This window comes from Neodiprion fabricii, chromosome 6 (genome assembly GCF_021155785.1).
Source record: "Neodiprion fabricii isolate iyNeoFabr1 chromosome 6, iyNeoFabr1.1, whole genome shotgun sequence".
NCBI lineage: Eukaryota > Metazoa > Arthropoda > Insecta > Hymenoptera > Diprionidae > Neodiprion > Neodiprion fabricii.
The window spans coordinates 3171832-3273870 of NC_060244.1; the positions used below are offsets into that span (position 1 = coordinate 3171832).

The 102039-nt window shown below is 38.7% G+C and overlaps 10 protein-coding genes across 28 annotated transcripts; 5 read left to right on the forward strand and 5 right to left on the reverse strand.

The window, feature by feature from the left end:
* Nucleotides 1-658: 658 nt before the first annotated feature.
* On the reverse strand, nucleotides 659-10609 carry LOC124184778 (lipase 3-like). Of its 3 annotated transcripts, XR_006871259.1 has the most exons (8): nucleotides 10412-10609; nucleotides 7356-7653; nucleotides 5754-5868; nucleotides 4759-5005; nucleotides 3743-3992; nucleotides 2649-2791; nucleotides 1580-2420; nucleotides 659-1496 (listed from the first exon to the last, which is right to left on the reverse strand). XR_006871259.1 is itself a non-coding variant. In XM_046574860.1 (7 exons), exons 1-7 carry the CDS (start codon nucleotides 10451-10453, stop codon nucleotides 2271-2273), a joined length of 1245 nt encoding a protein of 414 aa, XP_046430816.1. In that variant the 5' UTR covers nucleotides 10454-10609; the 3' UTR covers nucleotides 1557-2270. The 3 variants fall into 3 exon arrangements, 2 of the variants coding, with proteins under 2 accessions (XP_046430816.1, XP_046430817.1); XM_046574860.1 differs by lacking the exon at nucleotides 659-1496 and having other exon boundaries at nucleotides 1557-2420; XM_046574861.1 differs by lacking the exons at nucleotides 659-1496; nucleotides 10412-10609 and adding an exon at nucleotides 7860-8216 and having other exon boundaries at nucleotides 1557-2420.
* A 339-nt stretch (nucleotides 10610-10948) lies between these two features.
* Nucleotides 10949-28253, reverse strand: LOC124184785 (gamma-aminobutyric acid receptor subunit beta-like). 4 transcript variants are annotated; one of them, XM_046574881.1, is made up of 10 exons: nucleotides 19242-19316; nucleotides 18218-18287; nucleotides 16383-16507; nucleotides 16109-16236; nucleotides 15864-16009; nucleotides 14136-14293; nucleotides 13743-14027; nucleotides 13307-13540; nucleotides 12786-13045; nucleotides 10949-12283 (listed from the first exon to the last, which is right to left on the reverse strand). In XM_046574881.1, the coding sequence occupies exons 2-10, from the start codon at nucleotides 18280-18282 to the stop codon at nucleotides 12131-12133; spliced, it is 1554 nt and encodes a 517-aa protein (XP_046430837.1). In that variant the 5' UTR covers nucleotides 18283-18287; nucleotides 19242-19316; the 3' UTR covers nucleotides 10949-12130. The 4 variants fall into 4 exon arrangements, with proteins under 4 accessions (XP_046430837.1, XP_046430835.1, XP_046430833.1 ...); XM_046574879.1 differs by lacking the exon at nucleotides 19242-19316 and adding an exon at nucleotides 18406-19168; XM_046574877.1 differs by lacking the exon at nucleotides 19242-19316 and adding an exon at nucleotides 28169-28253 and having other exon boundaries at nucleotides 10950-12283; nucleotides 16169-16236.
* LOC124184783 (gamma-aminobutyric acid receptor subunit alpha-1) lies at nucleotides 20454-27774 on the forward strand. Of its 2 annotated transcripts, none has more exons than XM_046574875.1 (11): nucleotides 20454-20757; nucleotides 22768-23105; nucleotides 23947-24014; nucleotides 24083-24303; nucleotides 24433-24515; nucleotides 24698-24897; nucleotides 25133-25220; nucleotides 25477-25637; nucleotides 26095-26250; nucleotides 26462-26610; nucleotides 26871-27774. In XM_046574875.1, the coding sequence occupies exons 1-11, from the start codon at nucleotides 20705-20707 to the stop codon at nucleotides 27085-27087; spliced, it is 1734 nt and encodes a 577-aa protein (XP_046430831.1). In that variant the 5' UTR covers nucleotides 20454-20704; the 3' UTR covers nucleotides 27088-27774. The 2 variants fall into 2 exon arrangements, with proteins under 2 accessions (XP_046430831.1, XP_046430832.1); XM_046574876.1 differs by lacking the exon at nucleotides 20454-20757 and adding an exon at nucleotides 20900-20925.
* LOC124184782 (exportin-5) lies at nucleotides 27914-52117 on the reverse strand. 5 transcript variants are annotated; one of them, XM_046574873.1, is made up of 10 exons: nucleotides 51997-52117; nucleotides 50056-50789; nucleotides 49604-49912; nucleotides 46706-48103; nucleotides 46278-46538; nucleotides 44648-44771; nucleotides 44165-44504; nucleotides 43589-43958; nucleotides 42427-42637; nucleotides 27914-28290 (listed from the first exon to the last, which is right to left on the reverse strand). In XM_046574873.1, the coding sequence occupies exons 2-9, from the start codon at nucleotides 50740-50742 to the stop codon at nucleotides 42476-42478; spliced, it is 3651 nt and encodes a 1216-aa protein (XP_046430829.1). In that variant the 5' UTR covers nucleotides 50743-50789; nucleotides 51997-52117; the 3' UTR covers nucleotides 27914-28290; nucleotides 42427-42475. The 5 variants fall into 5 exon arrangements, with proteins under 5 accessions (XP_046430829.1, XP_046430830.1, XP_046430826.1 ...); XM_046574874.1 differs by lacking the exon at nucleotides 27914-28290 and adding an exon at nucleotides 36237-36540; XM_046574870.1 differs by lacking the exon at nucleotides 27914-28290 and adding an exon at nucleotides 37332-39300.
* Nucleotides 29339-37396, forward strand: LOC124184781 (adenylate cyclase type 9). Of its 3 annotated transcripts, none has more exons than XM_046574869.1 (8): nucleotides 29339-29661; nucleotides 30040-30393; nucleotides 30504-31681; nucleotides 31764-32018; nucleotides 32721-33208; nucleotides 33794-33949; nucleotides 34124-34326; nucleotides 35207-35835. In XM_046574869.1, exons 2-8 carry the CDS (start codon nucleotides 30116-30118, stop codon nucleotides 35214-35216), a joined length of 2568 nt encoding a protein of 855 aa, XP_046430825.1. In that variant the 5' UTR covers nucleotides 29339-29661; nucleotides 30040-30115; the 3' UTR covers nucleotides 35217-35835. The 3 variants fall into 3 exon arrangements, with proteins under 3 accessions (XP_046430825.1, XP_046430823.1, XP_046430824.1); XM_046574867.1 differs by lacking the exon at nucleotides 35207-35835 and adding an exon at nucleotides 35846-37396 and having other exon boundaries at nucleotides 29340-29661; XM_046574868.1 differs by lacking the exon at nucleotides 35207-35835 and adding an exon at nucleotides 35846-37396 and having other exon boundaries at nucleotides 29343-29473.
* Nucleotides 52118-52142: 25 nt separating the features above from the next.
* On the forward strand, nucleotides 52143-54509 carry LOC124184786 (nucleoporin Nup37). The gene is made up of 4 exons (XM_046574882.1): nucleotides 52143-52663; nucleotides 52748-52945; nucleotides 53360-53727; nucleotides 53810-54509. Exons 1-4 carry the CDS (start codon nucleotides 52514-52516, stop codon nucleotides 54060-54062), a joined length of 969 nt encoding a protein of 322 aa, XP_046430838.1. The 5' UTR covers nucleotides 52143-52513; the 3' UTR covers nucleotides 54063-54509.
* On the reverse strand, nucleotides 54052-71933 carry LOC124184780 (gem-associated protein 5). 3 transcript variants are annotated; one of them, XM_046574863.1, is made up of 16 exons: nucleotides 71815-71933; nucleotides 62492-62815; nucleotides 61982-62343; nucleotides 61481-61810; nucleotides 61087-61342; nucleotides 60130-60361; nucleotides 59687-59771; nucleotides 59161-59518; nucleotides 58425-58755; nucleotides 58021-58311; nucleotides 57741-57888; nucleotides 56578-56835; nucleotides 56170-56380; nucleotides 55826-56032; nucleotides 55251-55698; nucleotides 54052-54983 (listed from the first exon to the last, which is right to left on the reverse strand). In XM_046574863.1, exons 1-16 carry the CDS (start codon nucleotides 71818-71820, stop codon nucleotides 54742-54744), a joined length of 4089 nt encoding a protein of 1362 aa, XP_046430819.1. In that variant the 5' UTR covers nucleotides 71821-71933; the 3' UTR covers nucleotides 54052-54741. The 3 variants fall into 3 exon arrangements, with proteins under 3 accessions (XP_046430819.1, XP_046430820.1, XP_046430821.1); XM_046574864.1 differs by lacking the exon at nucleotides 71815-71933 and adding an exon at nucleotides 63050-63422; XM_046574865.1 differs by lacking the exon at nucleotides 71815-71933 and adding an exon at nucleotides 63050-63422 and having other exon boundaries at nucleotides 62492-62898.
* LOC124184779 lies at nucleotides 63615-86240 on the forward strand. The gene is made up of 26 exons (XM_046574862.1): nucleotides 63615-63887; nucleotides 64215-64375; nucleotides 65204-65309; nucleotides 65700-65876; nucleotides 66697-66782; nucleotides 66890-66935; nucleotides 67460-67675; nucleotides 67879-68044; nucleotides 68741-68935; nucleotides 69072-69155; nucleotides 70116-70223; nucleotides 70666-70787; nucleotides 70908-71094; nucleotides 71853-71995; nucleotides 75455-75736; nucleotides 76214-77583; nucleotides 77909-78432; nucleotides 80396-80640; nucleotides 81090-81117; nucleotides 81418-81558; nucleotides 81811-82040; nucleotides 83211-83325; nucleotides 84066-84200; nucleotides 84737-84843; nucleotides 85003-85233; nucleotides 85791-86240. Exons 2-26 carry the CDS (start codon nucleotides 64321-64323, stop codon nucleotides 86002-86004), a joined length of 5313 nt encoding a protein of 1770 aa, XP_046430818.1. The 5' UTR covers nucleotides 63615-63887; nucleotides 64215-64320; the 3' UTR covers nucleotides 86005-86240.
* A 760-nt stretch (nucleotides 86241-87000) lies between these two features.
* Nucleotides 87001-98345, forward strand: LOC124184787 (post-GPI attachment to proteins factor 2-like). Of its 5 annotated transcripts, XR_006871260.1 has the most exons (9): nucleotides 87003-87268; nucleotides 87890-88374; nucleotides 88593-88860; nucleotides 89351-89548; nucleotides 89691-89944; nucleotides 97194-97468; nucleotides 97578-97760; nucleotides 97951-98153; nucleotides 98216-98345. XR_006871260.1 is itself a non-coding variant. In XM_046574885.1 (5 exons), exons 2-5 carry the CDS (start codon nucleotides 88210-88212, stop codon nucleotides 89721-89723), a joined length of 690 nt encoding a protein of 229 aa, XP_046430841.1. In that variant the 5' UTR covers nucleotides 87001-87268; nucleotides 87890-88209; the 3' UTR covers nucleotides 89724-89819. The 5 variants fall into 5 exon arrangements, 3 of the variants coding, with proteins under 3 accessions (XP_046430841.1, XP_046430839.1, XP_046430840.1); XR_006871261.1 differs by lacking the exons at nucleotides 97194-97468; nucleotides 97578-97760; nucleotides 97951-98153; nucleotides 98216-98345 and adding an exon at nucleotides 97055-97072; XM_046574885.1 differs by lacking the exons at nucleotides 97194-97468; nucleotides 97578-97760; nucleotides 97951-98153; nucleotides 98216-98345 and having other exon boundaries at nucleotides 87001-87268; nucleotides 89351-89574; nucleotides 89691-89819.
* Nucleotides 95807-98133, reverse strand: LOC124184803 (integrator complex subunit 12-like). The gene is made up of 3 exons (XM_046574905.1): nucleotides 97705-98133; nucleotides 97134-97379; nucleotides 95807-95815 (listed from the first exon to the last, which is right to left on the reverse strand). The coding sequence occupies exons 1-3, from the start codon at nucleotides 98131-98133 to the stop codon at nucleotides 95807-95809; spliced, it is 684 nt and encodes a 227-aa protein (XP_046430861.1).
* Nucleotides 98346-102039: the final 3694 nt, after the last annotated feature.

Here is a 102039-nt window from a genome sequence, read left to right on the forward strand (position 1 = left end):
AAATGTCGAAAATTCAGGTTCTGGTTTTTTGGCTGTAACTTTTGATGCGTTGATATCAGCGTATTGGGACTGCGCCGAATCGATTTCTCTCGGAAAATTACGCCCGATCAGTGCTACAATTAATTGATTCCGGCACTTTTCAAAACCGCGAAAAATTTCGACAAAAACACAAAGGGGTTAGCCTTACTTTTTTTTTGGGCAAAAAACTTTTGGTCTCAGATTCCATTTAAACGACGCTTATCTGACCAATTGGACCCTCAGGAACTCAGAAATCGCAGTGAAAAGAGCGTAGGACCAACAGGAGAGAAATGGCGAGCGAAAAAGCACCTGCTGAAAAATGTCGAAAATTCAGGTTCTGGTTTTTTGGCTGTAATTTTTGATGCGTTGATCGCAGCGTATTGGGACTGCGCCCAATCGATTTCTCTCGAAAAATTACGTCCGATCAGTGCTACAATTAATTGATTCCAGCACTTTTTAAAATTGCGAAAATTTTCGCCAAAAATGGAAAGAGGTTCGTCTTTTTTCTCCTCCTCGAGCAAAAAATTATTTGCGGTAAATTGGATCTCAGTGACCCGTTGTCGACTGATCGGACCTTCAGCAGTTCGAAAAAGTTATCGCGAACAGTTCACGACCGACAGTAGAGGTAATGCAATCCAGGTGTGGTGAAAATTGATTATTTATTAATTGAAATACAGTTCACATAAAATAGAGGTCATGCAATATTTCAGATGACATCCAGCATGCTGATACTCACGTTCCACGTTATAATTATGATCATCACTATCTGATAAAGGACTTTCATATCATGCTAAAGGCAGTGTATGCTGCACACTCAGCTCGTTATATAAGAATCAGATTTGTAATGCACTTTCTCTGTTATTTTTAACTTGTTTAATCAATACACACTGACACTCAAACACATGTACTTGAATTAAGACATATTGAATAAACTAAAACATCGACTGAAGAGATTGTGATTTTTTCTCCCCACCTTCTCGAGAACCCGTCGCAAATTTCATATATTTCGATCGTAACTTACGATCCCGTTGTAAATAATAAGCCTCTTTTCTTTACGATATATGAACACTAATCGTACTCTTAAAAATCCAAAATAAACATGCAGAACAGCTCAAAAAATACCAAGTACTCTTGTCTTTCGGCTGTATTTCTCGACCCGTTGCTTACAGCGTATTCGAATTGCACGTAATCGATTCCGATCGTAAAAGTAGGTCGACAACCCTGATTTTATGCAGGGTACCAATGAATGTAATTGAGAAAGCTTTTTTTTCATGTCTTGGCTTGTGTCACGATTGCTGTATGATGCGCGTTCGCAATTACTTTTGATCCCGGCATCTTTGCATCGCTTACTTCATTGATATAGATGTTGAACAACATGGCCGACTAAATGCTTCCTTGTAGGATACCTTGTTTCTATCCCTTTTCTGCTCACCATGCTGCCTATTTCGAATTTTTGCTGTCTAGTTTCCAGGTAGCTTCTATAAACAATCGCATGTTAACTTGGCTTTTTTCCAATTTTAAAATAAAGTCCATCGATAAATAATACAAAAGTTTTATTTACAATCATAAAAGCTTGATGATTTATCCATACATTGCAGTCATGGATTAATTCAACGTGGAACTGACCATACATTTTTAAAGCCATAGTAATTAGTCTTTACTAATAAGAATTAAATTTCAGCCATTACATGACGGTTTGTGCCAGTTTCCATCGCCATCGCAACATGTTAGCTTAGCTGATCGTTAAATTTTCAACATCTAAAAATCTCCAGTGATTATGAATAATTATTGGGAGACGTATGAAAAATTGTTCGCTGGTATGCCAGAGAGCGAAATGTGTCATTATTTGAGAGCTATAGTTTACAGAGTGTTAGTTTATGGAGTGTGGATAGGAAAATTCTATGCTGTAAAAATCGTACAATAGATATGAGTTACATGTTGTCCCTAACGGTGAGCTAATTTCCTAGTGATTCTCCAACTAGGTACACAGGGCCTGGGCACGACCAGGGTCGGAGATGAATCATAATGTAAATACGGAAGATATAACATATGTCAAATAACAATATGCAGCTGCTTCGTGGTAGCGCAATCAAAATGTCATCGAAAATTGCCTTGACCAAGTTGGTAAGACCTCAATCGGGTTCATGATAAGCGCAGTCTGGAAGATGCGACATCCATCGTGTCCTTCATCTTCGTTGTCGCATTACATGGGATTGCTCTCTTTCGATGCATACCTATTATACAATTCGATGCTACGACCGTTTCAGAATTTTTATTACGTAGTTGTACACGAGGGTTTTGGCATCTACACCCCACAGGTAATCGATGTGATTAAATTTGGCATAAGGGATCTTGTACTTCTCGATAACGTTGGGTAGTTTATCCGCTAGCCGCGCCACATCCTGCGAACACGGGACATACACTGGATTACATAATGCCAAACTTTAAGAACACTTATAGAATTTTCAAGGCAGTTACTCGTTGATTCGGTAGTGTTATTGAAACTGCAGTGATTGTCATATATAATATGTGATATAATTTACAAAGACGATTTGTAAATTTTTTACTCAAAATAGTTTAATGCTATCTGCGGTATAGAGGTTATAAAATATAAAAAATATAAAACTTACGCGTGGATCAGTCATGAAGTCGTTCTCGCTGTAAAATATCGTGACAGGGACTTTGACTTTATCAAGGTTGTACTTAGGCGGTTGAATGCTACCGTAAATTTCCAGGTTCTTCTTTTTCCCGTAGTCAAATTTTTGAAAAGACCCTACAATGAAATGTTTGAGTAAAGTCGGCCATTCAGTTATATGAATTAATAAAGTGATTTCGCTTCATCGAGCTTATAAGATGTTTAACATGTTTACAATAACCACTATAATGGTATCGGTGACTGGAGATAGATTGTTGAGCAATAACTACAAATAGATGTCAACTGAATATTTATGATCTCGCTATTTATATTAGTGACTCTATATCAATTGCTGTAGCTGCTGACAATAATTTAAAGTGGCAGTTGTCACAGCGGGAATTATTAGTAGGATCGAAAAGCCGATATTTGATGATGGGAGATGTTGCAGAAAGATTTTACGAAATTTTCAGATATTTTTGGAAATTTCTAGGGATTTTTACAAACAATGAAAGAAATTTAAAATTTTGGGATAAGCTTGAAGATATTGTGAGGCAATGTTAGAAGGAAATGTATAAGAAAATTTGGGATATAGATATGCACAGGTATACACAATTTCAACAATCATTTACCCCTGGGTTTTCACGTTTTTGCTACTCGGATGTCATTTTCTTAATTATACATAGTAGAGGATTACAAGTACCTCATTTTAAACATTGCTCAATGAGTCGCCGCAATTTCGGTGATTGCTAGTTTTTGAATCTTAAGTTATTAAGCAAATAATGCAAGAGATTGAATCAATAAGTCTGCAAATCACCTTGCGTGTAATTAGTGTATACAAGTATTACAGGTATACGAAAATATTCACCCAACACATACGATTTCGCAAACGTGTAAAGAGTTTTCGTGTTATATTTACCGATATACCGAAGTGTCATGCAAAAGGTAAATTCAAGTTCTGTCTAAAACAGCTACAGCACATTGATAACCGACGTGTGTAACTATTTACTGCTTATTGTACATTCCGTTGTAATAATTTGGGAGAAAGTTTATCTATAGATAGTCTTTAGGTATAACATCTATGCAACTTACCTGACTGAACGCTTTGCCCGTAGTGAATAATCTGCTTGTACGACGAGCCGGCGGGAAAGTGGCCAAAAATTAGAGGTAACATCGCTTTGTCCAGTTGATTGCTGCCAAATCCAGCAATAAGGTAAAGCCATGATGTGCACACGCCCTTCGTCAATGGCCCAGGAGCATTGCGTATCAGCGTACCCAGAGCGCGGGCCTGGAGCTTGTTTCGCGGAAACCACTGGTGAATGTTGCAGTACGAAGAACCCCACTGCACAGCATTAATCGGACACAGTATAAGTACAAAACACATCGTCGCATTGCTACTTGTCATCATGGTTGAGGAATAAGACATTTGTTACGCATCATGGTGGTTTCCAACCGCAGGACGTGTAAAAAACTAAAATTTATGGAAGAAAACAGAATTGTCGACCAAGTATTGGCAGGAACGAATCGCAAGAAATATATGTGCAGATAGTAGAATATTGATGCAAGTATGTACAAAGTTCATGTGAGAATCGGATATCATATGAAGACATGTAAGACGATTTGCATTGGTTAATATACCACAAGTTTTTATCGGTCATGTTCGATCGAATACTCGAGTTCTCCTCAATGCTGAGGAAAGATCAGTGCAACAATATTTAGTTGGTCTTAAATTCGACACGTTAAATTTATTCCATATAAAATCCTATGATCAGAGCCCAATCACAATCAGTATCAGCGAGAACTTGAATTTACGATGAGGCTTACAGTTAATCTTCAGGTATTCGGGATATACATATGAATTATCAATCAAAAAATGTAAACCAATCTTGTGATTTCATTAAAATTTGAGTAAAAGTTACAAAGGATTTATGTTTCCCCGCTGTTCCAGTTTGCTCTTGATAATATTTATGAAGAGCCCCTACAACTAGTACCTACATCCTCACAATTATCTGTGTGGAGACAGGTAAAAAGGAAAGGTGAACCAAATGGGACAACCAATAGGAAAATGTTTGTCACTTGGTGAAATCTAGGGAATGCTTGTTATTTACCTCCATAAGATTGTAAAAGTGTACGGTGCACTTGATCAGCGGACTTCTTTGATGCGCCAGAAAGGCGATTGGCGCAAGACTGACCATAGCCCTGATCTTCGAGTTATACTCCGGTAGCTCACTCGCCATTACATAGAAAATCGTTGTTCCTTGGCTGTAACCGACGTAGTACATCGACGTGTGCCCGGTGACTTCGAGGATGTAGTCGATCATCGCTGGAAGATCGTAGTAGCCCATCTCGTGCCAACTTGCGGAAACCGGACAATTTCTTGAATTTATACGCGTTTTCGAAACCTACCCTATCACGATTTTTACGGTGAGAAAAAAAAAGGGAATAACGAATGAGGAGATATTTAAAGCTATTTAATATAGAATACTCTGACGGAAATTTCATATATATGGCAAAACCCAAACTTTTTTTCAACTCAACACTCCCGGAGTTTAATCAATTAATTAGATCTATGCACATATTTTGAGATATTATGGGTTTATCAAATGTTGCCCGAAAAGAGTCCACATCATTGATTCTAGTTTTCTTAATCTGTAGTTTTTTTGAAACACTATTAACTCTAGGATTAAATACTCACGAATGTACACAACTCCATACTGATATATTATACATAAGGCTGTTCTTCATGCCGCTATCATGTGTATTGTCTTTAAATAAATCCATCACAGTAACATCTGTTTTTTTATATACTTTAAAATAAAGAAATTTGTTTGTCAGTTGATACGGTTTTGTTATTTTACTTTTTCCTGATTTTTCTAATTTACCCCATCGTGCGTGAGTTTCATTCAATGAATATCATTCAATATAAAAAAAAATTAAATAAGTAACGAGTTGATTCACTGGAATTGGGTTAAACTGAAGCGACCGTACTAATGGCATAGGCGTCATTTCGAATTACATAAGTTGTATACCTGCTTATCTAAATTATGTACATACAGAAATTGAACGTCGTATATGATATTCGTGACAGGAAACGTAAATTTACCTAAAGTCCCAAAACTGCTTGTCTTTGATCGTGTACTGTTTATGAATCTGGGAGTATGCATTTCCTCGGGAGTTTCCAAGCCAAACGTCGTAACCACTGTCACACAATGCGTAAGCTGTAATAACGTTAACATTTATAAATAGTTGGCGCACCATGTGGGGAACATATAGTAGCAAAAAGTCTGACAAGAACCTATCACAAGTTGCAATTTTATTGATCTTTTTCTCCGATAATTTAATATATACTGAAAATACATGCAGACCAATGCAATCATTCATTTCACGTCTATCAAGGTCGCAAAAATTACGACATTAATGCCAACATATATGACCGAAAGTGTAGAATTCCTGACTTCCTTCTTTATTTGCCGTGGCGGTTTGGATAGAGTTTTCAAAATATTCAATTTGCTCTCGAGTTGTACCAAGACGGTGGGTGAATTTTATTGTTTTGCAATCCTTTAACATTTATTTTTTCACTCTTCTCTTCTACATCAATATATACTTTACTTCGCAATATGGCAGCTCTTACAATTAGAGGACCTAAAGTTCTAGAGTTGAATAAATGATTTTAAGAACATACGATCAATGTGTTAATTTTGAAGGATCATGACAAAGGGCGTCAGGAAAGTGGCGGACTGGAAATAAGTACAATAATTGCATAGAACTGGAAAATTGAATATGACGAAATATTATAAATATACGCATAAACAAGGAGACATTATGTACCGAAGAAATAGTCGGTTTTATTACTGTATTGCCACTTTATTGACTCAAAAGGTGGGACCAATATACAAAGAAATAGTTCAAAATTGAGAAAAAGAAAGAAAACCAGAAACACCGGGAACCGCATTTGAGGGAATAAAATATAAAAGGTAATCATATGCGACTCTTATCCCGCTTTTCAGATCAATAAACTGGCCACAGTCAGATCGAAAATAAATTTCTTATGTTAACACGGGAATAAAACCAATCATTGGTTGTCATTCGGTTATCAGCGCGGTGTGATTTAGGTTCACATAATCTCCCGGTAGGCATGCAGCTGAGATAGTGCCGATAATGCACATTACGCAGATGATACTTTAGACTATAACTTAGGATTATACTGTAATAATGAAAACTTTAGTCCCAAAGAACCCAAAACCGATAATAAGAGTTACAAAACCAATCGCAACAGTTATAATATGCTTAGGGAAATCTAACACAAATGACTTAGATTTGACTCCAAAAAGTGCTGTCCATATATTCGCAACAGATGTAAAATCTATATTACATATTTTTCCGTTTAGCTGCAATTGTGAGTCCGCGTCAACTGCCAAGCCACATAAAAATATCGTTTTAGAAGTGAAAGTACATGCAGATCTGAAATGTAACTTTGGTTGCTGATCTACTCGAAGAAGGGCAGAAACCTTCAAGGAAATCGCCCGGTATATATCTTATATATCAATTTCATCGAAGTACCTGCGTCACAGCGGTGAATAAAAAAGGGCAAACATTGTTGTCGCACCCGACAGGAGTGCCGGAAGTTTTTATTTGGGGCGGTTCACGACAAAAAAATCAAGAATTCGACGGCAAATTTATTTGTTTATGGAAGTGCGATACTCACCGAGAGCCTTTTGTGGTCCGAGAAGAACAAAGTCCGCGGAACTGGACAAAAGACCGTGAAGAACAAGTACAGGCAACCTGTCGTTCAAGATCCTTGTTGGCCTGGGTCTTCCGGCAGCTGATGATAAATTCTCACTCGATCCCGACTGTACTGGACTATCCTCGTCCGTTGCAGTTGTGCCAATGGGTATCCTCTCGGACAAAGGCCGGGGCACACGATGCATTTCAAGACGATATCCATCTTTCGTCCAGGCGTGATGAGTCTCGGCTGGATAACCGTGCAGTCTTATTAACTCGGGCTAAAAATGAACGGTTTGCATTAGTTGGCAATAGAGCCTGGATAAATTTGTGTTGAAAGTGGGAAAATATGTACAGACAATAAAGACTTAAAAACTAAAATATGGAAATTAGAAAGTGTATTTTCTGCCTCCAAACATTGTATTTTATTTAGAAAACAAACTAATTAAGGATTGAAAATGATTTAAATAAAAAAATATGTACTTACAAGTTAATCCGGACCCTAGTTATCAATGTCCCGTACATGCATGCATTTCCCTTCGGATCAATGTACCTTATACGAGCGAATCGCGACAGAGTTCTCGAGCACACTGAACCGACAACATAATTCTTTTTCAAGGCTCTCCACACTCCAACGTGTTTACGATGACGCAATGCGGAAACAAATATAACTATGCAGATATTTCTATTGACGCCAATTGCGGTTTAAGTAAAACCGGTAACTGTATATGTATAGGCAGATACATATACACGGTGTATAATACCTGGCAAACGCGGATAACTAAACTGGTCAACAGTGGTTTTGTTGCTCTTGATATTTGAGTCGTCTTAGAAAGATTCGATGTCAACGACCTTAGGAGGAAGCATAGTTTTTCGAAATTGGCTCTAATCGACATTTTCATATATGACTCAAAAAAGCAATGTTTAGGTGAAAAATTCGATTTCTTTTTTTTAATATCTAAAGTTTATCAAAAAAATACTATCAATAACTTTATTTCTACTTACTTTATTCGGACACAAATATAAAAAATGTAAGAAATATAATACTTTGTTGTTCTCGCCATGAAAACGAGGGCACGACAAGTTTCTTCAAAAGGGGGTGTATTGGGGTGTTCCGAAAAAAATTTTTAAATTTCCCTCAAACACGCATCAAAATTTCGGTCGAGCATCTTAAATAGAATATCTCAGCTAAATACGAGCTCTTAATATTGGTTTTTTACCATTTTCTATTTAAATAACACGTAAAAAAATATAGGAAAATTTTTGAATTTTTTTTTCTCATAAACATCTGACGTATAAACCATCTAAACGTACATCTAATAAACTATCTGTATTAACAGATTCTTATAGGAAATTTCACGCTTTATAAAAAAACTACTGATATAGAATTTTTCTAACTTTAACCGTTCAAGAGAAATTTGCCTATAAACATTAAGTCATCTCGAATACAATACTACAATAACATAAAAACCAGAGCCAATCTAATATAATCATATTTATATTCGTAAGTTTTACGTACTCAAACATCAGAATTCACAGAAAAAATCAGAGCAACAAAAAAAAGTATTTATTTCGTAGAGCTGTGCTATCAATGAATTTATCGGTAAGCAAGCACGATGCAAATTGTCACGTCATGCCAACCGATTTGTCGATAAAACTCCATGAAAACAATTGCCCGAATTCCAACGAACCCGACTATTTTGCTGCAGGAAACGTTCGGCGTTTACGTATACAATGTGCGATGTCACTGTACAAATATCAAGTTAACGAACTCCTACTGTACGTAAATAAAATGACCCTCTTCTAGATTCCATAATTCTCTGAAACGTAGATATAAAATTGACATTCTTAGCTGAGTGTTTCCTTTTGTAACGAGCACATTTTCAGAAGATACGCCTCTGCCAGATTTGACCGCGGTTATGAATATAATCCGGAAAAACACAAAATATACTACTACTAGCCAGGATCTAGCCACGCTTCACACCGTTATGTTCCAGGAGGGTTAGAAAGGAAATCACTTGCATATTTCGATCAATAAAATAAGCGTTACACATGGGTGATTGGTTTTTCAGACGGTTTCACGTCACCAGCACACCTAGAATATTTCTTTCGTAAGTACAGGGACTTATTTTCTTCTCTACTTTAGAAATTCATATTATCACCTAATATACGTATATTTCCATTCAAGACAGTATACGCTAATAGTACGTAATATATACAGTATGTACATAACAGGTCTACGTGCCGTCGGAAGTTTTATGCCTTTATTCTAGATAATTGTATCTAAGATAATCATCTTATTGTAAAACGTCACAACTATCGACAGTTGGAATTGAATGAGAACGTGGGTTTGATACCCGCGACAACAGTGCAATGTGTTGTGACTCTCAGACACTCGATAAACAGCTTCATGCGTCAGGCGGCGTATAACGCTCTCTGTTTATACGAGTTTCATATTCCTGGAGTTCACATAATTTGTTATCTAGTTAAGTCGAGCATGAAATAACAACTAGTCACGTTAACGAAAGGATTAAAAACACCGCGCTAAGCGTGTTATACGTTATACGGTATAATTCCCTTAGATCCATTCTGACACATTCAAGGCCACTGATGTAGCTGCTGCTACCTGTTCGCGAACGAGTCGAGAACTATGTGTAAACATGTGGATACAAAAATTCCTCAAACACAAATTTCTGCGTCGTAAGAAATCGTTTAAAGAGCAGATTTCAGTGAACGAATCAAAAAGAAACGATGCCCGCCGACGTTGTATTAAATGCATGCACGTACACGATAATGTGAAGTGAGAAAAGATAACCTTTACCAATAATCTATGGAAGAGATGATTGGGAAATTTTAGAGTGTGCGCAATTATTGCAAAAACTTATCGCCGCTATGGTACGGGCGGGAAAAGCGAGTCGATTCGATGCAACGCGACGCTTGTAGTATAACGAATGTCCAGTTACCACGGCATCACGTTACTTCTAGCGTACCCTTGGAAAACAAATATCAACATGATATATTATACCATTGCATACTTACTGTCGATATGTGAACTTCGTCGTGATCCAGCCCTTCGGTCATTATACGAGGAAGGCGGCAAATATTCGATCAAGAAGTAGCAATTATTCACAGCGGAGCAATTGCCACTTGAGTGGGTAACGTCGTTGTTCACGACTCGGAAAACAAACGCCACGAACTCGCTGTCAGAATCACGCACGAGACACTGGCGCAGCTGATCGCTGAACGGCTAGATTCCGGGCTGCCGCGCAGCCGTCTGCGCATTCTACGCGCATGCGCAGTGTCCCGACTCGCGTCTCATCCAACAACACACGAGTCACGTGATCATTCATTTTTCAAATTATGAAGAAACCGCCTCCGGCAAACGATCGCGGGTTCGGAGTGACCGATCTCATACGTACCTACTGTATGCGGGTACGGTAAAGCATCGATTACCCGAACCCGCGTCATCCGACTTGATTATTCGACCTCTTCACGGAGTTGCATAACCCCGTGTTACCCGTGTTACGACTGTGTAGACGTGTGATAGTGTACGAAATTGCGACGTAAAAATGTGCATTTCTTTGTAATAATCATTGACTCGAGAATGTGCGCTTGTCCCTTTATTTTATATCATTCGAGCTATAGGACCGATCCTCAATAGCTCGGATAATCGAGGTTCTACTGTATACATATACATTTATATACATACATATTATACTGATAAATATCAGTAGACGCACTTTTTTCTATAAAACATAATACTCACAGCTTATTATACATTGTAAATAAATTCAGAAACAAACAAAATAAAAAACATCAACTTTCTTCTTAGACGGATAATCTTGACAAATTTGCATCGTATGCATTTAAGAGTATAATTAGTAATTACTCTTTATCACTAATTATGTATCGTTTTACAAGTCTTGTGGTCTGCGGTCAACGGGTTCCGCGCTGATTGAGAGACTGTAATAAATATACATATTTGTATATATACATTTGTTACGTGCGAAGCCACTTTTAACCAAAAATTTTTAAACAAACCGCGATCTGTACGCTCTTCGCACGTAACATATATATGCATATAATATAGTATATATTCGTTTACGTATACGTATAACTATACCTACCTAATCGACACCCCAGGATCCCTTCTACAGCTCAGTGAAATAACAGCGTGCGTCACTAGTATTATGTATATATTAAGTTCGGAATTTTTTTTTCTGTAACTTTCACCGTCGTCGATATCTTGAAATACATTGTAATTGTTATAATTTATAAGTATTTCACCGAAGCGCTAGTTTGACATTCATTAGAGTTTACAATAAAATTTCTTCTAAAATGTAACGCGTCGAGGGGATATACGTATGGACGTTGTACGGTGACCAGAAATGGTTCTTGTAGGGTCGGATCCGATGTTCAGACCTACCGCGTGTTGAGCTCAGCTTCGGCCTTTCGGGTATCTTTCGTGCAGGTACAAGGCCTTCCCTAATTACTGTACAAATAAATACATGGAAATTCACGTACAAAGTATAGCGAATGTCGGTATTTCGAAGCCGAGCTAAGCATCCATCATCGGTATGCACTAGTACTCGCATACAGCAATGACACTCGTGTAAATTCATGCGTGAGTTTTTACATAATTGCCTACGTCTATCCCAGCACAGCGTGGAACAATCATTGAGAGTAATTCTTTTCATATATCTTCATGCTTTTAAACCGGCAAAATTCACGCAAGGTCCGTCCGAAGCGTTCAGACCTTTAGAGGATGTAGAAAATCCAGTACACAGCGTTGAACAGAAGGAAACTGACGGGAAAAACAATTCTTGAATACTTGTCGATGATGTTAACGTCTTTGATCTTCGGCATCGAAGCTCGCAATACCGAGGCACCTCTTCGTAATGCATGTAATACCTAGAACAGATCGACACCAATCTCCGTTAACATATCTTATTGTTATTCGAGATTTGCTACTGCAAAAATCGATCCATGCTCGGTCAATCATTGTTCAACACTCGTAGCGTGGCCGGAACTTGTGAGCACGAGAATAAATGCCTGACAAACATAGATAGATCTCTCATTGTTGGCTATTAGGTTTACGGTTAGCTTGCTATACTCGCTTTGTGCTACCTGCAGCTCCTTCAGCGAAAGAGAAAGCCGGCCAGGTGAACCTCAGGTATCATCAAGCATTCTTGCTCGCACTTACGAGTTCGCTGTCAGGTATAAACGTAAGGAGTACCTGACTCTAAAGCAAGGAGGTATTAACTCGTTGAAATCGCAAAGCACTTTGGAGAGCGGTCGCTTTAAAATTGCTTGAAATCATCGCAATCGCTCGTCACCCGATCCATGAGTGAATACCACCAAGAAGGCGAGAAAGAATACATCGAGAGCATGGATATGTAATTTACATGATTACTTTGGGTTTGTGCTGCCTGGCGCCCCTGTACCGCAAACCGCTCGTTCTACAGTGAGTGTTGTATCCCGGAGGTCGAGAAATTCGGAAGCTTGGGGGAAATTTGGCCGGGTCGTGATCCCGAACCGGTACTCCTGCACCATCCGGAGCAGCTATGATTCCTGACCTGCTTCTTATGCTGGGCAATGGTGACATTCTCAGATCTTGGAGCTCTATGATATCTGCATCTGTCGATTCGGCAAATGGCGAGCTCGCTTCGCCACCTGAGCAGGTTGACGTATTACACACGTAGATTTATGAAACGTGACTATGCATGTAGAAGGATATTTGTAGAAAATTTCCGAATGAATACAGTGCAGATTGCATGTTGTAGCACAATTACTTGTATCAAGTCCTTATCGAATGCCATTTAGATAAGAATTTCTGCGCGTGTACTGTACTACATGTATTTAGTCGTTGACCAGTTCCACGAAGATATAACAACACTTTAGGTAGATAGATAAACAACGTATAAATATGGGTACCAGTTTTTGCCGTGGTAACTGATTTTTTCTCCGTTCCTTCCTTCTTCTTAGTCTTCTTTTTAGCCCTGGCACCCCAGTACGTATAGTTTACAGCCGCATACTCTAGGAGGGCGGCGAATACAAACACGAAACACATTACGAGATATATGTCAATCGCCTTCACGTAGCTTATTCTTGGCAAGGAACTCCTGACACCCGTTGATATCGTAGTCATCGTCAGCACAGTGGTAATACCTGGAATTCCGTATAATCTTGTACGTGTAAGGCTATGGCGACAAGAATCATTACGGTGAATTATAACACGTGGTTGTGCATAATTTGTTTACTTCTTCTAAATTCATTGCTCAGACATTTTTTGTAAATGTAAGATTACAGGCTTGGCAACGAGTTTAGTTTCTTTTACTCATTATGATTCAGTACGATGTGCGAGTCTTACCCAGTGCGACTCTCGCGCTGGTTGCCTCGTGGTTTATCCAGAAGCTGACCCAGCTAAGCATCACGATCAGAATGCTGGGTAGGTAGGTTTGAAAGACAAAGTAGCCGATATTTCTCTGCAGCTTGAAGCTGAGAGAAAGTCGCTGATAGATGCCAGTCGCCAATCTTTCCTTACGATCATTTGTCTCGTAGCCGATAATCGTAAATTGTGGCAACTCGGCTTCTTCAACACCACGGACCGGCGTCTCCTTCCAGTACATGACGACGTCCAGAACCGTGTACCCATCTGTCCAGAAAAATAACTATATTTAATGTATGTATTCATATATTTGTGCCGTCGTTGCACAAACAAGAGAATATTCGTACGTATGTTAGGACTAGTGTAGAAACGTACAGCTTTCAATTTCGACAGTGCAATTTTGAGAGTCCAGTGGATAATAGTGAAGATCCATCATGCAGGCCAAGGTTGTTGTAAACCTCATCCCGTAAGTGACAGATCCATCCCCTGACAGACGCACCAACTTGTTTCGCTCCGTCACGTCATGTAGAAAGCTAAGATTGGCAAACCATACCGAATAATTAGCATTAGCTGGTTAAAATCAGCATTTCACCGACCAATTGCGTCAAATATCACATTTGCAAATGACCAACTAAAATTAAGAATAATGATTCGATTGCTGAATACTTCTGTTACGACGCATACAGATTATCTTAATTACTTATCAATAATTTACAACCACCCATGTGCTCACTGGTAGCCGATTTGTTTCAACCAGACCCTTCCTAATATCAACCCTATGGCTGATATCCTTCATTCTCAAGTGCTACGCAACTTTCTTTTCCCCTCACCTTGCTTACTTTTCCCTCAAACCTATCGACCTTATCTGAGTTTTTTCCACCCTCTCGCGCAACTTCGCTTTCCCTTCGATAAGTCAATCACCCGTCACCCTTCAGAAAGAACACATGTGTACATTCTGTGAACACAACGCAATCTCAATTTGTAGTCGCCTAACAATTAGTCCATAACTCTTGACTCAAATCTGTAACTCTCCGTTATCAAGCCATTTCTGTACACGTCAATGTATTGATTTAATCTTTTGTAATTACAATATACTACACGCTACTTAAACCCTGCAAAAAAAAGAAACTTAATTGCAAACAGAACCACCTGTAACCATTTAATAATAATTAGTGCTGTAGGAGGAAAGAACTTTGTTTCTCGTATTTTAATGCCGGCAGGTTTTGCCATTGGAAAACAAATTACGCATGCGGTTGCAGGATCAGAAGGTCCAAGTTGCGGGAATGATATGGAGAAACTTTTGGCAAGTTATTGAATGAGGTCAGTCGGTGAATAGCGACAACCCGCTGACTACCCCACTTACTCTTCCAAGTGGCCCAGCTTAAGGAGCACTATTCTACATGATCTGCGATTGACCCATATCCTCGCTTATCATACATGCATATGTATAGTAGGCATGTGTAAACCTTTGGATTTATGTGCATCATGTATAGTTATAGCTACAGTTAGAGACGTGTACCGAGCACAAGGCAAGAGTGGGGAAAATTTTTCAAATCGATCGCTTTTACCCATATTCACGCAGGAGGTGCGGTGTTTGTATCTCACCTTTTTAGGTTTGTATCACGCCTTCTTAGCCTAGCACAAAGAGTACGTCACGTACCTAATTCCAGATTTTAGGTGAATACAACAATATGCGGTACAACAATACGCCTGTGCAGGGTATATACTACGCACGTGAAAAATTTCGACTAAAAATAAATCAGGCACCTTTGACTTGTAAATCATTTCCACAAACTTCTGATGCTATATTTTTATGAAAGAATGTAAATTCGAAAAATTGGTGATTTCGAAAAATTAACGACGGAGCCAGGAATCGAACCTGGCGTCTAGAGATGCTTGACCGGAGTAAGGCTCACATTATAGTCCTCCATATACAGTGCTTGAAGAGAAGAAACTTCTTATTCGCTATATTTTTATCTATGAAACGTACCAATCGGTTCCGATAAGCTTACGAGTATACGTTAATTGACGGTGAAATAGTAAGTATCATGCAGTGAGGTAAAAAAAGAAATCGAAAACTAAACGTACGTAAAGGTAACATACCTGTTCTTATCGTTAGCAAAAAAGGTATCAGGCACCCAAATCTTTTCGGCAAAATCCCCACTAAGCGTCAGAATTTCTTCTTCGTGCGAAAACGCCAACCTCTCATCTTTCCAGTACTGATTCAGATACATGGTTATGGTATAGTCCTGCGATCAAGAAATCATCCATACTTCAATACGCGTACATTTAACCCATGTGCATAAGATATTTCAAATAGGTACAGTATCTGATGAGTCCAAATATACCATATCATTCGTCTCCGAATCATGATGCAGTGTTTTGGCATAAGTATTCCCAAGACTTACCATGTTGACCTCTGATATGGCGTCAAAACTGGCGATTGTCAAATCCATACCGACCAAGAGTGGTTCACCTAAATGTATAAAGAAAATTTCAGAGGACGTTATTTACCACAGACTTTCGTACTGCACCGCGCACTCATAACTGAGCATTAAAAAATCTTTAACATAGGTATGTTGATACATGTTAAGTACAACGGAAGAAAAATTTTCAGTATACCACCAAAGTTTGGTCTCAGCCGAATGTCATATCCCTCAAGAATCCTAGAAATTGTTTGGGTTACATTTTCCAATCTATCCGATATCCTAGTGTCGGTGGTGGTTTCACTGCTCTCCCCAGTGCTCCTGTACACGGCATATAAGTTACGACGCGTATTATGTATGATCTACATAATAGATATCTACGTATCATATTATAATATGGGTGTGTGCAGGCAAATTATACATATAGGTATAAACGTGTAGCAAGTACCTAACTGTCGGTAAATATCATTCTATCGGTATGTCGATGAATATGCATGTACTCTGTACGTATACGTCGCATATATGTGTGTCTGCATAACGGTGACATATAATGCATAATTGATGCGCTCCTGACCCACGCGCCTCTTAAAGAGCCATATCTTATATACATGCAAGTATAAACTCTTGAATGACGCAATAAGGCTTTTTCGAAATACTGACATGAGATGGAACGTACCGCATGTACACAACCAGCTATATGAAATCAAGATGCCTGGGGCATGAATTGAAATATTGGTTACAGAAAACTATAAAAAACTGATGCTTACTTTCGGAAATATACAAAATTTCTATTCATGAGCAATATACCATGTAGAACGATAGCACTGGATTTTACCTCATGGAGCAGTTATAAGTCTACGGTAAAGATGAACTTCGGTATATTTTATGAAGTTGACTTGCGATCCAAAACCAGGTATATACTGTACGGTGGTTCTCGTAACAGTGTTGACGTATGTCAATATTAGTAAAAACTGTGCATTATGATGAATAGATGTATAATCTATTTTCCATGAAAAACCTCGGTGGTATGGTGTGAGAACGTTTTTTATGGTGACAACAAGGAGAACGGATTCTGCTGAAACTTATGGAGACATTGACTGGGCCCAAAACATGAAGTTTCTGAAGCGTACTGTCATCTATCGGGACCTACTTTACTCAGTATACAATAGATCAGGATGTCGGAAATTCGCAATTTATACTTCACCGTAGCTCTGAAATAATAGTTTATCAGTTTACATTTGAATCTATAAGATCCTTTTATCTAAACTACAACGGAGGACAACGAAAATTAATATATAAGGCAAAAATACACAACAGGTTCCATTTTTTATAGCAGTTCACTCATCAAACTGCTAATATAATCAATTTTCAAAAGAGCGTTCTATAAAATGAAACTACATATCACAGGCTTCACGTTTTGAGCTAATTTTACGGAAACCAGCCTAGAAGTTTGAGCAGAATCCATCCAGATCCAGATAACTGATACTCTCCTTATCAGTGCGGATCAAGGATTTCGATGAAAAATACCCACGTGAATTATATTTATTACTATAAATGTAGCAAATTTTCCTCTGCACATAGTGATGTTCACTATCTTTAGAGGAAATTCTGCATTTGAAGAAGTATTTTCCACCAAAAAAATCATTTTTTTCCCCTACAGCTTTGAGTAAAAGGTCTGCTCTTTTATTCTTTCCGTGTCACGTGTTGGCGCGTGGCTCTGAATCCAATCATGTGACAGCCTTACCAGTCAATCCTGGTACGTGCCTAAGATCTAAACAACCACGAATCCCCACCCATTTCTACATTGGCATGTCGCTGGTTTTCAGCAACGAATATATTTTCCTGTATACCTTTGCAGATAAAAATATGTAAAAGAGGGGCACCTTTCTCCTGTATCACAACTTCGACACCATGAGTTTACACAAGCCCGTCCGTTTGGTTTTCATCCGAAGTAGGTACATACATACGAAGATGTTGATTAAAAGAATATAACAGATGTATGTATGGTATGTTGGTTATTGCGATACTCACCAAACTCTGCGATGTTCCAAATACAGAAGAAGAAATATTAGAAGAGCGTGATGCTTCGTGAACATCTCGTCTAAAGTCCGGATCAATTTTGCAGCGTGGAAGAAACGCAACGATGATTAAGTATACGTGCGATAGAAAAACAATTAGCAGGTCGATTCCCACCCAAGTTGTTTATAGCGGGCACCTACGTCCAACAGCATCATTAAGTTAATCAACGTCCTCCCAAAGTATTGACCGATTGATATACGTCCGTTAGCGTGAAAACGGAAACAAGAAAATTTCTCATACTCGTTGCAATCGATTTCCTCGTTATTTTTACCGCTGTTTTTATTACTTTTTTCTTTGTTACGCCTAACATTATACCGTTATATTATAACGAATAGGTGGTAAGTGTATCGTATTTCCATGATGAATTATAATCATGCTTTGTTCATAAGTGATCCGATGCGAACATGCCATCACGCAGCTTGCAACACGGTGCTTGTCACGTTGTCAATTGCAGGTAATGCTCGAGATCCAACACATCTATCCCACCATCATCCGTCAGGTTAATCCAGTCACCGTCAACAACGAGATTATATCCATAAAAGCGACACACATGTTGAATATCGTGCATCACCCAGCGAACATGTATTAATTTTCGGCGGAGCAGTGAAATAATTTCCTACTCCCTCGATATCGCCCGCATTATCACCATTCGTTGACATAAAATTTATCTCACCCGAGGTCGTGCATTCTCTATCATTTACCTCGCTGCAACCGATCAGCGCGCGTGTATATACAACGAGGATGAATTGCAATAGGTGTACCTGAGTTTTACCGTTAAAACGAACGAACGATCAAACGCGGATGTATAATTCGCATCCGCAGAGCGTGACGCGGTTGGAGTGGAAAGATTTTTCCGCCTATTTGCAAGGCTTATATTGACCCCACTCGTGACCCGCCATTAACGAGCATCCACATTTTGGTAAATTGTATACCTTGGGTCCAGGTCGGACCTGCACCACCATTGCCACCTTATTACCTCTGGGGATGCTTTCATTCCAATCAGCGACACTTTGATAAACTCCTACGTAGACCGCATATCGACATCGAAAACCGTTTTACATTCATCGACGCACCACCTTCGTCGCACTCTACCTTCGCTCATTCATTCCCTGTTCCTCATATTTTTTCACAGAAAAACAGTGTTACAGAGGAGAGAACTACACTGGCACAAACCCAGCATCGGCTCGGGAAATCTCGGGGCGAGGAGACGCGAGCGCGCGCAACTCCAAGCCGCACCGCCCGTCAGCATCCCTACAGCCCTGCTGCATGTACGCGGGGTGCGGGCCGTACCTAAAAGTAGATATACAACATATCTACATACTCGTATAGGGTTATTTCAGCGATGTGCCCCATAGGGCCCATAATTGTAGACAAATAAGGGTACAAGTCCACTCTGACAGGGAAGGTGTTCCAGATCGATCTCTCCGATTTCATTTCTTTTGTAATATGTTATAGTAGGGTAAAAACTAAGGGACACGTGTTTCTTTTTATCTGTCATTAAACACTTTAAGGGGGTGAAACCACCCTCCTAAAAGTGAGGCTTGTTAAGAGGCGATTTTGCAGTTTCACCCACAAGAACATAACATTTTTTAACCAATTGAGCTGGAAATGTTTTCTCATAACGAAAAATGGAATGTGTAATTTTCTTGATTATAAGGAAAAAAAAATTGATTGCCAAATCATCCCTTGACATGCCTTACTTTGGAGGGTGGTTTCATGTACTCAAAGTGTTTAATGGCAGATAAAAAGAAATACGTGTCCCTTAGTTTTTAGCCAACTATAACGTATTTCGAAAGAAATTAAATCGGAGAGATCGATCTGGTATACCTTCCTTGTCAGAGCAAATTTTTTTTCATCTCATTATGCCGAATCAAGTTATGGTATATCATATGTGTGTGCATCAGAAAGATTGAGTAGTACAAAATGACTTGGGAACTATACCATTTCGTTATATTTTTATTTACCTTAGCCATTTAGTACCTCTTTCTCCTATGAGGCAATTTTGTTTTTATACAACAATTATACCTCGGTCGGAGAATTTTCCGAAAAGCGATCTGGAGGTACCTCAAAAGCAGTGAATATCTGTTATAAAATACGTACAAAATTTCTGAGCTTGCGCATGAAGATAACTCGACAGAGGGTAGAAAGCTGCTTGGCTCGCGGGTATTGCAGTGGGGACGTAGATAGAGGCTAGCTCTACCTAGCGTCACGAATTTCTCCAAGTATAGATGTGAAAATCAGTTGATACCGACGCGCGAAATTTTACTTTATCGCAGCATATTCAAATGTAATCAGCTACTCACGCATTCGGGCGGTTTTAACGTGGTTTCACCAAACTTTCAGCCGTCGCGAAGCTTCAGCTTATTCCTTAAATTCAAACGAGTTAATTGCAAGGGACACGAAGAGTGAATACAGTGAAAGTGATTCGATAAATTCACGATGAACATGATCATAATGATCTGGCACGGAAATATGCTGACGATACTTATTTTGTAAGTTGTTTTTATATTCGATGTTATTTTCCCGAGTACTTATCGTGATCGTGGTTCTTGCTGTCGTTCTCTCCATTATTCCAGTAATAATTGTCAGGATGTTTTAACAGTTTATCCAATTGTATTATATACGCTGCGTTAGAATTAACGATTGATGACAGCTCTCAGGTATGCTACTTTTACATTGCGATTATAAATTATTTCTATCGCTGGTTCTTATAATTAGAGATGAGAATGAGCGCTAAACCGTATCCATGTATAGACGGATACATGTTGGGATACAGAAGATTCGTTCAGTTAATACTTTTAGGCCAGCTATCAGACTATCATCGAGTCACTTTCTTGCAAGGAATAGGCCTGTTGTACAGTAAGATTACTTTTATGCCCCATATTCCTTCTTGGATAAATCCGACCCCTTAAATCCCGTACAGAAAAATAGTATCCATGTAGAATAGTTTTGGTCTCTTAATGCTTCGTCAGTATTCCGAATACTGGTATAAGATAAGAGAAACTTCCTATAAGAGATACAGAGTATAAATATTATGGTTGCAAACGACAAGTTGTACAGGAATTAATAAACATTACAGTTCGCATACACTGCGTGTTAGAATACAATGATTACACAGCTGATAATCGTTGGCAAAAGGTTCGGTGATGCCGTTCAAAGGTAGAATTCACTAGGAGAATCACTTGAAAGGATAATAGTAGCAATACCAAGATTAGGACTTGAGTCGAAAAGTTGACCCCAGGCGTACAGCCGAAACATGAACGTGACAGACGTGAGGAGTTGGGGCTAAAAAAGAGGCCAAAAGTAGGTCTCGAAGCATCGTGACGTCACTTGAAGAGAGATGCTGCTGCTGCTGCCTCAGCGACCCTGAAGTACGCTTGAACCTGATGTCGGCTGAAACCTAAATTCATTGGTACATAGCACTGGTATCCTGAGGAAAAGACGTGTTAATAGTTAATTATACCAGCTACTATTTAACCCAAGAAAATACTCTATTTGTATTGTAAAATCTGTACATCCAATAGATATCCCCGTCATTGATGTCGAGTGTAATACATCTTGGAGAAAGTGTGTCGAAAAACTTCTTTACTCTGTTTCAACAAGCATTCGTTGGACATTGCATACTTCGATGCATCCTCGAAAACTCATAGATATCATCCCGCACTAATCGTCAGTGTAACGGAAAAGTCACGCTGTTTTAAATTATATGTTAAGTACTATGTATCCGCTCCACCGGCATGATGACGACGTTGAATCCTCTTCCTATTATCACGCTTCATTTCGGCTCGATAGTTCCGAAATGTATGCAGGTGCATGGGAACGGCACTTGAGTAGTTCTCGACTTTCTGAAAACTGCATGCCTGCAAGCTCTGTTACACATAACTTACAGGTGTGCACATTTCAAAGTTGTATACCCTATACTATACAGTACTCAGCAACTCCAATGAACATATTGAATCTTCATTAAGAACCAGTTCTAATTTTATCCTCTTGTTAGCATGTTTCAGGGCACTAAAAAAACACAGTGCATAAAATCTTAAACCTTTATGAAAATCAATTGTCTGGTAATCGCTCGTTTAGCGAAATCACTGTTAGCCATAATCAATTTCGATTCAATTTGAGTAGAAATTGGTTTGTATTTCCCAAACTAAATCGCCTGACTTCTTACCATGGATTCAAATTTTTTTTTATTACGAAGAATTGCCTATTTCATAGAAATTGCTGGTTACGACTATCAGTGATTTTGCTAATCGAGCGATTACGAGAAAACTTCGTTTTGTTTTTTAATCGGAAAATTTGCTGATCATTTTTGTGTATCGCCTTACAACATTCGAAGAGGAGGATGAATATAATTAAAAATGGTCCTAAAATCCTAAAATCGATTGTCGATGCGTCATCTGTGTTTCTTAACTTTATTTCAACAAATCTATTTTCTACTTGAGCACATTCATACAAGAGGGGTATTAAATGTTGATTACTACTTCTAAATTTGTCTTACCTAGACTCGTGGTCTCGTTTTCATCGATTTGGTGCAGAAACGATCCCACGGGGATCGTGGACCTTGGATCTCTGGACCCGTCCAACACCTCCAGCCTGTCGGCAATAACATCACTATCATCACTATCCCTCAACGGGATGTATTGGGATCCTATATCCAAGAATAATAATAATGTGATAAAGCAGTCCATCGACACAAGGATTGCCGTGAAAACTGTTCTGCCGGTGGCCGTGAGGGAAGGCAGATCAGCTGTGAATGACATGGTATCAAAAAATATTACCATGGTTCTCGAAAATTTGTTGAAGAACTACGAGAATAATCAACTTCCTACCCACGGAAAAGGTTCAGCAATTAACCATTCCAGTCAACTAATATAGATACATGTAATTACATTTGGAATAGTCGTAGGTACTACCTTTACCATTTCGTAATTTCCATTCTCATCTCACTATTGCCTTGCTTCCAAAAAACTAGCTAGCTTCAGTAAAAGGAAATGACTAAGGGGACAAAAAATTCGGAGTTTGGCCGGCTTTTTCGTTTTTACATTTCTGCTCTTCGCTTCTACATTTTATGTCCGCCCAAAGGCGTTCCGTAAACCCATCGTTGCATGATCAATTTTCTATAGAAACTACCTTCCTTCTACCTTCTTTGCATTTCTGTAGAGGATGTCCGATAATTTGCGTACAGCAAGCTCGTAGCGATGTTGTGCATGAAAATTGAGGATATTTAGGTATTATGTGAAATTTTTATATCGTGCATTTTGACGAAGCTATAAAGCGTACGCAACACAGCTCACTAGTTACCAATTTGGGGACGTAAGTTTTTCCTTACCTCTCATCGTTTCGAAATTTGAAAATCAGATGTTTTTGAGATCGCTGACTAAGAATGTGAACTCAAAATTTGGGTATTCAAAACGACGAATCCAATACCGCGGTGGAAGAGATTGCAAAAAATGACCTGACTCGAATGAAATTTGGTACCCAGGAGTTTTTGAGAACACTGATTACACATTGTTGAACTGAGAATAAAAAAAAAAACAGAATATCAAAAATTGCATCTCCTCCATGCTTCCGTTTGCACGCCCCATTTTTCATTTTTGTTCGTGGGCTCTGTACCGCACAACTGTGATGTGTGAAGTGTGAAATGAGTGGGAATTTGTAGGCCTCTTCTTAAAAAATTTCAGGTATGCCAACCGTGGTGAAAACTAACATTCTTATCAGAAGTATGGGTCCCATTTCGGAACTTGATATGGTAAGTTGCGGGCTGTTTCGTTCAACGAAAGAGAACCAGGAGCAGTGATGCTGAATTGGAATTTACAGGATTACTCTATGGATTGTTATTTCCGACAATACTGGCGTGACTCGCGACTCAGTTTTTTGGGACCAATAAAATCTCTGAGTCTCAGTATTAAAATGTTGGAAAGAATTTGGAGACCAGACACTTACTTTTACAATGGAAAACACAGCTACGTTCACACGATAACCGTACCAAACAAGTTACTACGCATTTCTCAGGATGGTGACATTCTCTACTCGATGAGGTTTCGTATTCGCCTTTTATCCAGTGTTACTTTACCCCCACTGTACATTTGCTAGTGCCGATCAATTTACTTGATTATACTCATGGCGTACCATCCTATATGACATTTCTTTTTCGCACGTCCATGCAGGCTTACAATAAAAGCAAAGTGTCCAATGGAATTGAGAAACTTTCCGATGGATCGACAATCCTGCCCCTTGATTTTGGGAAGCTGCAAGTATTTCCATAATGCACACTCGTATACATTTTTACCCTTTCCCTCTCCCATCGTCAGTACAAAGTGATAATTGCTTCACATGTGCATTACGCTCACTGATACTTACTTGATATGGGAACTTAAAAAAAGTTACCACTATAAGACGTTATATTAGAAGACTATTAAACAAACTTTTCAGATGCCTACACATCAAGACAGTTGATTTATGAATGGCAGCAGGGTGCCTCGGTAAACTTTGTACCAGGGATGACGCTTTCGCAATTTGACCTCATGGGCTCACCTTATCGTAACTTGACCTTCACTAGAAGCGAAGGTGACTTTTCGGTACTGCAGGTGTCCTTCAATCTGCAACGACATACCGGTTACTTTCTCATCCAGGTGCGTGTGAATTTCCTGTTATCTTACGTTAAAACGAGTTACTGGTGTGACTATTACGAAAATTTCGGTGTCTGTACATTTGACGAAGAAACCGTAAAATTTACCGTTTTTCAGTCACGCTAGTACCCCAGGAAAATCATTGTGTCTTTTACACTATCTTATACGAATACTCTTGACACTTTTAAATATTTATAATTATGATTAAAGCTGTAATAACTCAGTGCCCACTTTGCAGGTTTACGTACCTTGCGTGCTGATCGTTGTACTGAGCTGGGTTTCATTTTGGATTCATCGCGAGGCGACTAGTGACCGAGTGGGACTAGGTAAGAGGATTGTGAAATAAACACTCGAGTAGGTACGTCTATATGATGGATGCATAAACAAATATCTTGTCATTTGATGAGGACTTCTTACTCCTGGATGAATTACTTCAACCTTTGAACCTGACGGAATGAGGTTTCATGTGTATCACAATGAATCATGAATATTCAATCTTCTTATACAAGAACAATAAGTTGATCTACGTTTTTTCGATCGATTCTTCTGAATTGAGCATATAAATTGTGGCTTACATTGAAGGAATAACAACCGTGCTGACTCTATCGACCATAAGTCTGGATTCGCGTACAGATCTTCCGAAGGTCAAGTACGCTACGGCTCTCGACTGGTTCCTACTGATGAGCTTCTTTTACTGCATTGCAACTCTTTTGGAATTCGCAGGCGTCCATTACTTCACTAAGGTAATATCACCGAACCGTGGCATGAAATTAATAATTATATGACTTCGTGAGATCGTTTCGCACTGTCGTTCTAAGCGTTGAACAGGCGAGTTGCAAATCGAGAAGGTCATAATCACTTGCACCAGTCTACAGCATTTAGAACCATTGGCACACAGTCCATTTGCGCACACAAACTTTAATGCATGCGATACTTTTGCACACGAGACTTTGGAACGCATTGGCACCATAACCGATGACAATTATGTGTTTTCAACCTTGCCATAAATCCAAATTTTTCGTAAAAAGCGCATTTTTTGCTAACACCGAATATATGCTGGTGTGCCGTAATTTCTATGCGCCATAAAACCATGCGATCTCTTCAATTCGTCACTGGTGGTCCGCTCCACCGAATCTTTACGGTATGGAATTATGTGTAGACGTTTAAGATAGACACGATATGACTTCACACCCGTTACAGGTAGGGAGCGGTGAATTCTCTGTGGATGAAGAGGATAATTGGGATGACGATTTCGAAGAACCCATAGGTACTCTCGCTTCGGTACCTCGTAGCTTGCGGATGAATCACAGACTGATATCCAAAAGGCGCAGCTCCCTGATTTGTCCCATATCTAATGTGGGTAGACAGGCTGTGTACCATAGATGTATAATGTATATGGATAAAGGATATATATAAATATATAATTAGTAAATAAGTGATGTACAGTGCCGTGCCACTGTTTATTGACTGCTTTTTACTGCTTTTGTGATATTCTGTAACTTCAGCACCACGCTAATTCAACTTGAGGCTAAATTGAAACAGGATTCAATCGGTCTTTGTTCCGCAGGGTACACTAGGCTCTGCGACCAGCTTGGGTATCCGCTCACCCCAGGATGCTCCAAACGTAACGTTAATGGAAAGGCAGACGCAGACGGAACGTACGTTGCCGAAATGGAGACAATTCCTGTATTGTTTGGCTGGCGACGATGGTTACAGGTTAGTTTTTAGCACGGTAGATGATTACATTGATCGATCCATCATCCGAATAGGTATTATACCTTATACAACAGAAGCCATAAGGTATTCCAGGTCATTTCAACCTGGTCAAGATCATGAACCTGATCTCGGACTCACTATCCGTTTAAACTTGGTGAAATATTATTATTAATTATTGAGAGATTGCATACGTACACGCATGCCTAGACATGCATCGTACGAATATGAGGAATAAATGTTGGAAACTTTTTACCCGACAGGAGGCAAAGACAACGAGAAGCTACAGCCGGGATCTGCGGCCGACTCGGGCAGTCCGTCAACAGACACGTGAACAGTGTATCGTACATTGACAGAGCAGCTAGAATCTGTTTCCCTGCCTCGTTCGGGCTTCTCAATGTATGCTACTGGATGTTATACGTCACCTGGCAGGACGAATTCAAATGGCAGGATCCACCGATCGCTTTCTTTTCTCACTGACTCCGTGTCCTGGCATGCGGGATCTTATTACAATATCCATATTATCTCAATCTTCGCATTCCTCGTGACAATTGAAATCACCATTACGAATTATCCATAAGCCATAAGCGTTGTATAGACTTGCCGTAAGTTTTCTAGTTCCGAGTAGAATGACAATTTGAAAAAGTGTAGAGGGTAAATTGAATCTCCAATTATGCGTGTTATTGTTCAATCGTCCGCTGATTGGCTCAATGTATGCATGTTTACTCACCCACCTGTTAATTAATTAATTGGGCGAGATCCGTCTAGCGTTTGATTGCCGATTGTGCGTCAACACTGCTGAGTTTGCACTCGTGGCAGGGTTCATTGTCAACTGACAAGATGTAACAGCTCATATTCGCAACAGTTTTCTATCGCAGCCTATCCCGCAAAGCACTAGATATTTCAAAAATGTTGCAAAAACTTTTTATTCCATATATTTCATTTCAAGTGTTTCCCAAATATTTTTTATTTTTTCTACTTACTATTTAAATCTATGATATCGTCATTGTTTTCAGTTATAACAAAGACACATTATGGCTTGCCCATTTTCACGCCGTTGACTTGTTGGCAGAAGAGCCACTGAACGCTGTTAATATATTCAATGACTTTCTCACGTTACGCAATTATATGCACTATTGGACTACGTATAATTTTATTCTATCTTATGCTATTACTCAAGCATGATTAGAGACGTGACCCTAATCAGAATGATCATGTGATAAATCATAGAATGTTTTTAAAGAAATCAACGTGTAATTTATTATTAATATTAAAATATATGATCAAGTATTTTTTTTCTGATCTAGTATACCTGACGATTCCTGCGTTTTGTCATTTACTGTGTGATTTCGTATATATTTTATCGTAGGATAGAATTCGAATAGGCCCTTATAGAGACCGGACACAAAAACGGTATAACATTTCGATAAGACCCGATTCATCCAACCGACATTTTAAGCAGGAATTTAACTTTTTCTAACCTTGTGGCAGTTACCTTGTGTAATTTTTCGTAATGGGTTAACACTATGTTCGTATCTTTATAATTGCCTCTTTTACTCACCACTCAGATATAATCTCAATATGAAACGAAGGTGTTCGCTGTGAGTTCTTCTTGTCCCGCATGAATATGGTTGACGCTCAAACATCCTAGTCACAAATCCGGTGAAGCGGCTGCAAACATTCCTAAGAAACCCCAAACTATAAATGATAAGATATTAGGAAACGGCAAGGTATCTTTAAGCGTTCACCGTAGGTGGCGTAAATTAAATCACCACCGAGTGAATATTATTATACATATATTATACCGATAATACACAGCGAAAGACGATATGAAAGAAAATATGTTCACGCAGTAAAATTAGGAGGCTGAAGTTATTAACGTTGCATAAAGAAATATAAAGGAAAAATTGATTATCACACAATTTTAAAATGACTTTCAAGGATTTGGCTCTGCAAAATATGAGTATATTGTGTTTATCATGGTTTACTAACAATAAATTCCAGACATTCCTAAAGGTGGGAAGTAAAGATGTTTCCTAAACATGAATCGTTACAGTAACGTTACTAACTTTATCCTCATTAAAAATTACTGTAATCTCGATCTACTCAATCTATTCAATTGACCGGTTTGGCCTGGTGGAACAATAATATACATATGTAATTAAATTGTGTGCACAATGGTAATAAAGAAAATAACTTAACGTAACAGGTGCAGACCTACATACTCCTCATTTTGCTATAGAATTCTATAGGCCTTGATCTAGTTAATTTGCCGATATTAAAATAAAATCTGAAGCCTTTTGGTAATGTTTTTGATATAATTTGCCGTCGACTTTTTTGTTAGTGGACTTTCTTAATGCCGAATATGTATGGAAATTTTCGAACCAGGCGGGTTTAATTAAAGCATGTATTTCTGGTCTGATTTCAACTATATTATAAGTCGAAGTTTTCTCTAAACAATATCCGTGTTGGATTCAGTCTAGACCGCTGTAACTTTTCTGATCTCTAAGTCTCAATAAAATCATATAAATTTGAATCGTTCCAATTAAACATTCGGGACCGGTTGAATTGGACCCGAGAACAGTGATTGCAGTTAGAATTGATCGAAATCACGTGAGGCGTAAGAATAAAAACACCCGGGGAATCGTGCACACACTTAAACTTATCTCCGGCGATCTTTATATTTGCTCACGGCCTTCCAACATTTTTAAATGACGCATTTCCTTGTGCAAACCGATCTGGGCGGTGTCATGGCAGCTTCGTCTGGCGCCAGGTCGCCAGTTAATCAAATATGGCCGCCCGCTAGTGGGATGGGTCGCGTGAAGGCGATTGTATTTTAATAATTTCTTATCTCCGTAGTTTCAAGGTGGATATAGTTAGCCGCGTGTTGGTCACAAGTCATCGCCCTACCATTTCCCCCTTCGAAAGTGAATAAGAACTCTGAACGACGAGGTTAGAAATGTTGCAGACTGACGCTCGTTGATATCCGCCGTCTTTAAATATCCCAACATGATCCGTCAAAGTTAACGTCAAGTCCAACTTCGAGTCGTCCGAGTAAGTACGGGGTTTAACACGTTATCTGGCTATTCGGTCGATTACCATTACCCTGCCGGTGGAATTTCCTAGAAACGATAGCGTCGAAAAACTATGCACGTCGAGCTACCTGCCAATCATTCTTGTTTGCTCGCTCTCCCACATTCACCCACACCCACATACGGATCTTCTTCAGTTATACCTATTCACGTCTGTTATTTCCCATCACCTCTTCTCTCCGTTTCTCTAACCATTTTAATGTTAAACAAGTTCGCACTCACACGACCCAACCTAATCTAACCTAACCTAACCTAAACTATGATTCGATGACATTGCAGTGCGCCATCGCAACTTGCTAACTACTCTGCATCCCTAAATCGCCTACTTTTTAATCCGTAGCGCTGGCCTTGCCACGCAACAATGCGATGCCTTTTTTCCGTCTGGTTGTAACTTTTGGCATCAGCCGGTACTCGATATGACTCCGCCTCTGAGTCGCAAACGCGGTTCATCTGTCAGCTTTACTCGAGCAAAAGATGACGAAGATACCGGAGGTGAAATACAAATATCCCTTGCCCCTTACATCCAGACCTACCTGGCCCACAGTGGTCAAGGGTCAGGATGCTGTGGCATAGGGTTACCCATTCCGTTTGAACGAGCCGCGCCAAGATCCTGGTGGCATCCTAAATTTGACTCTGAGATATTAGAGGATCAATTCAAGAGGAGCGCATATCCTCAGATCAGACTAAGATTTAGGTAAGGCTTATTAAACGGAAAGACGAAAGACACATCTTTCAAACATGTGCCAGGGTTGAAACCTGCTTTGATTGTACAACAACTCATCTTCCTCGTATCCTATATTACAGATACGCTCTTGGCTACATTCTGCTCCTTTCCCTCTCATGGCTGGCATACTTTATAGTTATTGGAATGGAAAGCACCGACACATCTGTGTGGCCAGCAGGAGCTAGCATAGCAGGAGCTTTTGGAGCAGTCGGGGCAATGGCTCTCGCAGTTCTCTACTTCACCCACACTGACTATTACCGCTTCTACGTATTGCCGACATCTTTGCTAGTCGCCTCCGTCTTATGTTTTTTGTCATTGCTGTTTGTGGCATTGGTACCCCCTCAGTCGGACCGACTGACCCGGGTAGGACACTTCGCATTGTGTACGGAGATCTTACTTCTAATATACACAGTGATACCCATGCCACTTTACGCCTGCGTAGGAATATGTTCTGTGTACTCGTTTTCCTTTGAATTTCTTACGGCGTATTTCTACAACGCTAACCAGATAACACGGTCTACCGACTACGACGATATTAGGTCACATAACGACTCGTCAAATCAAAGATTGGAATGGATTACTACGGAAAAATCTGATGTAAATAACTCAAACCTACCAACACTTATCCATTCACATAGCAGCTACTTTGCATCAAATTTAAGCAACCCTGCATCAGCAACCCCTTCCATAAATTTGGAAGGAGATGCCTCGACATGGATCATGAGAATATTAATGCAAGTATCTATACACCTGATCGGCCTTCACATTTTAATTATGACGGTTGTTCGTATGCGTGGTACATTCATGAAAGTTGGACAGTCTTTGCTGGTCCGTCGCCAGCTCGAAATGGAAAAGCAGTTGAAAGAAAAGATGATTCATTCTGTTATGCCGCCGAAAGTTGCCAGTTGGTTAATGGAGGAAAGCGAGCGAGAAAGGGAACGGGAGGACTCGTTAAAAAAAGGCTCTATACCCTCCAACAACTCTGATATAAATTCGCTCTTTCGTCCCTTCAACATGCACTCGATGGAAAACGTCAGTATTTTATTCGCTGACATTGTGGGTTTCACCAGAATGAGCTCCAATAAAACTGCCGAGGAACTGGTGGCGATTTTAAATGATTTATTTGAAAGATTTGACGAGCTCTGCGCTCATCACGGGTGTGAGAAAATTTCAACCTTGGGTGACTGTTATTATTGTGTCAGCGGTTGTCCAGAGCCGAGAGCAGATCATGCGGGATGTTGCGTAGAAATGGGTCTTGGTATGTCAGTTATCTGTCTAACCACATTCGGTCCATTTAATGGCATACAATCTTGTCTTATATATCTTATTAATGCTTTCAGCAATGATCGAGGCAATAAAGCAATTTGACATCGAGAGGCGAGAGGGCGTTAATATGCGTGTTGGAGTACACACTGGAACCGTTCTCTGTGGAATTGTCGGCACAAAGCGGTTCAAATTTGATGTATGGTCTAATGACGTTACCCTAGCAAATAAACTTGAAAGTACCGGAAAGCCCGGCAGGGTGCATCTCAGTGAGGCAACAATGCGTTTTCTTGGAGATATATATCTAACCGAGGATGGCGATGCTGTCAATGGTAAGAAAATCCTTTAATATTTTCGAGTACTTTTTTAAGAACAGTGTCGAATAAATGAGAAAATGGTTCATCAGATTATGCTTTGATACTCCATCATAACATAAAATTCCCTGACAGTCAAATCGATGAACTCTAACATTGAGGTAAAAAAAACGCTGCATTGTAAAATACTCCTTGATAACACTGACACAACTCGAAACGCGTAGATTTGTAGCATGAACAGCAAACACTATGGGAAAAATTCAAAGTGGCAGGCGGTAACTAATCCATGATCATTTGAAAATGACTCTATATATCAAGAAGTATGCTTCTGACCTGTCGGATGAGATTTGAAACAGTTAGAATTTATTTAACGACAATAGAGTGCCATTTTTCGAGTCATATTATTTTCATTGCCAAGAAGCACTATGTAACTATCGTGAAATGTCGATCAATTTAGGATTTCCCTCAAAATCTATTCCTAATTTCGGATATTTCCTAGTATTTTGGAATTATTGCATTTTTCCATTCAAGTTTCTAAGTACACAATTGCAAAGCACAAGTTGTAAAATTCACATCGTGTAGTTAGGTATGTTATCAAGTATACTCAAAACTGACGTTTAACCAGTCTGCCCATGTTGCGTGCAGAAATTGACACTGACGATGTGTAACTATACAATAATTAAAGTATAATTACACAAGCTCCGTCTTACTTTCTTTTAGGAGTCAAGTCTTACTTCATAAGAGGTCGAAAAGCGGATCTTGTTACACAATTCATGACGAACATTAATAAAGCGGGCCAAAGTCCAACACCTTCGTCATCGCCACCAGCACCACACAATACTCGTCTTCGACTAGCCTCGTGTACCAATCAAGTAAAATCTCCACGTCCCCATTATTTGCACATGGTCACAAGCCCCGCAAGCTATCGGATAAAAGCAAACTCACTACCCAGTATACTTGATTCGGACAACGACGGGGATACCGGGGATGAGAAAGATGACCTCAACAAAAGTCCTACCTCAATAGCTAGTTATGGAAAGAAAAAAGTTAAGCAAAAACCTTGGCGATATTTACAAAGGCAAAGGACGACAGAGGAAATGACTCCACTGGATAAGGGTGAAGGTAGCGAAGAGATTACACCATCTGTTAAATCGTCCCGGGTACCCACTACACATTACGAGAAATCTACAAACGGGTATTATGATCAGGTATAACCAGTAACTATTCAGTCTAACCCTTCTATTCTGATTTACTATTCTTTTAATGTTTTCCTTCTGTAATCTTGGTTACTGTATGTGCATAAATTTTATGCTACAGCGGACTCCACTTACCTGCTTTCATGCTATTTCTTATTTTTTGATTGGTTAATGCGTAACAGTTATCAATTCATTTTGGTCTCACATGGTTTGGTCACAGGTACTAAGCAGTGTCACTTGGGATAAATTTTACCTGTATTCAAGTAGAAACGGTCATAGTTATAGATAATAACTGTATGTTGATTTTACACGAAGGAAACGTTACCCTATCCAAACGTTCATTATCACACTAATGAAGTTTGCCTGACAGTTTGAATCTCTTATGTAGCTCTAACTTTCTCACAATTTCTGAATATTCATAAAATTGGCGTCGTTATTTCATCCATTTACGATTCATTACAAGAAGGTAACATGGAGATACTTTCTTCACCGATGAGTGTCAGTGAGAGAAAATAGAATTGTTCTAAAAGAATAATGTGATTTCGATTGACTGTAGAGAAATCTGTAATGACTGGCCAACATTTATTTTATTTTCAGCTAGCATTGGCTAATGGGATTGAGAGTGATCCGATGCCAGTATCGAATTTGCTACTTAATCCAAGCCAAGATCCAGCGAGTCAAGCACCATCAATTTGTAGTAGAAAAGATTCTGGAATTCGTAGTACCAGTAGGCGTAGCAGTATTCAGCAACAGGTGCGAATAGATCGATGCAACCAAATATGCATAACTTTCTAGCGTCATCTATGTATACCGAAGAAGTTATTGATTATGAAATGTTCGCTCTAAACAAGATATTTTACAGTACCTGCTCAAAAAACACTTGGACTCGCCCAGTAGCTGAATTGACTTTTCGTTTCCATGCTACAGCTGTTCCTGATGAACGGGATGGCCCAGGGAGACATATTGGGGCACAGGGTCAGTGGTTATTACACGTCTAGCCAATCAACATTAAATTCTACCCAAGATCAACCCGCCTCTGCCCCCCAATATCCATCTGCGTCCGTGGTAACAGACAGTTTTGGTGCCTGCTTTCATAAACTTAGAAAACAATCCGACCTACAGTTGATCAGGCAAGTTAAGTAATTAATTGTAAAATCTAGGTATACATAACTATGTACGTACAATATGACATGTCAGAAACTTACAAATTTTGATACACGATGGGAACTAGAACAAAAGGCTTTGGATGACTATAATGTAATCAAGAAAAATCCAGAAATACCGCACTAACCCTGATATTCAAGCTCCTTGATAAATAAAGCAAAGAAAGTTATGTTCACAAGGGAAGTTCATGCCCTGGGCACGAAGTAGTACAGCAATTAAAAAAAAAATCCCATCGTCTGATTTTACTCATAACAATTGTACGTTAAAATCTTATGACACTTACAAAGCTAGTCACCATATAAGGCAAAAAAGTTTCCATACAGAAGAATCAATCATTTTTAAACCTTAGTAATTTCACAGAGAATTTAGTATTTCAGTGCCCAATTTAGAAAATGTTGTAACAATGTTTCATCCAATGAATTATTGATTTCGTTTTGTTGGATTAAAGATATTTTATTGCTATGAATATAAATCGAGACTTTTGGTGCTGAATATGATGACGAAATAATAAAATATCTCGTACTCAATTTATACGTAAAGCTGCCCCTACCATTTTTCAAAAAAAATTATTCATGAAATTAGAAACGACTTACATTCAGAGTAGACTTGTAACCAGAACAAAATACGGTATTTTTATGGAGAACATCTTTTGGTATCGTCAGTTTGTTCCTTTCCAAGTAATTGTATTCACTGTTCTCAATTTTTGTCGTGCATAGTGCCTTGCATATAATTGAAGTAGTTTTATAAATTTTTCTTGATTTGTACACCAGCACTCCTCCACGAGTGCAAGCTTTTCCGCTCCATGATTGACCCTAAGCATACGGTATTCTATAAATGTGTGTATAGATGTACGTGAACAGCTGACCCTTGAGCGAGAGTGCAGTTTGTGTGGGCGCCGGGTGGAATTGGCCGCGTTACTCGCATTCGTGTTCGGTAACGGATAAATGACCCTGTATAATAGATACATGTATATTGATCGTAATTTATGTTGCTTTTACATACCTACGCTTTTTGCATGGCATCCTAAGTATCACTATTTTAATCATTGATCATTTTATTATGATCAGACTGCGTGAACTGTGCCGATACTTTACTAGACGTACCAAGTTTCAGATTGAAGTATATTTAATAGCTTTTATATAATCTGCAGATAGGTATCTCGAATAATTATTAAAATGTATTGATTCAATTTTATATTCCAGCTTCTTTTTAAATCAAAATTGCGTATGCAAACTATTACTACTAACTTTTTGAAAATGCATCAACTCTCCTGAAGTCCCATTAGTGTACAAATCAATGAAAATGATTAAATTCACATATCAAATTCAAATGAGATGCAGATAAAATTTTTGCTTCTTGATCATTACACGTTAGAGAGATGATACGTGTAATATATGACAAATTCCCGACGAACTTAAAAAGATAGAAAGCAAGTTAAACAGACAATTGTCTTTATAATTATAAATGCGAACCGTATTGCTTCAGATGTGTCCAGGACAACGTGAGCTCGCAGCGTTCATACTTCGTAAAACCCCCATTGTCGAGCCTAACGCTGTTTTTCAAAAATAAAGAATTGGAACAGGAGTACCGGGAAACAGCACACAAGTCCAGCGAAGGTGTTGGCGACAATCCGCCAACGTTGGCAACATCCAGATTCAACACATATTTCGACATATTAATATCAGCTCTGGTGTTTACCTCGGTCACTATATCCTTATTCCTGTTGTATCCACCTACGACATACTACATTGTATTCTCAACGTTAGCTACTTTAATCCACCTATTTGCCGTTTCTTTGTGCATAAGGCAAATTTTGCATCCCAATACGACGCACACAACGTTTACACAAAAGATATTCAAATTTTTCTCAAAATGGCATCCCTGGCATATATGCGGGGGTGTGCTCGTCAGCTTGCCGATTATTTCGATTTTAATAAACCTCACCCGCGACACGATTTTCATGCAACAGAACCATATTGAGTATTACTACAGCTATTTGGTGTTTGTTGGCTTGGTACACTTTTGTAATTTCACGCAACTCAATTGCTGGATGAAGAACTTGCTCGTTACGCTTACAGGGTTAGTGTTTATAGGCTTAATTGCTACTCACATATCTACTTACGACGACCATGATGATGGAAATCTGTTACCCCAGAATAACGAAGAACGTCTTTATGAATCTGAAATTTATTTGGACATGGTGTTACTTCTCCTTCTCGTGTGGTTTCTCAATCGTGAATTTGAAATCAGTTATAGACTGAGCTTTCACGGAAATGCGGTTGCAGCAAGGGACAAGGCTAGGGTTCAGTCAATGAAGAATCAGGCTGACTGGCTCCTGCATAACATTATACCAAAGTATGTAGCCGATCAATTAAAGACTACTGCAAAATATTCTCAAAACCACAAGTCTGTCGGAATCATATTTGCAAGTATTGTCAATTTCAATGAGCTCTACGACGAATCTTATTTGGGGGGAAAAGAATACCTTCGCGTGCTGAACGAACTTATTGGCGATTTTGACGAACTTCTTGAAAAGTCGGAATTTTCAAACGTGGAAAAAATCAAAACAATCGGCAGTACATTTATGGCTGCGAGTGGTTTGAATCCTCAGGTACGGCAACAAAACGAGCACAAGTGCACTCATTTGTTTCAACTCTTGGAATTCGCGGTAGCGATGCATAAAGTTATCTACGATTTCAATAGAGATCTCCTTGGATTTAAATTGATATTAAGGATTGGATATAATTACGGGGATGTAACTGCTGGTGTGATCGGTGCTACAAAGTTGTATTACGATATATGGGGGGATGCAGTAAACATAGCGTCTCGCATGGATTCAACTGGTGTTGCAGGAAGAATACAATTGGCAAGTAATTGCTTGGACGTACTTGCAGGGAGATATGATTTCGAACCAAGGGGACAGGTATATGTAAAGGGTAAAGATAATATGGATGTGTTTTTATTGATCGTCAAAGGTGCGGAAGGCGATAGTTGAAAGTTATTAATAAATGTTTTCGATGATATTTTAAGGTAAAAGTTATTCAATCCTTACTGTGAATCTAAGTTTCACTGACCCAGGTGTCCGATTTCTTTCACCAGCCCAGCGTCCGTTGCATCGGGAGATGTTTGTGCAAGAGACGCCAAAGCTCGAATAGGGTTGTCACGAATTACAACTTTCAGGATCTCCTAATTAACTCAGGTTGTGCATGCAAAAATTTTGCCATTTTCGTATGACTGTAGTAGCGATAGCTTACATTATGCGACAGTAATGTTCATTCCAAGTAAAACTATCTCAGATAGTAAAGGAGTGGTACCTTGGCTCTTGCTGTGGCATTCCAGGAAAGCGTGGATCTCATTTGCAAATTGCAACATGAATTAAGTTTAAGCATCGATGACTGGTAGAAAAAAGTAGATTGTCACAATAAGTGAGCAAGTAGTTCTAAGAATGTCAACACATTTTTAATTCCGAGTTTTTCCAGGTTTATAACAACCCTAAGAACCTGTACCAAGGAAAGAACTACCTTGTACCTTAAACCTTGCACGTAGTGCATACAACCTTGCTCAATTGTATCGATCGGTCTATAAATTTATCAGATCATTAGTGTTTTTTTTTCATCTGTATGGTTCGAAAGAGTTCCTACGTGAATATTCCTTCCAATTTTCCTATGAGATGAGTTTGTGTGTGTGCATGTATCTGCCTGTGGCTGCGTGATGCTGGGCACATGGCATACTTTTGCTTTTATATTTCCGGGTGTCGCTTTGCAAGACTATATATTCTGTGGTCACATTGTCTCTAGTTTCAAATGGCTGTCATGACTATTGGAAGACTCGAAGGTTCATTTGTTTCCAATATAGAAAATCATCATCTTGGAATTGGGTAATCTGAGCGCCTCTATTGTTATCAAGCCACGGACATCCAGTGTATTATAACGAGTCCAATTGCTGGGATTTTTTTCTAGATAGGAGTACAGATGGGAGTTCAAAAAACATTGAACAGATATTTAAAAATTTAGTTCAACAGAGTGATAAAATTCTATTGGTGCGTAATATATGTATGTACAATTATTCTTCAAATTTGACATCAATGTCAAGGCGACGAATATTATAATTACAAAAGTGCCTTGAAGATTATGACAACTTTGAAAGTTAGATAATTACGACATATTCACTTCTTCAGCTTGACAATATTATCAGATTTACACATGTATTATTACAGTCTGCAATGAAATGAAGCCTATTGCAAATACCTTAACGGTTTTTCATTCATTTCAAATAGAAACTATAGTACAACTATGCAGAATAGAATTCAGTTGCATGAAATTAATTGTGATTCTAAATAGGCTGCACTGACTGCGGCGATACATGTATTTCAGATTCGCCCATAACCAGTATTTGTTGAAAAGTGACAAAAATACACTCGCTGCAGTCAATGCATCCCAAATGCAATCGCCGCAAGTACATACCTATTGTAGCTTCAAAATAAGACCAATAAAACGATTTATGATGATTGAAGCGTATAATAGTACTATTTATGTCTGTGTATGCTGAGGCAATAAACTGTAACTAAATACTCAATTGTAAAGTTTATGCTTTTTATGAATATATGTGTGATGTGTAATAATATGTACATATAATGAGGTTGGAGGCTAGGTCAATTGATCTATCAAAATGTGGGATCATGTACCTGAGTCACACGCGTTCTGTGTAATTATTATATAAGTTAGCTGCAAGACAGATTAACGAGATTTGGAATGGCCAGTATTCATTTTCACAGTTCTCATTTTTATTGCTAGTCCGACAGTAGAGATTAGGATACCCGCTGGACGTGTACCAAAATGGCCCATATTTAATCACAGTAAACATTTAATCACTCAAACGTTCTTCTGCGCATCGTTCCATATTTTGACATGATTAATATGTAACATGAGCTGTGATCGTGCCTGTAATGCAAATGTAAAGGAATGTTTATTTTGTATAGTGTAAATTCAACTAATATATCCAGATATGTGTGGCTAGTTTGTAATGCGAAGAATTAGATAATATATTTTTTAAAAATGCACAATCTCATTTGTATTTTCCTGCTCCCTTCCGTGATTTAAAGACACCCAAAAAAACCTGTATACAATGTATCAGTAGCAATTGAATTTAGCAGGATATCCCCTCGTCTTGCTCATAGTTCAGTGAATTTTGATACGCTTACATATTATTGTCAATTTTTTTTTTCTCATTTTTTAAATACAATAAAATATAGATTGTACGTATATGTACACTGTGCGTGTATAAGTAGACGGACAGGCTGAAACAACTCTGCCTAGCAAATACGACGATTGTGGCTGCTCCACACAACTCTTTCTCCTCGAATACACAAATATTACAACGTTTGCATGGGTTCAACCATAAACATGGTATGAGCTCGGGACTCACACCTGTCAAGACTCAGCACAGGTATGTATGTAAAAGCGTACTCTGCACTGAGTGGACTGTAGTAATACAAATTTTTACAAAAAATTCCGCTGACGAATAATGAAACATTCATTTTATAATATACATGTTTTATATGGGTGGGAGACCTATTGCTATCACGTGACGTATCAATATAATGAAATACGAACCTGCGCCATGTAAAAACTGTAATGTACATGTCAAAATAATGAGTAGCATGGTGAATCATTGATACGAGAATAAATCATGATAAGAAATAGAAATTAAACGGTAAATTGTCTACTATAAGTGCTTTTTAACGAGCATATACGTACGTTGTTTTTCCCTGAGAAAAACGTCAAGCGCTCTGCATCAATAAGAAGACATTAGTAAAATTTGTTCAACTAAATGTATACCAAATCCTACCAAGTTTAAGTTTCTTTTTTTTGTACCAGAAGTAGCATATCACTCAGTGCAAATGAATGATGTTCATTGCTTTCTGCGCTACATCCATCATCGACTCGACTACTTTCTAGTTCTATGAGCACTAGTGCTTATAAAAACTACACAATATTCTCGTTTCTGACAGAAGGTAGCACAGAAAATAGAATGTGTTGGATGGACGCGTATAGGGACTTCTTGACTCGTGCAGCAATTTACATTCGTTGATAATAACTATTAGACTGGCAACACATTATTGTACGAAATAATATAAATCTAAACATGTGCCTTGAAGGGGTCAATTGTAGTATTACATGATTTTTGACTCTACAATGTTTTAAAAATCAACACTTTTTGGTGAAAATTTCGTAAAAATTATTTTTAAAAGACGATGAGATATTAATTTTTGCATAATATTGAAAATGTCGCACAAGTGAATGGTTCCAATTAATTTTAGATTAAAATCTTGATCCTTGCTATATGTCTTTTTCAAACCATGACCTACCAAAAAAGTATAAAAGTGATAAATTGTAACTCTACATTTGTATCCTATTTTCAAATGATAAATTATGAAGCGCAAAAGTCTATTCGTGTAAAAGTAATCAAATTGGACTCTGCTGTTTCGTGTTTCAATTGTCTAAAAATCTGTGCACCCGAACAAAGTTTATTCTGACCACCTAATTTTAGTAAGTCAGAACTAAAGCTTACAGCGCTAATGTATAGCATACGCCGACTGAAGGACACATCCCATATTGGCTTCATTCGCCATTGCCATTGGTCAAAAGCTGCTGGCACCAGCATTATATCTGACCGACTAAAAAGAGAGGTGTCAAAGGCAATTTTACGTAGGTGTACATTATCGAAAACAGTAGGAATATCTTTCTTCATTCACGGCCACGCGCACGCGCAACATCCACAAACATCAATCTTTAAGAAGCAATATTAGGCGCAAATGTCAAGATGCTCAGTGAATCACGTATTCACGTATAAACTAATGTGCAATTAAGCGTTGTGTTATCATTTCATCTTCTTGGTGATATTCGAATCAAATTCGAAGTGCAACGGTATACATGCTTTGTAAATTTATCTAGTTCTAACTGACAGAAAGCTGTATAGTTGCTGCAAATCAGTATATTACAGCTATCTAAGCCTGTGCGGTTCGTCTGTATGTTCAAGGAGAATATAACATGACTAAAAAGGATAAAATGATTCCGTACATTTTGTACCTAGAGTTATATTCCGTAAAAGGCACGAATGTAGCAATCTTCGCACAATATATTGACAAAAAAAGATATATTTTGAATTCTAATTGCAATTCATTGCACTGGGTCCTAATTTAAGAACTACATCTCCAATTAACATTCTGCAAAAGCTACATCTGATAACATTAAAAAGAAACAGAAAACATAAATTTTGTGCAACTGTGACACATTAGCCAAAATATGAGACACCAGTGACAAACCACTATCATTTTTCTTTGTGCAAGGATGTCGAAAATTTCACGTAATTTTATTTACCGTTTAATAAATAACTATTCCTAAAAGTTGAAAGTATATTTCTGAAAAAAATATTTCTATTGCATTACCATTAGTCACAATAATGGTGCAATTAACGATTCAGCTGGACTTGTTTAATAGTAATTGTCAAATTTGTACCAGAACCATTCAATTTACAACATTGTGTGTCAAGACAAAAACACAGTGCCTTTATAGAAGACACAAATGAAACTTGTAAATGAAATTCATCATCTCGATTCAACCAGTCTGCTGAAATGCACATATCATGCATGACTGAGTGTAATCTCTGACCATTGACAATTTCAGATCACGTGAAACTATCAATAAAATATGTTTACATTATGAGTAAATTACTTATAATTCAATAATTCAATATAATAGAGTATATTAATATATTACAGACATTATCTTTTCAAAATAGGAACGTACATGTACGACATATGCCACACTCATGTAAAAAAAAACAAAAGAAAATGAAAAAAGCAGAACTCAATATGGAATTCGACCTTCAAGCTGTACTCCGGCAGTCAATTAACTAAGACAGTATAATTATCAACTATTTCATATTTCTAAGATTAAATAACGTGGAAACCAGACGCTGTTGTCGTGTGTGATAACCAATCTTGTAAACGTTAAGATTGTTCTTACTTTCAAATTATGGATTTTTTTACAACAATTCATACTCACACAATAAATTACTCCATGCTCGAGAGATGTGGCGATCATGAGCCATGTGCTACGTGGGGCTTGCAAAAAGTGCTGTGAGGCCTGTTTCGGACGGACCTTTCGATATATCGTCGACACGAAGTGGCCGTGGCTTGCCAGGGACATCCAAGCGCGGGAGATTATCAATTTTGACTTCTTTTCGAAACAGTTGACCCATGCTCCTACCTATCAACTGCAATAAGAGTAAACAGTTGGTTGAAGCTCACAAGAGAAACTTTTGGCTTAAGGAATTAGTGTAATGCTCCTTTATTTCTATATATATGTGTAATTAGCAACAATGAACAGTGATACTGTGATTGGTTTCTTCCACCTAAATTCAGGTAACTTTTACATCGCTGCCAAGCAACAGTGCAATTGCAGCCAACTATTGGTTTTTCACAATCTAATGTGACATTGCCGTATATATTACCAAGAAATTGGACATGATTAGCTGCAGCACAAAGGGAAAGCGATTTAAAATGAATTGGTTAAGTGTCACATTGAAATTTGATTCGAAAAGTGAATCTTATTGTATGAGATTAGGTTAGATAGGATCGTAGCATCTAAACCGGGCTAGTATTCCATTACTACCTGGTCTGCCAGTATTGAAAATCTAGTGGGGAAGACGCAGAGATAACTAACAATCTGAAAGCACGACAGACACAACAATGTCATCAGTATTGAATGCGAATGACAGAAACTGAAAGCTGTATTCCAATTCATCTACATACGTTCATATTCTTTTTCACCCATGATTGAATTATCATAATGGGCCAATGGCGTATTTTAATAATTTCGATTTATTTTGAGGTACTTACATGGAGTGCATTACGAAACTGTCGAGTTTTGAGAAGAATTACTAAAACAAATTGCTGGTAATCTCATTTCTAAACTGTCTATGATAAATCGAATAAGAATTTGCATTTTTCGGAATATTTTATCCTCATTTCGTTTTTCGAACTACGAGGCTAATTTTTCACTGATTCAGCTGCAATGCTCATCTCTCTCATGTTACAATTGTGTTGTCAACGATCATACATATACTCATTGCCAGTGACACGAATTGCCCAGAAATATAATCTACCCTGGGACTCAGTCTATATAAGATGTTTGTTATGTGTAATAAAAAATTTAAGTATCTCACGTGATTTGTGATTTTCTTGAATAGATCCTTCTTTCCCTTTTCGACCTTGTTTCCTTTGGTGCTGATGACAGTCATCTTTTCATCGAACCTTTGCAAATCGGCCGGGTTGACGCCTGGTATCTGTTGCATCACCTCAATTATGTTTGGAAACTTGGGCCTCAGACACTCGTAAATCTGTGCTCCTAGCGTTATAAGAGACCCCTGGTTAGCCTCATGTTGCCCGTGAAGTTGAAGTCCTTGGAGAACGGCTACCATAACATGGGCAGCCATTGCTGGTGTAAGACTTCCATCAACAGCTAATGCTCGCACAATTGGCCCAGTGAGGAGAGTTGCCTTCAAGCTTGCATTGGAATCGTTCCACGATAATGCGCTAAATGAATGCAAGGAGGTGCTGAATTCACATTTGGGTGTGTACAAAGACACACAGAGGTATACTTATTTGCGATATACAGATCTTGATCATATATGCTACAACGAACGATTCACGAATATATTTTGAAACCATTTTCACAAGAAATTAGTTAAGCAAGTTGTCATGATGATACATGTTGCAAATACAGATGGAAATGTATTTACCCCAATACGCAGAGAACAACACTGTGACAAGTTGATGGATGCCTCAGTAGAAGAGTTCCAAGCTCACTGACTACCTCAGCAACGATGCTGCTACCCCTTGTGGAAGGTGTGTCGATTGCCATTCCATCGGTATCCTGTTCCATGAGGTCAGGTGGTGAAGCGTCGCTAGCTGCCCCGCCGACGAGAGCTACCTTTAGTACATCGACGAAATCTCGGGTCAAGTTTCTGTTCAACATGTCGTCGATAACTTCTTGCACGTTTGTGCAATTCTCTTCATCTAATCCCCCAGACTCGTACAACTGTGTCATGTACTTCCACTTTGCTGTCAATCTCTGGCACACTGTACAAATATAAGTATCTCTCAGTTATTTCTGATTTAATGTTATTTTTCTTGTTGTATAATTCTGTTTAATTCTACGCTTTGCCCTGAATGCTGCATCATTCAGTTACATGTACAGATGTTATGAACATTGTGTAACTCACTGTGAGTTGCTACGTGGGCCAAGACAGGGATGAGAACAGTTTCGTAGTACGCTGGTGGACATGAGTAGATAAAAGGCTTCATAAACACCCGAATAATCGGACGTAGTCTGTAATCTGGAATAACCTGAACCCATACAATGTTAATCATGTAGAACACGCCTGTTATTGTCAGTATTGCACCATCATTGAGATTAAAAATGGGATATGGAAAAAACTTGAGAAGGTCCTCAGCTAGTAAATCTGGGATCCAGCAGTATTTACTCTATTGTAGAATCTTGGTGATCGGTCAAGGAAAGCTACAGCTGATTATTTACGCCGTTGGATCCGGACAGCTGAAAAAATGTCGAGGATGAAGAACCACAGGATCTTCCTTCTTCGATGTAAGAAACAAGGAATAATGCCCAAACATTTAAATTTCTCAAAGACTCTTCTTCATCCTCGACATTTTTTCAGCTGTCCGGATCCAACGGCGTAAATAATCAGCTGTAGCTTTCCTGTGTGTAAGCTCGATGTTGTGAATAAAGCCCATGTTCTCAGAAGTAATCCAATTTTAAACTGATGAATAAGAATTCTCGACCTCGTATATAATCTATTATAGAATCTTGGTGATCGGTCAATTAAGTAAACGTATTTTTAGTTTTGTGAAGAACCCAATTATTATAAAAGACTATTACTAGAAATGTGCAACATTGTAGGTCACACCAATTCCGTTAATCTTAGACAAGATGTTGAACATTTAAGTAATATTTACAAACAAACCTCTAATCTCCGCCCACACAACAAATATTGTTTAACCTTAACTAGATACAAAAAATTTTTGTCCCCATAACACAGTTTTTCTACATAATTTTTTTGACAAAATATTTTTTGTTTTTCTGTATAATTGTTTATATTAGGTTCACCTTCACTCTGGATCATATTTGTTTCTCCCATCAGTCGTTATTCACCTGTTGACCCAATCGGTTCAGCCAACAATAATTTTTGTTAGACATGTGGAACATAGTCATAAAGAGCCTACCTCCACTTCTTGGACACTTTGCAAATTAATTTTACTGCTACAAAGACCTTCTTTAAAAACCTTTTAACACAATGACATATTGACTGTGAAGAAACATAGTTCTTTAATCTTTTTAATTAATGACTTCCAACTATTAACTCCTACATGTAAAATAACTAGAAGATTGACATTGACTACCGTCACTCAAAGAACATTGTCTCCACTAACTGTAAATTGTGAATTCGACTACATCTCAGTCCACTTACTTATAAAAAAAGGTAAATAACACTTTAAGCCATTCTTTTTTCAATTAATCAAATTGTTCTTACTAACCAATAATATATAATAGCCCTAAGAGTATTACATCTATAATATTAATGTCTGATTGTACTTCTAGTATTATAATTTAAAAAAAATTTTTTTGTTGTTCTTGACAGTTAAATAAATAAATCGTTCTGAGGAGGGCCCATATCCGGGTCGAAACGTTAACTACAAATACGTTTACTTAATTGACCGATCACCAAGATTCTATAATAGATTATATACGAGGACGAGAATTCTTATTCACCAGCAGTATTTAGTTAATTGATTATATGCGCTATCAATGTATGTAATTATTCAACAAATATTTACCTCCATATTGGAAAAAACGGAGTTGAGCAGAGCAGGCGCGAGACCAGACAACTGGTAGAAGTCACGACCAATTGTGTGACAACCACTTCCCAACATGTGGTAGCAGTTGTCATGGATGTTTGTGAGAAAAGTCTGCATTTTGACTACGGGGGCAATTGTGGTTTGGTCAGAGTCTGCCAGATTGTTGTCATTGCTGGAAGAATTCAACCCCAAGAGATTGGATTTTTCTGATTCCAAAAGTCCGTGAGCTGATCTGTATCCCTAATACCCGGGGACATACATCATTATTGAGGCACATACAGACGAATAGACATGAGGATTGATGGAATTATTTACTATTAAAACTAGGTATGTATTAAATTGTGATTGAATTCAAACTTTATACTGTTCTCGAATAACTGTTATTGCCATCGACCTTGTGCACCTACCTCAGATAACACAGCGAGAGCCTCGGATGTAAAAAGTGCATTCATAGCTCTGATGAGAGCAAACAGTGTTGGCAGTAGAGGAATCACATGTGGACTGGCTGGATTTCTGTACACCGGGTTGCCACTCTCGCTCAGTGCTGCTAAGAAGCCCCCCCTAGCTGCCCGGTCGGGATCCTCAGGTACGGAGCAGCGTTTTACAATGCTTAAAATTGTCGCAATGCAAAACACGAGATCTGCACGGTTTTTTAATGTTCGTTCTCCCAAGTTGTTTTCAACTGGGTCACAATTTAAACCGACAAATCGTATAAACTCTATGGGGCCTTTGAAGGCCTCGGCACCAAGTGTAACGAATTGTGACTGCCCCTGGTTGATAACTTCGGCAACAAAGCGTGTTTGCCTCTCGTAGTCACAGAAATGATTAGATATGAGCAGCAAAGCTTCATACAAGGTGACGCTTTCCATCTTAGTAAGCTGACTAGGTTCCTGCACCAAACCCAGAACTGTAGTATGGATTTGTTCGAAAACTGGGAGAAGCAGTAGTGGATATTTCAATCCAATTTTGACCATCAAACTTGCGGCGTGACGCCTGACGTTCTTAACAGCCCTCGACCTGTTATCTTTGGTTTCACCTTGTCCCTCAAATACCAATGCAGCAAATATTTTTTCCAACACACGTGGAAGAATGGTGACACCAGGCATCTCCATGGACCCGGTCGACATAGAAAGGAAGACAAATAACCCACTCACACATGACAGTAGAGCAGATAACAGCCATGGGTCTAAGGGTGAATAACTCAGGCATAATTCCAATAGCTGAAGGCCGGTCTGCACACTCGGCCGTTCGTTTACGTGTAGTATCCTCGAGGACACAGAATCTAATGCCTGGGCGAGTGCCTCCCACTCTAGATAGACTGGGTCATTTGGGTTACTCTTATACCCTAAATTCGTCAGGCCCTTTGTTATTTTGGCAGATAACCATTGCTGCACATAGGCAAAAGTGACCAAAGGTGCCACCATGGTCGCATGACGAAAACCCTCAAGGAGATCCATCCTTAGCCGATGAAAGAACACGTTAAATTCTTCTTCTGAATCATAGTCAGAGATACTACAGGTTCCATTTGTAAGTCTGCCGTTTGTGTACGATACTTTGATAAGTTTAGGTGCGGTACACTCGACGAACTTTGGCACATAGGTCAACAATAGCGGATCAGCCTTGATTTGGTCATGTTTGAACAACATTATCCATATGGCATTAGCCATATGCGACAGAGTCAGACTTGAATGGGTGGTAAATGTCATTACGGCATCCAGATATAGATTGAAATGAGCCGGACGTACGGTCGATCCATCTTCCTTGCCCCAAAGTATACAAAGTTGCGTAGCCATGCCGGTCAATATCTATGATAAATTAAGGATACAAGAATTGTTAAGAATGCACTTAAAAAAATATGACAGTGTCATTATTTGTAACCAACTGCATAATGTATTTATTCGTTTGTATGCATGGGAAGATCCATTGTACGTATATGTCTACATCTAGCATTTCATCGAATTGTGATGAAATAATATAATGTATTTATTCGTTTGTATGCATGGGAAGATCCATTGTACGTATATGTCTACATCTAGCATTTCATCATGTCAAAAATGCGAAAACACAGTTTTGAAATCAGTATATAAGACAAATTAATTAAGATAAAATTCGGATAATATTATTACAAGTCTGAGAGAACAGAGCGTAGCAGTGGGTAGCTGTGATAAGATTAGTATAGTAAAAAAGTTATTAGACTCATGTAAAGATGATTAAGATTACCCGTAGCAGTTAACTCAGTAAGTCAGAAACTAAGTTTGCAACGGTAAAGGGTGAACCTACTGAAGGGTGTGGGCAGTCGACAAAACTCGGGTGTAAAAATACGTAAAGAAGAATAAAGTTCTGTTCACAGCTAATTAATGCAAACAGTGACGAATTTTAGGCCATTTGTAGTATTGGCATATAGAAGTGGAATTGGAAAACAATATGAAAGTTAATGGAGGTAATGTTTTCCAAGACTTTTTCAAGGTTCACGTTGATTCTACTTATGTGCTACTTTGAGACCTGATGTTAAATCAGACCTAATATGTCGTGAAACGAATTTTGTAGTATTCAATCTAGCCAATCATACAGAACATACAATAAGTAGTAAGTACTCTGATGTTACTAGGGTGGTTCTTGAAACGAATTTTGTTGAATTTTCACGGAGCCTTCGCCTGTATTAGTTCCAAATAAATATATCAAAATCATTTCAAAGCACGAATCTATATCGACTACAAACCTCGGGCAAGGGGATTGAATTGCACCATTTAAAAGATATGGGGTTTTCCATGCAAACTCAGTTAACGTTTGATCGTGACATTTTTTAGTACCATTCAGGATTTTTCCTACATTAGTACGATCTCTGAAAACCTTCCAAAAAACCTTGAAACTTTTTTTAATGACGGTAGTCACCTATGAATTTTTAATCCCATCTCAAAAATACCCTAATTGATTTTTGCAAACTAAGGAAAACAAACATTCCGCTTTCAAAGTAAAACAATTTCACCCAGATTCAGAGTGGAAGTGCATTTTTTTTTCGTTTTTGTGAAATTGTGTTTTCTAGTTTAATACCTGTTTAAAATCTATTACAATCCATGTATTCGCATCTCTGAATGACTACTGATTTTTTAAAATTCTTTTTCCAGTCCTAAAACACTCATTATTTTTTTCAAAATTTTATAACAGAATTTGAACAGGAACGAATAAATGACCCTATATGCGATTAGAATATAGTACAAGTGTGTAATAGAGTTGCACTGATGCAAAAATACAGATGCGGGTCAGTGCAATTACTTGCATTTGTTATCATTTAGTCAGTCACGTACCTGAATCAGTTTTTTTAAGAACAAATAATAATTCTCCTCCGAGTTATTTGGTCCTGATGGAGGCGCAGGCATTGTCGCAGCACTGTAAATGCATCGCAAAGCCTCTTCAGAATAAAGAATCATCAATTGCTTCCTGTCTTCCGCTTTACCCTTGCGATTAACAATCTGCAACAGACACTCTGCAGCTGGGCATTGGAATGTTGGGTTGCCGAGCAGTACACAAAGGATTTGCAATAACCGACCATCTTCTGCCATCACGTGAGCTATCGACACCCATTCCACAAATCCGGTCAAGGTAAGCAGAACAACCTGAAAACACAATGAAGTGATAAAACAACTTTTATTTGTTGCTTTTTGCCGAGAACTCGCAAATTCCAAAAATGACGCAAGTGTACGTTTGAGAAATGACTCAACCTCAGAAAAGTGAAACTGGTTTGTATCAATTTAGTTACCTGGACAACTTTTCCATGGGCAGTAGCTTCATTTACATGGCCCAAGCTGTTTGCTTCTTGGAACTTTGTAAAATGTTGTTCGATCAGTCTTAAGAAGAAGGTAAATATTTCTGCCATGTTGGTTGTCAATGCCTGATATATATCTTTTCTTCTCTGGTTTGACTCCAATGTTTGCAGTAGAGCAACATCCTCAACCAGTCTCAAAAACACCAGCAGTACCAGTTCTGTTTGGCTTTCGCCTCTGGTACAGGCATGGCTGAGCTCAGCCAAAAGTGTAGGCCACTGCTGCGGCCATTCCCGTTTGATCATTTCCACAATCACGCGGGATAAGGCATCTTTTATGTGCGTTTCTTCTTGCATAAACGGTTCCGTACCGTCTTGCAGTAATTTCATGGCATTCTCTTTAATAAATAACTTTTCGGGCTGTGACATCTGGGTCCACCGGTATTTCACACAGTGTTCCATCAGCTGTAGCCCAAAATGTCGCACGACCGAACTGCTGTTTACATATTTCTGAGCAAGGAATAGGCCACACTGGGCACACAGGGGAGATGATTCCTTGAAACGTTCACATGCCGCGTAGGCTTCGAGGCGCTGTTCGTGTGGTATGCCAGGTGACATCATCACCTCGACGACTTGAGCTAATTCAGCCGATATCTGGGCAACATCCCCCACGCCCGCGTCCATACCTCCTTGGTTAAAGCACCAAAGGCCAGCTACTTACTTGCCTGCTACTGTAAAGAACATACCTGTGATACCTCAATAGCTTTACAAGCAGTTGCATGAAATGATGTAACAATCACTCTAAATTTCTAATGCTCCATTGTTTGCTCGCAATTACTTCTGACTTATCTAAATAAATAGGTCAATTCTCAATAATATAGTGGAACCTCATCTAGTTTCGCGATTATTCGAGTTCGTCTCATCGGCGACAGACACAAATATCTGCTGTTTCTAAGTGCTAATAAATATATAAGTCTATTGCAGTTGAACTTTATTTTTGTAATGCGTTCTTTCCGAAGACGTGTGTATTTGTTTGTATTTATAGTCATTGTTTAATGTTTTTGATTTAATTTAAACACACATGTCTGTTTGTTAATAGAGAAAATCGTCATTAATATTTAACATTTCTTAAAAATGTATTATTTCTTTATTTCCTGCTATCCGAGTGTTTTGATTATTTGAGCTAGGATGGGTACACAACGGCTTGGATTAGCAAGATTTTGCTGTATAAATTACATGGCAATAGCGATCAAGGTGAGATTTATTTACCTTTCATACCTTAGTAAACTAATTTAATTCACAATGCTGTTAAATTTCCTGAAACACACTCAACGAGTTGAACCTACATACTTATGACTTGACGCTCAAATTAAATTTCATTGCTCATTCGAGTGGTTCAATTTTACTCGAATTCACTTCATGCATACTGGGCAATAAAACTTGCAACCATATGTTTCTGTTTCATATTTACTAAAGTATGAATCCGTTTTTCCGTTGACACAAAGGAAAAGACACACATGCTGTTACTTCCAACCCGCGTTAACAACTGACTCATGACTTCGTTGATGCTGATATTATATGTACACAAATACTCTATATGTACATTCGAAGATATCATGAATTTGATCGGTGAAAAATTTTTGGCTTCCTCGCCGTTAGAAAAAAAAAAATAGTCAACGCGGGTCGAAGAGTCTATAATGCAAATTTCAGATAAATCTGGCTAAATTGGTAAGAACGATCGTCTACAGAGAACACGCACGATGCACACGCCGCCGACCATGCCTTGACAGGTACCAGGAAACAAGGAATATTACCTGAAATGTCGTGCGCGTTTTCGGCAAGCTAAGTTCAAGAATTCCTCTCGCACTCCGATGAACAAGACAGGATAACAGTCCAAATCACGAATAACATTACTATTGAGAAAAAATTGATAATTACCCCAAATGATCGTTCCGCGATGCGGCTCGCTAACGGCTGGACGATGCGTACTCGCATGTGGTGCCCCCTACGGGCGAGCTGTGAAGTTTCAATTTTAAATCACCGACATAACACCCCGCTGGGATTACGCCGAACGAAAAGGTAGGGTTAGGTTAGTTTGGTTTTCGGCTGGATTATCCGCAAGTACACAGAACGTTGTGCCGTGTCGTCCTTCTACGTTCACGGCGATTTACATCTGAGATCGGGAAATGGGAGGATAATATAAACCAATGTACTTTGAGCTGACCTTATTCGGCTTGTTTCTTGGCTCCACGAGGCTGCGTCTGACCCAACCTAACCTAATCTAACCTACCCCAACGTACCTGAAAGCCCGCGTGAGAGGCATAACCTCGTAAATACGCGTCACGCCGTAGCTCGCGTCAAACGATAGAGCAAACCGTCTCGGCTTGTCTGAGGAATTATTGCGTGTGATTTGTGACAAACATTCGGTACAGAATAGCGCAGTGTTACAGCGGTAATGGACGAAGCTATCGTAACACCACCCACCTATAAGCTGAACTTTTCCGAGCAGATTTATTGCGTCGAGTTGTCACCCTATGAATGGTCGCAACGTTTGATTTGTATTGCTCTCACCGGCAAGATTACTATCGGGATTGTAAAGTTCCAGGTACAGATTCGTATTACCATGGCTGCACAGAGCCGAGCCCTTATCAATTCCATTGCTGTATGATTTCATTTTTCTAATACGCAGGATGAGGACGACGATGTTGAAGACATCGATTACTGTCCAATTCGAACGTTTCATCACGAAACGAGAGCAGATGCGCTTTCCTGGAGTCCAGAAACCTCCCTGAGTGTTGTACCAAAGGTCGTAGTCTTCTGTGTTGCTGGGGCAGATTTTAAGATACGGTTGTACAATAGTAATTTAAACGACATCAATACATATCAAGTGAGTCGCATTGTTGGTATTTATTTATCTTTGTTTTGCCATTCCTCTCTCCAGTTACGTGAGCGTGAGAAGAAAAATTAATTGTTCAGACTTGCTGTTGGCTTAGTGTGTAACACGGAATTGGTCAAAATGGGAATATTTTTTTTTTATACAATACGATTTAGATGAGTTTAAATGATTGCAGCCCTTTTTCTGCTATTGCTAAAGTTGGAAAAAATACACAGCCACACCAACTCACGAAGTAGAGACTATGCTACAGACTTCTCACCTTCAGAGTAGCTAGTGCATGATTCACATATAGTTATCCTGGCTGAAAATGCAACAAAAAAGAAAAAACCACATAAATACAGACTACTACCTAAATTAGATTTTCCGTTTAGGTTACTCATAGTTAAGCAAAGTTGTAACTGATAGGTTCTAGATGGGCACACAGATTACATCAATTCGATCTCCTACGAGCTGGAAGGTGATATTCTGGCCTCAGTCTCCGACGATCATACCTGTAAATTGTGGGACACCAAAGAGGAAAAAAGATGTAATATTACATTTTATCTAACATCTCCAGGCATGTCTGTATGCTGGCACAAAGAAGAAACCGGCAAGTTGTTAGTAGCTGAAAAAAATGGATCAATACGAATGTACAACATTATAAGCCAGCAGGCGATATTGTCTCTTGACACTGGTGTTACACCCCTTATGTCTGCTGATTGGGGGGCAAATCCGCTGAAGGTTGCAGCTATGGCGGCTGGTGAGCTACTAGTTTGGGATGTATCCAGACCCAGGTACGATACTTGCTGCTTATGAATTCACTCTTTACGAATTTTAAAACTTGTTTTTCACTAAGAGATATCTCATCGTTTTCAGCCGGCCTATGGAGTCCCGACCCTTGCACGTGGAAGGAGGCCAGATGATCAAGTTTTATCCAGCTGTCGAGTATTTACTTGCCAGCATTGGCAGGCCTGATAATGAACTTAAAGTGATAAATTTGAAATCCAAACAAGTAGTTCTTACCAGTCGCTTGAAGCTCGTAGGCGGAATGAGCTGGCATCATAAGTTACCCTTCATCTGCGCAGGCAATGACAGAGACCTCTGTTTTTGGAAATTGAATCTAAAGTAACTTGCTGGACACACCAATCATCTGTTGGAAGTTAAAATTGCGTATTCTCTACATGATGGTGACTTGTAAATTGACATAAAGCAGCTGGAGGAACTGATGATATTCAGGGAAAAAAAGTGTCGCGTTTCACGTTATTTTTTAAAAGTTATATATAAAATGTAATTAAAAAAAAGTGACAGAACATTGCAAAAGATGTCAGGATGACAATCTATGCCAAAGGATGGATGACAGGGTGGATCAACGACGGTTTCTGAATTTTTCAGAATATACCCAAGATTAGTGGGTGGGTGAATCCAATATGCGTAATATGAGATACATGATGAAATATGTCGTGTGATTAACGCAGTTTGTTCCATAATATTTACATTTATATGCTCAGAGTAAATACCTACACCTGAACGTAAAAAATTACACCTACCATAACAATAAAGCTGAAAGTAACATTCAGGATGCTTGTGCCTTGTTGATTTGTTTTTTACAAAACAAAACAGGTAGTAAGCGCAATTGTACCGTATTTTTCGAATACAAATTTACATTGAACATAAGTCGACTTCTGATTTTGCCAACGAGACATTATATTTGTAATTATTCTTTACAATTTACCAATAACGCCATAAGTTGAGCAAAACGTTTTTTCAGTCATGTTCAGCACTTATAATCCAAACAGTACAGTATACTTTTATGAGGTAGCTTCCGTCCAAGTTTCCATCAAGATACGCGTCATTTTCTCCTCAGTTTCACCTTGAAATAGAACACTTACTAGCTCACGTGCTTTACTGTACACAAGGACAGGATTAGGAGCACAGAGTCGTTCGCTCAAATACTTTTCCCTGTTGCTTCGAATCAGGGCAAGTCGTTTCATCAGACTTTCAACATCTTCCTGAGCGTCGCCACTGGTATTTCCGATCTTCTGCGATTTCCCTGTAAAATACAATTTTATTTACCACGACTGATATTTCATAAAAACGAGTTTACCTTTAATAAAGATACTCAAAGGCTAATAACGAAAGATAGTAGCTAACCGGGCTAACATCGATTCAAATGTACCTTTCCAGAATCAGCTACTTGATGTATATGTAAATATTGTTGCGAGTGAAAATACTGCGGCAAAAAGCAGACAATAAGTTTGAAAATCTAACTGGTAAAATTAGACGATGACATCATTGAGCACTAGAGAAACATACTCACCCATGGAAATAGTCAATTTTCCTTCCAGTTTATTGATTTCAGCAGACATCATGTTGTGTCTAACTGTCTGCTTTGCCAGTGCATCTCGAATCACATTCTCGATCAAAGATATAACGAGTTCTTGCCTGCCTTCTTTTTCCAAATATGTGATATCTGAGTCTATGACCCAGTTTAAAATCCCATAACATAAATAAGCTCTCAAGCTCTTTCGGATACTTGGCTCTTTTGCAGCAAATAGGCAATCTTCTGACATTGGGCTTTTTTCCTCCAACTGTGACAACAACTTTATTAAGAAGTTTTTGTGCCGTCCTACAACTGCTGTAGCGGATTGTATTGATGCTTCATATCGAGATGCTGCATCCGCTGCTGCGACAAGATGTCTAAGTTTCTTCTCATTGTCAACACATGTGATTGCCAGAGCGATTTGACTACCCACTTCAACCCAGAGCTAAAATTAAAAGTTATTAGACCAAAAACAGTGAACGTTTATTATACCATTTTTCATATCAAGTAACAGAGTAATAACCAATCACTTTGCACATCGTATTTAAGTACTTGAATAAATAAATAATTACCGCTTGCGTGTTCTTGGAAACACCTACAGTTTCGAAACTTCTCAAAAGCTTTGTATAATAATGATCACAGTTCGGATAACAATGTGATAAATTTCGTAGCATAGAGTGCTCAGCGTTCCCCTCAAGCCAGTCCCAAATTCGTCCATCATTGCAACTCTCGAGTATTCCGTTCAGCTCTTTGAGAGCAGCAACTGTTACTTGGTAGTGCTAAGAAAAATAGGAACATCGTATTATAGTGTATGTAAGGACGGTATTCAAGAATGCATGAGTGTATGCACATCAATCGATCTACAAGTAAATAGTAGGCTATGTTACTAAATGAGCATGTATTGGTTTATACATACCAGAATTTGTGGAAATGTCTTAATCAAGTTTGCAATTGATTCGTAATCAGCCCTTAAAAGTGCTTCATTTACGGCTTGCTCAATAATGGTTGCACTAAATTCTTCATCTCCGGATTTTAAAGCCAACCGAGCTGCAACTTCTAAGCTTCCCATATCTTTTCGTCTGCTTAACAGTCGAGCAGCTTCTCCATAGTTGCCTAATTTAATGTAGCTATGTGTAACAGTGAATAAGTATTATACCGGTCAGTACAGATTTATCAATTAAATTCTTTAATTTCCTACATTTCCAATTTGCCAGCAATGATACAAATTACATAGATTTGATTGCCACTTTTCTTTAATATAGATTGCAATACACACGTATCATACAGACGTATTATCAAAAATAAAATTGCAATCTGTACCCACCATTGGACTGCTTCTTCAAAATTTCCTTCCTTAGCTGTGCCAACTGCCCATGTTTCCAATAACGAATCCACTAATGGATCCGATGTGTCGAGTTTAGTCTTGGCCAACACATATGCTTCCTTGAACATTTTACCCTCTACAAAGACCTGGATAGCTCGTTCAATTTTGTGTATGCACAAAAGGTATGAGACCGCTTTACGCCGATTACCCTCAAACTCCAGTTGCTCGGCATAATTTTCACATGTCACTTGCCACTCTCTGAAAATTCCAACAAGTATGTATCTACAATAAAGCGTCCGTTTGTTCATTAATTCGCATTATTAGTACAAATATCGATTGATTGGTTGGAAGATGAACTCGAACAAAATTGAATTTCGTAGATTAATTGGAGAAAAACCAAGCCGGATTCCTTCGGAAGTGGGCCCTCCTCTGACAGGCTGAGAATACTTATGCATACAGCATTGTACTAACAGTAGTATGAACATGTAAACTAAAGCATATATGATAGGAAATTGGAAAAAAATTTAAAGACTCGACATGAAGCCTTAAGATTGAGATATCTATATATTAGAATTTTTACTCATGCACCTGGAGTATTCTCTAAGTGAATAAATGGTCCATTTGGTTCATCCACCTTAATCAAGTCTAGTTTTTCATACGTTTTCATAATTTTCTGTCATACTTTGACAAGCATGTTCATAATTAACTTTCATTGTTAAAAAGTTGAATGGATAAATATTTTCAGCTTGTTTGAAGAGAGCAGACTCTCGAAGGTCGAAACGTTACCGACAAAGAATTTCGTCGAATTCTTTTTATTTCAACTTCAATCAATGAATTAATGATACTGTATCATAAACAGGGTTTAGAAAAACATGGGGTGTTTCAGTCAAGGAAATAAAATTCTATATTACAGAAATCTCTTTGTAATCTTAAGAAATCATATAAAATCTTAGAAATCATAATAAATCATCTGAAATCTTAGAAGTGAGAAATCACGTGATTAAAGTATAACTATTTGTCAAGTAATCTCTCGTAATCACTATAAAATGCAAGTAAACATGACACATGTAATCACGGCGTCAATTTTTTCTTAGCAAACCACCACTTACAAAAAAATGTACTAATATCACATATACTTGGATTTTTTTTTTTGGGATGCTTACTTGTAGGAAAGGCTGGGTGCGAGTGAAACTAGAAAATCATTGAGTCGTTTTTCCTTCGTTGCTTCCTGTAAGTTTTGCTTTAGATTATCGCACCACAGATCCATTTCAACGACCGTATCGTGTTGCGACAGCTTGGCATGAACAGATTCTAAGATACATATCAGGCGATAAGTTTCAACTCTACTGGATGGAAAAATGGTCCAAGAAAGTGTGTCACTATGGCAGGAAACTTAATTTTTTTTTTTGTCTTCTAAAAACTTATCAGAGATATATTGCTTACTTTCCATATCCAGTAATTTGATAACATCTTCTTTACTTCCGAAAATGGATGAAATTTGAGATTCTCTAATCGAATCCTTAGTGTCGTCTGCATCACATACATTATCAGCAATCTGACTTAGGCCTTTTCCAACACTGGATAATCGACTGGACAAAGGCCTTTCAAAATGCTCTGTAATTGACCTCAGTAGTGATGCTTTATTACTCGCAGCCTTCGCCATCGTCGGAAAGTACGTGGATTTTTTACTTTTCTTCCTTTTAATCTGATCCATTGCCAGACTCTCTTTTATTTCTGAAAATAGACATGGTTTTTGCAATCATACATGAAGTCATAATACTTTATACTGATTTGCTGATGATGAAAAACATAAAAGTAAGAGGAAATAAAAATTTACAATGGCATACCCTGTTCGGTTGTTGCATTTTCAACAGTTGTTACGTCAGATACATCATCGTCAAGCCCGTTTATTGAAACCTCATTAAGGTTGCTCGCTTGATCCGTCCCCATCCTTTCTGTCTTATGTTTGTTCTTTTTTGTTCTTATTTTTTTTGGTTTCAACAGATTTTCAGCAACAGGCCTTACTTCCTGCTCAGACACTTTCCATATTCTAACTGTAAAATCTGCGGATCCAGTGATTATCAAATCGGGGTCTAAGGGGCTCCACATGCAACAGTATACAGGACCACAGTGGCCTGTGTAAGTTCCCATCAACTCTTGAGATTCTGTCTTCCATACCTGAAATCATAATTTGTCACTTTTAAGTAATTACGCTCTAGATACATCTGTAAACTCGTAGTTATTTCTGACACTCAGTAGATTCATTTTCACTACTTCTTGTATAAAAATGACAAAATTAAACGTTTTCTATGAAGAAGTGAATCTTGGGGTCACTGTTGACCTTAGATAAGGTTCGACGGATTGCTGAAAAATGTTAGTGAACAGAGGTTTAAATGGATATAAGATTGACACGATAACTTTTAACGAGCATTGGAAAAGTCTCATTGTCAGTTGTGCCGATTTTTTTTTTTCTTAGAATGTGTGTATACACATGTATGACATTTAAAGAAGTTGATCTAATTCATCACTCTCTCTTAGAGACATTAATAGTGACTAATACAGGGATAACTTAGGCCTGCTTACCTGGACAGTGTTGTCACAACTTGCCGATGCTAGATACCCACTGATATGCGGACTCCATGCCAAGTCAAAAATTTTTGCTGTATGTCCCATCAATGTACAGACAATTTTCGGCAACAACGATCCTTTGATCGTGGTCGATGCGCCGGCTGTATCGGTACAATTAGTGGCGAGATCAGACAAATCAAGTACAACAATAGAGTTAGCAATCGTTGACACAGCCAATTGATGGCGGAGAGGGGACAGATCAAAATCTGTAGCGGTACTTTCAGGATGCCATTCGAGGCATTGGATGGATTTTTTTAATGAATGAATTGCTGGACCGCATTCTTTCAAATTGCGATTCAGAAATGAAACAGATCTAGGTGGCAAGAGAATAATCATGATAATTACTTCCAAACTCGAATTACGATTTCAAGTATGTCATCATAAGCAAACAACTTGGGTGGCATAATGAAGGAATGGATTAGTAACAATCATTATGCGTGTGCGGCTGTCTTATAAGGTTTGAAATATTTATTCAACATACCCATTTTCAAGACCGATTGCAAGACACGAGTAGTCCGGCTTCCAAGAAAATTCTGTACAATCCTTTTTAATAACAGAAGTTGGTTCTGCAACACAGGTATGAGATTTTATGCATGTGAAAACGTGACAATATGATCGGTTCTTTACGAGAAAGCCCCGGAGAAGTTCCACAGAAGTTGCGTTTCAGGGAAACTAACAGACCTTTTCACATCTTCTGCTGAATTCCAATATACAGGGTCATGAGGTTGCTGAATAATTGACTTTTAAGTTAGAAAGAGACATGATTTTGCAGACTGTGAGTAGTGCCGGCTTCATTAGTCACAGTTGTGTTCAAAAACCGAGAAATAACCCTGTATTATACCACACAATTTAACCAAAACACAGTTTCCACAAGACTAGTGGGGATCCTTTAATAACAGATAATAATCCATTCCCCACACTCACCTTGATTCGGTTTTTCTGGATTGTAGTAAATCAATTCCCCATCACCGCACGAATACAGAACATAAGTACTTTTGCCATTCGGTTCTGGACCCCAGCCAAGGGTGTAAACCGTGTGTCTATGATATTGCCTATAGAGAATAGGAGGTTTGCTCGTATTTGTATCAAACACACCCACACGACCTTCTCCAGTTCCAAAAGCCAACAAATTTTCCTTCTGAGGATGCCATGATATCTAAAAGTAATAATATTTGTTTAACATTTACTTAAGTTGGAAAATACGTGATTCAAGATATTAGGCCTACTGGGCTTCTAAGGAGGATAGCTCGATTTATGATACATGCGACAAAAATAATTAGTACTTGGAGGAGGGGGGTCGGAACGAATTTTTATCTCTTCAAATATTAATGTAAGATACGGATTTTTCGATGCATCATTTTTTAAATAAAACCAACTACCCAACAAGCGTGATACTTTAAAGGAATTCGGAATACCAAACAATCAAACAGCTTCACGCTTACAACAGTATGGTTTTGTTGTGGGATATTTTATCAAGTGGAATTGTGTCACATCCAGTCCTGTAATTACTATTTACTCACAACTTTGCTAATAATCAATAACACAGGATCTAGAACCAGCTTCCTCAGGATTAAACATCTGGTCACTTAATCTCAGTGTTTACAAATCAATGTAAAATTACTATTTCACAAGACTAAGCCACCTGATTAACGATTCACCATAGACGTATGTCTACACCTCCTCTGAACTTCATCCATCACATGCTGTGCTTATTTGCAACAGTCTTTCGCAATTCAGTGTCACATGTCCGTACATTTATAATAAACAAATAGATAAATGGAAAATTTGAATCAGACAATCAGTTTTTTATCGTTCTTATTCAGTCGCTTCACTAAGCTTGGCTTGGATGAGTTGGATTGAGAAACAATTAAAGCAACTCACAGCCATAACTTTTCCCTTTATTTTTTGCCACAGCATGGTGATATCGAAACTATTTTCGTGAGGCTCGCACAAATTCCACACTCTCAGCATTGCGTCGCCAACCCCAAACGCAACTCTAGATGTATCTAACGGAGAGGCAGCAATACAGTACGTATAGCCACCTTGCGTTGGAACATTGTATGTTATTTTCGAATTGGCTGCTGTCACTTGGCAGCAAACTACGTGACGATCTTGAGCTATCGTCCATACCATGATGCTGTAATGATTTTATGAATTGTTTTTTATATTAAATTATTCTAATTATTAGTGCAGCATTATTATTGTTGTGGTTGATATTGTCGGTATCGAATAATTGACGTCACGGTAATTAGTTTCAGAGATAGCATAGATATACCTGCTTGTATCTGCCAACCTCCAATTAGTATCGTTTGCTTCCATTCCCCCTTGCACATTAGCAATACAGAAAAGTCCTCTGGCATGATAAGCGTGAATCAACTTGCATCCTTGTCTTGGCTTCGAGTTTATCGACAAGTCCCAGGATATTAATTCGCCCCAGCTGGAGCTACTAAGCAATAATTTTGGTGCTGCCCAACAAACCGCTGTCCAGCCACCTGTTGCTGCCCCTAGTTTACTTCTATGCTGGTGAGAATCCAAGGGTGTATTTGGCAAGGTTAGCACAATTTGATATCTGCCATCTCCTCCGGCTCTCCAAACATATATAGACCTGATCAAAGAAATTGAAAACTTACCAATGATCACAGAACTTGCAGAATGCCAAGAGGATGCGGTCATCACATATAATTGTACAATTAGTTTATACATAATCGCGTTTGGTATAGAGAGTCAGATTGTAATATTTCAATGACATAATTTGAACAGAATCTAATGAGATCACCTGTCTTTACTACCAGAGGCCAGAAGAGAATCCTTGGCTTGGGTACCGCTTATGACGTTCGAATCTACTGGACACCACGACAGGCTCGATATTTCAGTATCATGCCCTCGTAGTTTATAGACGATTTTGCCATTACCATGTACATTGATCACATAGACTAATCCACTTTTCGTACCAGCTGCTACTAAATCAGGATCATGTGGACAGCAGGATAAACAAGTAGCTGTTACTTTCCCTAAGCAAATTTGTTGTGTCACATTATGAGCTACATTCCAGATGACAAGGAATCCGTCGGTGCTGAGGCAACAAACAATGTTTGTATTGGCTCTTGACCAATCGACACCGATAACTTTCTGCTGCGTCTGAAAATTTCAAGGTATCTGGAATGTATAAGTTGCAATATAAAAGACCAGATGACATAATTAAGACATCGTCAAAGTCTATGGATTTACTTTGGGAAGTTTCCAAGACTCGTAATGATCCTGATTGTAACTTAAGCTATAAACTTACGTCTATGAAAGAGTGTGCCATCACCGCGTTCATTGAATCCATATTCCAAATTCTAACAACATTTTCATCACCCCCGGAGACTAGTAAGTTATGATTCGCCTCTCCGAACTTCGGCGAAAAGGCCAGGGATGTTACTCTGTCTATATGAGCATCGCTGATAATCGAATATTTGTAAATTTTTTTATCCCCTTGGAATGTTACAACAACAATGGAGTTTCTTGCACCCCAAGCTACGGTTCCATCTTTGGCACAGGCCAAAATATTAGCAAGATACCAATTTGGTGACGGTGGTAAAGTTGCTTCGTTCATAGTGACTCTTTCACTCTGAGAATTTGAACGAAAGGTTTAAACGTAATTATTGCTGTCCGACCCGGTGTCATGCGGCGACTTTCAAAATGTGCAGGTTACTGCAGACATAAATAAACTATCACGTGCATACTATAAAGACGCCGGTATGGCAGCATGCCGTGAACATCAAGACGTAGCAAAATGTTTATTGGGAAAATAGCGGTTAGACTAATCGTATATTTGCATGTTACATGTATACATCGAACTCACGTGCGTAAACTGTACGTCGACAACGCTGCGATTAAATCCAATAAACCTAGATACAATTCTGAACGATACTCTTGCATATGTACGTAGCTACGCTGAATGTACGCACATGGACATGGATATGGACATGGGTATAAACCGCTATAAACCTGTTGTGTTAGATTGTATTAGGTTAGGTTTGAAAACGTGAGGTATGGTCGGATGCCGCGTACACGCCGGCTGGCGCTGTCAGAGCTGTCAGAGATTATCTTATCAGAGCCAAAAACGTCTGCTCTGAAAGGCCGAAGAGAGCACGTGCATCTTTGGAAAATGATTGAATTTTTCGCCTAACATAGTGCAGGATAATGCGAAGGATATTTAGAGTGGCGAATCGCTATTGTGTAGTAGTGATAATAAACTAATTACAAACATTAGCAAATTCTTATATTTTTAAGTTTACGTACTTCCGTATCTTCGCCAAATTTGTAATGTTCATTCATTCTCACTTACTCACTGTACTAAATACGTCTAAATACCGCATTATCGACTCCTCTCATGGCAATGGTAAACACGGCTTCGGTTACCTGTGTCTATGCGCTTATCATTGAAATTTAGTTCCATTTAGTTCCAAAAATCTGTTTCGTTTGAGAAGGCGCTATAGTACTTGGGTAACATAAAAAACTCGGGCATCGGCTCTTTGATTCTTTTCCCTTGCATTGACGTTCGTTTCAACGACGGCGCGCCGATCGTTTTTAAATACCAAATATACGTTGAAAAACAGGGATCAAGTTAATGATTGTTCGTAAAGACCAATCTTACAGAACGGAGCAGGCGAGGACGCGGCGTTTCATCATTTAAAAGTGTAAGTTTCAACTTGAGTTATAACCTATCATCAATATATACAAATCGTAGGTACATAAATTTCCAAGTATCCATGCGGTTTTTACCGGCAATTCTAATACCATTTTTCCAATCATATGCACTCGGTTCAGTATCATTAAATATGTGCAAGACAGATCGATGAGTCCGTTATGCGATCGGTGATACTTTTCCTCCTACGTGTTAAAAGATCTCTACGCATTATGATGTATATTTACCATACATATCTGTTTACCTGTACGTACGCGGTACGTATTAGGGGGAGAGAGAGAGAGAGAGAGAGAGAGAGCATTTATCAATTGTGTCCTAGAGAGTTGTGAGGGGCCGGAGGGGGAGAGAAAGAGAGCTGAGAACAACTTCGTGGCGGGTCACTGCGGAAACGTTTGATAAGTGCGAATTAAAGGAATTGGAATGAAATGTGCGAGGTAAACGATGACGGCCAAGGTGGGCAGGCCCCAACACAAGAAGATGGTACGATTCGTCCAATTACAATACATACCTATAATACACGCTTACAATTAATGTAACAATGCGAGTTTTGTGAAAGTCGTTACTTCGCACTTTTGGAAATGTCTGGAATTTAGTAAAACGTGATAAATATAATATATTAATATTTTGCAAAACCGACTCTTCGAAAGTCATTCAAAACTGCGCAATAATGATATTTTTCCCCGATGGTTCGTTACGTTAACGTTACTAACTTCAGCCTTCATGTCAAAGACAAGATGGGAAAACGAATCTGTAAGTTGATAACGTAAAAAAATTAACCGCATTGCGTCACCCGACACAATTACATTGAGAACTATAATTTCAATCGACGGATTTAATCTTTTAGGTCGAGGTCGAAGTCGCAGATACGTGAGATTTAATGGAAAAAATGTCGAAAAAAAACAATTTTCGAAACTGAAATCTTAATAACAAAAAACGAAAAATTGCGTAGGTGGATTTAATTAAATTTATGTTTTGCCAGTGTAATTATGTCAGGCGTACCAATGCAGCAGTTTTCTTTTGCAATCTGGTACATGCAAACCCTCCAATTTTTCTATTCGCAATAAAATTCGCCAATGACAATGAACAACAATGAATATATGTGGAGAAGCTGGGGCTTCTCAATTTCAGAAAAATGTAGAACTGTGCGGGAAAGAAACTTACATTAAAATGAAATGGGGGAAAAAACTCTTGAAATTTTTGAAACATTTACCGGACGTATGTCACCAATGTAGTATAAATATGCACGTACATAGATATGCGGCTAATCGGTATAATTATTCGCCGAAATTAAGCATGATTCGTTCCCAGATGCGTTAGAAAAAATCTTTTCGGAATGCGACGGATCGTCAACCGGCAAAGTCTTAGTTGCAAAGCTCATGGACTACATGTTCAATCAAATGTCTGCGCACGGAAGGTGAGTGTCCATGTAATGGGTTTTAAATCCTTCATCGCTTTTTCTCATTCCTTCGGACGTATATGGATTTATTTCACCTTTTGGAGGGGGTTACAACTCGGCCGGTCTAAAATCATACCTATTTTTAGGAGATTTTTTGTTTAACAGAAAATGAAAACATTTAGAGCAATTTGTTGTTGAAACTATAAATAATAAAGCGTTCAAACTCACAGTGCTGTAAATGTTTTTATTTTCTTTACAAAAAAAAAAAAACAAACTCCTAAAAATAGTTAAATAAATTATAGTTCCGGTTGAACTTTCGTACCAAAGTAAAAATCTTTGATTTCTTGTGAGACATGCATGTTTTGCCGGTATTTGTCGCATTGTGAATTAATTTATGTTCTATCGCAGCCCGGAAATTCTGAATGATCTTCGTAAATCGATGTGCGCTGTATCTTACAATGGCGAAGTAACACGACAGCAATATTATGACGTTTCACGATCATGGCTGGCGAAAATACGCAAAGGTCAACATCATCACGAAAATCACCAAGATGGTAACAATAATCTCCGCATCGATGAAAGCAGGTATGATGAAAATTACTTTTGCTGCAACTGATTTCGTAGCGACAGGTATTTCTTTCGCAATAGGTGTTGTATACACGTTCTACAATTTTCTTCCAAATATTATTATATATACTTTGTATATAATAAATTTAAACACTTTATATATATTGCACAAAAAATGATGACAAAGGTTAATAAAAAATTTTCAATCCGAGATTTATGAGAGCATCAGGGGTACAAGGTACTTGAAGGTACTCCAACTTTTCATCACGTAGCACCAGATACGTCGGTACAGATACTTTTATTAATGTTTGTAAAGTTAAGACATTTCGCTGAGAAAATTGAAAGAAATGTTTTTTTTTTTTTTGTGTAGCAAACTACGAGTTTTCAGATGAAATTTTTTTTTTGTAGAAGAAAACGTGTTTTTGTATAATTCCTGGGAGTCTAGGGTGAAACAGGTTCCGTAATTCGAAATATCAGACTTTTTTTATACCGCAAATACTTCGGAAGATATTTTGTTTTTTGCGATAAAGCTACGGTAAAAATTCGAATGTGAGAACATCGGCGTGTTCACCGTAAAAAAATTGACCAACGTATTTCTCTAAAATTGCAAGGACTAGATATATGAAACTTGCAGGATTCAAAATTGCAGGAAATTCGAAATTTTCGCCCCGAATCGTGTGTCGATAATTAGTGGATTTCCCCATATACATATCGCATCATGTTACCTTACAAGTTGCATTGTTCGTAAACCGATTGATTAATTTCCCAACTTCTCAATTAGCCATTTTCAATCCTCATTCCCTGCATCATTATTAACTGTAAATCGTAACGATGGCAGTCGAGCTACGAGTCCACTGACTGGATATGCCGACGATGCAACGGTTTCGTCTGAGCCGGGACCAGACATCGCACCGACCCTCCATGGTAAGCACTACATTCCAAGTGAACCTTATACCACGCTTCTTCAATGAAATTAACGTATGACTATCAACTGATAACATCCTGTATTCCCTATTATATTTCTATTTCAGAATTCCTCGAACTCTCCACGAGCACCATCGTTGATACGAGCAAGAGGTAATCATCACAGTCGATTGAATATCCGGGCATCCTGTAAAACAATGTCTAATGTGAGAATAGGACCGGGGATCCATGGTCATAGTCTAGTAAAATTCACTTTCCAGCTTATTTGATAATCTGCGCGAAACCGTGCAGAAATAAAAAATTGAACAAAACGTACCAGTTTCAAGTACAAATCTCTTCATCATATAGATACAATAAAAAACGTTCAATTTACTGTAATCTTATGAAGATCAGTTTCACCGAAGATGCAAAGTTGGTATTTTTACACCGAGTGTAAATTTGCAATGTCATCCGTAGGCGATCGCGTGCGACAAAGTAATTTATGTAACACCAGTATGATTTACGTATTTTTACGTAATAGTATTCGTTTTGAAAGAGTTGGAAAAAAAAAAAAAAAATGAGCATCCTAGTATGTAAAAGAGCACGTTCCTGTACAGTTTTACGTCCTGGTACTTAAAAGTTTTCATTATAGATCCGTTTTAACAACGCATCTTTCTTATATGTTTGAAAATGGACAGAAGCAAGAACGAGGACAGTTTCTTCGGGGATTTATCTTCCGTCAGCGGTAATTACTACTTAACAACGGACGATCCCATTTTCGAGACAACACGGGATCTACAGCTGCGGATGCAGAGGTGCACAGTAGAGAATGACCACCTCAAAGAGGAACTGCAACGCTCCGAAGATACGATAGCATTATTGGAAAGGCAGCTGGGCACGACCCGCAGGAAATTGTGCGTATTTGTAATTACATTTTGCGACATGTCGTTTCTAGAAAAAGTGCATACTATTTTTATCTTCCTCAAATCGACAAATTCAACGTTGCACAGTCTTTAGAATCGACTGTGCTCGGATATATTTTGTACCTCTGGGTAAAATGAAACTAATACATAATGATGATTTCTACTAATTTGCATGTTATCTTATGATATTTCAGGGAAATGGCAAACGAAAAGTGCGTTAGGCTGCAAACGGAAGACGAAGAACATCACGCCGAACTCTCAAAGACCGAGAGGGACCGTCAAGCTCTACGAGCAAGAAATCAACATCTTGAGAGGAAAAATGTTCTGATGAGGAGGGAACTCGATGATGCTGTTACGGAGGTTCGTATTTTGGCTAAATGACCGTCGCTTGATCGGTTTGATCAATTTTTTTTTTTTTTTGTTTAATTATGTGGAACAGATCTGGTGGGGAAGGGGGAGGGCAATGAAAATTTTTCTTACCCCCGAATAAGTACCACCCTAATTATAAGTTAACTAACCCCTGATCAACGTGACCCGCCTTACAACTTTTACACGTGCCGCGGCCGTTCAGATCCTCATAGACGCGATGTGGATTTGAAGTCAATATTTTCTAGGTGTATTTTGTACATATAGGGCATTCCATATCAACTCAACCAGCAATTTTCCTTTACTATTTTTGATTTGCTTCAGGATTTTTCATACGGTTGTCCGATTACAAAAAAGCACTTCTTATGTTTTCAGATTTTTCCTACAACCGTTAATTTTTCATGATCATTCAAACCTATCTAAAAATTGGCAGAATTATCGGGATAAAAAATAAAACGTTGAGATTTTTGAAAAATGGTGAGGGAAAATCATTGGTCGATTTGACATGGAATGTCCCATATACTATCGCACATAGACTATAATCATATAATACTACAATATACACAATCATCGATCGTCATGCATAATTATGATGATTCTTCGTTCCCCTGTCCGTCATTTAATCATTCCATTGTATGTTTATAATCTTGATTAAGAAAATGGTGGTGCATTTTTTTGGAATTTTTGCAGACAGAACGGTTGAGGTTTGAACTGGATAAGTTAAACGACCAGAAAGAAGCGCGTGGTAAGCTGCTTAGTCACTATAGGCAGGAATTGCAACAGGTACAGAAATTGTACGAGGGAGCGAAAGAGCATATTTCACAGATGGACTTAGCTAACTGTCAACTTAAAGATGAAAACCAAGTTTCTGCGAGGACTATCGAGGTAATTAATTTAACTCCTTGATTGCATACCTATGTCGGAAATAGTTGAAAAGTAATTTATCATATTATGCTTCATGGTGTTTAGGTTTAATTTTTTTTGTTTTTATCGTTCAACAAAGTCTACACAACTGTTTCAGCAACTGAAAACTATCGTGAAAGAGTTGGAGACCCGAGTTTCCGAACTGCAAACACACCGAGATGATATGTCCCATAGCGAACCGGTGAGTATCAATTTCTTAAAGGATGATCAGATACTTCATTGATTTTTTGCCAAAAATATTTTTTTCATCCAAGATACAAGTTTATACCTGATAAATTTGTTTTCAATAAAGTAGGACTTGCCATATTGAGGCGCTTTTCCCAGGTACATTTTAATTTAATATATTGGTATAAAGGTACGATGATTTCTGCAAAGTTGAAAAAATAAGAAATACCGAAAATGTAAACGACATGCCTTTCATACCGATGTTTTTTCATTTCAAATCACTTCAAATCGTCTCGGATGGTTTTCAATCGTACCACGCGCACGCTGGATCAACTGAAGGTCAATGACGACTTGTTTAATTAACGTTGCGGGTGACCCGTCCGCAGTTGATTATCGCGATAGTTTTTCCGAAAATAGATTACGGCTCACAATCAGCCGTTTACCCTGACCTGTCTGGGGACTTGCTATTAATTTGAATTAGTTTGTACGGGGTAGCTATGTAGTAACTGAAATTTTACGTTTTGTAAAAATTAAATTTTTTTAAATGACCTAAACACAGAGACGCCAAAAATAATTGACCACATTTGGTACTGTAGTTGAGCGTAGTCTACGTGATTTTTTTCAATCGTTTGAGAAAGAATTTTTTTTTCTTGAATAATTCATACATCTTGGATCTGGTAGGTCTGATAAAAAAGTGTTTAATTGAGAAATGAGCTGTTTTTCACTGAAGTTTGTAACACAATAAATCGTATATTTTTATTTCCATTGGAAAGGCTGTTTTGAATCCAAAAAATAAGATTCACTCAAATTTTTCCCTTATTATTTTTGGTCTTATAGGAACCTAGTGTTTCTTCGCTTTATACTTAAATAGGTATACATACAAAAAATGCATTTCTTCAACATAAAGGCCCAATTGGTGATCCATACGGAGAAAAATTTTCATGTTTATTGGGGTGTTAACATCCATTCTTTTCAGTCATCCGCAAGACCAGTCTTTAAAAATGAGCTAAGCTTCGACTTGGATACGTCACACTATTCGGGAAAAATAATCCCGCGGTCTCTGTGCGATGAAATGAAAGCTTCGGTAAGTGACAGCTGTGATCTGATAATACGCTATAACTGTAATATACACGTCTATACGTACTATGCTCAATATACATAGATATACAGTGTTACGTGGGATTCACGTTCGGCAACTCTACACAGGATCGTTTATTGAATAATGGCCGCTAGTGCGTCAGTCGCAGCAGCTAGCCGATTTCACCTGATTGCGAAGCATGCATAAGCTGCTCTCTTGCATTCAAGGATCGGGCATCCAGTATATTTAATAAATGACCCTGTATACATGCATTTTAAATGTAGATAATTCATAGTCCCTGCATAAGGTCTGCAAATACACGTTTAGTGTAATTTGTCATTATACATATTATCAATTTACAGATGTATATGCACGTAGCTATCAACAACGTCACGTAACCGCTCCCATGAACTATATAGGTAATATTACTACCTCGATCTTGTTACAGGGACTCGAAGGTTCGGACATCAGTCTGACAAATAAAATCGAAACACTGGACGAAAAAATGGAAGACCAGTGCATCACCGAATACTACAGCGTTATACGCGAAGCTGTGAAACAGCTGGAAAGGTGAAAAATATACGTATTTAAAAGGAAATCAAATTGTCAGAAAACTTGACATGGTATAATCCAAGAATTGATGTTCCTTCTAATCTCGAATTGAATCAGTGTTTATTTATCAATCCATAGAGTTCTGGCCAGAGTTCAAGTGGCGTGTAACAAGGTGAAAGCAAAAACGGTACCTGCTCGGAACCCTTCGTTTGTGTTTGGAGAAATAGATGCAGATGGAAACAAGGAGTGTCGTTCTAGCGTCGAGGAGCTGTTGCGAATGTTAGAATCCGAAATACGTCGTACGCTGTCAATATTTTCTATTGTGGTTAGTACGGTTTTGTTTGAGGCATGCAGATAACCTCAGTAGATTTCTAGTAGTATACGGGTTATCGGCGTGCGAACTCGGCTTCGGTGGGGAGGGCGAACAAAGTAGATGGGGTCATATAGGTAGGAATTCACGGTATAAAAAACAAGGTGACGCCACGGCCTATCTCGCTGAGTACTCTTTGAGCAACGAAACTGTGATTACCGTTCTGCCTCGGAAAAGTTCTCACAGTTTGTTAAACCGGCTTGGAATCTGGTTTATAGGTAGTTGAGCCTGCCTTGGATTGCCGAAAAATTCGCGCTTGACACTTGACAAATTTTTTTGTATCAGTTCAATCGGTTTCGACCTAATGCGCATATACCTTCCAAACGGTGTACCTACTCATTATCGCTATAGTCAAATCGTGAAAGAAATTTGATAAATCATTTGGGCTTAAAACCATGCGGATCTCACTATTTTTCGTCTTACAATCAGCAAAAGAATGGCCGTTGAAGGGGGGGAGGGGGGCTTTGAGTATGCTCTCAAGTGAAATTTTCATGACAAATGGGCGACCTTTTCTGTGCACCGTATTTATCTCATCTGCGCAGCCAAGTTACATTGCGTCGCTCCTTATCCGTGGATACAAGTGGAAATGTATTCTCGAATCTATATACCATACGCCTATTCTTCCGTTTGAATCGTCGCAGTCTCTTGTATACATCTTTGGTAGATAGTACTCACAATCATGACGGCATTTATCCGAGGTATATTGTTTCCAGGTCTCGCACAAGGTCGTCAGTACCAACGCCAGTACGACAGATCCCGCGACTCGAGTTGATGTACTCGAACCTGACTCGACGCCAGTTTGCGATATTCTTCGAGGCATTAACACGGGCTTCATTAACCACGACCTCTCTACAAAGTGAGTCTATTACAGACGTATATATCGCACCATACGCGGCATCTGAATCTGCGATGCAAGAGTGCTATAGTATAAACTGCATACTACGTGTGATGCGAAGGTTGCAAAAAACAGTGCACTGTAATGTAGTGAATCTTGCGTTCATTTCCTACGTACATACCTGCCTGAACGATCAGTCGCGTGTAGCTCACTCCAATTGCTTCCGTTCATTTCCACCCATTCAGTCTCAACGTATGGCTGTCATCTAACAAGTGCAATCTCGTACGAAATTGTGCCTAATAATTCCTTACCGATCCCAACTCCGAAAGTCTGGGGACGCGTCCTTAGTCCAGAAAGCTGCAAGAGATTTTCCAATCCTAAACCTGTTTATTATCTCTATCAATTATCCAGTTGTAAGTCATATCTTTACCAACTGTAAAGTAATCCAGCAGCGTGTTGGCTCCTACAAGTATCGTCATCGCAGCTTGTGTGACTGTGAGGAGCCATACGCACATGTGCATACATAATGTATATACATATACCGGGTGTACAATACAGATACGTCCAGACACGTTTGTAAGAGCTTTGCAAAAAAAAATGCCGACACATGTTCTTACTTGCAAGAGGGAGAGGAGATGCCCTCCGTATAAAATCCCCATGGTCCCGTCGGAAATCGAGATTCGTCCAGCGTTGCTGAGACGTAACCTCGGTGAACGCCTCACCACTCGCAATCAGCTGGTCGTTAGAAGCGATATAGATCAAGGTCGAGAACTTTTTGGACCCCTGAAAGTATAACCACATGTCTCTTCTACACTTGATCATCTTACGGACATAGATTCGGCACGATGGCATTCACTTTTCACGCTCCCTGCAGCTTCGCTTGGCTAAATATACATATGTATATGCGTTCGCGGTACATGGCATGCGAGCTTTGCAGTTTACTTATGATCCTATGTATTATGTAATTGCGTATGCGGGCACGTATCATACGACAACTATTCAGTAACTGAGAGAGGGGTACATCAGTATTACGTGGACGTGGATCAGTGGTTTTCCTACTGTAAATTTATACAGAATCCTGTACCAATATCACCGAGTGGGGGACGTATCACGATACCGTATGAATTTGCAGTAGGCTTGGCTTTGATTGCAACAGTTTGCAGCGTATTGTACATTTGTTATATTGTAAATAATCATTACTGATCTTGATATTCACCTCGTATTTTGTACCACTAGTAAACGTAATGTAGCTGGTTTTGAGCCATTGTATAATCGCATATCTTTCTTTTCTCAATGTGGTACTCAAAAACGCTGTTCAGTTATATTTTCGTTTTTTGACTATTTCACTCATTTGGAAAATTGTTCATTTAATTTTTAAACCGAACTCAAAGTATTACCTCATACATCGTATATCCTAAGTGGATAGATGTATACTTTTTAGTGGCGAGATTACAACTTTTTTTTTTTTTAAATCCACTTTTCCAACCGGGATATACCTGTTAACTTGAATTATGAATGATAACGATAATTTTCCAAATGGAAGGAATACTTGAAAAATGAAAATAGTATAACTGATAGTCATTTTAAGTACACAGATATGGTACGCGTGCATACTGTAGGTACACGGTTTCGGAAAGAAAAACAAAGAAAACTGTTGGAAGTATCAAAACGCACGCTGCGTTTATTATTTATAATACGCTATTCGCGATTTCTTCATAATTTACTGCTATGTACACGACGAGTTTGCAAAAACTGGAATCGATTGATATTAGAAGTTTTGAACGACAGTTTACCTCTCGAATTGTTATGCAATTACGTTTTTGAACTTTCTAAATCTTGTGTTTTGCGAGAATCGGATTTTGTTGCTCAATTTGAAAATTTTCCCAGCATGATCTCGTTGCCGCATGTTTCAGAACGCTGTCTGGATCAGTTATACAGACCATAGTTAGGTATGGAGAATTCGCAGTATTCGCAGTAATGAAACGCGCCGTTAATCCTCACCATTAAGGCTGGCCCTCGGCCATCGTGCGTTTCAGGGCTCGTGATGAACTAATGAATACCCAGTAAAACCATGAACGTAAACATCTGCACAATAGATCGGTCTCATAATAAATTAATTTTCTACGTATTTATCGGCTAATTGCAATGTTCGTTTACTGCAAATATACGGGAGGGATACAGATGTGCGTGATTACAGGTATATGATATCCGTCGTAGGCAGACCGATACGTGGTGTAAAAGTACCAGCACAAAACGCATTAGCAGAATTGATTTCGATATTTATTCTGGAAAGATTTCACCCAAATTCAATTCGATCGGTATATTTTTATTTCTCGCGTAATCCGGTGATCCACTCGTGAGTCGTGCCTTATATACACCAGTGCTAAGAATTCCCGACGGCTTGGAAATAAACTGTATTATAAAGTGCGAGTGGATTTGTTTATTTTTCTGCCAAAATACTGCCGTCGAGTAATAATATCTTTTCAGATTCATCTGCAACGCCTTGACTCGACATTAAATTGGGATTGAAATCGCGACACCGCGCAAGCGCACGAGTCATAAGATGTTCTATCGTCGTGTTAAAAAATTGCATTTCTAGTCATCGGCAACTTCAAATGTTGATCACTGAATGCAATTGATTTTTTTCAAAGCAAATTTGTAACATTTTTCGAGTCATATGGTGGGAACCCCATATGAATGTATAATTATCTAGTGTATTCTCATATTTTATAATCAGGAGAACTTTGCAAAGACTTAGACTTGTAAAATTTTTCGCTTAGACGTGAAAACTCGCTGGGAAACGATTGAGTTTTATCTGTCATTCTATAATTTTTTATCCCGATAAATGCATATCGAAAATCGTCGTAAAATATTATGATAACGACTATAATTATGATCAGTAAAAAGTGGGCTTGGAAAATACCGGAAAAAGAATTTGCTTCAAATCTAGCACGCGTTATACGTTTAATTATTTTATCACGCCGTGCAAAGAAAACTGTGCATGTTTGTTCGATCATTTTACATGCCCACGAAAATAGAGGGCAGCGGCCTTCAGCCTTGCGGTGGTCCGTGACATTCATTTTTATTACCGTGATATTTCACAAGTTTCCGGTAACGTAATTGTCAAATACCGGTGACGTGCGTTCGGCATGATATAGTATTTGCAATTTACGAATAACGTCAATCGAAAAATTACAGTAAAGCTTAAACGCCCGTCGTGGAGGTAAAAGCCCAGCTCTAACAATTGCGTCATTGCGATAATGTGCCGTTTAATTATTACCATATGTGAAATGACAGAATTCCACTGCGTAGTTATAATGATTACTATGCGCACACAGTATATGTGCATTATCGATGTGTAATCATTTCATTTTACCCAAGAATTAAGGTCACTTATCCCTTGTACGCGGATTGTAGAATATATAACACGTATGTCTGTGCTCCTAAAAATAGCATACATACATGTCCCTCGCACTTTAGTTGGGGAACGGAAAAACATCCGCACAAGGAAAAGGAAAAAAGGGTCGCATCGCTGGCCGAGGTAAAATCTGGAGATGCGTCTGCAGCGGCCACCAGCACTCCTCGTTCTTCACCGCTGCCGTGCAGCTCGAGGCGGTCCTCCAGCCTGGAAGTTTGCGAAGAGGCGATAATCGACCCCATCGTCGCTGCCTTAGATGAGATCATTCAAAGTTCCGGCTGCGCCAACGGAGATCCCGATCTAGCACACAGCCCTAGAAAATCCCTGCGGGAGCATAAATCCAGGTGATTAACAACATTATCAATTTTTCAGAACAACGCAAGATCTGTATAAACAAGTATAAACAACTCATCGAAGCTCAACGAGTTCTCGGCTGGAGTTATTTACGCTTATCCTTCTGTCCGTACGTATTATACACATGCATATATACCGAAACATTAATAAAAATTGAATGAAATAATTATACAGGGAATCTCTGGTGAAAAGTTAGACTTGGGCATGTGTTTGCACTGGCGGGTGATCGCATGGCTCGGAGTCTATCCTTTCATCGGAGATTCTCTGTATACACTGAAACACTGAACTCGGGAAAGCCGTATGCAGTAAGTACGTACATTCGTCGATGACACGTCTGAGAAATTTTCATGCATTCAATATTAAGGTAAAGAAAAACAAAGCTAAGGGTTGAGTGGGAAAAAGAAAGTTGCTATTCGATTTGACCAACAAATTGTGTGCTAGGAAACTATATTATTTACTCGGTGCAGGTACGTTCAAACTCCACCATCGCGTCGAGAGTTTGAATGTGATTGCTCGTCAGACTCCTGTGATGTTGAATCTCCCCCGTCGCTGATAACCGCTGATGCTGAGTCAAGACTATCGAATGCAACTGTCACGGGCTGGTCTGAATCGGGATCCGAGCTCAACCGCAGTTTTTTGGAAACCCGCGCCTGGAGATGCCAGGGGACAGAAATTATGGACGATTCTTCCGACGATAAGGAGAGCAATTTGAGATACAGCCTGGATAAAGCACTTGTGACGGTGACGCGGGTGGATCCAACTTTACATACGACGGACATTGGAGACCCGTCACCGTTAACGATAACTAGGACGGACCCGACTCCCGGAACGTATCGTACAGAGCCTGCCTTGGCCCCGATCCAACATTCAGTGGCCGGTTCTGGGACTTCGAGTTGCGAGGATAACGGCTGCGACGTTGTGGAAGATCTAAATGTTGACTTGGAGAAACTGACTCTGAGAACAACATCGAGCATTGAACGACACCCCGTGGAGAAGAAATCGGCTGGAAATTTTCAGTCTTATGACAACGTACCGAAACGAAAATCATCGGTATACCACCAGTTCTTCGATCCCTGTAAACTTGACGGAGGTCGAGATACCTCGGTAAGAAGATCCACGAATTCTTTAAGGGTGCGAAAATACACACGTTCGAATCAAGGCACGAAATGCAATAAATTACTGTCAAGACCGTCAAGGAAACTTGCTGAGCCGTTGATCAGCGACTCTGAGACATTCAGTAATAACTTCTGCAGGGCAGAATCGGAAGATTACCTTGCGAGCCTGTCAGCTGGGTCGGGGCAACTCGACATGGATAACGTACGACCTTTTTCTCCCACCCCGATTGGTCATCAGGTTTCTACAGAAAAAAACGATGAAATTTCGACCATTTATAGCAGTGATGGCGGTGGTCGGGTGAAGAGTGCACCAGCAGTGATGGCACAAACCGAAACAACATGCAACGTTTCTCCGACGATACCGCAACGTGGTAGTTTCATGTTCGACTCTGCACAGTGTAACGGGACTGATGATTCACACGCGAGGATCGATTTCATCTCAGGAACGACAGAATCTTCGGTTGAATTATTGTCCTTAAATCTTTGCGAAACGACCGTAGTGTCGGAGATTGAGGATGTTAATCCGGTGGAGTCGAGAGCGACCCATCGTACGGTAACGCGGTACACAGAGCCAGACGAAACGGTCAAACCACCGCACGATGAGGACCTAACTGAACCTTCCGGACCGTCCTACGTTTCCATCGCAGGTGTGGATATTCCGATGGCAGAAAGTGATCGAGTTCCCTGGATAGTCGAACGTCAACAGTCACACAGGGTACTTGGTTAGTATTAAAGTGTTGCACGGCAAAGCATTGCGAAACTGACATCAAATTCGAATTCTTACGTTTTCGTATACGCCGAGTGTACTGTGACCTACGTCATGAGAAAAATGGTGCGCTTTTTCTTGGTTACACTTGGAACGATGAATTTCCGTATGTTTTTCTTTCCAGAATTCAGCTGCCTATCCAAAGACAGCCAATTGAATTTTTTTTTCCGTCATATCGTATACATGTGCCTTACAGGAAAAACACCTGTTTTTCTTTTTTCCAATTTCCATATTTTTTTAATTCTTGATTGACTTATACCTGGTTTCAAACATGCTTGCAGAATCGATGTTGCCGGGGAAGCCTAGCAAGTCGGAAGCAAGCCTTGAAAGCTGCCGGACCACGTACGCAATTATGGGCGCTCGTAGCTTCCAGCTGCAGACACCAACATTTTGCCCCTCCAACCACGAGATACTCGGTGACGTTGCTTTAGCCAACGTCGAGCGAGGGCGTAGCAACGATTGCGAAATATCGCCCCGATCCAGGTCAGTTGAGCGCGCGATGTCCAGCGAGGAAGATAGTTCCGATTCAGAGTGCGCCCGTGACCAGATTGACTGCGAGGATAACGTACAGGTGGTCGTACCACCACGACCATCACCACCATCAAGATCGACATCACCGCCACCTTTGCTATCGCCAATTCGACCGCACCAACCGCCACAGACGGAGGCAGCGTCCTCGCACCCTTGCAATCAAAATGTCATTTCCGCATTTGCTTTCCAAGAGCCACCACCGCCACCATACAGGGATAGAACAGAGAATAGAGTTGCCGAAGAATCGGTGGAAAATCGTAAACATCGACTTAAGGTTCGTAACGATGAGTACAAGTTTCATAGATCTGATATACGTGATAGAATAATATGTACGTAATATTTTTCATCACAACACCGTCATTCTGTACATGGGCGGAAAATAACACTTTCATTGCTTGTGCTTAGCATTTCAGTGCAAGTGTATGACCTTCGAAATTGGATAAAATTATCTGCTGACATCTGACGCGCGCGAGATCTTTCGGCAACCCTTTTTAAGTTATCAAACCGTTGAGGAACCGCTGCTTATAATTAAAAGTCACGCACACATGTCTTGGCTGTTACAAGTGAGGAGAATCAATGCATAGTTTCATTAGATGTTATTTTCGCTCCACACGGCGGCAAACATGAATTAGTGATAAGATTTTTTTTGCTGAATTGTTTTTCAAATTAGTTATATTCAAATTACATCACATTATTTCCAATGCAAAGTTTCCACAACATTATCATGATGAAATCATTACTTTGCTAATATTGAAGCTATAGCTCGGAGCGTTTTTTCACTTATTTGCGCGGGAAATCGAAAAAAATGCCGCGAAAAAAAACTTGTACTGAAAAAAAAATTGAGCTAAAATTCTTATGATTGACAATAAAAATCTGCACGACAGATTTATATATATGTTGGAAAGGAAAGACGAAAAATAGGTGTTTAAAACGTTTGATTTCCATGGATTTATGATTACGGCGCCCGTGCCTGCGTTGATTCGAGGCATCGTTCCTGATACGCAAAGAAAAGGAGGTCTTATTGTTAGCAATGTAAAACAAAATTCATGTGAATATATCTAGTTTTCAGCGTCCTTGCAATATTCCGGATAAATTTGATATGATCGAGGCTGGGTTAAGTTACGTCAGATATGCATATAATTCGCGGATATTTTGTATACCTGTTTTCCGTGTGCTTGTACTGCTTACGTGGTGTGTAATAATATTTACTTTAGATTTGTTTCTACCATAATTTTTCTCGGGATAATTTTCCAACGAAATTCCTTAAGATTCTTTCCGGCATTCCATTTTATATTGAACTAAAACGAGGAATTAATAACGCAGATTCGGAATGCGAATTTCCCGATGGCTCGACAAACGTCTACGCTATGTGTAAATATTTTACACTCATGTCCGTTTTATGTATAAGGTATATGTATAGTATATACACACGTATGGTAGAATGTGGGGTCTATGAGAACACACAGGAACATTAGCTTAACTTTGTATTCGCGGTACCCTGAACTTGATTGTTCGTTGCACCTTGAAGCACTTTGAAATTTCTCGTATTTCTGCTCTGCTCAACCTCAGGCTTGCTCGTTTTATTTTTTGCTGTGGTACTGCCTTTCAAAAATCATAACAAATCCACCTATTGCGAGCCTGAAGTACCCTCCTGTACATATATCTACATCTATATTTAGATAGCACTCGTTCAAGGCTCGAGCTATACGCGAACGCGTTTAGATAAGCTTCGTGCTTGCCTTTATTGCAGTAGAATTTCACTATTTCGAATGCTTCGGAATTGTATGAGATTCGGGTTTTGTTACCGTCGATATTTTTTCAAAGACTAAAAAAAGACGTGACTCGCGAACGAATGATTATAAAAAATTCTGTGGTCAAGATCATTAGCCGTGCCTGAAACAAAGGGTACAGTTATACAGAGAGGATTCCTTGAGGGTTAACGATGCAAAAAACGTTTCGCCCCTTAGAAAAAAATTTCGTTAGCCGCAGATAGAAATTATACCGTAAACCGTATATAAAACAGATAGAGAATCAATTTTCTGTCTGTTTCTTTACCGTTTTTGGTACATTTTCTGTTCGTTCCAATCCACGTCTAAGGAAATCTTTACTACGGCCATGTACTCATATGAAAAGCTGCGGAGTTGTCAGCATTCTTGCGATTTGGGCCTGCATGGAGTAACTGATCGAATCTAGTTTTCTTCTATGCATTGCTTATGGTACAAATTTGTGATTTTCAGAAAACTGAACGACTGCGTCGTTCGCTATCCGAGGGTGACAATAGCGCTTGCCGAGAGAGCTTCCGATGCCGATGCAGCTGCGGCTGTAGTGCGGCTCAGAGTAGAATACTTGATGTCCCTGGTGGAACTGGGGACACTCTTGAAGCCTGTGAACACCAACTGAATCTGGGGGCATTTCCTAATTTACCGGATGCGCGTCTGATCGAGCTTGGACTATCGGATCCTCCCTATGGCCATGAACTTTGGTACTGATTGTCATCTATAACATATATACATGTATATATCGAAAGGTAGCAAAGCATACAGAGCTTACCGTGATGTGGGAGAGTATTCTTTGAATGGTTGCATACATTCAGTATAGCTGTGTAATTTCGGTGAGCTTATATGTACCCCACCAGCCACGCCGCCCAACCTTGTCCATTTTATTATAATACTTAAATCGGTAAAAGCTTATATGATAAATCATCTTTTGTATTATGTATTATGTTTTTGTCATTCTTAATTCAACATGCAGCATCATATCGGTACAACATAACTGTTCCATTATCCGAACTTTGTGTAACTACTGATTTCAAACAACACTTGAATTTCAAAAATAGAGTTTTATGAAATATCAGGAAAGATAAATTTAACGTACGTCAAAAATCGAAAATGAAAAAAATGCAATTAAACATGTCTTCTGTTTCTGTTACAGCGACCGCATAAGCGAGGATGAACTCGAGGTAATGAACGCCGTTATAGTAGTTTGGTTATTCTATTTTAAGTCTCCCGCTATGATGTCACGTTAAAAAAGAGTTTTTTATATTGTTAAATTCAAATTTTTCTTCATTATCGATCCTACACCGAACCAACCAGCTCCAATTACATGTACCTCGAATTTTTCAAAATTTCATCTCTTTTGACCCCACCGCTGGTGTGCGAGATCAGAGAGCCTGCTTAAGCCCGCTTAAATAGATGGTGTCTAAGTATTTTGGTGCACGTCCCACGAATGTAACAAATTTTTACACTCCATCCGGAACCAGCGAAAATATACGGCGCTTTCGATTGGATTGGGAACGGACAGAGCAACGCTGCCGCGGAGGTTGGCACTCAGTTTACGACAAAGAGACCAGGCTGAGCGCAATCTCGCTACGGAAGTCGGAAGGATGCAACGTGACATTCAGGTGAGGTTGAATCATATACGTACATGACGGTATTCCTATTTACAATAAAGTAACTGGCGTGCATGTGGGCTCGAGTGCGTCTCTTTCACGTATCGTGATTAACGTGCAACAATGTCATTCGAATACGCGACACGTGTATACCAATATAGGTAAGTGTGTGCAAGCCGTGTAGAGGTTTACGCGTGCCATCAACGCCGGCTAATTCATGCAGCAAATGATCCTCTGATTTATTATATTGCCGTTGATCGTCAGGCCCTCGCCCCGCTGTGCGTGGATCGAGAATCCGTAGAGCGAGTCGAGCGAGTCAGACACCAGTTGGAGATGATTTCGCGATGTGCCCTAAGAGTATCTTGCACGGCTGAGCTCCTCGGCGCTACGCATCAGGAGCGTCGAGTTTCCAGGGCAACTCTTCTTGCCGATAGGTACCTACAGGCTTTACGGGCCAGGTGTGACAAACTTGCCGCCGAGCTCGCAGAGACAAAGTGAGAAGAACTTCCCTCATGACTCGTTTAATTTCATTTTCAATTCTGCTCTACGTTGTTCGGCTTCCTTTCGCGGTTATACATGTAGACTAACGACGAGCTCTACCTGCGTATAATGAAGTACAATATAGTACTTAGAGATTGCTGCCTTAAACCTCAAATCATGCTATTAGCCTTTAATGAGTAGCGAACAATTTTTCGGAAAAGTTATCGACACGTGCTACAGGCTTTATAAGACAATGTTATTTTGCAGTAGCCAAGGAATATTATACCTAGAATGACTGTACATTGACTCGGATGGCATACATACACTATATTTCAAATCTAAGGGCAGAACACAGGGATAAAAAAAATTCATGGCTTCAACAATGAGGTCCGTAGTGAAATAGTCCTATCACCTTCAAATTACCTATGCCGCATGTCAATGATAACCGATTGACGATTACTTCAGATCATGCCGTTATATTTCATTTAACAAAAACCGTATTACGTGTGTTCTGATCATTCGCAGTTAACTTCTATGCTACTGTATATACCTATACTCAAAGTGCAAGATATTTAATGAATTAAAAATCTGTTAACTTCTTTCAATAATATCTCCTTTTTTTCACGATTGTTTTTTACCAATTTCTTAAAATTTGTTAAATATTCAATAACGTGAGAACTGACAAGTTGAAACTATAAATTCTTGTACATTTTTTAGCGTTTTTAAATGAAAACCCATTTTGCCCATCGAGTGGCACATTCAGCCACAACGATTCTATTAATAACATTTTCTTTAAATTATATTCTTAATTACCCTGAATTACGCTTGTGTATACTGGGAATATATGCGGTGAAAGTGGCCACTGACACTCAAGGAGGAGGTCATTCTTATACAGAGGCAATGGAAGACACGAAATTAACTCGACTCTAGATTCGAGCATTATAGCCGCCTTCCGCAAATACTCCTCGTATACGTATCAAACAATTGTTGGAATTCGGAACCCATCGCAGGGATACGAAGGGCTCTTTTAACACCAGACAATTATTGTATTAATGTAAGGTGTAGTTTATATCCCGCCGAACAACGAAGTAGCCGAACAATCATGAATACAAATTGGTCTCCAGTAATAGTTCGTTTCTCCGTGCGTGGGTACTCGAAATATGTACGTGTCGATAACGTTACAGGCGCATCCTGATTGACAACAACATTGTTGTTGAGGAGAATCCGAGTGAACTCGTCGACGACGGTGTCCCCCGGGTCCGGTATCGCGGGATACCGCCTGCCAGCCGTACGGCAACGGTGCGAAGAACCTTTGTTTTGATCACATAACATGCAGCCCGCTTATATTCACTTCATTCCTTTCACATTCCAAACGTATACCTACGACTTTTCCATCATCCTTCGATCGATACTTCGTCGATTCCGAATTTCAAATTTTCCGGTTATTCCAAAATAGCATTTTGTGTACCAAGGGAAAAAGCCCGCGGACTTCGGCCTTTGCAGAACGATTCGGGGACGAGTAATAGCCCTTCGCTCGTTGTGCGCACCGTATTTTTTTTAAATCTATGGATTTTGCGTTTTTGTTTCCAAATCGGAGGCCATTCGATCTGACAATGAAACATTTTCGTGTAAGATTAATTGTTTCCTCGATAGTTGAAGGAATCACTGAAAATCGGGCGTCCTTCATACGTATAATATATGTATAATGTATATACTTGTACGAAACTTTCACGACTTCGTATTTTTTGTTTTTGTTCAGTTCGGCATATGAACAAATTTCTCTGCTTCTTTCCGTAATACGTTTCAGAGGAAATTCTAGTTTGATTCCGGAAATTTACCGATTTTCTCTGTAATTATCCAAAAATCGTCGTTTGTTTTAATATTATTATATGAATCATAATTTCCACCATATTTCCCATTAATCGTTTCATGTTTTCCGAGTGATCCTCGCTTCCTGGCAATTGATTGAAAAGATGGTGAATTAATATATCTTCTTTTTGTGTATTTTAAAAATTTTAATTCGATTTCAAATTTCATAGGTGTCTAGGAGAAGGGCCAGCATCGCAACGATATCTCGACCCGCAACGGTCAATTCCCTGCAAGAGGCATTAACAAAGGCAACGCCTCATCATATAGCGGCGAATCCGACTCGTTGCACTCGGTGCCTACCGATCGTTAGTGCGATTTCCCTAAATTTTAACCGACAAAAATACCGATAAGCTATAGAGAAATCGCATCGAGAAGGTACGCTCCAGTGCAGTGAGTCGAATTTGTTATATTTATAAATTTCATGAATTTACGTTGCTGCCTTGCGTAGATCCGCGAATCGTATAGACGCATACATATACTCATGTACGATATTGTACATGTATACTACTTTGGTATGTATGTATACCCGAATAAAGTCGATTCTGACCCCCATCCCCCCTAATTTTAGCGGGTCAGAAGTAAGGCCGGCAGTACCAGCATCTAACTTATAGCGCCTATTGAATAACACACGTCGAAATCTTGCGGTCCCGATTTTATGCCCTTTTCGAGACCCGTCAACCTTTGTCCGGAACCTTATTTTTCTTATCCTGCTTATGAATTTTTAAGGATAATTTTAATGGACAAAGTCCAATAAGACACTCTGCACGTGGCACAAAACCAAATTATCTAAGACATTTTTTGTGACGTCTATAATAATTCATAATGATTGCCAATCATACAGGATAATGCGAGACAGCAGCGTGTCTCTATATCCGGTAGAATGACATTGAGACGGCCTTCGCTCAGTTACGATACGCAGAGGTGGGACGAGAAATTGGATAGGACAGAGTTAGTATAAAAATATGAATATTATACGAATTTCATATCTTTGCACGTGCTGCGGCTTATGGTCGAACGAAAGGCGGTAGCGAACGCGTTCGACTTTATAGATATACGAAGATAATACAAACAATTATTATTATATATGAATATTTTCAACGGTTCCAGCAGCAGTTCAAGCAGCGTCGGAGAGCTAAGAGAAATATTCGAGCAGGCCGAGTCAAGGCGCGGATCGAAGGAAGAAAATAACAATTTGATTCGCCGCCAGTTGAACAACTTCAGCGTGGCTGGTTGCGAAAACGGTGATTCGGATACGTTTATAAGTACCAGAGGGGATTCGACCATTTTTCAAACTCAAGTCAGAGATGAGGAATTACTAACTGAAAACACATCACCGCGGTAATTTCTGATTCATTATTGCTGTTGTAGTATTAACATTATTCTCATCCAGTTTTCAATATCCCCAATTAAAGTGATGCAGCCGCTCGCGTTACGATCATACCTGCATTGTATAACTTACAGGTATATATAGCTAGGAATTTTTATCAAAACATCATGAATTACCCACCTGTCATAAGTGCAATATACTTATTTGTACAAACACGCGTAGTAAATTATCCATTGCAGTTAGAAGCCTATAATTTACTTGCTCCTGCGTTATGATGGGTTACTTCATACTTCTAAAAATTACAAAGCATCTTAATTGAAGAAATCCCCCATAACAATTCATGAGTTTAGCCATAATACGGAGTACGAATAATTAAATTAACCCCTAGCGGGTCCTTTTATAATTTTGAAAGATTTACGCCCATGCAATTCCGACTTTTATTCGAAAACTTGTATGTTTTGTAATGTTGCTTGCCCTACTTTGTCACACATATTTACGTTGTGCATCATACACACATAACATATGCTACACTTCCAAACCTGAATAAACGTATCCCTTTTTGTTACAGCCGAAGAGTGCCTCCAGTCTATGGAATGTTGAGGGATCAAGTTTCTCGGCTGCCTGTATTTTGGTACATTTTGTTTGTTGCAGTATTTTTTTTCGGTTTCTACAGTAACCGGTACGTAACCACGAGATACATGGCGCCTTTGAAGTGGTGGTCGATCGAAGAAATATTCCAAAGATACGGCTACTTTCGGCGCAATCCGCCACCTCCTGTCTGATCCTACTTCTTTTATTGTATTTGTATAATACCGACAATATGGTTCAGTTTAATCCGGTTGATAGACTGGATTGCAACGTGTCCATGACGTGCGTTCTTACACACAGAATTACCGCAAGTGATTCGAGTTATGCGGCTTAGCATATACTTCTATATTATCTATAATATTATTTCGTGCAGTAACATTTATATAAATTACACTAGATTCGTCAGCAATAAAGTATTCTGTCTACAGTATAAGAACCTTTGAGAATTTAGTACCTTCGCTATCTCTTCTCATAAATAGAAGTTAAATTTTGGAATCTCAAATCGCGAATAACTCGAGAACGGTGATAGATACGGCAAAACTAACGAAATTTGGCAATTACGAATGTTAATGTTATGGAGTAGATCGAGCGCGTGTCGAAAAGAATCCCATTTCGAAATGAATAATGGTTCTAATTTCTTATTATAAACGTATTATTGTAGATAATCTAGTTTTTCTCCTGGAAAATTATAAAATTTATAGTATGCATTACGTATGGATCACATATATTAGTATCGTACATGGACCGCATATACGAGACATATATACTTTTTGGTCTCTGCATCATTATAACATCTGATCTATCATTATTTATCATCCATGTATACATACTTTTCCCGGGTACCTATACTGTAATTAAATCACATTTTCGCTACGAATTTTGGAAGAAATTGATTCTTATTTTTAATATCTTGAATCGCTGACGATTCGCTAACGTTATAAGTCGGCAAGTACGCACAAGCTAAATATTGACTCGGGCTTACCGTTACGAAGACTGTGTTACTCGGAAGGTTATTGCAACCGACATCGTGTCGTGAACGGTAACCCTCTGATGCTCTGCAATGAGTTCCAAACTCTGCCGCTGGAACACCACAGAGGATGCAAGCGCGCGACGAATTTCGGTTGTCACACCAAAGCCCGTAAGGGTAACTTGCCTTTACAGTCTTCAGTCAACGCTTTATATTCTTCAGTCAACGTGAAGTAGCTTCGGCGTTCGGAGACGCGTCGGTTGCGTTTTGGCGTTTGAAATTGGCGCTGAGAAGCAACCCCCGCGAATATATCGCAATCTCGCGGGGCGTGAGCGGCGGTTGGGGTCGACGTTGTCGACGATGGAGAGGGTCGGAAAAAAGGCTGAGAGAATGCGGAAGGAATAAAAACGACCAAGGAAGAAGAAACACAGATGGCAACTCGATGGGGGTGGTAGTCGTGGCCGTGGTTAACGATAAGTTTCAGTCAGAAGGTAATTAACCCAGTTATTCTTAATACATCACCTTCAAGAGCCGTTCCTCGTAAATTCACTGCCGACGAAACCAGGCGGGCGTAATAAAATTCGGGGGGATTCTAATTCGTGAATATACACGAACTATTACGGCGTCTCGCGTATAGTGAAACTTCTTCGAATCATTGTTTCAACTCAAAAACTCTGCAGTATCTCGGCATTGCGCATTCCTGTGATCAACATAGTCCTATAAGTATATATATGTACGTGCATTGCTTCGGTTACGTACGTATGTATGATATATGTATGCACAGATGCCTCGTGAGCTAGTTATTAAACGTAGGGTTGGACGATCGTCGATGTAAATTGGATAACATATCCGTAGGATAACATTGGTGTTAAATCCATCGACCACGTTGTAATTACTGTACGTAATATCTTCACTGCAGGTATCTCAATTTGAACTCAGATTTGAATCCATGACCTTTGACCCTACCGTTTCTATTCGTTGGATTATATCCACTGGCTATATAAACAGGAATGGAAAAATTAAGATGTTCAAAGAAAAGGAATTTACAGAATAGTCTATAATTCAATTTGAATTTGATTGAAAAATTATCATTATTTCTATTCTTTTTACAGATAACATTCGGAGGGATGAGACTATCATGCATGCACCAGTCAAGATTACTTTTGCCAACTGTGATAAATAATAAATAATACTAGACAAAAATTGAATATACCAAAAATCGTGATCAGATAGCGAGATTACTCAGAGTCAGTCATGTATTACTACGTTATTTATTTCACCAACAAATATTTTATCATTTAAAGAAGAGAACGGAGAATACTGACCAAAGTATACGTTTTCAACGTTTTCATTGAAAACGCTTTGTTGAAATAGGAGAATATATAGACACAGATTGAAATCATTAATAAATGTTGCGTAAGAAAACTTGATAATGGAGCTCAACAATGTTGGGAGCAACAAAAGCTCCGTTTATTTGGCGGTACGATTCAGAAAATTATGCTTGGCTACCGTGTCGCTACCTCTGATTGCTCTACTGGTCTGTTTCATAACAGCATACATATTTCAGCAGGACGATATTCATGAAACGCATTGCAGAGTAAGTGGACAATTGTATTCATATTTTTTCACTGATTTAACAAGAAATATGAACAGCTCAAATTGAATGGCCTGTGCATTCTTGTTTGTATCTGCTGAAGAATGCATGATCGATTTACAAAATTAATTCTCTAATTCGCGCTATTACAGGAAAAATAAATTAATTGACTGTGAGAATAATTGTTTACCGTTGTTTTTTTTTGATTTTTTATGTTATAGGTGTATAACATAATACCATCAATTTCGGCAATAACAGGTGTATCGCCTCAAAGATATTTATGGCGGATAAGCATCGCTCTGCACATAGGTCCCAGAATAGTTATCGCTAGCGTCTATCGTTCCTATTACCATAGAATTCTTAAGGCCGTCAATGATCTACCTAGAAAGATTTTGGGATTCAGGCTTCTGAATCTTTGCTACTGGCTAAACCTTGCTGAGGTAGCAGCTCTATGCGGAGTTACTTACATTTCGAACAGAGAAAATTATCGTGAGTATATATATATATATATGAAAAATTATACCAGCAATAGTCTGAATATGTAAACCTTGGCTATACCGAATTTTAATATCCTTCCAAATCCATCAAAGTCTGACACTATTCCTGCCTATAATCATAACAAATTTCATTTCTTTTCACTCACGCTGTGCAAGGCGACCTGTTATGTATATTTTATCATTCTTTATTTGGAAGATATTGATTGATGGATATGTATATTTAAACCCAGGCCTAGCATCAGCACAAACACCACAAAGGAAACACATTTTACTCTCCTTTTCTCGTATGAGGGTGCGAGCACAAACAAGGCCAGAGCCTTGCCAAAACATACGAAAATATATTTAAGAATGTTTATATATATATATTCTACTTTGAACTTTTACTCGAACAACCATATTTTTGTATATGCATATTTTATTTCACATTACTGAATTTGAATTCTACGTCATGAAAGTATAAACTGATGTACTCAATGTTTTAGCCGTTCACGAGAAGATCTTCATAGTCTTCATGTTCAGCTCACTAGCGTACATGTTGGCAGCTGTTAGATTAGGGCGCCTTGTAACGCCGAATGCACCAAGCCTCCAATACAAACAGGCCCTTTTCGTAATCAGCATCCTTAGCACGGTGGGTCTTGTGATTTTCTTCCTGAAACATCGCCTCTTGTGTCACGATATGGGTGCGTACAGTCTGCAAAGTTTTACGGTGCGTGTTGAAATTTTTATTTTATTTCTTTTTTCCGAGATACTGAATATGAATTATATACTGTATTTGTGAGTATAGAGGTGTGGATAATCCATTTCGCGTATAACTAATTGCAGCATTCAGCTGGTTTTCCCTGTGCGAGTACGTAATAGCATCGGCAAACATGGGATTTCACGTTACGGTCATCCTGGATTTCCCCAAAGAACATCTTGTCGTTGGACACGGCCTACCCCCTTTGAAGGTGGATTAACCCCTCTGGATTGCATAAGTCCATCGATATTGTCCCAAAGTGCCTACTGCTTCTACCTGTTAACGCTACGAGTCTGCCTTTGTTAAGTAACATCACGTTCACGTGCGACCTTCTTCAAAGGTAAACAATGCACAAGTTCCGATTATAGACTAGAATCCATCGTAATATCGCTATATATTGTTGTTAGAACGATCGATATACATTGTAAAAAAAGCTCCATCTTTAAATGTCTGCATATTAGTGAAATTTTAAACATTCGGATATAACGATGACGATTGTAGTTGATATTATTCTATTCTAATTCACATAGATATACGAGTGAGCTCTGTTGTTACTTGGCCAATTTTTATTTCTCTTAGCGCAAGATACACCGCTATACACATTTGTTTTATCTACATATTTCCGTTTCGTTTGTGATCTTGATAGCTGGACGTTTATATACCTACTTAGTCACAAACTTTAGATTCATTGAATCTTACAACTTGAAAGTGAAAAGTAAAATATTTCCTTTCGCGTCACGTTAGCGAAGTAGACCAAATGTATTAAATGCCATTCGCCATTTCTGTGGCAAGACAGAATTAAGTTATAGACTCATAGCGATCACAGCAGCCACTTAACTTGCGTACATAAACTATGTTGCCAATAAGAGAGTAAATAAAGTTTGAAAAATACAATGAATGATAATATTGCAATTAACAATACAAATTATTTGACTAAATTAGAATCTAGCGCTTCCAAAGAGTGGCGATGAGCAATGGGCACTTGGCTGGGCAGTTAAAAATACATATAATGGCCTTCCGTTACTTAAACACTACAAAAATAATATACCAATAAATAGTAATAATAATAACAAATTAATAATGTTAGAAGAAAACACTGAAATGCAATGAGAAAAAATGCATTTAGCATTTAAGAAGGAAAACGTATCACGAATACTATACTTACCCCGTTCAATTCGTACGAACAATGAGTTTCTGAAAAGTATTATCGATATAAACGACAGATCGTTACTCGTTAGAGTTAAAATATTATTTATTAATTTATTATTGTAGATAATTGTAGTCAACTGCGCAATAATTTTGAACAATTTTTGCAAGTGTGTTGCATACTAGTCAATTTACTAATAATGTTCTAGTCAAGGTGTTTGGTTTTATTCCCTCAGAACGAAATACCCATTTAAACTTCGAGTAACGTTCAAAACGCATCTTGCACCGTTTTTAGTATTATCTATTTACTCACTTCATTTATTGATGATTTTATACTCATAACGGATTCAGTATTGTAGCAATAATTGGCATAAAGTAAAATTGGACACGGCTGGTTCGTCAAAACGTCACATTATCGTGAAACTAGATATTAAGTAACCAATTCGGCACACGTTTAACTCAATATTCGTACAATCAAGACCAAAATATAACGTCCAAAAATATTTTCTTTCATCAACGGTATGAACTGTTGATAAGAAATAAAGAATACGGAATTGTATTCTTTTTGTTTATCGAAGCTGCAAAAAAATTTGTATGTTTTTTCTCCCTATTGGGAAAGATCATTCGTTATGCACCTAATTTACAATTATGCCAATAAAATTTGTAGTAAGGATTTATTATTGTCTACCGTAAAATTATTCGCCTTGTTGTTATGCGATGTTTATTAATTACTTTTACAAAACTGTCAATAATTTTTCCCATCTACTCGGTAACGATGACATTAAGTATTGAGTATTGTTATTTCATTAAACTTTCGGAGGCGATACGTATAATTGTTCACAATCGGGCATTGTAATTCGGATTGCAATTTGAATATTAAGGTAAACCGATTTTGAACAGTTTCGGAGCTACGGATCTTCGCAGCGCAGTTACTCCTTCAGTTCTGCTAGTTTGTACATTATAACAATTTGAGGGAGAATTTTTCTTCTAGAACTTAGTTTACATGATATTTCTAGTCCAAACGTAACTGTATACGTAGAAAGCACCGGCAATTCGACCCTTTAGCCAATGAAAGAAAGAAAAAGTTTTCTAGCATCTGTAGATAGGTACGTACGTTAACGTTGACGTATGTACCTGTGCCCAAGTTATACTGATATACATACATGAATTTTGAAAGCGTAAAATTGCAAGTATCACGTTGCAGCCATATTCTGCAGAGCCTGCCTTTGCTCGTACTTATTATTCATAAGAGCGTATCTAGTTGCTAAAGGGTTTACGATACATCCGTTTTGCACATTTTTACTAAAGAGTGTTATAAGATAGCATGTTTTTATAAAACGTGATTTTCTTCTTCACTCGCCTGACCTCAAAATAGAGACATCTGTACGTAGCCATGTATGTATACGTATACACATTACATAAAAATATAGTAGGGTGTTACAAAGTAAAAAAAAAAAAACGTAAAAAGTAAAACGATAATGGAACTCGTTTCATCTAAGATCGAACTGTCAATGGCTAGGCCTCGGCAAAGAATCCCAATACGATAAATGACATCTCTATCAAAAAATTATTCGGAAAACATACCGATTTTCATTTTTATAACACCTTAGGTATAAGACTTTTAGTTTGACGGTATACGTCGGCTTTCGTTAATTAGCACTGTTGTATGTATAGCCTGAACTTTGTAGTTCGATTAAGGAAAAAAAAAAAAGTTGCATACTTCACTTCTCGCGGCTTCTTTGGGAGGATAAAGTACGAGGTATAATCGTAGTTTGAATTGGATGAGTATTCAATTTCAATAAGAATTAATAAATACTGAACCTAGTTGAAGTTAAAGAAAAGAAATAAATAATAATTTGGATGTCATTTTCATTCTGTAACTACGTACTCACACAGTTGAGGTGATAATAAGTTTATATGTAATGATTAGGTTGCGGCTTATAATATTCTCCTATTGAAGGAATGTTGAAAAGAAAAAAAAATGCACAATTAAAGTCTCTCCTTACCAATTTTCTAATGCAATAATGAATCCTCTATTATGCATAATACGTAGTCAAAAGATCATGTGATGGTAACGCTCTTATAATATCATGTCAATTAATATTATTAACGTACATCTTGATTGTTTGGTAATCACGTCAAGTGATCACATGCTAAAAATATTATACACTTGTCTCTCTACTCTTTGTACACGTCTGTATTATAAAAAAAAAATCCCATTTTCTCACAGATATTAGCTAACCATTTGTTTCATTTATTTTTTTTTTTTTTTGCTAAATTGCTGCAGACAAGAAAATTTTACAAGATCGAAAATTATTCGAATGCATTGGAGTAACTACAACAACAGACGTGTTGTGATTTTCTGTTTTTTTTTTTTTCACATATTTCAAAATTGTTGACATTCTTTCTACTGATCTTTTTTTTCTAATTTTTGTTCCCAAGAAATCTTTACGATCTGTGATCTCAGATCGGTATTACCCAATTTGATTGTAAATTCTGTCTCAGTCAGACTGGATAATTATACCTTGTCGGGATTTTATTGATAAACGAAGTGCATATCATATAATTAATATTTAGACAAAGTATATTCAGTGCACGTTGTAGAATTGTTGACAATTATTAATTGAAATGAAAAATAGTAAATAAAAATGAGAATAAAATGAAATAAAATTGAAAGAAAATAAAATAAAAAATAAAGCAAAATGCACCATTACACTATTCATAGATACTTCGTATAATGTATTTGAATTTTCAAAAGCCTTCATCCAGCGAGTCATTTTCTTTTCTCTTATACATGCTAAGAATTACCTTGCGTATATGCACAATCAGCTCCATTATTTATATTCATTACCATATTTCATTTTTCCCTTGCTCTGTATACTGATCTAATTATATCGCGAAATCATTTCATGTTCAATTATTATACGTACCTTTACGTAATCATTGCTTCCACAAGAGAAACGCAGGAAATTAGTTTCGAACGAAAGTAAACTCGTTATATTATGTATATGGGGCACCTACCGCTACTCACTATTCTCTCTGCGTTTGTTAATTTAATATAATGCAATAAAAATTTCCTACAATTGGCACATCTCAAATGATTCATATGTCAGCAGAAATTCGACACTGTTTATTCATACGATTTATAAATTGTAACGAAATGTAGCGCGGAAATTGACTACCCTCTGAGAAACAAAGATTTTATTTATCATTCGAGAAACTTTTAACACGTACGGTAAAAACCCGGAAACATCGCTTGATTCTCATTCCACGTAACACGTACGTACAATGTACATATTAACTAATGTGTACTGTTCTCGGAATGCTATCGCAAGTTGTTAATACCTGACGTGATTTTTAGTTGTGTCACGGATCATTTCGAACTCGACTAGTTTCTTGATTTCCCAGTCTGACAATATCGTCCAGTATTGTTATCATAATCGTAGCTGTTATACTCATTGTTCTTGCTATTTTTTACATCGGGGAATACTTATTGCGTAATCACGAGAAACAACTTATTAAATTATTAAATTGCATTAAAATTATTCATCATGCTTACAAATATAGCAAACACGTACTCCTAGTTACTGATCACACGTTTTAAAATTGTTAGTGTAGAATTTAACAAAGAATTTGACTTTAAATACGTATTTTAGAAAAATCTGACTAGACGTAAAAGCTTTCCGAATCGTTCTTCTTTGACGTGTGTTTATTGTAAAATTAAAACGGATGAGTAAATTTGCCAAGAACCAATTCGTTTCTATATATGACGGACAAACGAGCGTTTGCTGAAAAGAACTGAAAATAGAAAAGACCAAAGTCACGTCAACACAATGCTAATCGTTATATAAAAGCGAATAACACATATCTGTCATAAAATTCGTTTTTACCAATATAAATTTATGATTCGAATGAAAATTAAAAAAAAAAAAAATGAAAAGTATTTTAACAGGTATAATCAATTCATTCCGGTTCATTAAATGTGTGGAAATTGATTTGAAAACTCAAGAAACAAATAAAATCGTTGTTACAATTTTGCGAAAATAAATTTTGCACACCTGTGTCGGATCGATTGATTTTGCGAGGGGAAATTATGAAATTATTCGGATTAACCGATATGCTAATCAATGATATTCGCGAACATATTCGAACTTAAAGAAATGATTTTTATTATTAATTTAAAAATTCGTGATCTATTATAAAAGACGCTGTGCAAATCATTGCATTAATTCAAATAGATAAAAACATGTGCCGTCTTATATTTTTTATACATCAACTGGAATGAAAAAGAAAATAGAAAAATCATCCGGCAGCGTTGTCCCGCGAATACATGTACATTAGTGGTGTACGATTTTCAGTTTTACACACGGTGCGGTTTAATCTGAAACATCTCTTTCACGCTCTGCGTTGTATCTAATTTTATCAATTGATATTATCACAGTTCATTAATTAAGGAAACTGCAATAATTATTTTTCTAAGCGCTACAAAACTATTTTTAAACGTGATGCGTGTAAACTAAATTTTTTTGTTTGAATATTAATAAATAAATTGGAGGAATCAATATAACACTTTAGGTAATGGTAGTATAGGTATATAACGTGTTTATTATATCCAAACGAAAGTTGTGACAAAAATGAAACCTGTTTTGTTTATTATCGAATTTTTACCCTAGGCGTCGAAGATTCGGGGCTGTAAGTTTACTTGAAAAAATTTAGCAGGTGTATATGATTTAATAAAAATTACGTTCGCCCGAAGCGTGAATATTTTTTTTCTTCCGTTTCTTCTACTTTCTCTCTCTCTCTCTGGAATATAACATTAAAGACCGAGACGGTAGGAACGATGATTCGCAATAAAATGTAAATTCTTTGTAACTCGTTGATTAGTATCTTATATATACCTATAATACAATTAAATTAATACAATGGCAATTGTGAAGGGCCCATGATGGAAATTGTAGAACACGTGAGAATTTTGTCAGATATTGACTTTCGCTTGTATATCACTTGATTAAACGATACGGATCAATGATATACCGAAGCTGCGGACATTGCTGTGTCATAACACCTAGACATAATAGTTATAAACATAAACTGCAAACATTACTCATTCAATTCTCCGATCTCTGTCTCAATCTACCTACAATCATCCTTAAATGTACAGTTTACTAATACTTATTTTCAACTTCGTTTCAACTTCAATTCATTCTAACGCTGGTTCAGCTAAATTTACGACACGTTCTCAACAACGCTCGTATAAAATTCAACCGCATGTAAACCCTTTCACTTTCGTTAACCTCGATTGTATTTATACCACCGTTGCGTGCACATATATATATATATGTACCGTTGTATCATGTTATGTGCAAATATTTATGACGTTGAAAAGTTCAACTCACAACTACGAACCAAAGCGTGGGTCATTGATACGTTTATCAGTATAGAAATTTCTAAGAGAAATATGTCGATAGTGTTTCAAGCCCGGTTAAAAAAAAAGTAATAATTATATTCGTCTCTTCTGCACATAAATATCGCATGCAAATTGAATTAGTGTAAATTTCACTTGGGTGTTACGCGCGTCATTGTTAACTTGGAACCGACTCTTTTGCGAAGTTGGAGTCCGGATGAGAAAGCCGAAGAGACCGTTGGGGGTTGGCCACTTTTTAAAGATCCTTTCTTGGCAGTGAACGATTGCTCCGATGATTCTGTAAAATGTTTTTTTTCACACTTCGTTAACTCTCTTTTATACGGAATTCGATTAGTTATCTGTACGCGGTAGAGCAAATTTTTATACCTTCGTTTTCATTTTATCGCTAAATCAACATTTTCGCGGTATAAGATTGAACCGAGGTACTTGGGATAGTGAGATTTGTTATGATATATCGTACTTGTTTGTTTCTTTGCCGATAGCCTACCGATGCTTGGTGTATTTCGCAATGGAAATTGATCTGTAAGCGAAAGAAATAAAAAAAGGTTGAAACCATTTGTCGGTTTATGCATACAAGCATACGAGAGGCTGCAGATCGCTAGATCTTGAATTACACGGTATAATATCGTGCACACGTACGGTGCATAAGAAGCAACAAGGATAGTGAGAAGTAAAAAAAAATTAAACGAATAATACAGCATTCAAATTTCAACGCTCGGTATCGCGCGTTAATTACGAATTTAAAATCCCTCGGGCACTCCGGGAATATACGGTTGCACAAAACGGGACGTAAAAACATTGAAATTTATCGAGTCGTAATTTGTCGATTTACGATTTAAATTTTGGTTTAAAAAAGGAGAAAAATTTTTCCAATAAAAGATACACAGCAGCGGTTCCAACCAGAAATCGAATCCTCCTGACCGTCAAGCCGTGTTTTTGTTCGCCTGAAGTAATTGACCTGTTCGTCAAAACGAGTATCGACCCTCTCCTCATCGACTTGAAATTTCTTATCTTCAAGCCCTGCAGCGACGACGATCGCCGTGGCCTCCGAAAGCTCGACGCACTTGGCGCAATGCCACACCAACCGCGGGTCATAAATGTCAAGGTCAAGGACTGGCGGCTGATGGCAAAGAGGATGGTAGACATCCTGGCATTCTTGGCACTCCAGGAGAATCAAAGGACCCAGTCTCGCCCCGTTGCAGATCTTTAAACGAACGACAAACTTGTCACTGAGCCGATAATGCCCAAAAATCACGAGAGGCGTGATCAAGTGCATGGATACTCAATTACTTCGTAAGCCCGTCAATATCCTTAATCGCATTTTTAAAATACTTCCCAATCCAAAACCGTTGGTAAACTGAACTGTTTTCAAAATTTTAACACCAACTAATCGATTTCACAGGTTTTTGGAACCCAATCACCGTCACTCTTCGTCTGAACTCATCGCCGTTCCACACAGCGTAACACAATGTAAAGAAAATTGAAATAAAATAAACAAACAAAATGGAAAACTTTACGAAGAACGGAACCTTGCAGAGAGCATCGTCACCGGCACTGGAGCCTTCGTCGGGTATCGAAATCGTCGGTATGTCCATCTTGTCGACGGCGACGAGAACGTTCGTCATGCTAGAGCCAATCTTTGCCGTTACAACTTCCACACTCGGGCTGGAAGCACGCGTTTTAACGTTCCTCCGAAAAGCATGACCCTTCCCGTTCGATCCGTCAATATTGATATCCCGTTCGTTGGTATTCTTACACGTCTCTTCCGAAAACAGAGATAACGAATCCCGCCGCATCCTGACTGCCAGGCTCTTGTCCAGACCGTGTTTTTTCACTATCGAGGCGTCCAGCATCTGGCGCAATTTGTCCGCCGAATCCTCATCCGTCGAATGGAGAAGAGCAAGCGCTGTGAAGAAGTCTTCCTCAGCTTCCGCTGCGTTCTCCAGGTCAAAGTACATCGCCTGTGATTTTTAAAAAGGTAATTTTACTTCCGATCTGATAAATTCACACGCTTCGTTTTACTTATTTTCACGTTCACAGGTTGTACCGGTCAATACGTTCAATTTGCGCAATACGTATAATGTACGTGTAATCATTCTTACGTATGTAATACAGTAGGATACGACACCGCGGTGTCACCGCGACCATGCCATGCGTCATGTTCGTTACTTTTATCCATTGCGGTTGTCAGACCAGCGGTTAGAATTGCTTATCGTTAATTTTTACCCATTGTCAATGCACCGTGGATTCAGTGAAAAATGCAATGCAAGAACCTGTGTAGCTATTTCTATCCTCCTCGGCGATTGCGCGGTTTAACTTCTTCGGCGGTCTGAGACCACTGCAGTCCTGAACTTCCTCGACGTCGAGTGAAAGCAAAGGTTCCTGGACCAGACAGACTTCTATCACAAACTGATGGACTGGGTACCCTAGCCGGATAGTCGAATCCACGCGACGCGCCGAGATACGTTACTCCATTGTCCGATTCAACTATTTGTTTGTTTATATTACATCCCTTCAGTCTGGTGGAAAAGTTACGTTAGAGTAATTCCAGCGGGGTAAATTAGCACGAGTGGTGAAACATATCGCGACTCTTTGTATAAGCCTTTGTCTCTTGAGCCGAGGAAATTCGGGAGATCCGTAAAGCTCTGCGTCAGGGATTCAACCGAGACAGACTTGACGAATGGGTATTATAACCCATACGTTTCGAATTTTGAAATGCAGAGTCTGCCTTGTTCGGAGGGTCGCAGACTCCCTTCGGTTCAGGGGTCGGTGGAGGTTGGTAAGTGTATTATCCAGCTCGCGTCGTCGCGTCGTGGATATAATATCCAAATAATAATATCTCAAGCAATCCTGGCATACCTTGCCGGGAAGGAATTCGATGAAAATGTGTCGCGATCCTGGGAATTTCAGGTGAGGTCCTTCTCGACCTCGCGTCCTCTCGATGCTTCGGGCTGTCTCCTTATATCTATATCGAATTTGAATATCCCTCATCCTCCTCGGAGCTTGCAGGCGTGATATTTTAATATCTGGGACGTGAGTAAATCTCTGCGCGTGAACGGGGAGATGCCTGTAATGCCTCCTGCGATATTTCTCCAGTTTATACATATACATCTGCGGAATGTTTGACAAGTTTATCTCAACGCGTACAGCACTGCAGATGTGAAAACGTGTACCGAGGACAAGTGTATAGGTATAATCGTTCATCTTTTCTGTACCGTCGTGCCAGATTCTCGACATTCGTAATAAGTCGTCGTTGATCAAAGCTCGAACATGCGATTCTTGACGCTTTGACAAAATCGCGACCCGTCGAGGCTCAAAATACATCCGAATAAAATGACGGAGAACCCCTTATAACTCTCATCGGCCAAACGGAGGTAAAAAATCGTCGACACTGTACGGCGAACGCGGCACGGAAGCCGATACATGATACATACATGTACACATTACACGGCCCATTTAACTCAGGATTCTACGGGATTGATCCCGCAAATTCTAGGGGAAAACTTCCTGGAAAATTCCGAGTCAAGAGGTTTGCTGACGAGCCCGATGAGCTGCGGTAAATGCAATATCCAGCTTCGCGTGCGACGCACCATTGCCATACCCATAAGCCCCCATTGTCAACGTGTCACGGATTCGCCATCGCCACTCAGGTTTCACGAATTGCCCTGCGTGCATTTGGGGGTCGATTGAATGGGGTGACTTCTCCCCATGGGGTACCGCGTTTCTGTACCGTGTATAATGCCGCCTGGAATATTATTATTTTTTTTTTTTTCATATATAAATGGATCGCCATGGATTCCGTTTCCACGTTACGTTGTCCGGGTCTGCTGAATTCAATTAATACAGTTCGGAGATCCGTTTCTTGTGCAATCAGCCAAGACTTGTACCCTGGATTAATCTCATTTTCTTAACGCGTATAAACCGGATCGTAAGTAATGATAGTTCGAGAAGAACTTTTTGGTGGAAATTATTTTATGGGATTTCGCGACCACGATTTTAGTTTATTTGTTATATTTATATGTACCTATTAATATATTTGTCTTTCCTAACATTATTTACTTTATTATATTTTTAATCAATTTTTTACTGCGAGTCTAAATACTGCTTGAATTTAATCGCGACGTTCTTTGAATACTCAATGACTCTGAATTTTCATATCGATTTAAGTTATAACTTTACACTCTAGTGAAAACCGCGATCCTTGACAGATCTCTTAACTATAAGGATTTAGAAGTTAAATTCTTTTTATACACCGAAATTTGCAATCTATTTCAAACGATGATAATTGTGTGTTAACGAAAGCCGAGCGGCGCGGTGTAATCGGCAAAGATTTCTTTATTCCGCAATTCGTAGACTGCGACGAAACTGCTGGGAATGATGCCTTTCGAAACCACCGCGTTGTGTCAGGAAAAAATCAAACCGAATTCTCCCTTTCTCCCCGACATGGTATAATTATTTGTATCAGGATTTTTCGGTCAAATTAATAGACAAAAATGTAAGCTTACTGAATTTTACATCGATTCAAACACACGCGTGTTCAATCGTCACAGCGTGATAAAAGAAAGAAGAAGAATGACGAACGAACGTTGATTTCTGCAACGTGAAATATCAGCGACGAACTTTAAAACATAGCTACGTGCCGCAGCAGCGCGAGTTGTAAAAATGCGATACGAATTGCAGGTGATTTAACACTTTCACAATAAAACGGTCTTTTGTTCTATAAGTGCAGCGATAGGAAATAAAATACCCGGAAATACGGTCAGCCTTTCAATTGTTGGCTGGGTGACATTGTGTACATTAAAATTAAAGCGCGTCGAGGTCAATATTCAATAGTCTTAGGATATAATAGAAGACAACTCGACGTCAGCGAATATATTATACATTTGTACAGTACGGAGATACACACACGGTTGGTATACCTGCATGCATCGTAACGGGCAATGTGCAATTTAGCACTTTTCGTCTCACATTCGTAGCAGGTGTCCCGGGAGGTGAATAAGTCTCGGGTGTCGATGAACCTGAAAATTCTCAGTACCAACTCGCTGAAGCGAATATTTCTGCACGTTAGTCGTTACTGTCGGCAATAAACTCGATGATTCCGGCTCGTCGAGCACAGAGTCAGGTTGCAGTCGATTTAAAAAGTTGGCAAAAATAAGGGCCCGAGATTTATACCTAAACGTAAACTTTTTACTCTCCATCCGCATCCGACCGGAAACTAGACTCGAACGATATCTCGCTTCGGTTGATTCGATACGAATTTTTTACACCGCGGCAACGATCCAGCCAGTCCTCGTGACGAGAGGAGCTTCAAGAATCGGACAAGGTTTACGGAGGTAAACCGAGGACGGTAATATTTACAAATGTTTACTGTAAACAAAGGGGGTCGTTTGACGGTTAATCGAACGCAGAGAGGCACAGGGGGATCGGTAACGTAAATACGCTCGACAAACACGACGACTTACGGATTATAGACCGGGCGAATTAGGCGTCGCAGAATCAGTAGTTTCACACCGTTCGCGGACGAAGCAACGATCGAGTACAACACCCGTGTCGTTTACTAACTCGCCGGTTTTCTTTCGTTCCGCGACGCGTTGCAACGCATCCAAATAACATGAGACAGGTATTTTTGCTCGCGTTAATTTTATTTACCCTGTTCGAGGGTGGGAAACGAATCCTTACGATTTCTCGGCGACGTGGTTGAGGCTTCGGACGAAACCGATCGCACGATATTGCCTGTCGACGGACGATAATAAATTTCTTGGGACGGGTTTTTCCTTCAACCCTTGTTCAGCGATTCTTCGTTTTATCAACAACGCGTGACGGAAGGAAGAAAATCGACGAGGCACACCTCCGAGGGCACTTTT

Bases quoted from the DNA above. Each gene is read 5' to 3' on its own strand.
- LOC124184778 (XM_046574860.1), bottom strand. From the start codon at position 10,453: ATGACCGAAGGGCTGGATCACGACGAAGTTCACATATCGACA. The intron at 7,654-10,411 runs GTAAGTATGCAA...GTTCATTTTTAG, and splicing joins ACGAAGTTCACATATCGACA to CCCGAGTTAATAAGACTGCA. The intron at 2,421-2,648 runs GTAAGTTTTATA...CCGTGTTCGCAG, and splicing joins ACTTCATGACTGATCCACGC to GATGTGGCGCGGCTAGCGGA.
- LOC124184783 (XM_046574875.1), top strand. From the start codon at position 20,705: ATGAACATGATCATAATGATCTGGCACGGAAATATGCTGACGATACTT. The intron at 24,898-25,132 runs GTGCGTGTGAAT...CCCACTTTGCAG, and splicing joins CCGGTTACTTTCTCATCCAG to GTTTACGTACCTTGCGTGCT. The intron at 25,221-25,476 runs GTAAGAGGATTG...CTTACATTGAAG, and splicing joins TAGTGACCGAGTGGGACTAG to GAATAACAACCGTGCTGACT.
- LOC124184785 (XM_046574877.1), bottom strand. From the start codon at position 28,253: ATGTTTGAGCGTCAACCATATTCATGCGGGACAAGAAGAACTCACAGC. The intron at 14,294-15,863 runs GTATGTTACCTT...TGCCAATCTTAG, and splicing joins TTTGCTAACGATAAGAACAG to CTTTCTACATGACGTGACGG. The intron at 13,541-13,742 runs GTAAGACTCGCA...ACGGAATTCCAG, and splicing joins CAGCGCGAGAGTCGCACTGG to GTATTACCACTGTGCTGACG.
- LOC124184781 (XM_046574867.1), top strand. From the start codon at position 30,116: ATGACTCCGCCTCTGAGTCGCAAACGCGGTTCATCTGTCAGCTTTACT. The intron at 31,682-31,763 runs GTATGTCAGTTA...TAATGCTTTCAG, and splicing joins TTGCGTAGAAATGGGTCTTG to CAATGATCGAGGCAATAAAG. The intron at 32,019-32,720 runs GTAAGAAAATCC...ACTTTCTTTTAG, and splicing joins GGATGGCGATGCTGTCAATG to GAGTCAAGTCTTACTTCATA.
- LOC124184782 (XM_046574873.1), bottom strand. From the start codon at position 50,742: ATGGACGCGGGCGTGGGGGATGTTGCCCAGATATCGGCTGAATTAGCT. The intron at 49,913-50,055 runs GTAACTAAATTG...TTGTGTTTTCAG, and splicing joins CCCATGGAAAAGTTGTCCAG to GTTGTTCTGCTTACCTTGAC. The intron at 43,959-44,164 runs GTAAATACATTT...GCATTCATTTAG, and splicing joins GTTGTTCTCTGCGTATTGGG to CGCATTATCGTGGAACGATT.
- LOC124184786 (XM_046574882.1), top strand. From the start codon at position 52,514: ATGGACGAAGCTATCGTAACACCACCCACCTATAAGCTGAACTTTTCC. The intron at 52,664-52,747 runs GTACAGATTCGT...TCTAATACGCAG, and splicing joins TCGGGATTGTAAAGTTCCAG to GATGAGGACGACGATGTTGA. The intron at 52,946-53,359 runs GTGAGTCGCATT...TGTAACTGATAG, and splicing joins ACGACATCAATACATATCAA to GTTCTAGATGGGCACACAGA.
- LOC124184779 (XM_046574862.1), top strand. From the start codon at position 64,321: ATGTGCGAGGTAAACGATGACGGCCAAGGTGGGCAGGCCCCAACACAA. The intron at 71,095-71,852 runs GTTAGTACGGTT...TATTGTTTCCAG, and splicing joins TGTCAATATTTTCTATTGTG to GTCTCGCACAAGGTCGTCAG. The intron at 80,641-81,089 runs GTACTGATTGTC...TTTCTGTTACAG, and splicing joins CCCTATGGCCATGAACTTTG to CGACCGCATAAGCGAGGATG.
- LOC124184780 (XM_046574863.1), bottom strand. The intron at 56,381-56,577 runs GTGGGTACAGAT...TGTTACACATAG, and splicing joins TTTGAAGAAGCAGTCCAATG to CTACATTAAATTAGGCAACT. The intron at 55,699-55,825 runs GTAATTATTTAT...TTTTAATTTTAG, and splicing joins TTTCCAAGAACACGCAAGCG to CTCTGGGTTGAAGTGGGTAG.
- LOC124184787 (XM_046574883.1), top strand. From the start codon at position 88,210: ATGGAGCTCAACAATGTTGGGAGCAACAAAAGCTCCGTTTATTTGGCG. The intron at 88,375-88,592 runs GTAAGTGGACAA...TTTATGTTATAG, and splicing joins TTCATGAAACGCATTGCAGA to GTGTATAACATAATACCATC. The intron at 88,861-89,350 runs GTGAGTATATAT...TCAATGTTTTAG, and splicing joins TTCGAACAGAGAAAATTATC to CCGTTCACGAGAAGATCTTC.
- LOC124184803 (XM_046574905.1), bottom strand. From the start codon at position 98,133: ATGTACTTTGACCTGGAGAACGCAGCGGAAGCTGAGGAAGACTTCTTC. The intron at 97,380-97,704 runs GTTCCGTTCTTC...GTTCGTTTAAAG, and splicing joins GTGACGATGCTCTCTGCAAG to ATCTGCAACGGGGCGAGACT.